Consider the following 116,688-nt stretch of genomic DNA (forward strand, 5'->3'; position numbering starts at 1 on the left):
AGAAGAAATATTTTAATATTGCTATTTGCCCTTTCTCTATAATAGAAGTGTCAGAGATGAAAGAAAATTAGTAAAATGTATATAAAAATCTCCCTCCTGTCAGAGTCTGGGGCACGCTGCAGGACCTAGAGTCAAATCCCCACCCACCACCCGCATGCACTTCGAAACTCAGGAGACCCAGACCTGGCCGGCTCCACCCGCACTGGGTAAGACCCAGACCCGGCCAGCCCCACCCCTGTCAAGCCCCTCCAGGTGGAGGGGCACAGCCTCAGGTCCCCCAGCCTGGCACTGGGGTGGGGGGGCACGGCCTGAGGTCTCCTGGCCCGGAGCCAGGGCACGGGGTGCAGCCTGAGGTCCCCTGTCAAGTCCTGCTGGGGGGGGATGAGGCCTGAGGTCCCCCAGCCTGGCGCTGGGGCGGGGGGGCGCGGCCTGAGGTCCCCCGTCAAGTCCTGCCAGGCAAGGGGTGCGGCCTAAGGTCCCCCATCAAGCCCCGTGGGGTGGGGGGCGCAGCCTGAGGTCCCCTGTCAAGCCCAGCCCCCCACTGCAGCATCACATCAGCGCTGGGCGGGGACGCACGCAGGCAGCTTGACTTTAGCGCTGGGGGCGGAAGTCCCTGCCCCGTCCCCGCCCACAGACTGGTTGTGACTGGGACACCATAATGGACAAATTAGCATATTACCTCTTTATATGTATAGATTGTACTAGAGGCCCCATGCACGAAATTCGTGCAATATGAGGCCTTCCTTGCCCCAGCTGCCGGCACTGGCTTCCCTCCCAGCTTCGAAGGGAAGTTCGTCCGGAAGGACTTCCAGTCTAATTAGCATATTATGCTTTTATTATTATAGATATTAAAGTGAAACTGGAAGTGTGATGGAATTCAGAATTACCAAGTTTTTTTAAATTGATTTTTTAAGAGACACACAGTGAGAAACATTGACTTGTTGTTCCACTTATTTATGCATTGGTTAGTTGCTTCTTGTATGTGCCCTGACCAGAGATCAAACCCACAACCTTGGTGTATCAGGATGATACTTTAACCAACTGAGCTACCCAGCCAGGGCCCACGTTTCTTTTAATTTTTTTATAATTTATTTATTTATTGTTAATCCTCACCTAAGGGTATTTTTTTCCCCATTGATTTTTAGAGAGTGGAAGAGAGGGAGGGGGAGAGAGAGAGAGAGAGAAAACATCTATGTGAGAGAGACACATCAACTGTTGCCTCTCACATGTGCCCCGAGGAGGGCAATGAACCTGCAACCGAAGTACGTGCCCTAAACCAGGAAGTAAAATAAAAACTGCCTGCTGCTGCACTAAGCATTTCCTCTAGACCAAGCATGTCAAACCCAAAGGCTAACACGGGCCAAATAAACAAGGTTTAAGTTTATGTGGGCCACAAAAACACAAAAGCTTCAATTTTCATAGAAACATAGGTTTATTTTGATAGAGACATGCTGAATACAAAGGGCTGAAATAAATGAGTAATCGTTAATATAGAATAATAGAACATTTTAATAAAAATTAATATTTTTTCTTGAACATTAACTTACCAGACACTGAATAACTGCACAAATTAAAAAGCATAACACAAATAAACCTATTTTTTCTTGTTCTCCGAAAGTGAAATATTTCCTGTTGTGCACACCAAACAAGTCAGTCCAAGACTAATGAGGTGGCAATCGGCTGCTAAAATATTCGCTGCTGGTATTAGTGGAGAGAAGTGGAGCGCCTGCATGTAAGGGAAATTCATGCAACACGATTATAGTAATCAGTCATTAGCGAACATTGTAGTTCATTATTAATAATTAATTATAACAGGATATTGTAAAAATTAAGTTATGACATTTTTATTAAAATGTTTCTTAAGCCGAAACCAGTTTGGTTCAGTGGATAGAGCGTTGGCCTGCGGACTCAAGGGTCCCAGGTTCGATTCCGGTCAAGGGCATGTACCTTGGTTGCGGGCACATCCCCAGTAGGGGGTGTGCAAGAGGCAGCTGATCGATGTTTCTCTCTCATCGATGTTTCTAACTCTCTATCTCTCTCTCTTCCTCTCTGTAAAAAATCAATAAAATATATTTTTAAAAAATGTTTCTTAAATACCATTATATTGGCTGGGCCGTGAAAATATTCATTGTGTGCTGCATGTGGCCCGTGGGCCGTGAGATTGACATGCTTGCTCTAGATCAGTGATGGCGAATCTATGACACGCGTGCCAGCACTGACACGCGTAGCCATTTCTGATGACACGCGGCCGCTGAGGTGGCCGCATGCCGAGGATGAAACATTCGCTGCTCCTGAGGATGAAACATTTGCGAAATAATGTTTTTTTCCTCAAAGTGACACACTACCCGAGTTATGCTCAGTTTTTTGGTGAAGTTTGACACACCAAGCTCAAAAGGTTGCCCATCACTGCTCTAGATAGTACTTACCTTTTTCAGTAACCCGGTAAGAATGTTATAGATAAGGGGGCAGAGGTTCAGAAAAACTAAGTACTTCACAGGGGAGTTTTACCAAACATTCAAAGAAGAACTAAAACCTATCCTCCTCAGACTATTCCAAAAAATTCAAGAGGAAGGAACACTTCCAAGCTCCTTCTATGAAGCCAGCATCACCATAATACCAAAACCAGATAAAGACAACACAATGAAAGAGAATTACAGGCCAATATCCCTCATGAACATAGATGCCAAAATCCTCAACAAAATTCTAGCAAATCGGATCCAGCATTACATCAGAAAGGTCATACATCATGACCAAGTAGGATTTATCCCAGGAATGCAAGGATGGTACAATATCCGTAAATCAATAAACGTGATACATCACATAAACAAATTGAAAGATAAAAATCACAGTCATATCAATTGATACAGAAAAAGCATTTGACAAAATCCAACACCCTTTCTTGATAAAAACGCTCAACAAAATGGGAATAGAGGGGTCATACCTCAACATAATAAAAGCCTTATATGACAAACCTACAGCCAACATCATACTCAATGGGCAAAAACTAAAACCATTTCACCTAAGAACAGGAATGAGACAGATATGCCCACTTTCACCACTCCTGTTCGACATAGTACTAGAAGTACTAGCCATTGTGATCAGACAAGAAGAAATAAAAGGTATCCTAATTGGAAAAGAAGACGTAAAACTGTCATTATTCGCAGGTGACATGATACTGTACATAGAAAACCCTAAAGACTCCATCAAAAAATTATTAGATTTAATAAATGAATTTGGCAATGTAACAGGATACAAAATTAACGCCAAGAAATCTATGGCATTTTTATACACCAATAGTGAACTTACAGAAAGAGAGACTAAAAAAGCAATCCCATTTACCATCTCACCAAAAAAATTAAGATACCTAGGAATAAACTTAGCTAAGGAGGTAAAAGACCTGAATGTGGAAAACTACAGGACACTGAAAAAAGAGATAGAGGAAGACGTAAACAGATGGAAGAACATACCATGTTCATGGATTGGTAGAATCAACATTATTAAAATGTCCATACTACCCAAAGCAATCTAGAGATTCAATGCACTCCTCATTAAAATACCAACGGCATATTTCACAGACCTAGAAAGAACTCTCCAAAAATTCATCTGGAATAAAAAAAAAGACCCCGAATAGCTGCAGCAATATCAAGAAAGAAGAACTAAGTAGGTGGGATCTCAATACCAGATTTCAAGCTGTATTACAAAGCCACTGTTCTCAGAACTGCCTGGTACTGGCACAAGAACAGACATATAGATCAATGGAATAGAGAATCCAGATATCAACCCAAACCACTATGCTCAATTAATATTTGACAAAGGAGGCAAGAACATACAATGGAATAAAGACAGTCTCTTCAATAAATGGTGTTGTGAAAATTGGACAGATACATGCAAAAAAAAAAAGAAACTAGATCACCAACTTACACCATACACAAAAATAAACTCAAAATGGATAAAGGACTTAAACTGTAAGATGGGAAACCATAAAAAATACTAGAGGAATCCACAGGCAGCAAAATCTCAGACATATTCTGAAGAAATTTCTTCACCGATACAGTTCCTAGGGCAATGGAAACTAAAGAGAAAAATAAACAAATGGGACTACATCAAAATAAAAAGCTTCTGTACAGCAAAAGAAAACATCAACAAAACAACAAGAAAGCCCACTGCATGTGAGAACATATTTGCCAATGTTATCACCGATAAGGGTTTAACCTCCAACATTTACAGGGAACTCATACAACTTAACAAAAGGAAGATAAACAACCAAATCAAAAAATGGACAATGGACCTAAATAGATACTTTTCAAAAGAAGACAGAAGGAAGGCCAAGAGACATATGAAAACATGCTCAAAGTCACTAATCATCTGAGAGATGCAAATCAAAACGACAATGTGGTACCATCTCACACCTGTCAGAATGGCTATCATCAACAAATCAACAAATGACAAGTGCTGGCAAGGATGTGGAGAAAAAGGAACCCTCGTGCACTGCTGGTGAGAATGCAGACTGGTGCAGCCACTGTGGAGAACAGTATGGAGTTTCCTAAAAAAACTAAAAATGGAACTCCCATTTGACCCAGTGATCCCACTTCTAGGAATATATCCCAAGAAACTAGAAACACCAATCAGAAAGGATATATGCACCCCTATGTTCATTGTGGCACAATTCACCATAGCCAAGATGTGGAAACAGACTAAGTGCCCATCAGCAGATGAATGGATTAAAAAACTGTGGTAGATCTACACAATGGAATACTACGCTGCGGTAAAAAAGAAGGAATTCTTACCGTTTTCAACAGCATGGATGGAACTGGAGAACATTATGCTAAGCAAAATAAGCCAGTCAGAGAAAGATAAACATCACATGATCTCACTCATTTATGGAATATAATGAACAACAAAAGGGTGGTGATGAACAAAAACAGATCCAGAGACAGAAAAGCATCGATCAGACCATCAAACCTCAGAGGGAAGGTAGGGGAGGGTGGGGAGAAGGGGGAGAGATCAACCAAAGGACTTGTATGCATGCATATAAGCCTAACCAATGGACACAGACAACAGGGGGGTCAGGGCATGAGTGGGCAGGGCAATGGAGGATAAGGACACGTATGTAATACCTTAATCAATAAAGAAAAAAAAAGAAAAGCTAAGTAACTTGTCCAAAGGCTGAGCTTGCGAGTGGTGAAGGGGATCAGAACGTGGCCCATGTGGTGCTAAAGCTGTGCCCTTAGCTGCGTCACCGCAGGTAGGCCTGTCTGCAGCATCACCCAGTCACCGGGAGCCACAGCAGCCAAGGGAGCTCCGGCTCCCCTCTCAGCCTCACCTGCCCTGTGTACTGTTACCCAGCGCCCATCAAGGGCTTAGGGATGAAATGAGGTGAACCTACACTTTCAACTTGCTTTCCTGTTAATGCTATAGGGAGGTTTCCTTTGTAGCCAATTTAATATATAAGGGTTATTTCAGTTTCCTAACATCAGGCTAACAAAGAAATGTTTCCTTTTCAGTACATTTCAATGTGCCTTTATATATATATATATATTATATTGATTTCAGAGAAGAAGGGAGAGGAAGAGAGAGGTAGAAAAATCAATGATGAGAGGGAACCACCGATTGGCTGCCTCCTGCACATTGGACCAAGCCCGCAACCCAGGCATGTGCCCCTGCCCAGAATCAAACCTGGGACCCTTCAGCCCGCAGGCCGACGCTCTATCCACTGAGCCAAACCGGCCAGGGCTCAATGTGCCTTTTAAAAACACTGTAACCAGAGGTTGATGGGGAGGCAGACCTGAATTCCGCTATTTCTGGCTTTTCCCACAATGCCCTGTGTGACCTTGGAAAATCCACTTAACCTCCCTGAGTCTGTTCCCTGAACTGACGTTGGATTAAATCAGTGTTGACCGATAGTGGTAAACATACTATGGTGGTCCTTAAAATGAATGTTTTAGTTTTTCAGGACTTAAACACTAATTTTAATGTGTAAAAAACATAATAGTACATCCAAGCAATTATTTCCGAGGTATCTCTTCTTAGGATGACACTGAGTTAAAAGGGCAAGTTATTTAGGGAAAATGCTAAGTAAATACTGGTAGAAGATTATGCAAGTATGGCAACAACTGTGGGGAGGGCTGCCAATGGCTGACACCTGGGAAATGAGAGCGCCCGTTCACTGGACCCTCATATGTGCCAGGAACCTTGTGCTTCATGTGCGTTAACTTATTTAATGCTGAATCCTAAGCAATAGGTACTGTCATTATCATCTTTTTAAAAGAATTATTTATTCATTTTTGAGAGAGAGAGAGAGAGAGAGAGAGAGAGATTTTGTCCCACTATGTATATGCCCCGACTGGGGATCGAATGCAAACCTTGGTGTCTCAGGATGATGCTCTAACCAACTGAGCTACCAGGCCAGGAGCGGTCATTGTCACCTTTATTTTGAAGAAGAGAACACCAGGGCACAGAGAGGTTAAGTTCCTTTCTCACGGTTACCTACCGACATGTGGCGGATGGAGCCAGGATCTGACCTCACGCCTTGTTCCTAGGCCTTGTGCTCGCTGGCAACCTTGCGGAGTGAAAAGGACTCCTGAGTCACCGAGACCCAAAGCCAGGATTCTGTAATTCAGCAGGTCTCAGACGGAGGACAGCATGAGCATCACCTGAGAGCTTGTTAAAACTGCAGACTCACAGCCCTCCTCCAGAAGTCCTGGTCCTTAGACTGGAGGGTGCGGGAGTGCAGTTTTCACAATCTCCAGGTAGCTCCGAAGCAGGCGGCCCTACGGTCTCATGTGAGAAGTGGCTGTAATCCCAGGAGTGATTAGAATCATGAGCAGCTGCTGGGAGACTTCCTCCCTTGTTCGATGGCTTGTCACTCCCCTCTGAGGCCTTTGCAGCCTGTGGGACCGGAGTAAGGAGCTGACGTCACATCTCCTTCAACGTTCCTCTTCCAGGCATCGCAGCGGCAGTGAGGCATCGAAGGCATTGAGTAAAGATACTCAAGTCTGTTCTGACAGCAGATCTCTATGTTCCTGATCTCCCCACAGTAATAAAAAAAAAAACCTCCAAAGCAGAGAACGGCAGGAAAGGAGAAGAAATGCAGGGTAGAGCCAAAACAACTCATACGCACAATCTCACCCACGCTCACCTCTGCCACCTGCCAGCTCATTCCCCCTTTCGCAGCCAGGGCTCATAGGGCACAAGGGGGCTGAGTATGTGGGGCCTGAAAAGGCTGAAGAAGAAGTGAAAGAACAGATATGGTTCTACAAAGAGGCAGTGAGGACAGGAGATGCTTTCTCCCAGGCATGGTTTTGCTAGTCAGACCTACTAAAAAATGAGAGGGGGAAAGAGGGGAAAAAAGGGTGAGGATGCTTTCAGAGGACCCTCACTTTCCTAGGATGCTTCCTTCTGGTTTTATTTCCCTCAAGCCCACAGTCTAGAAAGTAGATAAGAAATGTACACAAATAACTTCAATTTAAAGTACAGATGGCAACAAGCACGGCAAGAAAAGTACAAATCTTTTCCAATAGGCATGGAGCAAACTGGACGAGCAGATGAATGAAAATATTTCAGAACTCCAAGCCCGGATGCCCACCAGTTGGTGAAAGAGGATGAGCTGGAACAAGAGCTCTTCTGCTTGCCACAGTCCCCACCATTTCCCGTTTTCCTTGCACTTGACCCCTTTTGTTCATTTAAGGCCTGCCTGGATTCTTACTGACACCTGAGGGTGCCTAGCAGCATGATGTGGGTGCTGATGTAGCTCGCAGAGGATGCTGTGCAGGAAGTTGGTGGAGATGAGATTGGCCATGCAGGCTGGATTGGCATAGGCCTTGAATGCCATACAAAGGAGTTTGCACCTTAAAAGTCAGTGGTTCTCACTGGAGTGTGGGCGCCCTCTTGACAGCCTATACCTTGACATCACTGAGTGTGATAAGGGCTGTTCTGGGAGGGTGTTGTGTGTGGGAATGGCGTGGAGGTGGAACAGCAGCTGAGAACCAAAGCTGTAAACAACAGGGAGCCACAAACAGTGGTGGCTTGGGAAGGGCATGAGCACACTGTATTTAGAAACATCACTCTGGGGGAAGCTGGGAGCATGAAGGAAGGAAGGATGATTGAATGTAAGAATAGCCAGCAAGTGGCAAGTGTAGTCTGGGTGGGACTTGAGACCCGCCTCCCACCCCCAGCTTCCCGGGTTCTCCCTGAATCAGTCACCTGATCAGCTCAGGTGCTGGGGTGTGGGGGACATCCACTGAGGTGGTGAAGACCACTTGTTAAAAACATTTGACCTGCTGAAACTGGTTTGGCTCAGTGGCTAGAGCGTCGGCCTTCGGACTGAAAGGTCCCAGGTTTGATTCCGGTCAAGGGCATGTACCTTGATTGCAGGCACATCCTCAGTAGGGGGTGTGCAGGAGGCAGCTGATTGATGTTTCTAACTCTCTATCCCTCTCCCTTGTCTCTGTAAAAAAATCAATAAAAATATATTTTTTAAAAAATTTGTCCTTGTTGCCCTTTGTTTTTTCCTTCTTCAGCCACCTGAGTTCCCGCCTTTGATCTTAGCCTATAGGTGGCCCTGGCTCATATGCAAACTTGGGAGCTGGTCTCAGCAGAGAGCTCTTGCTGGAGACTGGCAGACCTGTGAGTCAGAGCAAGCTTTTTGTAACCTCGGGGGACAGCTTTATCTGCAAGGCAATGCCTGTACAAGAAAGCCCATTATTTCAAACAAATGAACAGAAAAAAATTCAGAGAAAGAATAGGTCAGAGGTTTGAAAAATGCAGGCATCTTCCTTTGCCCTGGAATGAATCAGTACTCCCCCCACACCTGTCCACCCTCCACACCCCAACCCCTTGCCTGACCCCCTGGATTTGGGAAATGTAGCTGGTCTAGAAGCAATACTCTGTTTCTGGATCCCCAGAGGGGCTCAGCAGCCCAAAGTTGCGGGAGGGGAATGGAAGTGAGGCTATCCTTTCCCATCTCCCTTCCCTCGGGAAGCAGGGTGCCAGGGTTAGTTTCCTAAGTTTAGTTGCATCTAAAACCCCTTCTGTATCCCCAACCTCTTTAGCTGAAACCAAATGGAAATCACAGCCAAGAGAATAATTGTGGAAATGGAAGTTGGGGTGACTCATAGTCTCCTGATTTCTTGGGTCCAAATTCTTAGTATTACAACTTTCACAATCACTTTCTCTTGGTGAAAAATCTAAGAAAGCAGCCCAGCTGGTGTGGCTCAGTGACTGAGCGTCAACCTATGAACTAGGAGGTTGGGGTTTGATTCCCGGTCAGGGCACATGCCCAAGTTGCAGGCTTGCTCCCCTGTGGGGGGTATGCAGGAGGCAGCCAATCAATGATTCTCTCTCATCATTGATGTTTCTATCTCTCTCTCCCTCTCCCTTCCTCTCTCTGAAATCAATAAAAACATTTTTTTTAAAAGAAAACACCCTAAGAAAGCAGATCATCCAAACCATGTCATAGGGACCAGTGACAAGATACTTGATTAAGTGCTGTGCGCATGCATGTTTTTACTCTTTGATGTGCACACTGGGCTGGGTGGGAGTAGGAAGAAGGGTAGGATGGAAGATTAAAAAATTCTAACCCCGTATTTCAACAATAGCACTCGCACATCCTTCACAGGCCTACCATTGTGCTGGGCCTCGTTCCCTGGCAACTTCTTCCCATGTCCCCAGCAGGAGGAGCTGAGATGAGAACAACAGACTTGACATCTGGAGAACAGAACTTCTGTTTTTATTTTATACGCTCTGAAAAAAAGAGAAAAGAATCATTCTGAGCCTGGACAAGATCCATCCTGAAACACAGACTTTTTGGTATTTTCAAAGGTGTTCTACTTTGACAGAACTTTCCAGATCTGTCTGGAAAACCATGTCATGGGAACATAAGGCATTTGCAAAGGCATTCGCTTTCATGCCTCCTGGTGTCCCAAAAAAGTTTGCCGTTTCTAAAGAATTTATAAATGGCTATTTGTTGTTAATCTTCACCCAAGGATATTTGTCCCGCTGATTTTTAGAGAGAGGAAGGGAGAGAGGGAGAGAGGGAGAGAGGGAGAGAGAAAGAGAGAGAGAGAAACATTGATGTGAGAGAGACATCAATCGGTTGCCTCCCGCATGGGCCCCGATCTGGGTGGGGGATCGAACTTGCAACCCAGGCTCGTGCTCTTGATTGGGCATTGAACCTGAGACTCCCACTGAGCCACACTGGCCAGGGCTATAAGCAGCTTTTTGTCTGACATCCTATTGAGGCTGCAGTGGTAGGAGCTGCTCTTGGAGTGTTGGTGCGCTCCCCAGAACAAGAAGAAGAAAGATGCTGGAAAGTTGGCCAAGACGAACAAAACTGGGGCAAGGCCCAAAAGAAGACATGGCCCGAAGACAACATTCGGGACAAGCTCAATAACCTAATCCTGTTTGACAAACTGTGTGAGGCAGTTCCCACGATCAGCTTATAGCCCAGCTGTGGTCTCTGAGACTGAAGCCTTGGGGGTCCTTGGCCAGCGCAGCCCTCAGGACCTCCTTAGAAAAGGACTTACCCAACTAGTTTCAAAGCACAGAGCTCGAGTACTTTACACCAGAAACACCGAGACTGGGGATGCCCAGCTGCTGGAGAACAGGTTCCAACAGCTGTACATTTTGAAAAATAAAACGTTATCAAGTAAAAAAAGAATTTATAAGTGTGGAAGTAAAAATTGGAAGCTTCACAAGTTGAACTTTGTGGACTTGCACAGACTCCCCCTCTTTTCTAGGGACGTATCAACCAGCAAGTAGAAGGGCGATGCTCCCACTATTTGGGGGAAGAGACCTAAGAGAGTTCTGAAGGTGGGGGGCAGCTCAGTCTCAGGCAGAGCAGAAACTCAAATTCACTTCCCCTGACTGAGCCCCCTTCAGCTGCAGGACCTGGGCAAGTTATTAAGCCTTTTTGATCCTCTGAGCCTCAACTCTCTTGGATTCCTTCTTTGGTTAAAAGAAAGTGGGATGGGAATAACACTTGCAGTGTTGCAGTATAGGGTGCAGACAATAAATGGTAATGAGCATGATGAACCTTTGGAAAACAACAGCATAGACACATGGAGGGAGAAAAATATTACCTGCGGTGCTCTCTCTCTTCCTTTGTGCATGTTATATGATCCATATGATCCGCATATAACTTTTCCGTATCAGATGATCAGGTTAGGGCTTTCAAAATTAACATTTCCTTTAATTTTGGCCTAGGCAGATTAACCTATTTTCAGTATTTTTGTCTGATTAGTACACCTTCCTGATATGGAGGACATTCTCAAGGGGGGATGTGGGCCGGAGGGGAGGGGAGGGGAGGAAAGAACGGAAATGCCACAATTTGTTGGGATCTAGTCTCAGCCTCTCAGAAGGAATGTCAGGCCTCTTCCTTTTCCCTCCATTGACCTCTTCCTGCCCACTCCTGCCCCCCAGCACATGCCCTCGCCTCCCTACTGTCCGTGTCCATTGGTTATGCTTATATGCATGCATACTTTGATCACTTACCCTGTCCCCCCCCCCCCCCGTCCCCCCTCCCCCCCGCCCACCCTCACTCCCAACCTCCTCTGCCTTCCCTCTGAGGTTTGACGGTCTGTTTGATGCTTCTATGTCTCTGGATCTACTTTTGTTCATCAATTTATGTTGTTTATTATATTCCACAAATGAGTGAGATCATGTGATATCTATCTTTCTCCAACTGGCTTATTTCGCTTTAACATAATGCTCTCCAGGTCCATCCATGCTGTTGCAAATGGTAAGAGTTCTTTCTGAGCTCATGAACTTTTAAAAAAGTATTGATTCTATTGTGGTAAGAACATTTAACATGAGATCCTCTTAACAGATTTTAAGTGTACATACAGTACAGTTACCTATAGGGACAATGTTGTACAGTAGGTATCTAGAATTTATTCACCTTGCATAAATGAAGTTTCATACCCATTGATCCTGGCAACTACCACTCTCTGCTTCTATGAGTTTGGCTATTTTAGATAGCCCACATAAGTGGAGTCATACAGAATGTGTCCTTTTGTGACTATTATTTCACTTAGCATGATATCCTCAAGGCTCATCATATTGCAGGATTTCCTGCCTTTTAAAGGCTGAATAATATTCTACATTTTAAAAAATATCCACTCATCTGTTGACAGACACTTAGGTTGTTTCCACATCTTGATTATTGTGAATATGAAAGTGCTGATATCTCTTTGAGATTCTGATTTCAATTCTTTTGGACAAATACCCAGAAGGAGGATTACTGGGTCCTATTGCTGGATCAGTTCATTTTTTTGAGGTACCTTCATACTGCAGTGACTGCACCATTTTGAATTCTCACCAAAAGAGTACACGGGCTCCAATTTCTCCCCTTCCTCACCAACACTTGTCTTTTGTCTTTTTTTATAACAGCCATCCTGACAGGTGTGATGTGATACCTCATTTTGGTTTTGATTTGCATTTCCCTGCTAATCAGGGATGTTGAGTATCTTTTCATGTACCTGTTAGCCATTTGTATGTCTTCTTTGGAGAAAAATCTGTTCAAGTCCTTTGCTCATTTTAAAAACAAGGTATTCGGTTTTTCTGTTTTTTTGTTTTTGCTATTGAGTTATAGGAGTTCCTTATCTATTTCGAAAATCAGTCCCTTATCTGATATATGGTTTGCGAGCATTTTCTCCCACTCGATAGCCTTTTTACTCTACTGATGATTTTCTTTGCTGTGCAGAAGCTTTTTAGTTTGATGTAGTCCCACTGTCTATTTTTGCTTTTGAGGCCGGACTCACAGTCCATCTTCCTGAGATTTAATGTGGACTCCCCTGAGGCTATACCAACACCTCCAATTTCAATCAGTCATATTGGTTTCCTTTTTTTTTCTCCCAGTGTTCTCTTTTCAGTAATGACCTCAATATTTTTACCTCGCAGGAACAGTAACAGAAATCCAGGGGACAGAAACACCTCAATCACATTTAACATATAATATCCAGGCTCCCAGTCTGGAAAGCTATAGCCTTTTTTTTTGCTTAAAAGGATAAAAAATTAGCAGCACCTTTTTCTTTTTTCCTTTTAAAAAAGCAGCTTTCTTGAACACACCATTATGACTAGAAATAGACGCTAAAATATATTCAGTACTTACTGTGTCAGATTCTCATCTAAATGCATTATTTCTATCAGCTCACGTAATCCTCATGAATAATCCCACAGGGGAGTACTATTACCCCCATTTCAGAGGGAGACTGAGGAACCTGGCCAAGTCCCACACAGAAGGCAGTGGGGCTGGGATTGGGAACTAGGCCATTGGATCCAGCCTGTGCTTTGTGCCACAATGCTGCTCTCATCTCAAATCTCTTCAGAGCATTATCTATATACATATATACATATTTAGATTAACTTCCTTTCAGTGTAGTTTACATACAAATGCACGTATTTTCAGTCGGATGAGTTATCACAGACACACACACACACACACACACACACACACACACCCATGTAACCACCATCTCAATGAAAACAACACATTTCCATTAACCCTCATGGACCTTCAGCCAGTCCTCCTCACCTCTTTCCAGTATTCTAGCTTGTGTTTTCTGACCATTCTGAGAGAGAGTTTGGTTGTCTTATAAGCCATGATGAGAAGGAATAAGAGAAAATGTTTTTAAAAATTAACAGCCATGTGCAATTGGTGATTAGTAATGATTTGGAAAAAGGAATGGAAAGCTGGGCTGTGAAAGCAATGGCCTTGCCATCGAAATTACATGACCAGGATGATTACTGAGAACCTGTAAGTGCTTTGGAGTCAGTTACACATACAACAATGCTCATCCTGACATGTAGAAGCCTAAAATTCAGGGCTTATAGCTAAACATTGTCTCTCTCTCTCTCTCTGTCTCTCTCTCTATATATATATATATATATATATATATATATCCTACCTAATAGACAAATATGCAAATTGACCACACCTCCAACACACCCACAAGCCACGCCACAAGCCACGCCCACCATCCAATCAGAGCGAGCATGCAAATTAACCCAAACCAAGATGGCTACAGCCACAGAGAGCAAGGTTTCCTAGGTAACAGAGGAAGCCAAGCTTTCCGCCTGCCCTTGCCAGGCTTAAGCCTCCACTCAAGCTACAAAGTTTCAATTATAGAAGGTAAACAATTTCAAACAAATGGCGGCAGAATGGAGCTTGAGAGAGCAGGCCAGGTTTGCCGCCGGCAACAGGGGAAGCAAAGCTTTCCGCACACCCTGGCCGGGCCCACCCGCTTAAGGCTACAAAGTTTCAATTATAACCCCAACAGAAATGGCTGCCGGCCTCGGAGGGAGCCCCAGGCTTGGCTCTGCTAAATAAATTCCAGATACCAGGGCTTCCGCTTGGGTTGCCAGGGGGCGTGGCCGGCCTGCAAACCACCACAGGCCCCTCACTCAGGCTGCCCCACACCCCAAGGGAACCCCACCCTGATCCAGGACACCTTTCAGGGCAAACCAGCTGGCCCCCACCCATGCACCAGGCCTCTATGCTATCTAATAAAAGAGTAATATGCAGATTGACCATCACTGCAACACACAATATAGCTGCCCCCATGTGGACACAAGATGGCGACCACAAGATGGCCAGCAGGAGAGGGCAGTTGGGAGGCACCTGGCCTGCAAGGGAGGGCAGTTGAGAAGGACCAGGCCTGCAAGGGAGGGCAGTTGAGAGGGACCAGGCTTGCAAGGGAGGGCAGTTGGAGGTGATCAACTCTGCAGGAGAGGGCAGTTAGGGGTGACCAGGCCGGCAGAAGAGGGAAGTTGGGAGCAAACAGGCTGGCAGCAGAGTGGTTAGGGGGTGATCAGGCTGGCAGGCAGAAGCGGTTAGGGGCAATCAGGAAGGCAGGCAGGCAAGCAGTTGGGAGCCAGCAGTCCTGGATTGTGAGAGGGATGTCTGACATCCCTTGAGGGGTCCTATATTGGAGAGGGTACAGGCTGGGCTGAGGGACAACCCCCCTTTGTGCACGAATTTCGTGCACCGGGACTCTAGTGTGTGTGTGTGTGTGTGTGTGTGTGTGTATATATATATATATATATACACACACACACACACACACACATACATACATACACACACACACACACACACACACATATATATATATATATATATATATATATATATATATATACATACATATATATACATATGTATATATATTCATTTGGTATATATGCTCCTTAACGAGGACTTAATATAAATTATCTGATATGACAATTAACAACGCCAGTCCTATTTCGGTAGATGAATAATATGGTGGCAAGCTATTTGATTTCAAGAAACATTCCTCCTTTTTGTTCTCTTCAACAACCATACAGCTACTGTTATTGTATCTTTGTGTCATGGCATTGACCAAGCTGGAGGGGATCTTTAAGATCAAGTCCAATCCCCATGTCTTACAGATGAGAAAACTCGTCAGGGGGTTAAGTGACTTGCTCAGTCACATAACTCTTGACAGCAGAAACAAGGTCCCTTGCTGAAGTCCCATGCTCTTTCCTCTGGATCACAAGGCTCTCAAGCTCTGGATTTTTCATGGATAGCTGAGGCTAAAACCCTGACTCAATTAGAAGAGTCCAGAGATGAGGAAACAGAGGAGAAATGACGGTGAGCTAAAGTGTGTAAGTCACATGGTGATAAAGCTCTTTGGGAGCCTTCACTTTAGTAAAACAATCAATCATTCGTCTTGCCTTGAGATCATTTGTTTTCAAGTGGGTTGACTGGGATAGAGGTACTTAGGGAAATTTTGGTATATTTCTGTAGCGACCGTTAGATGACTGTAGGTTATTGATGAGTGACCGAGTTCAATGCTGAAGAGATGACTTGTGTGAGCTGTCTTTTGTACTAGCAAGTGGCCAAAATCTACAGTCAATGCAGAAGATTGGAGCAAGCATCCCCAGGAATAGGCAGACTTCTAAGAATCAACTCATTTTTCTAACTTATCTACCTCATATGGCGTTCTTCATAAATCAATTCCTAAGGCAGATAGTTATTATTAACTGCCCACTATACAAAACACTGTTAAACATTGGAGAATAAAAGGCAGAATATGATTCTAGAAGGCATATATTTCAGTAATTTCATTAGATTGGGATAATATCTCAACAAAAGACTATTTCATCAGATTATAAGTAAAAAAAATTGGTGGAAATAGGCTATTAATCTCCCAAACTAATGAGAATACTAGCAAGCTTTGTTTTAGAAAAATAAATGACCAAAATTTATAGGTACAGATTATCCACTGACGAGGGCTATCTGTAAAGTATACAGGGAGTGTTTATATGTTCACAGTCTCTGATATCTACACACCATAGCACTGTGATGTGGTTAAAAAAAAAAAAAAAAAAGCACTGGACCAGTAATTAGATGATCTAAAGTTCTGTTTTTCCCCATGGAATTGTGTTAGAAGGTTAAAATGTTTAACCTTTTGCAGTTTACTCATCTTTAAAGTGAAAGGATTGAAAATGATTTTTCTAAGTTCTGTTGGAGCGCTAACATCCCAAATTATGCTATTCTATATCTGAGGGATGATATATACAAAGAGGGACTTTCAAACTATTAAGTTAGATTCCCCATATTTTGGTAGTAAAAAAGAATGAAAGAAAATATTAATTCCAGGAAAACTAGGTAACTGAAATGTACTAGGTCTTACATTTAATACATTTGTTAGATACCTCCCTTGGTGATTAGAGATCAGTCATTTCAGTGTTAATTAAAGGAGAATCTGCTGCTGGATCACCTATCACATCATCAGATTATGATTGACAATCTCTGACAAGGGGTAAATGCTAAGCACTTACGTAAGATGTAGAGCTACATGGGTGTCAAAGAAACAATTTTAATTTTAATTCAGTTGCAAGATGAAACATTATGAAGTAAAAGAACTTGCTTACCTTAGTCTAGGCCATTTGTCCAACACTTCTCCCACCAGCAGAGAACAAAGGTGAAAGCTGGGCTCTGTAGAAGGTGCTTTAGACACCGAGTTGGAGAGTTCGTTACTCCCTATAATTCCTTCTCCTCTTACCCTTTCACATTCCAGTAAGGCAAGATTGGATAGAAAATTCAGAGCTTTATGCAGTAGCATATTTAAGGTACCGGTACTTTGAAATCTCGCATCAATCCCTGACTAAAATATGCTACATAGTATGGCCAGTGTGGCTCAGTGGTTGAGCATCGATCTATGAACCAGGTCATGGTTAGATTTCTGGTCAGGGCACATGCCCAGGTTGTAGGCTTGATCTCCAGTAGGGGGCCTGCAGGAGGCAGCCCATCAATGATTCTCTGTTATCATTGACGTTTCTATTTCTCTGTCCTTCTCCCTTCCTCTGAAATCAATAAAAATTTATTTTAAAAATAAAATATGCTACATAAATTGACCTGAACAAAAGAAATATAGTAAGATAAGGTCCAATGACCTTTCTAGTTTTTTAGGAAAAGGGGAACTCAATGTGATTAACTTATTCTTTTTTGTTTATTCTGAGGTATTTTAATTCCACAAGCAAATTAAGGTTCATTGAAAATAAGAGCTTTTTTTTTTAAGCTAAACATTTCCCTCTCTCTGTAGAAAACCTCTCTGAAGCAAGAGTCCCCAGGAATAGGCAGAAAATTGGATTATAGAAATAGCCATGGCTTTTAATATAACCTCACCTTCAAACTGCTTTATTTTCTCTCAATTTTCCCTCAGACAACTATTCATCAATTACTTCAAACAGGAAGAGTATCTACTGTTCTACCTCAGCAGGAAGGTTTTCTTCTTGCCCAGCAATAAGCCCAGCCAACAGAAACACCACGGCTCAGCCAATGAGAAGCTGTCATCACCATGACCTCATTACTATCCTCACATAACCTTCATTTTTCTTTTGCTGATGACTCCTTGCCCCATCCCCTTTCTATAAAAACTTTTCATTTTGTGTAACTCCTCAGAGTATCTCTCTGCTTGCTAGATGAGATGCTGCCCAATTCGTTAATTAATAAGCAAGTAAGGTATTAGTTGAATTTTGATTTTTTAACCTGGGGAATAAAATAGTAAGTATTAATCAAAACTAATGTGGAATAGAACTGCTCTTACCAATCAATTTATGAAAATATGATCCCTACAGCAAGGGTTTATTGATTTTTTTTCTAGAGGCACTGAAATAAAAACTAAATCTGTGAATATATTAACTGATCATATAACTTAAGCAAAATTTTATCTAATTTTCAGTAATATGATCATTTAAATTATACAATTAGAGGCATACATGTTAGATGGTCAAACTGAAAATTAAAATCAAGAGGGATTAAACACCACTCCTTCACTCCACTCTCAGAAAGAGGTATATTTGACAGGGGATAATTGTGTTCATATAAGTAAAGTCACTCAACCTAGGCATTTATTTCTATAATGTTCTTATTTGACATTTAAAATTCCTTACCACAATAATAATCAATATGAGATTTCAAATAAAATCCTAATCCGCCGAGACCGGTTTGGCTCAGTGGATAGAGCGTTGGCCTGCGGACTGAAGGGTCCCGGGTTCGATTCCGGTCAAGGGCATGTACCTTGGTTTCGGGCACATCCTCAGTGGGAGGTGTGCAGGAGGCAGCTGATCGATGTCTCTCTCTCATCGATGTTTCTAACTCTCTATCCCTCTTCCTTCCTCTCTGTAAAAAATCAATAAAATATATTTAAAATAAAATCCTAATCCACTTTTAGTTGTCCAATATTCATGGCAGTCAAATTTACTCTCTAGGCTTAGGACATGATATCTTTATCACGGACATACAGATTGTATATAATCACACTTCAATAATCTGATATATTGGAAATGAAAACCACATAAATCTTCATTGGACAAAATCATTTCTTGCTGAGCATAATCCTTTATTTTAAAACTCTGGGTAGATTTTTCAGAGAATGTCACCTTAGGATTTGTGCAGCATAAATTTATGAAAGAACTACACTGGAGTCAGTGGGTTTAGAAGAGAAACAAAACCATCCCTACATCCAATAGTCTGAGACTAATTTACCATCACTACCCATAATATTTCTTTTAAAATACTGTTTTTTGTTTCTCAAACTGTTATACACAGAAAAATACAAATTCTTTACATTAAAACTGCGAAATTTATTGATTTTTTTCATGAAGTAGTAAGCAGAATTAAAGAAGAAATATACAGCTTAAAAGAGTTGAAATGATCCTAAAATATTTACGACAATTTTAAATTCATGGCCTAAATAAAAATGAATAGCTTTTAATAATTCAATTGCTTAAAAATTTTGCTAAATAATTTATCTGAAAGTAAAAAGATATGAGGATAACTAGGATCTGGGCACCTTGTAAAATAAAATAATGCCACTTTATCCTTCTCAAAAAAATTGTGATCCTTGTGAAAACAGTGGTTCGGTTCTGCTCCCCACGATAGAAGCCACCTCTCCATTCTACCACTTACAAAAGTGTCATCAGTCTTCTGATTTGTAAGGATGCCAATTTTGGTTCCATTTAAAAATGTTCCAGTAGGCAGTCAGAGATATCTGATCCAGCCTTACACAGAAGAGTAGATGATCAATATCTCAACACAGCTATCATGGCTTTCTTCTAGTGCTCATTGAGGTCAAATGCCCTCATATAATTATAAATGTTAAAAGATAAAATTACATCTTAACAGCAGCCAAAAATTTATATATTTTTACGTATTTACAATATTATACATATTTACACGACCACATCAAATATTGAATTGTAGAAACAAGAGACCACTTATAGAAGCATTCGTTTAATGCCTCAGCATTATTTTCTTGTGCAAACTGAAACTTTTCTCAAACTTCTTAGAAAGCTAAAGACAGTCAACATTGCGAAGGCCACCATCCATGGTTAAAGAGCCAAATCTAAAAACAGAAGAAAATAGGTATCATCAAAAGATTCATTTATTTGGCCCCTAACATTTTAAAGCAGACTACAGAATACTTTTCAGGGGAATAAAAAGTTTGAGCAACTGTGAACTGCTCTATTTCTTACTGAAACACAGTGGTATAATTATAAATATGTGAAAAACACAATTCAGTGGCTTGGGAAGAACTTGTTAAGAGAAAACAGAGTGAGGTAATCCAGAAAGCATTAGGAAGAACTGGATAACGTCTTTTTGGTGTGGTGGGATTCATAAGCAAAGATGTGGAGTTGAGAGTAAGTGTGACATACTAAAGGGACAGTGAGGAATGGAACCAAAATAAAGATAAAAAGCATCTCTGCTAAATAAGCATCAGAGTGCTATTTTTGGTATATATGCTGCCAAAGCAAGCACAGATTGTCATTTTGGGGACTAGTGAAAAATACAGTTGAATGAGTAGGCTGGGGGTGGACTATTATATTCTTTGAACTCAAATATGAATTTAGATTTGACCTTTTAGATAACAGGAGTTTAGACATTTTCACCCAACTCCTCAAAAAACTGCATTTACAGGGAGATTTGCAGAGAGCTCTGCAAGTTACCCAGTACCAATCAGGGTGCTGGCATCTTATAAGCAACTCTGATTCCAAAACTGAAAATTATAATTCTAATGAGAAAATGTTATAAAAAATAATATGCAAAAAATAATTTGATTCCAAAATTGAAAATAATTCTGAGAAAACAGTATATAAAAAATAATTACCACAAACTGATTCAAATAAGCAAATAAATAATTCTATTAACCAGTGCTTCTAGAAAATGGAATCAATCATAGTTGACATGGTTTTATCCAAACAATCCCAAACAAACTAAAAGGCATGAAGTCACCAAACATAAGGGTCCTGATTTTATATCGCTTTCCCACTGCCTAATCTATCAATATAGGAAGACAGAGAGATACAGGTATAGACACGTATGTACTTGACTGCATATAAAATCATAGGGCAGAATGACACCTGTATTAGCTCACCTTTCTAAAATATGGTTATTTTCAGCAAGTTCTTTAACCACCCCTTCCATTTCTTCTTTTAATTTCTTCATACTATACATACAAAATAAAGATAAATAAGCATCTCTGCCCAAAAAAGTATGCAAATATTTTAGAATTGTATTTATATTATGTTTTAGTTCTATAGCTTAAACTAGTCACTAGATAATATTTACAAACATATTCACAACAAATATAAAAAATTTCAATATAAAAGATCAAGATCACAAATGAAAACAAAAACAAATGGAAACATCATAGTTATAAAATAATACATTTCTTACCCAAGAGTCATTTCTACTAATGTGTTAGAACATGGATAAATTGGAGCCATGGTATGTTTGATTCCACTGGAGGCTGCAAACATTTTCTGAGGCAAAGTTTCTTGTAACTAAAACATAAAAAAATCCCACATCAATCACAGAACAAAATACTTACTACAGATCTTAGATAAAATATTACAGGCTTTAATAAGCCATTTATAGTTTTACATTTTAATTACAAAACCATCAGTGATATAATACTTAAATTGATACTCTTTTAAAAAAATCTTTTGTTATGGATGATAAAATAATAGTACCAGATGTTTTCAACTGTAAAACTTCTAAGTTCTTAAAACTTGGCTCGAAATATATACCACAGACCTGGCTGGGTGGGTTAGTTGGTTGGAGTGTCAACCTGTAAACCAAAAGGTAGCGGGCTCGATCCCTGATCGGGGTGCCTATGGGAGGCAACTGATCAATGTTTCTCTCTCACGTTGAAGCTTCTCTCTCTCTCTAAAGATCAATAAAAACATATCCTCATGACAGGATTAAAAAATATGTATCTCTATATCCCACAAACAGGCAAGTAGAGCTGATAAATGCATATTATGTGCTATTTCTCCCTTCTCATTCATAATAAAATGTAAATGAAAAAGAATTTATTTCCATTTTTTCTAATAGGAAAAAAGGTACTTTTCCCCCTAAATACTTTGATAGCTGTACCTCATTAGTATAGTCTTGATACTTTGATATTTCTTCTTCAATATCTAAACACTGATTAGTTAGGGATAACAACTGCTTCTTAAGATGAAGCATCTTTCTGAAAACCAAAAAGAATCAATTAATAAGCAATCTAATGAAATATTATTCCTACTTAAAGTATACAATATACATTAAAATGTGTATTATACAATCAACCACTCATTGCCCCCAAATAGTTTACCTACCTCATCCATTCTTCTGACTTATCCAAAAATGTCTCGTATTTTTTAACACATTCATCTGTGAAGTGGGTCATTGCTTTTGTTGCATGGTAATACAGTTTTTGCCTAGAATTTAGGAATAATCAGAGGCTTAAACCAATATCACTGTTTCTATTTCCAATATTTAAAAATTTTCCAATATGTAAAATTTGTTTCCTGAAAGTTTTGACTTTAGAATATTTACGAAGGCCAAATGTTTCTAACAGAGATTATAGCAGCAAGAGGAGGAGAATGAGAAGGGAGAATGGTAAAAAAATATTTATTGAATTAAGGTTAAGAAGGTAGTTAAGTCTGTACTCGCCTATGTCTCCATTATCTGCCCCTATGCAATAGAAGCACCTGAGGCAGGAGAAGCCTGCCCCTTTCTCCCACCTCAGTATCCTCTCAATCTGGAGCCAGATAAGTGAGCCTCAAATACGTGCACACAGTAATAATTGTGTAGAGCCAAGATTAAAACATATTTTAAATTGTAATTAATTTAAACTTTAAGAAGAATTACATTAATAACATAACCAAAAATAATTATTAAACATAATCTGGACACTTACTTATCAAATTTGTGGATCTGTTCTTCATTATAAGCTAATCCTAAAAGTAAAAAAATATATTACTTTTGTAAATGTACAATCATAAAATCACACACAGTATTTTTTTCTTTGAGATTACTTTAAAAAAATCTAAGAGTTTAAAGCAGGTGTCACTAGCTTGTGACCCATGAGTTAGATACAGGCCACAAGTGCTTTCATTTGGTCTGTGAGGTGTTAACATTAAAAAGGAATATTAGTTGCCAATATTTAAAAACAGGATATTTCAAATAAAACCTGTTTTTCTAGCTCTTTTTGAGACACAGAGAGATTGGGCAATAAATCAGGTGAATTTAAATAGTGACTCTCCCCTTTGGATGGGGGTATCTCCTCTCCAGTTCTCCTCAGTCTCCACTGGCCAATTTTATTCCTGCTATGTGCCAGCCTCTAGAGGTTGTGGAGTTCATGACCCCTGGTTTGAAATATCCAAAAGGTTGGTTTTAAAAATCATTTTAGTACATTTAATTTCTGACAAAATCAAATCTCTGAAAAATAACTTAAGCAGCCACCCTTATAAATATACTAAATTTGTTCTTCACTATAAGCTGAATTACAACTAGTAGGGCTGATTTTGTTAGATTAACAAATGGCAAATTTTACTTACTACGTTCTGCTTTGTCTTTTTTGAATTGATAGTAAATCTCTGTGATCCAATTTAACAGGACTTGTAGCTTTTCTACACTATTTAAGGAAGAAAAACGCAAATAAGTTAACTGATTTGATGTGAAAAAGTACATTATTAATAAGAGCAGAAACTACCAATAAAATTATAACCTACTGTCTATCTTTTGGATGAGTGCCTTCTTGATGGGCCCATGTATCTGACAGCAATCCACCTGGAGATAATTTGCTTTCGATATCCTGAAGACTGGTTTCTATTGTTCCCCGAGAACTGGAAAGCTAAATAAAATCAATGGGTTCAGATCCAGATTACCAAAAAATCAGAAATGATAATCACAGTGCCAACGGAGTCTAAAGTCTTAATCATATTTCTTTATGGATTATTTAAACTCAAAGTCAGAATATACAAATACATTTAATCGTTCAATTAAGCTTGTTTCTTTATCTGTAAAATATGGTTAATACTCTATCCCATAATTAAGCCCCAAGGATAAAATATAGGTAGCCAAGCCCTAGCAGGCTTGGCTCAGTGGATAGAGTGTCAGCCTGCGGACTGAAGGGTTCCAGGTTCGATTCCGGCCAAGGGCACATGCCTGGGTTGCGGGCTCAATCCCCAGTGGGGGGCGTGCAGGAGACAGCCAATCAATGATTCTCTCTCATCATTAATGTCTCTCGCTCTCCTTCTCCCTTCCTCTCTGAAATCAATAAAGAAATATATTTAAAAAAAAAAAAAAGTAGTTAGCCAAGACTGTGCTCTATATGTTCAGATGCCAAAAAATATATAATTCCTATTAAAACAGAAAATGAAAAGAAATCTCATTTAAGATCCTGTTCATTTTAAGCTTAGTATTTATCATTTACCTACCACAGAACTAAGCATGTGTAAAACTTTTAAAGAAAGGATAAAGTCCAGACTTAAAGAATAAACATATCTAACTATTAAGGATTCTGATACATAATACTGCTTTTCAAATAAAGTTTTCAGTGGTGGTTTACACTGCCACTAGCAACAAACAATCATGCCCTTTCTACTGCACTCTTGTCAGCACTGGACCAGCAGCCTCAGCTCACATAGGAACATGCTACAAATGCACACTTTGGGGCCCCACCTGTTGAACCAAAAACTCCGATTAAGCCTGACTAATTGGAAAGACAAAAATAGTACCTTAGTGTTATATATACATTTTGCTGTTATTGTTGTAAACATCTTTTTCCAAGAGTTTCATTAGGTCTACTGATCTTTAAAATCATTTCTAAATGCTCTTTGTCTTTTAACTGCAGGTTTAATGTTTTCCTAATCAATTTGAATGATGTATTTTTATTTAAAAACCTTTATCGTATTTTCTCAATTTGCTTTTTAACATTTTTTTTTAACATATAGAAATCTTAAGTTTTATGGTCAAATATATGTCTTGCTTTCCATGCTTTATGTCTTCTTTAACATTAATGTTAAGAATATGTTAAGGCCGAAACCGGTTTGGCTCAGTGGATGGAGCGTCAGTCTGGGGACTGAGGGGTCCCGGGTTCGATTCTGGTCCAGGGCACATGCCTTGGTTGTGGGCACATCCCCAGTGGGGGGTGTGCAGGAGGTAGCTGATGGATGTTTCTCTCTCGTCAATGTTTCTGACTCTCTATCCTCTCCCTTCCTCTCTGTAAAAAAATCAATAAAATATATTAAAAAAAAAAAAAAGAGTAGGGTCCTAAGCCAGTTCCCATGGGGCATTAAAGCTCAGTTGAAATGAATGACCCTTCACTTAAAAAAAAAAAAAAAAAAAGAATATGTTAAGTATACTAGTATGCTTTAAGTACCTTATACTTCCAAAATATGGAAAATAGTTTATGGGTAAAGTTATTTCTTTTTACAGCATTACATAGAAGTGTGAAAATGGCAAGCAACCTAAAAAAACCAACACTATGGAGATAATAAGTAATAATAATAATAAATCCATTGGCTATGTCTAAAAATAATAATAAATTCATTGGCTACAATATTATATCTATAAAAAGATAGTTTTACAAAAAATACACACAAAAAAACCCCCAAATCTGGAAAATGCTTTTTAATAGTATTATACAAAAAAATAAAAATAACAATTGTCTGATCACAGGGTAATGATCATTTAATAATATATAAAAAGAGAGAGCTAAAATAGTGCTTGTCAAACTTTAGCAGCATCCAGATCTTCTGGAGGGCTTGCTAAAACATGGATTGCTGGCGCTTCCAGTTAAAATGGTGGCATAGGTAAATGTGGTACGATTTCTCTTACAACCACATAAAAAATACAACTAAACTATAGAATGCCTGAAATATGGCTGAATGGAAGTCCTACAACTACGGAATTAAAGATGTCAAATGGAGACTGGTAGGAGGGGCGGAGACATGGAACAAGCTGGCTCCACACCCACGTGGGGACAGATAAAAAACGGGAGGGAAATCTCAGATGCGGAGGTCCGCCTTGATGAGCGAGGGGGTCCCAGCCCCACACCAGGCCCCAGTCCAGGATTCCAGTGCCAGGAAGAGAAGTCTCATAACTTCTGGCTGTAAAATCCAAGGGGGATTGTGGCTGAGTGAGATAGAGGGTTACTGGAGTCACAGATGTCCCTTTTAAAGGGCCCATGCATGGACTTACCTGGACTCACACCCTCTGAGCTCCAGCGCTGGGACAGTAGTGCTAAAGGCACCAGGGACATAGGAGGAGGAGGAGGAACTGAATTGTCTGGCATCAGGACAAGAGCTGGAGAAGGAGATTTCTCCCAGACAGCAGAGGCCATTGTTCCTTTTCTAAGCCTTCCCCCAACAGAGCCAGCAGGCAGACACATCTGAGTCTCCATTAACCTGGCTAACACTGTTCACCCCACCCTGGAGATTCCCTGAGATGCCCGACCTAGCTTGCAGGTTCACCCAAGCCACCAGTGGATTTTCCATACAAACAGCCTGTTTGGCTCATGCTTCGGACTTTCCTAAAATCTCTTATACAAGCAGTATCTGGCCTTGGTGTTCCCTGTACCTCGTGCTATGTGGCCTCAGGGCTGGCACTAGCAGTAGCCAGCCTTGGTCCACAGCTTGGCCTCTCCTGTGTACCTCCAAGCCCAGCACAAGTAGAAGCCATTTTCAGATTGCTTTGTAACTCATGCTGGGTGGCTCTGGGCAGAACACAAGCCACAGCTGACTTGGGCCTGAACCTCCTGGGAGGCCCCAGAGCCAGCAGACCATGTTGAAGCATCACCCAACCACCTCCAAAATCAACAGACTCAGTGGGCACAAGAACCCTGATGAAGTAAGCCCTCCTCCATGGGGTGGACGATCCTTCATAGTGGTTGCAGCCAGTCCTTGTAGTTGATTGGCCTAGGAGTAAATCCCTCCCATTGATGTACCAACAGCAATCAAGGTTCAACTACAACAGGAGGGTGTACACAGCAAACAGTGGGGAAGAGGGGTGCACTTATAGTTCCCACCTTGGGTGAACAAGGAGGCTGTGCCTCTGGATCCTACAGAACACCTACTACATATGCCACTCTACCAAGTCCGTGAGACTTAGCAGCTCTACCTAATACAGTAGGTCCTTGGGTTACGTCGGAGATCCGTTCCTATGGCGCAACATAATGCGATTTTCACCATAAAGTCGGAACCCACCTACATAAGCACCTACGTCACTCACATGGAGCACATACACAGCAGTAATGAAGTGAAACAGTAAAAAAAATTTAAAAGAAAGATAACAATTCCTGATTTTTACTTGTTGTAAATAAATAATAAAAAACATTAAGCACATATAGTATGTACATACGTCAAAATGACGGAACTTTATTTTAATATAAATAAATGGGAGATGGCAACGTAACCACAAAAGGACATATGTCAAGTCCGACGTAACCTGAGGACTGCCTGTACATAGAAACAAACACAGAAAGGCTGCCAAAATGAGGAGACAGAGAAATATGTCCCAAATGAAGGAATACAACAAAACCCTGGAAAAGGAACTAAACTAAATGGAGATAAGCAATCTACTAGATGCAAAACTCAAAACACTGGTTGTAAGGATGCTCAATGAACTTAGGAAGAATTTCAACAAAAAGACACAGGAAACATAAAAATGTAACTGGAAAACATAAAAAAATAACTAGTCAGAAATAAAGAATACATTATACGGAATCAAAAGTGGAGTAGATAAACCAGAGATTTGGGAGATAAAAAAGCACAACAGGCACAGCAAATAGAAAAAAGAATTGGGGGGAAAAAAATAAGGATAGTACAAGGAGCCTCCAAGACAACTTCAAGTGTACTTGCATTCGCATCATGGGAGCACTAAAAGGAGAAGAAAGAGAGCAAGGAATTGAAAACCTGTGTAGCCCAAGCTGGTTTGGCTCAATGGATAGAGCATTGACCTGTAGACTGAAAGGTCTGGGTTTAATTCCAGTCAGGGACATATACCCGGGTTGCAGGCTTGAACCCCTGTGCGGGGTGTGCAGGAGGCAGCCGATCAATGGTTCTCTCTCATCATTGATGTTTCTATTTCTCTCTCCCTCTCTCTTCCTCTCTAAAATCAATAATAAAAAATATATTAAAAAAAGAAAAAAAGAAAACTTCCCTAACTTGGTGAAGGAAATAGACATATAGGTCTAGGAGTACAGAGAGTCCCAAACAAGATGAACCCAGAGGCCCACACCAAGGCACATCATAATTAAAATGCAAAAAGTTAAAAACAAGGAGAGAATTTTAAAAGCAGTAAGAGAAAAGCAGTTAGTTACTTACAAGGGAGCTTCTATAAGACTGTCAGCTGATTTCTCAACAGAAACTTTGTACGTCAGAAGGGACTGGTAAAGATTTTCAAATTGATGAAAAGCAAGGACCTACAACCAAGATTATTCTATCCAGCAAAGCTTTCATTTAAAATTGAAGAACATATAAAGAACTTCCAAGACAATAAAAAGGTAAAGGAGTTCATTGCTACCAAACCAGTATTACATGAAATGTTAAAGGATCTTCTTTAAGAAGCAGATGGGGGGAAAAGATATAAATATGAACAATAAAATAGCAATAAATACATATCTATCAACAAATGATTCTAAAAAAACAAAATAAACAAAGAAGCAGAACAGAAACAGACTTATAGATATGGTGAACATCGAAGGGGTTGCCAGATCAAAGTGGGGGTTAGAGGTTGGATGAAAAAGGTGAAGGGATTTAGAAGTACAAATTGGTAGTTACAGAACAGTTACAGGGATGTAAAGTACAGCATAGGGAGTAGAGTCAATAATATCGTAGTAACTATATATGGTATCAGATGGGCACAAAATACATGTTAAGATTACTTAGTAAGTTATATAATGTCTAATCACTGGGTTGTACACTTAAAACTAATATAACATTGTACCGTATTTTCCGGCGTATAAGATGACTGGGCGTATAAGATTTTCCTGGGTTAAAAAGTTGTCTTATATGCCGGAAAATTCGGTATATTAAAATTCCAGCTTCTATACTTACTACTGGATAAATCTGGACAAATTACCGTATTTTCCGGTGTATAAGATGACTTTTTAACCCAGGAAAATCTTATACGCCCAGTCGTCTTATACGCCGGAAAATACGGTATGTCAAATGTAATTAAAAAATAAAAAAGTATTTAAAGAAAAAAACCCAACTCAAATACTGGATTTCTGGGCCGTACCATCACAGTTTCTGATTCAATAGGTGGGGCCTCAAATATACATTTCTAACAAGTTCCTATGTGAGGCTGGGACTGTTGGTCCAGGACCTACTCTGAGAACCACTGCTGCAGGACACTAAACAGAACTTTTAATAATCATTTTTGGGTGGGGAGCATATATGGTATCATTTCTACATATACGTTTTATTTAAAAATTTTGTTTTACAGTAGGAAAAAATTTTAAGATCTCCATTAGGAGATCTTAAACAAATAAGTTATGAGAAAAAACAATTCAACATAGTGACAAGTAATTGGCCTGAAGTTAAAGCCCTTATTTCATAAGACTCAGTGACCTTAAGCCATTTAATCATGGGCACAATTCTCATAGGAAATCTAAATCTTCACAAAAATGTCATACAAGTGAGAAACACTTGGGCTCCCTAACATACAACTTCAATTCAAAGTGCTCAAATGATGCCTGCACTAGAAATAAGTATCCATTAGGACTATGAGCTAGTAAATAAAGTTCTAAGACAAAAGCAGAAAAAGAACAAAAAACACAATATAACTGCCTATATTTAAAAACAAGCAAATATTGGGGAAGACAATTTGTTTCTTGACTTTTATTTGCTTTATTCTATATAATTTAAAAAATCTTTTTTGACCATGACATTCACTTTATTTTAACTCTGTATGACTTAAATGTGTGTATATATATAACTGAACTGAGTTTCCTGGAACAGTAATTTCCTTATCATATGTGATGCATGCTAACACTTTCTATTCCATTCCATTTAAAAACACACTTAACTGACTGCAACACACTTAACTTTACAACCTACTAGTTGTTCATGACTCATATTTTCAAAATCACTGTCCTAGATATAAAACTGAAGGAAAAAAAACAACTAAAAATCAGCCTAAGCTGGAAAAGAGAAAGGGGGTACTGTATCAAGTTCTTTTTCCTTTTTAACATCCATTTCATGAAAGAATACTTCAAATGCTAAAAATTTGCAGGAGTATATCATTTTTATTTATCTCATTTAATTGGCACAACAGGGTAAGAAACTGCATATTTTAAAGAAAAAGAAAATAAGGAAGCAAAGAATTAAAGGCCTTGCTTAAGTCACCAGGCAGGAATAGCTAGGTAAATAGGGGCAATCCTGGGATTAGTAATCAGTTCTTTTACAACACATTATAATAAGAAATCCAGAGACTACCTGAAATGCTACTGTATTTTTCAGTAGAAGAGAGACTTTTGTCCTAATTTCTTTAGGTATAGAAATGATTCCCTGCCTTTAGGAAACTAAATCTTTCTTTCCTTACTTTTTATTTTAGAAAAAAATCTGATATTTTCCTAACTTGCATCTAATTCTAAGCAAGTTTAAGCACTCTGTTTGTTAAATTACATTTATGAGCTTGCTTTAACTGCCATAGCAGCAACATAAGAACATTATCAATTTTAAAGAGAGAAAGGAAGAAAGGGAGAGAAATGGGCTTAAAGCAAAGCAGGCATTTGGAAACACCATAAAGAATTGCATGGCAGAAAGGGTATTTAAATATTATAAATAGTTCCTAAAAATAGGAAAAGAATACTTTAGGTATCCTTTAGGCACATCATCTCTCTGGCAAAGTTTAGATCTATTCTTACCAGCAAATAAATTGATTATGAGCCTATGATTGTCACCATTTTGTAAATACTTACTCTCAACAATTTGGTGTGTATGTCTGAAATTTCATCTAAGTCTGTTGCTTCTAGGTTGGTTTTCAACAACTTTTCATATCTGTGTGAAAACCAAGTATGGAAAAATTAAATGAGTATAATGAATACACAGATTTAATCTAAAAAGATTTTTTATAAATTACATTTGAGTTCTTATTATCATAATTTAAGAATAAAATTCTGAATACAAAATCTACTAAGCAATAGATTTCAAGAAAACTTGATGTCTTTGTAAAGAAGGAATTTTATATACTTCTACTTATAAATTTGCAGGTTAAGAGATAAAATATAAGACAACTTAATTTCATATAGTCTTATGCCAGAATTAATAGTAGTCAATAGTAAATTCTGATTTCACTAATTATATTTTCTATGCAGTACATAGTATAGCCTAGGAAGAGGGCAATTTAAAATATTCTGTTTCAAAAGACATTCTCAGGGATAAGCTTAGCAAAGTAAACCCCAAATTCTAAAAATACTACAAAACTACAGTTCTAGAATACCTCTTCCTATTTCCTTTGTTGATTACAGGTTTTTTATTTTCCTATTCAGAGCATCTGCTTTGCAAGGTATAACATGAGATGTTTCTGGCTCAGGTTACCTTTTCCCTAACAAAGGGAATGAGAAATGCTAACAGAGATGGTGTTCATTACTTACTGAGACAACTGTTTATTTTTCTGCCATTGTGAGGTAGAAACTTAAACTAAGGTTGTGTCTTAATACAAACATTTGCATAGCATGCAATATGTGTCAAGGATAATTAAACAAATTAAACAGAAATGTAACAATATTTAACATTTTAACAACTATTAGTTAAGGAAATAACCTACTCACACTTTCATACTTTGAATGCTTCTGAGGCAGAATTCCAATGTGATCACAACTTCTGTCTTTTTGTGAACAGTTTCATTATAATCATCTTTAACTAATTCTCTAAAAAAAATATTCTCATTAGTATATCTTAGGGATTATTTGTTTTCTCTTGCCTACCACTAATTACACTGCTGTCCTTCTGTTCAAATTTCTTAACAGTCTTGATATATTATGAGAGCCAATTCACTTTTTATTATTAAAAGCATTTCTGTGAGTCTTATACATATCTAGGGCATAAACCATTACTACATATTGGGTTAACAATTTAGAAATCCGAAGCATTAAAAGATTAAAAATAAAAACTAATCTACAATAAAAAGAAATAAGCTGAATAGCATTACATTTTATACGACCAGAATTTTTACTATTCATAGTAGACTGCTGTTCGATTTCTACTTTAAATGAAGATAACCTCTCAAGAAGCAGCATGACATCCTATCTAATAAAAGGAGAATATGCAAATTAACCATCACTCCGTCACAAAGATGGTGGCGCCCATAGCCACAAGATGGCGGCACCCAGTCCCCTCAGCCTTGCCGGGAGGGGGGGCTTGCCGCTGAGACGCCCCGGCCACGGAGGGTCTCTAGGGGACAGAGGTGCTGGCCCGCAGCCTCCGCGGCTGAGCGCAGGCCCGGAGACGGCGGGCCCGCCTCCCATGGAAGCAGTGGGGCTTCCTCCTGGTGCCCATGCTCGCTTCCACCTCCTGTGGAAGCCGCATGGCTCCCAGCTCCCATAGAAGCAGCGCGGCTCCCGGAGGTGCGCTGCGGTTCCCAGCCTATTGCACACGATACCGCGCGATGGGCTATTAGTAGTAAATAATATAATTGAAAGGCGTTTGGTTTACATCAAGGGTCAACAAACTAAGACCTGATGCTTGTTTTTGCTAAGCATAGTATTTATACGTTTAAAGGTTATAAAAACAAAATAAAAACAAAGAGACCTTACTAACTGAAAAAGAAGTTTACCAACAGTGGTCTACATTAAAAACTATTTTCTCATGATTTAATAAACTAAAAGCTCAAAAGTAAAAGGAGTAAAAGCTTCAGGGAGCAGTGATTAGGGTAGGTAACAATGGCAAGAGAAACGAGAGCTGTTAGAACAATACTGTGAAGACAAATGGAGTCAACACTTAGATTTCTCCAGAAACTATTTAGTAAAAGCAAAGAGGCTTCTTAATGTAAAGAGAAAAACACAGGCTTATGAACACATAAAAAAATATTATAAGCATATAATTTGGATTAAACATAAAGTAAAAGGGGAAAATAGAGCCCTTTTTCTCCTTAGAAGCAGCAGCAGAACAAGAACGATGACATGCTGCATACATGTTTTTGCAAGAAGGGAAGGCTAGGTCTGAGGTGGGCACACAGAAGCTGTTACAAGCGTTTAAGCTGAAGAACACTAGGAGCCCAGAGAACATGAGGCCATTACTGTGGGTGTATAACATTCAAAAACTTCAAATGATGTTGTATAGAACTAGTTATGATTCTTTTTTTTTTTCCCCAATTTTTTTTATTAAGGTATTATATGTGTACATATTTTACCATTGCTAGTTATGATTCTTAAAAGACATCATTTATTCCCCATTTCTATCAGAAGCAAAGATGGTATCTACAAATCATGAAAAATTAAAAAAAGGTCCTTTTCAACACATTTCCTAGTGTCACTTTTAGGGGGAACATACTGAACTAGATGATCGATATGCTGACCCAGAATAACTATATTAAGTGACTTAGTAAAAAACAAAAATTAGCTTTTAAATTGCTTGTCAAGGTGAGTGTGTGCTCATAGCGTATGCTTTCATTTATAAAATGTCTAGAACAGGCAAATCTATAACAACAGAAAGTATATTAGTGGTTGCCTAGGGCTAGGAGGTTATAACAAAAGTGGGGAGTGAATGGGTGCAGGTTTCTTTTTGGGGTGATAAAAATTAGGGGTGATAATTACACAACTCTGTGTAAAAACAATCACTGAATTGCACATTTTTAAAAATGGGTACATTTTATAGCATGTGAATTATATTTCAATAATGCTGGTGTGTTTTTTAAAGCTGAGTATATACTTTACTTAGGAAAAAGGCAGGAAATAGAGGGAGATTCTGAGGACAAAAACCCTGGAAGTACAGGTTGTACTGGATTACAATGATGACTAAGCCTTCCAAGACAATAAAATGACAGCCAAGTTAAGGTCCTCAGAAAAGGAATTCATTTGCCATCACATCGTAAATGTGGTATAAGTTTTCAAACTCAGATATTAATATCCTGTCTCATATGGTTATTATAAAAATCAAATGAATAAAATAGCTGCTAAATGTTTTATAAACTAAATGTAAAACAAAATATTATAATAAAATCAAGCAGCTGACCCAACCTAGTCTGAAGAAATGGGGTGGTTACCAGTTATTTAGTGAGGTCTATGTGAAGATCAATTTTTAAATTTCCACTTGTTACTTACATCAACCATCGTATCCCCTTTCGCATCAATTCCTGATAAAGCAGCAAGGTACTGGCAATTCTACAGGCATAACACACAACTCCTGTAATTGCCTAAAGAAGAAATGCAAAATGTTGTTATTTGGTGCTAACTATGGTACAGGGTAAGGAAATCTTTTACATAAAAATTTTCCAACATATATTTTTATCAGGTTAATTAAAAACACAATTAAATACCAATTTCTAAAAGCTAAGGATAGATATAACTGCAATGAACATTTCATCCTTAATGTTATGATAATGTTAAACATGCACTGCCTCCATGGAGAAAGTTTTCTGTGAATTAAAAAAGGCTATAAAGTCAATTTCTTTCAAAAAGAAAGAACACAAAATAATTTGCAAAGGATAACAATTTAAATGAATGATTTCCTAAATCAAATAGGCATATATAAAGACACAATACATTTTATTGCTTTCACTATTGATAAGATAATTTGAACTCAGATGTTTACATAGTAATTTAATTAAATACTAACCTTAGCCATGCTAGCATCTCCATCTAAGTCATAACGTGGATGTACTTTAGGGAGGGAAACTGAAACATTAAGTAAAATAGTTAAAATCAGAAATAGAGAATTTTGAGTAAATTATTGTATCCTTTATATAGTAACCTCTAACTTCAACATTAACCTTTAAATTAAATTAAACATAGTGACAAACTATAATGTTCTTTCCCTGGTTAAAAAACAACAACAGCCTGGCTGGTGTGGCTCAGTGGTTGAGCATCCTCAACCAAGTGGTGGCAGGTTCAATTCTAGGTCAGGGCACAAGTCCAGGTTTTGGGCTCGATCCCCAGTAGGGGGCATGCAAGAGGCAGCAGATCAATGTCTCCCTCTCTCTCTCCTTCTCAATCCCTAAAAAAAATAAAAATCATAAAAACATATTTAAAAGAACAATAACAACACTTGAAACAATGCTGCTCATCCTGTAATAAATTACCTACAATATTTCTAAGGAATTTCATTGTTTTCTTAAATATATTGCCAACACAACCAGCTCAATGCCTCTAAGTTGAAATAAAATCCCAAAATTCAAATAGAAATGTAAAAATCTGGATAGTTTATTTTTTTTCAACAGTTAATAATTTAAAAGACTCCAAAATGCAGATCTAATTTTTCTTAGACGCTAAAGCCTGGCAAAGTGTTCCATTCACACTGGGCACAAGAAATATTTGCTGAAATTTATGGTACAAAAGTTTATTTTGGATATGAGTAAAATACTAAAAGCAGAAAGCTACAGTGAAACATATGACAAATTATTTTACCACTTTATGAAACAAAATATTTAATATCAAATTGTATTACCTACAAGGCTTTTAAATTTTACTAATTTTGTTCAACTAATTTACAAAATTTTAATGTTTATGAAAGGTCTACAATAATGTCATCATCAATCAACTTTATGAAGATAATCATTTTTACAGTTTTTATTTGTTTGTTTTGTTAATCCTAACCTGAAGGTATTTTTCCATTGATTTTTCTTTTTTTTCAGAGAGTGGAAGGGGAGAGGGGGAGAAAGAGAGAGGGAGAAACATCGATGTGAGAGACACATCAACTGGTTGCCTCCTACATAAGCTCTGACCTGGGTGGGGGATGAACCTGTTACCCAGGTAGGTGTCCTTGAACAGGAATCGAACCTGCGACCTTCCGGTGTGAAGGCCGATGCTCTAAACACTGAGCAACCGGTCAGGGCCAGTGTTGGGCTTTTTTAATGGCTAGTAAGAACAAGAAAAATCCCAACTTACTTTTTTCATATGTCAATCCTATGGTATTCAGAGGTTCCCGGCTTACTACAAAGATAGGATTTTCCTCAGTAGTTTTAGGGAAATGCTGTACTAGTCTTCCAGGTTCTAGAACTAAGCGGCGTCCTTCATATACAAGTTCTTGATTTGCAGAAATAATTTTGGTTTGTTTATACACCAGTTCATGAAATACAGTAGCACTGTGTGAGAAAAATCCAAAAAGACAACATAACTGAGATAAAAAGAGAGGTGAAGTCTTTTTTTAAATGACTGAGTACAACATCCATTTCTAGTGGTACTTCAGATCAGGACCAGTCCACAAAAACCCTGCTTTGTTGGTGTGAACACTACAAAGTCTGTTAAACTAACAATTTCATCTAAACTGTCTACACAGCAATTCTAAAATATTTGTTTGCATTACATATACAGGGTATGACAATACACAGGGTTCTTAATATTTAATAATGGGGAGCCAACATAGCAGAGTGAAATCAGACTGAGTTCGAGTTCCAGTTATTCCATTTATTTGCTGAGTTACTTTCAGTTACGCCTCTGTGCTCTGTTTCCTCGTGTGTAAAATGGGAATAATAGGCCCCAACTCACAAATTTGTTGTGAGGACTAATATATAAAGAATTGAGAATAGTACTTACAACATCACTACATAATATTAGTTAACTCAATTAATAAAACCAGGTATTTTCAAAATGTTTTTGGGAAAAAGCTAGATTCTCCCAAAATAGATTCATGGAATCAAAGAAACGTTTCAGCAGCAATGTTATGATTTGTCTCCCTCACAAGCCTTTGCTAAAATTTGGCTCAGGCTTGGGTGAGTGTGTGTGTGTGTGTGTGTGTGTGTGTGTGTATGTATATGTGTGTGTGTGTGTGTGTGTGTGTGTATGTATATATATATATGAACATTTTTATTGACTTCAGAGAGGAAGGGAGAGGGAGAGAGAGATAGAAACATCAATGATGAGAGGGAATCATGGATCTGCTGCCTCCACACACCCCACATTGGGGATCAAGTCCACAACACGGGCAAGTGCCCTGATCAGAAATCGAACTATGATCTCCTGGTTCATAGGTCAATGCTCAACCACTGAGCCACGCTGACTGGGCTTGGTTGAGCTTTTTATGCTCAAATAGATTTTTAAAATGAAATAGTGGCCAACACCTAACTATACTACTTTATTCAGGCTATTAAGTACCAAAACAAAGGTGCATATTATACTTTAATCTAATGTTATATTAATATTATTTAATATGTTTATATTAGACATAGATATTAATATCTAAAATATTTTATCTAATTAATGTTATTTCTTCATAAAATACCTGTAAAAGTCTCTTTTTGAGTTTTATGAGACATTAAAACTATTTGAGTCTCGTCAAAACAGAAACCAAGGCATATAAAATGGGTGCAATTTTTTTCCCTTCATTTAAAAAGTTATATGGAGATCACTGATGATTTATATGTAGTTGTAGGAAATAACAGAGAGAGATGCTACATATATGCCCTTCACCCAGTTTCTCCCAATGGTAACATCTTACATAAAATATAGTACAATACAACCAGGAAGTCGATACTGTTGATGCTGATCCACCTATCTTACTCAGACTTCCCCAGTGTTACATGTGTGTGTGCATTTACTTATGTGCAGTTTTATCACACAGATAGATTTTTTTTATGACATGGTAAAACAAATTATTTCTCCAGCACACAATAAGGGTTTTGTGCCACATATACAAACAATAACTACACTAGCTATATTTAAAACATGTGCTTCAATATTTTTTATATGACAGGACAATACTTTAATGAAACCTGGTCTATTTATTGGTAGGTGCTATTTATGGTATGGGATTATATAATTTGAGAGAAGACATAGAAACAAAAATATTCTTGTAAAACTTGCAGTTTAAGACCAAGTTAATTTACTATAAATCTTAGAAAATGAGTCCTTTTATTCCAAAAGGAATTTACTAAGCACTTAAACGTTATTCTCTAAGTGGGAAGTGGGTGCCTCTGGTGAAGCTGAGGTATCTTTTCTATTTTTTCTCCTAATTTTATGAAGATTATTATATAACAACATTATCATCTAGGAAGAAAACATAAAGAGGTACTTACGTATTATAGCTATGAATATAAATCTTATGAGCTGTCATTTGTTGTAGCGAGAAAACATGAATTATCATCCGGTGAAGTATATCACTAGTTTCTGCAAAAAACTGGTCAAAACCCCAACACTTTTCCTGATCAGCCTCAAGGATGTTTGCCAGGACAGGGGTAAGTAGAACTTGAAGACCCCTAAAATAGTATTAAAAAAAATTTGAAGAATGAATGTGTATTTTATCTAGGTACAAAATCATAATATTTACTATCAAATCAAAGGAATTGTTATTAGATTAGATCAAAGTTTTAAAAAATCTGCCAACTTTTCAAAAAGCCAGGTAACCTTAGTTTATTACTCGTCAATAAATCAGGGATTATGGTATTTTTTTAAAAAATATTTTATTGATTTTTTACAGAGAGGAAAGGAGAGGGATAGAGAGTTAGAAACATCAATTCAGATGCCTCTTGCACACTCCCTACTGGGGAAGTGCCTGCAATCAAGGTACTTGCCTTTGACCGGAATCGAACCTGGGACCCTTCAGTCTGCAGGCCGATGCTCTATCCCCTGAGCCAAACCAGTTAGGGCGGATTATGGTATTTTTATGTTAATTTATCTTTTACTGGTTATTTTCTTTGATTCTCTCATTCCCAAGTTTCCTCACTTTTCCAAACACATTCTAACATTGTATATACAAAACCATCCAGGTGAAATCAATTGATTTGAATCAGGTGATCATGAGGATAAGATAATTGTTTAATTTCAGGGTTTTTAATATCCTTTGTTTTTTATTGATTTTTTTTTTTTTTTTTAAGAGAGGAAGGGAAAGGGATAGAAACATCCATGAGAAACATCAACATGGATTGGCTGCCTCCTGCACACCCCCTGGTGGGGATCAAGCCTGAAATCCGGGCATGTGCCCTGATGGGGAATCGAACTAGTGACCTCCTGGTCAACCAGAGTCATACTGGACTGGCATTCTTTATTTTTTAATGTCCTATTAATACGGCACTGCAATATATAATTTTAAAGGCTGAATTTATATGCCTTTTATAGTATACTTCTATGAATGAAAAAGGGGCTATGCAATAAAGCTGACAAGCTCAGTGGGGGCACATGGCATGCCTGGCAGGCTTAGACCAAGAGAAATAACCACACAGGATGGCCTGACCACAAATTTCTAACTGGGAAAATCATAGCGGGTAGTCTGGTCCCAGGCCTATAGCTTCCATAGCAAAGGTTAACTTTACCTTAAGTGAACTTTGTCTATTGTTCTTATGCATCTAGGATAACATACCTTTGAAATGTCAGAGTAATTTTGTTTTCCTACTCTTGAAGCCACTACCGTAGGCACCAGACCCCCTCATTGTTCTTTTGTTCCCTGCATACCATCTCTACATGCTGTAAATGTTAACTATTAAATATCCTGTACCCATAAGTGTAAAGGAAGTATGTGTTTCTCCATTTTGTCTTTTATCCAATCCTAGAGATTTCTCTGCTATGCTTTCTCCCACTTCCTTAATCTCTCACCAATGGATTTCACGCACCTTCCTGAGGTCTTCTCCTTTGATTCTAGTGTATAAAATAAGCTGGAAAGCTGCCATTCTCCAGAGCATCTGAGATCCTGCTCCACAGCATATGTGATCAGTTTGGCTCAAATTAGTTTCTTACATTGACACTTATTTAGGCAGTAAAATTACTATAATCATCTAGCAATCAATTAGTGCCAATTCAATTACGAATAACTTTTGACTAATAAAGTATATTTTTTAAAATGAACAGAAGGCCGTTATTCTTTTTCTGAATTATAAAATATCCTCAAACAGATTCTCAATTATGGAATTTCAAATTGTCTTAAAAATATATTCTTGACTATGTAATAGGCCTTGTCTGTGAACAATTTTCAAAATATGTAGTGAACATTTAAAATTTTTGCCTAACAGATATGTATATTCCCTCCTTTTGTAAGAGAATCTACACCTCTCTATTCTCTTAACTCTAATCCCTGTGCATAGATGGGTATAAAAGCCAGGTTTGGCCCTAGCTGGTTTGGCTCAGTGGATGGAGCGTCGGCCTGCGGACTGAAGGGTCCCAGGTTCGATTCCAGTCAAGGGCACATGCCCGGGTTGCAGGCTTGATCCCTAGTAGGGGGCGTGCAGGAGGCAGCCAACCAATGATTCTCTCTCATCATTGATGTTTCTATCTCTCCCTCTCCCTTCCTCTTTGAAATCAATAATAATAAAAAAAAAGCCAGGTTTGGTTATGATTAGTTGGAGGTGGTCAGGTGGTAGCATATAAGTTAGTTAAATGTGAATCAACGCCAAAATTCTTTGCTAAAACTACCGGGAAAGAAAATCTTTTTTCCCCCACCGAGTTTTCAAAGCTGTGAGAATGTGAGTCTGGGAATGTGAGCAGCCTTCCTGTGGCTCTCAGGAAAGAGCCTGCTGGAGGGAAGGAGAAAGCAGATAAAAGCGATTTGAAGGGACCAAGTCTTGATAGAGCCTGAGTCTGAGGATTTAGCTGAGCTTTGAGTCACATACACATGTGAACTTTTAATTACAAAGTCAATCTATTTTCTTTCCACTTAAACCAGTTGAATTAGGTTTTTCTTACTTGCTATTCAATCTTGACTAATAAATATAAGAAAGAGGATGGTTATCTTTTTTTTTTAAAGGAATGTATATTTTATTCTGTTTTAGTTCATCCTCACCTGAGAATATTTTTTCCATTGATTATAAAGTGGAAGGGTAGTAGGGAGGGAGGGAGAAAAGAAACATTGATGTGAGACATATCCATTGGCTGTCTCCTGCATGTACCTCCAGGGGGTGGAGGGTGGGGGAGGCTGTGTGTGGGGAATCGAGCCTGCAACCGAGGCCCGTGCCCTTGATTGGAATCGAACCCTAATTCTTCAGTGCACAGGCTGATGCTCTAACCACTGAGCAAATCAGCTAGAGCAGGATGGTTATCTATTTTTGCAGTCATTACATTTTTGGTAGTTGTTTTCATTGCTAATTAGTAATACTTAATATCCTTACTATTAAAAGAAAAAAGACTGTTTGACTGGTGTGGCTCAGTGGTTGAGCCTTGACCCATGAACCATGAGGTCACTGTTTCAATTCCATCAGGGCATATATCCAGGTGGTGGGGTTCAGTAGGGGGCATGCAGGAGGCAGCCAATCAATGATTCTATCTATTCCTGTCTTTCTAAAAAAAATCAATAAAAATATATTTAAAGAAAAAAAAAAGCCCTAGCCAGTTTGACTCAGTGAATAGAGCATTGGCCCATGGACTGAAGGGTTGTGGGTTCGATTCTAGTCAAAGGCATGTACCTCGGTTGCAGGCTGGATACCTAGCCCAGTCTGGGTGCATGCGGGAGGCAACCAATCGATGTGTCCCCCTCTACTTCTCCCCTTCCCTTTCACTTTCTCTAAAAAATCAATGGAAAATATCCTCAGGTGAGGATTAACCAAAAAAAAGATCATATGCTTTCTGGTACCTAAGCAATTTTTATTAAAGAATGTGTAACTTGGTGCTGAAGACTGATTTGATAGATAAGTCCTGTTATCCTCCTAAAATATGCAATCCATAGTGTAGATTGTCAACTTATTGATTCTGGGTTTCAGCGATACAATTATTGCACAGAAAATATTCATTTCCTGACTACTTTAAATTTTATGTTTTGCCTGAGATTACCAAAATGAGTATTTTATAAATCAAAATTTAACACAAGTCATTATTATAATATTAAATTTCTTCTCTCCAATAAAATGAATTTCTCTTGGTAATTCTAGTTGCACGACATAATTTTATCTTGGAAACTTAAAAACAATGCAAAAATGAAACTGTCAAAACAGCGGTTTTCAGAAATGATTTTGGCAATGAAACCGTTGGTTTAAATGAGTTTTCACAGAAATCAAAGCTGTGAGAATGTGAGTCTGGGAATGTGAGCAGCCTTCCTGTGGCTCTCAGGAAAGAGCCTGCTGGAGGGAAGGAGAAAGCAGATAAAAGCAGATCTGAGCAAATTGAAGGGATCATAAATGAGAGGTAATATTTTACTAGCTTATGCTATATAAATATACATATACATATTTTTATGTTAAAAGTCATACAAAAAGAACCCACAAATTATAATAGGTCAGTAAATCATGTGTGTGTTCACTTGTGGAATATACACTTATCACACTCAGGAAAAATGGCAGTTAATTCATTAATCACAAATTCTACATATTGATGAGTGTCTTGGCTTTATTTCCAGAGTAAAACCTAAAATAATTTACTCTCTACTTTTTTTGTTGTTGTTAATTCTTACCTGAGGATATTTTTTCCATTCATTTTTAGAGAGAATGGAAGGGAGGAGGAGAGACACAGAGAGAGAAACATTGATGTGAGAGAGACACATCGATTGGCTGCCTCCTGCATGTGTCCCAACTGGGACTGGAATGGAGCCCACAACTGAGGTATGTGCCCTTGACCAGAATCAAACCTGGGACCCTTCAGTCCATAGGCCATGCTCTTACCACTGACCCAAACCGGCCAGGGCATCTATTTTTAATTTATTTTACTTTAAATCTTTCTTTGTTGTAACAGAATTCATATCTGAGAATATATATATATATTTAGTTCTGCTGCTAAATTAAACCCATATGAACATTTGAAATGATGGAAGTTGAAAACTATTACTTCTCACCTTTTGAGTAATATGAATACTCTTTAAAAATGGGGATATATTAAACTTCTTGAGTGCCTGTTTTTTTAGAATTTTAGTTAGTCTTATCTATATACCACTATTTGTGATCTGCCAATATGGAAATCAGTACAAAAGACACCAAGGTCCTAACCTGGTTTCCCACATTGCACAAAATTCTAAGCAATCTAAAAAATGTATGTCCTATGTCCTCACATAGGTCTGGCAAAATTATTTATACATTATACTAGTAATTAATTTTTATATCACCACAAAGACAAAAATCACAAATCAAAGCATATACTTTAATAACATCTAATAAAACAAACAACCAAGATAAGCTACACTCAAGTATTTGTGATTTTAGTTAATTAATATTCCAAACACCAAATTGCAAAAGAGGAGATAGACTCACCGAGAAAGACTACAAGAAATAGGCATGTCTCCACTCCAGTCGATTGGTCCATTTTCTGCTTTCTGTACTCCAGATATTGCACCAGAAGGCTTTCCAGTAATTATTTTATACCTAGGGAGGAATAAAAGCAGAATAAAATAAGCAGTTCATTATTGCATAGCCTATCAATGGGCTTTGCAATAGTATTTCCCTCAGGTGCACCTATAATGAGCTACTAGACGAAATTTTGTGATTGAGTTCACAGGATCCATAAAACAATCAAAATACTTTAAATCTGACTGACTGAAGTAGAATAGTGGTTGTATGATTATTTTATATATGCCATAACTAATTTTCATTTGGGATCTCAGAATGCCATGTAACGATATCTTGATGTCCACAACAAAAATATTAATTTTTCCATCTGAAAAAATCGAGCAAACACAAATGTTACAGAATGTTTCTAGGTCACCATATTAGCCCAAAACACAGTCAATTGGACTATGGAATTCCTGCAGAACAAACAACAGCATTCTGTAAAAAAAAAAAAAAATAGATATACATAGCACAGTACCCGAAAGATTCTTTGCATACACAGATAGAAATATGTGTGTATACAAAATTAAAAGTGAAATTTAATTTTTTTATGTCTTTTTAAAAATATATATTTTTATTGATTTGAGAGAGAGGAAGGGGGAGAGATAGAGAGATAGAAATACTGATGAGAGAGAAATATTGATTGGTTGCCTCCTGCACATCCCCCACTAGAGATCAAGCCCCACTGGCAGGCTAAAAGTCAAATTTAATTTGATTCTTGATGAAGGTGATAAAAATAAAGTTGAACTGAAGAAAGAGCTGGATGTCCCAGGTTGCAGGTTTGATCTCTGGTCAGAGTGCATACAGAAGGCAACAGGTCCATGTTTCTCTCTCTCTCCCTCTCCTTTTCTCTCTCAAATCAATAAAAAACATCTTTTAAAAAAAAAAAAAAAGTAGAGCCAGCACAACTAATTTGGACTGCTTGCTGCTTCCTCAGCAGGTGCAGTCAGGGTTTCTGCCATAAGAGATTTTTCAGGAAAGAAGGAAATGAATGTGAAAAATAAGTTGCATTCACATTAGAATGATCTGACGGTGGACAAGTAAGTAGAGATGTGAGATTAATGCAAGAAAAGAGAAGGAAATACAATGAATGGTAGAATTCTTAAGGGAATGCTTACAAATTCTTGAAAAAGCTTAATGAATTTTGGTTAGCTCCATAAATAAAAACATTTATAACATGTAAATGAGATACAAAGGGACCAATACTGCTATAATGTGACATAGATGCATCATTCACTAGCAGAGTCATTATTACTACTTCAAGTACCTCTGAGCGTTTATTAGCATGAATGTTGCTAAAAAGTTGAAATACTTTACAAATAAAGAAATAAATTCTTCTAACAGTATGTCTGTCCACATGGTAGTCAGACAAAATCATCAGGTATTCCCAATTACTTATGAGTTTTATTTTTTCTTTATTAGGGAGTGCCATAGTTTTATTTAATCCATTTTGGGGGCAGCAAAAAACCTATCTCTGACAATAAAAGCATGATTAACTGTTAGGCACAATTTATGTTTAATGATAAAACACAAATGGACTCTCAGCCTTCATTAATGAAGAGATTTTATTTTAAAAGGGCACTGCTATAATGCAGGCTCAAGATGATGCTATACCAAAGTCATCAGGATAGCAATAGATGTCTTCTTCCTACAAATATGCATGTTGTCTTTACTGGAAACATTTAGATACACAGGTTTTAGCAAAAGTCATTGTATCAGCTGAACTGGTTTTACTTCCTAAATCAACCAAAGGAAAAATGCTTTTCCCTCAAATTTTTCAGATGAGATTAAGTAAAATACTATATTTTTACAGTTGTAATTATGAAGTCATGTTTGCTTATAAAAGACAGCATCAGTCCTAGCTGGTTTGGCTCAGTGGATAGAGCCTCAGCCTGTGGACTAAAGGGTCCCAGGTTCGATTCCAGTCAAGGGCACATGTCCTGATTGCAGGCTTGATCCCCAGTAGGGGGTGTGCAGGAGGCAGCGGCAGCCAATCTATGATTCTCATCATTGATGTTTCTATCACTCTCTCCCTCTTCCTTCCTCTCTGAAATGGATAAAAACATATATTTAAAAAGAAGGAAAAAAAAAAAGACAGCACCAAATATTTAGTGGTCTGCCCAGTGGTGTGGCACAGTGGTCGAGCGACGACTTATGAACCAGGAGGTCACAATTCAATTTCAGGTTGGGGCGCATGCCAGCCCGAGTTGTGGCTTGATCCCCCATGGGGGGCATGCATGAGGCGGCCGATCAATGATTCTCTCTTATCACTGATGTTCTCTCTCTCTCTCTCCCTCTCTGAAATCAATAAAAAATATATACATTAAAAAAATGTTAAGAGCTAAAGAATGGTTTGGCACATTAGGCTGTCAGTCCCAAATCGTTCGCTAAATTAAACAGTGTTCATAACCTCAGTTTTATATGTGTGAGTAGTTTGACTGTTTCTCATGAAGAAAGGTCATTTACTAATTTATTTTAAAATAAAAAGATGTGTAGCCAATGTATGAAAAATTTTTATAATAGGTAGATTTCACATCTAGAAATCTATCTTTCTTTCCCCCACTATTTGGTTTACAAGAGCGATTTTATACACAGTAATGATTTCCTAATAATTATGGCAGTACATAAATGTATAATCCTACATAATAAAGAGATAATATGCACATTGACCATCACTTCAACACACAAGATGGCCGCCCCCATGCGGACACAAGATGGCCAGCAGGGGAGGGCAGTTGTGGGAGATCAGGCCAGCAGAGGAGGGCATTTGGGAGGGACCAGGCCTGAAAGGGAGGGCAGTTGGGGGGGAACCAGGCCTGCAGGGGAGGGCAGTTAGGGGCAATCGGGCTGGCAGGGGAGCAGTTAGGCGTTGATCAGGCTGGCAGGGGAGTGGTTAGGGGGTGATCAGGCTGGCAGGCAGGTGAGCGGTTGGGAGCCAGCAGTCCTGGACTGTGAGAGGGATGTCTGACTGCCCGTTTAGGCCCAATCCCGGTGGGTCCCAGATTGGAGAGGGTGCTGGCTGGGCTGAGGGAAACACACACACCCTGTGCACGAATTCGTGCACTGAGCCTCTTGTGTACTAATAAAATGTATGCAATCTTTGGACTGAAACTGCAACACTAGAAAAAAAATTAATGTTACATTAATATTTTTGAAATGGAAAAAGAAATCAAATCAGTTCAGGGTAGGAACTGTATTTCTTTTAGATCTGGTAATGATTCGAGTATTCCACAGATTACTATTTTTTTCAGTTATATGAAGAAAAAACCCTAATAAGTGCATAAAAAGAAGTAAATAAACAATGTACTGAAAGAAAATCCAAAAAGCAGTATATTTTTAATGATGGACTGGATATCATTTATAGTCTATTGTATATATTTAAAGACAATATAAAAAATTATACCTATAAACTTTGTAAGGCTGCAAATAGCTTACTAGTAAAGTCTAGAAATGATGACTAAATCAATTTTCATTAGCATACACCTCTAATATTTGATGACATAAAATAATATAAAGATACATTTTAAAAATTATTTTTACATTTAGATGGAGAAATCACTTACATCACCTCCTTATTCCTACGTGGCCCTTCAAATGGCCTAAATGGCAGTGACCCAGTAGCTGCATGGTAAAAAGTTACCCCGATGCTCCAAAGATCAACCGTTGCTCCATATTTCTTCTGATGATCTTTTCTTAGCACTGCCCTCTCATACATATCAGGATGCTTAAAAAAAAAGAAACAAAGAAAAAACTAACTTGTGTTCTATGGTAATACATTACACAAAAAACAGGTATTCAATAATGCTTAGAAATTTTACTATATTTTCCTAATAATTTCTTTCTGAAAAGACTGTTTCAAGTCTTCCTCTCCTCAAACTTCCAACACCACCTCATTTGACCCTCAATTTTCATGACCTCATTGCATACATCAACGAGGAAATGGAAGTAATCAGAGGACCAACTCTCCTTTATACCTTTTACCAAATACCAACCTACCTGAATCTGTGCCTATAATCTACATCTAATTTCCAGTTACAATGGAACTGCTCTTATCAAAGGCTAACTTTTCCATCTGCACTGTGGAGCATCATGTTTAGACTTTATACTTATTCTTTTTTTTTTTTTTTAAAGGAATTTAAGCCCTAGCCAGTTTGGCTCGGTGGATAGAGCATCAGCCTGCGGACTGAAGGTCCTGGGTTCGATTCTGGTCAGTAGGGGGCATGCAGGAGGCAGGCGATCAATAGTTCTCTCTCATCATTGATGTTTCTATCTCTCTCTCCCTCTCCCTTCTTCTCTGAAATCAATAAAAATATATTTTTAAAAATAAAAAGCTAATAATGTCTACACTTAAAATATTAAATTCCTTTTTTTCCCCATTTTTGTCAAATGTATATTTAGGTAGGAAAGATACAATTATCTCTGAGGTGGGATTTCTTTTTCCAATATTAACATAAAGAGCTTGTATTGCTTTTATAACCAGAAAAGTTTGTATTCCCTCTCCCCACCCCAAAAGAACCATTTGTCTTTGCCACTTACTGGTTTCAGCCCTGGCCAGTGGCGGAACTCCCAGATTTCCGAGGACCCACATTCTAGCACTACCCCATTCTCTCGGAGGGTGTAGCCCCGGAGGTATGAGAGGCAAGAAAAGGCAGGCAGTGGTGAGGCCGCCCCTGCCTCCAGGCAAGCGTAGTGTCTGGACTGGAGGACTTGTCAGGGGATCGCGTGGAAGTGGCCACACGCCGGGAAGTGCTTAGAGCCAGAACCCTCCTCGCTTATTACGCACCGGTGTGGGCACAAGGAGGAAGGGGCTGGACACTAGCCTCGGGAACGCTGAGAGCGAGGAAGGTGGAAGGCCAGGGACGCATCCAGCCGCTTTCCCAAACTCCAGCCTGACTTAAATTCCTTTTTAAAAAATATATTTTTATTGATTTCAGAGAGGAAGGAAAAGGGAGAGATAGAAACATCAATGATGAGAGAGAATCATTGATCGGCTGCTTCCTGCACACCCCACACTGGGGATTGAGCCTGCAACCTGGGCATGTACCCTTGACTGGAATCGAACCGGGGACTCTATCCACTGAGCAAAACTGGCTAGGGCCGCAGACTTTATTCTTGTTACAAAATTACAACAGCAGAATCCAACTGGAAAAAAGTCAGATTCTAAGACTTTTGAGAGAAAACTCAGAGCCATGAAAAATTAGTGATAGCTACATATTATAAATTTCCTGATTATGTGTTAAATGTACTTACTTTTAATATTTTCTTAAAAGAATAAAAAAGACTATTTTCTTAAGTGTTCAAATGGTTACCAACTCCACACAAACACACCTATATAAACAGAGCTTTTCTAGCTTTCTACACTTTCAAATTAGATATTTTCAAAGGCATTTCATTTTTTAAAAAATATATATTTTATTGATTTTTTTACAGAGAGGAAGGGAGAAGGATAGAGAGGTAGAAACATTGATGAGAGAGAAACATCGATCAGCTGCCTCCTGCACATACTGGGGATGCGCCCGCAACCAAGGTACATGCCCTTGACCGAAATCGAACCTGGGACCCTTCAGTCCATAGGCCGACGCTCCATCCACTGAGCCAAACCGGCCAGGGCAGGCATTTCATTTTTTGTGCATATGCTTCTAATAATGGTCCTCTCTGTCTTTCAATAACTAGTTTCCCCGAATAGATTATTCTGCTTCAGAATTATAATGAATTTTGCTCTACAGGGAATATGATTATAACAAGCTTGTACTATATTAGCTATTCTGATCCAAAAAAAGGGAGCCTTTACCACCTAGATGCTTCTGGAGTGAACAGATAGCTTTTCTTTTACTAAAAATCCATAGCATTAGTAAAATTAAACAATTTAAGTGTTATAAAACTTGTAAGAATTTTTAACAGAAAAACGACAGCACCCTTAGAAACAAATCTCTAATTTCCTCATTACACACCATATTCATCAGATTAGAAAATTTTAATCTTTGTCCTAAAAGTTACAAAATACACCCTATCTAATAAAAGAGTAATACGCAAATTAACCAACACCCACAAGCCACGCCCACCAGCCAATCAGAGCGAATATGCAAATTAACCCCAACCAAGATGGCTACAGCCACAGAGAACAGGAGGGAGGCTTGGGTTTCCCTGGCAATGGAGGAAGCCAAGCTTTCCACACACCCTGGCAGGCTCAGGCCTCCACTCAAGGGTACAACGTTTCAATTATAGAAGGTAAATAAAATCCAACAGAAATGGCTGCCGCCACGGAGCGAGCAGGAGGCTTGGAGGAAGCCAAGCTTCTGCAGCCCTGGTCAGCCCAGGCCTCCACTCAAAGTTTCAATTATAGAAGGTAAATAAAATCCAACAGAAATGGCTGCCGCCACGGAGCGAGCAGGAGGCTTGGCTCCACTCCAGGCTACAAAGTTTCAATTGTAGAAGATAAATAAATCCCAGATCCCAGGGCCTCCACTTGGGTCACCGGGGGGCGTGGCTGGCCTGCAAACCACCACAGGCCCCTCGCCCAGGCTGCCCCACACCCCAGGGGAACCCCCACCCTGATCTGGGACACTCTTCAGGGCAAACCAGCTGGCCCCACCCATGCACCAGGCCTCTATGCTATCTAATAAAAGAGTAATATGCAGATTGACCATCACTCCAACACACAAGATGGCTGCCCCCATGTGGACACAAGATGGCCAGCAGGAGAGGGCAGTAGGGAGGGACCAGGCCTGCAAGGGAGGGCAGTTGTGGGTGATCAGGCAAGCAGGGGAGGGCAGTTAGGGGTGACCAGGCCGGCAGAGGAGGAAAGTCGGGGGCAACCAGGCTGGCAGGGGAGCAGTTAGACATCAATCAGGCTGGCATGGGAGTGGTTAGGGGGTGATCAGGCTGGCAGGCAGAAGCAGTTAAGGGCAATCAGGAAGGCAGGCAGGCGAGCAGCTGGGAGACAGCAGTCCTGGATTGTGAGAGAGCAGTCGGACATCCCTCAAGGGGTTCCAGATTGGAGAGGATGCAGGCTGGGCTGAGGGACAACACCCCCGCCCATGCACGAATTTCGTGCACTGGGCCTCTAGTTATATATTAATTGGTTGACTACCCGTATTTACAATATATTCAGCTTCTTTAACCCTTTGCACTCGTTTGCTTTTTTCTCGATTCCTTTATTCTACTTGAAATTTAATTTTTTAAATACCCCAGATTTTACAAAGCGCAGCAGCAGAATAAAAAACTGGAGTTTCTTTTCATACAAACTTATTTATTTGGATTTTTTTATATTTCAAATTATTGATACATTCAAAGAGTAATTTCAATCTAGACATCCGAGTGCAAAAGGTTAAATAACATTAGTAATGCATTACTTACCAAATATTCTTCTGTGCCATACAAAGAAACAAACTGCTCATCATCTTCTAATTCTCTAGCTGCACCAAAATCGGTGAGTTTGTATACAGATTGTCCGTCTTCCCCTATAACACGCATGATATTTCCTGGCTTGATATCACGGTGCACTATGCCGTTTTCTCGAAGATGATTCATTCCACCCACTTCAACAATAAATGTAAAACAAAGGTAATAATAATAATAATGTAGTTGTCTATGTGTATATCTGTGCATGTCAAATTCATCAATATAATTCATTCATATTCACTCAATGTAAGTTTTTCTGTAAGTCAGCCCCATGTCATTTTAGTCAAAGAATAGGTAGTAGTAGTATTTTGTATCGCATGTTTGAGTCATAAAAGGCTTCAGAATGATAAGGATCAGTTTAAGAAAGAGTCCAGTCTCCCTTTAGTACCATCATAAAAATGGAAAAAAATTATCTTAAGCATATGACTTCCCGAATTACTTTTGGTTATATATCTGGGCAACCTGCCTAAACTTTAGAATAAAGATTCCCTGCACTGCAGAAGAAAGCATCAACAAAATAAAAGTGCAGCCAATGGAATGGGAGAAGATATTTGCAAACAATACCTCCAATAAGAGGCTAAAATCCAAAATATATAAAGAACTCACACAACTCAACAACCAAAAAACAATCTGATTAAAAAATGGGCAGAAGGCCCTGGCTGGGTGGCTCAATTGGTTGGAGCATCAGCCCATACATCAAAAGGGTTGCAGGTTTGATTCCTGATCAGGGCACATACCTAGGTTTCGAGGTTTGATCCCCAGTCTGGGAATATACAGGAGGTAACCGATGAATGTTTCTCTCCCTCCCTCCATTCCTCTCTCTTTGAAATCAATAAAAACATATCCTCGGGTGAGGAATTGAAAAAAGGGCAGAGGCCTAAACAGATAGTTTTCCCAAAAAGACACATAGCTGGCCAACAGATATATGAAAAGATGCTCAACTTCACTACCTATAAGGGAAATGCAAATCAAAACCATGATGAGATGCCACCTCACACTTGTTAGAATGGCTATCATCAATAAGACAAGAAATAACAAGGCCAAAACCGGTTTGGCTCAGTGGATAGAGCGTCGGCCTGCGGACTGAAGGGTCCCAGGTTCGATTCTGGTCAAGGGCATGTACCTTGGTTGCGGGCACATCCCCAGTAGGAGGTGTGCAGGAGGCAGCTGATCGATGATTCTCTCTCATCGATGTTTCTAGCTCTCTATCCCTCTCTCTTCCTCTCTGTAAAAAATCAATAAAATATATTTAAAAAAAAAAAAAAGACAAGAAATAACAAGTATTGGAAAGGATATGGAGAAAAGAGAATCCTCCCACACTGCTCATGGGAATGTAAAATAGTATAGCCACTATGAAAACAGTATAAAGTGTGCAAAAAAAAATTAAGAGTAGAGCTACCATATGACCCAGCAATCCATCTTCTAAGTATCTACCCCCAAATTTTGAAAACAATTATTTCATAAATATATATGTACCTCTATGTTTATTATAGCATTATTGCACATAGCTAAGACATGGAAACAACCTAAGTGTCCCTCTATGGATGATTAAATAAAGCAGTTATAAATATATGAAATGGATTATTATTCAGCCATAAAACAATGATGAAATACTGCCATTTGTGACAACATGGATGGATCCTGAAAGTATCATAAGTGAAATAAGTCAGGTGGAAAAGGACAAGAACCATATAAAGGACAAGAACCATAAAAAGGACAAGAACCATATAATTTATATGCCATATGCATATGTGGGATATAAAACAGAAAGCAGTGAACAAATAAAACAAACTCCATAGACATAGCTAATAGAAGGGTGGTTTCCAAAGGGAAAGGGAGGTAAGGGGAGGATGAAGAGGGCAAAGAGGGTCAAATATATGGTGATGAAAGAAGACTAGACTGGGTGGTGAGCACACAGCAATATACAATGATGTACTACAGAATTGTATACTCAAAACTTACTCATTTTTAAAACTTTTTCTTATATTTTATTTCTACCTGAAACTTATTTAATGTTATTAGCCAGCTATCCCAATAAATTAAAACAAAAAGAATAAAGATTACCAAAAAAGAGCAATCTTTCACTACAGTTTCACATATCTTTATCTTAGAGAAATAATTCCACAACAAAGTAAATTGGACTCACTACATAAATTGTAAAAAAGTATTAGAAAGAGACTCAAGGTGTCACACTTGTAGCCATAAAAATATATTTCTCATACACTTTTCTAAGACGGCCATATTCCTTTTTTTGGTAAGGGTAAAAGTGGCTATATTGCTGAAATTAAGCTGTTTTGGCTGACAAGCAGTGTCACTGAGTGATAGTTTGAAATATTTGACAGCAGATAGACAATGTCCAAATATAACATGAACATAAGTTTGGAATATTATTTAATTATGAAAACTCAGGGCCACCAGTATACTTAGGAAGGCATCAATCATCTATAACTTCTATTTGATTAAACAGGCTGTAGTATATATTGTTTCTCTCTTATTTTATCCTCATCTAAATGGTTGTCTCCACACTGCGTTCAGTGTCAAGTTCAAGAATTCCCACTAGCCGTGGCCGGTGTGGCTCAGTTGGTTGGAGTATCGTCTTGTACACCAAAAGGTGAGGGATTTGATTCCCACTCAAGGAACATATCGAGGTTGTAGGTTCAATCCCTGGTCAGGGTTCGTGAGGGAGGCAACCGATCGATGTTTCTCTCTCTCCCCCTCTCCCTCCTTTTAAAATCAATTAAAAGAAAAAAAAATTCCCACTAACTTTATAGGTTTTTTTTTTTGTTTGTTTGTTTTTTATCACTGGGCTTTTCCCACTCAAATATTGATTCATTTCTTTCCAAGATATTACTCCTTTTGGTTGTCATATTTTTTTAATAACAGCTTTATTGAAATTTACATATCATAAAATTCATCCTTTTTAAAGCATACAATTCAGTGGCTTTTAATATAGTCACAGCCACAGTATGTGTAACCATCACCATTAATTTCAGAACATTTTCATTATGCCAAAAAGAGATCCCAAAACCATTAGTCACTCCTCAACTATGCCCTCCCTTCAAACCTCTGGCAACCACTAATCTGCTTTCTGTTTCTATGGATTTGCCTATTACGGATATTTTATATAAATAAAATCATATAAATATTGTGGCCTGCTGTGTCTGGCTTCTTTCACTTAGTATAACTTTTCAAGGTGCATCTTATTAAAACATGTATCACTACTGCATTTCTTTCTTTTTTTAAATGATTTCAGAGAGAGGAAGGGGAAGGAGGAAGTGAGAGAGGGAGGGAGGGAGAGAGGAAGAGAGACAAACAGACAGACAAATGGCTGCCTCCCGCACATGCCCTGACTGGGAATCAAACACACAACCTTTTGGTGTCTGGGACGAATGCTTCAAACAATGAGCCACACTGGGCAGGGTTGCATTTCTTTTTAGAAACAAATAATATTCCATTGTATGGATATACTACATTTTGTTTATCTATTTATCAAATGGCTGTTTCCATTTTTTGGCTATTATGAATATTGGTGAACAAGTTTTGTGTGGATATATGTTTTTAATTCTTTTAGGTAAATACTTAGCAATGGAATTGTTAAGTCATATAGTAATTCTATGTTCAACCTTTTGAGAAACTGCTGGACTGTTTTCCCAAGTGGCTGTGCCATTTTACAACCCCACCAGCAGTATATAAAGGTCCCAATTTCTGCACATCTTCACCACCACCTGTTTTGTGGTCTTTTTGATTTTAGCCATTTTAGTGGATATGAAGTGGTAATTTTGGGGGATTTTGATTTTCATTTCTCTAATGACTAATGATCCTGAGCATCTTTTTATGTGCTTGTTTGCTTTTTGTATGTCATCTTTGGGAAAATGTCTATCAAATCCTTTGCCCATTTTTAAATTGGATTGACTTTTATTGTTGTCAGGATAAAAATTCCTTATCAGATAAAAGATCTGCAAATATTTGCTCTCATTCTATGGATTGTCTTTTCACTTACTTGATTTTGTCATTTGAAACACTAAAGTTTTTATATTGATAAAGTCCTATTCATCTTTTTTTTTTTCTTTTTGTACCGTACTTTTGGTGTCATATCTAAGAAAGCATGGCATAAAAGTCCATAGTTTTTAATGCAAAAAAATTTATGTCATCAAATTATATATATAAATATACATAAAATCATATAAATAAAAAAACATACCCACATCTCGCAAAACAATTAAAAATTCAGACTCTGGTAGTCCATAGGCATTAGATGGCTCTTCTAAAACAGTGTATAAACTCCCGCATGGACAAAATTCCATAATAAGTACTTTATGTCTTGTTGTTGTCTGCAAAAAATAAATCACTGATTGAAACTCAATATAAAAACTGTTTTTACTATATGACAGTACTTAATCTGATTTTATTTAAATGTGGGATTTGCTACAATGAAGGCACTTTGAATTGCTTTACCTAGAATTTGTTAAATATCTGTTGACTGTACACATATAAGAATTAACATCTTATAAATTCCTATTAAAATTGAATTTGTTTTTGAAGACAAGCCACAGTGAAAGCTGGCTAAATCTGAATTAGAGAATCATTGCTCTGATGTCAGAATGGTTCTTTTAAAGTTATCTTTAATTTCTTATACATAATAGTACATGTAGGACATTAGCTCTTTAAACAAATCTCTTAAAACACTTGAAGTTTTTCTCATGAAGAAAACTTTTACTTCGAAGAATGAAGTTCCAGCCTTAAAAACAAACAAGTGGCAGAATAGCTGATCAGTCACAGCAAACCTCTAATCTGCTCATTTTCATCTGAGCTGCTGATTTGTTTTAAACCTTGATTCTAATGTGTCACTGATTATAAGACACATCAATTTAATAACAGCTGTTTAGAGAAAAATAAATATTATCTAATTACATATACACATTGACAAGATATATGTTATTTCAGAAACTTGAAAATGTGAAAGAGGCTTAAAATCCAGTATTTAGTTTCAATTTTTAAGTTCTTTCTTTTATAATTTTTCTACATATCTCCAAAATACTTTTATAAAACATTTTAAATTTCTCTACTATTGAGTAGTTTATAAGAGAAAAATTTTTAATTATTTTTGAATAATTTTTTATTTTTCAATTACTGTTTGCATACAATATTATATTAGTTTCAGGTGTACAATTCAATGATTAGACATTTATATAACTTACAAAGTGATCACCCTGATAAATCTTGTACCCATCTGACTTTACATAATTATTACAATACTAGTAGCCCTGAGCACGAATCCGTGCGCCAGTAGGTCGCTGCCGTGTAGCCCTCCCCTCGCACCCTCCATAGTTTGCTGCCCTGCCCCCTTCTGTAGCTCTCGGCTGCCCGCTTGTAGTTCGCTGCCCCACCCTCCTGCAGATCCGTGATCTGGTCGTTATGCAGTTGGTTGTTACACCTCAGGATGTAATGGATAATTAGTATATTCCTCTCTTATTATATAGGATTATTGACTATATTCCCTATCCTGTACTTTACATCCCTGTGACTACTGTGTAACTACGGATTTGTACTTCTTCAGTCTGAAGGCCAACGCTGTATCCACTTAGTATCCACTAAGCCAAACCAGTTAGGGCCGATTTGCACTTCTTGATCCCTTCACCTTTTTCAGCCATTCCCCCAACCCCACTTCTTATCTGGCAACAATCAAAATGTTCTCTGTATCAAGAGAGAAATAAATTTAAAAAAAATTGTTTTTAAATAATAAACTATGTTGTTGAAAAATTGAAAAATATCTGTAATTCTATAACCCAGAGATAATTATGTTAATATTTTATGCATTTTCTGTCTTTTATCTATGCATTAAATCATATTATAGATACCTAACACTATTTATATATCATACTGTATACATCAAGATCATACTGTATATGTATTTTAGTCCTGATTTTCTAACTTAACACATATAAGCAAGTTCCCAGGTGATTAAAGCTTTGGTAAATATCTTTTTTCTTCATTATTGCTTAATTGCTGTGTAGTAAAGAATTAACCAAAAGAGGTCTGGCCTTTGTCCTTGGCTACTCACTAGGCCTCTGGAATGTCCTGTCTGCTATTGTCTTTGTTTCTCTGCGGGCTTTGGCCATATGACAACCTAGCAATGTGATTTATGGTGGGGGTTTTAGGTCATGCATATCCTTTCCAACTTCCAGAGGAAATAGAGACTAAAGTATTAGTCTGAACCTTTGGGAAGGCCTGGAGAGTAAAGGTCAGCCATGCAGAGAGAATGTGATTGAGCTCCAACTAAAATTTTGAATACCAAAGGCTCAGGTGAGCTTCCAAGGTTGGCAATATTCTGTGCATCCTGTCAACTTAATGTGTTCCTGAGGACAAGGAAGAGTCATATTGAAGCCGTCCCATATTCCACCTATGGATCCCTTGCTTTGGCTAGTTCTAATTTGTATTCTTTTGCTACAATAAAACTCTAATTGTAAGTATAGAGCTTTTCTGAGTTCTGTGTCATTCAACACTAACAAATAATCAAATCCGAGGACAGCCATGGGAAGCCCCGAATTTGTAGCCAGCTGGTCTGAAGTGAAGGTAATCCTGGGGCGCCTGAACATGAAGCTTGCGTCTGAATGAGCATAGTCCTGTGGGCACTGTTCTCACTGACTGTGCAGTTTGCCAAACTCTCGGTAGCTGGTGTCAGAAGTCTTGAACAGATCTGGAAGTCTGGAAGGTTATGTTCTCAACCTTGAGTGTAGCTAACTCCGAGTAACTATCCATCACACATTCTAACCTATTGAACCTTTTTTTTTATTATAACCAGGGCAGCAATAAACATCTTTGTGCATAAAACTACAATTTAATTTTAATTACTTTTTAAGAAGTAATGACAAAAAATAAAATGACAATTATAAGGAGTGTAAACCTCTAAATTGTTTTTCAAAAGGTGTAATTTATTGACTACCTATGTTTACAGGGATTAAAATAGATTTCTATTTCCATTACTTCTAGATAATTATCCTAATAACATCCTTATTTTCACTTTTCCCCCTAAAATCAATTCTATCTTTTATAAATGGACTTCACATATTAATCCCTGGATTCTTAAGATTTTTATTCCTTTACAAAACCACCTTTCTATTGTTTGACTTTCTCTTTGCTTCCTTTAGAATTATGTCAATTTAACTTAGTTTCTTTCTTTTTTCTTTTAGTAATATGGTAACAATATTCTATGCTCTTTTACTTTTTATACTACTTTTTCTGATTCCATGATACTTCATTTACATTGTTACAGCTAATCAAGAATCTTTCTTTTTTAATTTTTATATTTATTTTTTAAATTAATATTTTGAATCCTCACCTGAGGAAGGGAGAGAGAGAAACATGGGTGTGAGAGTGAAACATCAATCGGTTGCCTTCTGTACGTGCCCCAATTGGGGATTGAACTCACAACCCAGGTATGTGCCCTGACCGGGAATGGAACCAGCAACCTTTCGGTACAGGGGACGATGCTCAACCAACTGAGCCACTTCGGCCGGGCTATTCAAGAATCTTTGAGAATAGAATATTGAATTGTATAAACTCTAATTTGTACCATTTAAAAAAAACAAACATGCCTATAAAACATTGCTAGGCTATTTCTTCTAAATTATAATAACTATAATAAACATGAGAAGATTAACTAAAACTTGAATACTTACCTCCTCTTCAATAGCAAATAACTTGACAATATTTTTGTGATTGAGTTTTTTTAACACTTCAAATTCTCTCATTTGAACATCTACTGGACGAAGGAAGCTTATGTTATTAAATACTTTGATAGCATATAAGTCACCAGTTTTCTAAAAAAAAGAGAGAGAGAAAGGTCTTACTTATTTATAATATTATAAAGAAGATAAAAAGGTACCATTAGAACTAGCTATAGCAAACCTAAATATTTTTAAACATAGGTAATTTATACTAGGGCTCATGACTTTTTTTTAAAGCTACACTAAGTCAATCAACTGTTCAATATTTCTTTCAAATTGTATGCTTTGGAAAGTAGAAAAGACTATTTTCTTTCATATTAAACGCTTCCCTTATGATACATGTGGCAAAGATAGGCATTTACATATCAGAAAATAAGAGCTCTAATAGTACCAAATGTGAAAGTACATTTTAGATAAGAAACAGAAAGTGAAACAAGAGTCTAATAATTTACCAGGGCCTAATAATTTTAACCTAATTAAACCAGGAAAGAAAAGATTGAAAACTATAGTCCACATATGAAATTTTTAGTAAGAATCTCAAAGTAATGCAATTAACTTTTAAGAAACATTCCCTAGCTACAATAATGAGTGTGTGTGTGTATGAGTGTGCAGAAGTAGGAGTTGGAGAGTAAGGTTAAAGTACACTATCCTCGCTGGATTGCACCACTGCTGCCTCAGATAACTTTCTGCAACTTTACCTATGAGTAGGGAAGACTGTTTCTTCACACATCATCTCTAGAGGATCAAACACATTTCCTTTTCCTGCCTATGTAGCACCCTGCTCTCACTCTTATGGCTTGCCATATAGTAGATCACACACAGAGTTACAACGCACAGCTATAGTTAGTTGAGAGGGAATCTTAGAAATACAAAACAAATGTTGAATTTCAGGTAAACATTACATTCTCAAGTTCTTCATATTAACCTTACTTAAAGGCTCTCTTCCAAACCCTCCCACCTCTTCCACTCACTCTAACCTGAAAGCCTCTCCTTGGTGATCAGTCCAGATTCTTTGAGTTTAATACTACTTTCCCCATAATCCAAGGTTGAACTTCCCTCTTTGACCTTGGGGTTCAAGCACCCTTGCCTAAAGGTATTTCATGGCTCTCTGTCTGTCAGGACCTCTGTGCTGTTCCTGCTTTGAAGCCCTCTCTACAGTTTCCACACTTCTTCACTTACAGTCATAACACTCCTCCCCTCACCTCAGAATCTCATGATTTTTTTTCTTAAAACCATTTAACTCCTTCACAATCTTACTCTCCTGGATCACTATTTGGAGACCATCTATGTGATGTGATGTGATGTGATGTGATATGATGAAGCTTCCCTCACTCCCCACTAAATACACATATATTCTTTCCAGAGAAAAAAGGGCCAATGACATTTTCAGACAATATGAAAATTGAAAAACTGAACTATATGTTGGTCAATTACACTGTTTTTCCATTTGTTCAGCCAGGGTAAGGACATTGCCAAATCTATACCATTCAGCAGAGATTTTTCTTGAGGACACTTGTCTCAAACTTAGTCTAAGATTAGGTGAATCCTAACGAGGCATGAGCAGGAAAAATAATACAATGTTGCAATGTACCCACAGTGATCAAGGCCGGTATTTTCGGTAGTCTACATTATACCTGTGAGATTACTGTGTTACGCATGGGAATGTACAATTTTCCCTTTATTCAATTGCACATTTATCATTCACTGTCTGTAACTCAAAGCATATGTGAATATTTAGAGATCTATGTGCCTATATATATACATAAGTTCTCATTTAACATCATCGATAGGTTCTGTGACTTAAAGGGAAATGATGTATAATTAAACCAATTTTACGATAGGGTAACTGATATAAACAACAGTTAAGTTCCTACAGCATCTCATAAACATTATAACAAAAACCGCATTATTCAAGGACTTGCTGTACACACATGTGCAAATCAACACATCCTTCTTACAGCTCTCTTCCCTTTAACTTCATCATGGTTATTATATGTTGTATACACACACACATACACACACCAATCCACACACAGTAGCTAAAGGTAACTTGATGAAAAAGAGACAGATTAAGAAGGTAATTATAATGGAATAATAAATTTAGGAACCTGATCATTCTAAGCAATAACATAAAAGAGTTTAGCTAATATTGTTAAAATCCTTAAACATTTATTAAGGGCAGACAGGATTTTTTTGGTTCTAGTCCTAAACCCTTGAAATTAATGTCACTGAGAACAAACATGGTTACTTAAAACACATCCCTGGTAAGACTATTGGAGACTGAATACTAAACTGGGTCTTAGCAATCTCTTAAGTCAATTCTTATGTCTCTCAAATCCTTACTTTTGGCTTTCAAACTGTATTGGATAAAGTGTATTTTTGTTTCCTTTAAGAGCTTCAGGTTGTCCTCGTCTAATCTGTCCTCATTCATTCATCCATCCATTCATTCGTTTGTTCGTTCGTTCGTTCTTTCATTCAACATTTACAGAGTGCCTACTATGTATAGGCACTTACATAAAGGACAGTGAATATGTAATCTAAGTAAAGAAAGAGGACTGGAATATAAGAAATGCTATTAGTGCCAAGTACTTTATTTTTATTATTTTTAACATGTTTTTATTGATTTTAGAGAGGAAGGGACAGGGAGAGAGAAACATCGATGAGAGAGAATAATCTGTCAGCTGCCTCCTGTAAGCCCTCTCCTGGCGATCGAGGATGTGCCCTGACTGGGAATCGAAAGGTGACCTCCTGGTTCATGAGTCAATGCTCAACCACTGAGCCACACCGGCCAGGCTAGAGCCAAGCACTTTAATATGCATCACCCAATATTCATCATTTTCTATTACTTCATCAGTTTCAAATTTGCATCCCTTCCAATGCCACCTTGCGACTGACCCCAAAACTCTTTGGGGGCAGGAAATGCACATTATTTGTAGTTATATTCACTAGGTCCACTGCAGTGCCTGACACATATCAATGTGTCTGACACATATCAATGTGTCTATCAATGTGTCTGTTTGCCCTTCAAACTACAGATCTGCCTTCCCTACTACCCTCACCCCATATCACTGTGCATTGAACTTCTTCTTTTTTTTTTAAAAATATATTTTATTGATTTTTTACAGAGAGGAAGAGAGACGGATAGAGAGTTAGAAACATCGATGAGAGAGAAACATCGATCAGCTGCCTCTTGCACACCCCCTACTGGGGATGTGCCCACAACCAAGGTACATGCCTTTGACCGGAATCGAACCTGGGACCCTTGAGTCTGAAGGCCGACGCTCTATCCACTGAGCCAAACCGGTTTCGGCTGCATTGAACTTCTGTTAGTGAGATCATGCACAACCATAGGAGGGCTAGGTGGGGAAAGACTCAAAAGGCACAACATACCTCCCTAGTCACTTGAATATCAATGATGATTCAAGTCTGGTTAATTGGGGTTACAGGAAGACAGACAGTCAGATGTGTTCTCAGCACTAAATCCTGTGCCGTTACTTGTTTTTGCTTTCTGGCACAGGACACAAAACAAAAACAATTTCTAGGACAGAAATATCCAGTTGAGCACAATGGATTTGATCAAGAAACCAGAGACCACAATGAACTTGATCGAGAACCCAGAACCTGTGGACAAGTGTGGAATCAGAAGGAAAAAAAGCTAAAAGTGTCCAAATGGTGGTTCTGATTCATTCTCTATGAGCCATAAAAGCTCTTTTTAGTCATATTCTCTCTCCAGGAGAGGAAACAGCCCCTCCGATATGAATGCTTATCTCATTGTCAGTGATGGAACTAAATGATTGGTAATCTCAAGGGTACAGGAAAATATGAAAAAACCCTTCCTTACTAAAATATTTAAGGCTCCTGTTTCTAAAAATAAGACTTAAGGAGGCTCTAAATATCATTTACTCAAAAAAAAAAAAGCATAGTACTGAAAAATTAGTTGATGATTTATTTGAATTATAAAAGGATTTTTAACTCCATTATTTTTCTAGCTCCTTTCCCAGAATAGAAACTTTAATTATTGTAAATGTCTTCATTTTAAGTTATTTTAATTATCTTTAATTTTACCCTCCAATATAGAATCTGACACAAATTTATTTTAGTTATTGAAGTGCCTCTGGTGTTATTTCATTCTCACTTCCACTAACAAGTTCTAATTACCTCATACAAAGATAGAGCCTTTTAAACATGGGCTCCTTTTTGATAATTGCATTCTACTCTAATCTACCTTGTAGGATGCTGTTTTACTGGGGGCGTGAAGCCTTAGTCCAGCATATAGGAAACATCCATGGTTGCCCTCCAAACTACAGATATGCCTTCCCTACTACCGCCCACCCGCAATGAACTTCTGTTAGTGAGATCATGCACAACCATAGGAGGGCTAGGTGGGGAAAGACTCAAAAGGCACAACATACCTCCCTAGTCACTTTTTTCAGCCACCTTCCTATTTTTCTCTGCTACCCAACATATAACTTCTGTCACCACTGAGTAGAAAACACTGCCTCTAACGTAAGCTATACCTTATAAAATCACAAAACAGGTACTCTTTAGAGTATAACAAAAACACCAAGTCTCACATTTTAGTGCAAGTGTGCTTCTCAGAAGAGTACATATCTACACTAATAAAAGGGTAATATGCTAATTAGACTGGACATCTTCCGGATGTCCTTCTGGACAAAGCCATGGTGGCAGGGGCCGAGGCAGAGGCGGTTAGGGGCGATCAGGCCGGCTGGGGAGGGAAGTTAGGGGCGATCAGGCTGGCTGGGGAGGGCAGTTAGGGGTGATCAGGCTGGCAGGCAGAGGCGGGTTAGGGGCGATCAGGCCGGCAGGGGAGCAGTTAGGGGCATCAGGCAGGCAGACAGAGTGGTTGGGGGTGATCAGGCAGGCAGGCAGAGGGGTTAGGAGTGATCAAGTAGACAGGCAGAGTGGTTAGGGGCGATCAGGCAGGCAGGCAGGTGAGTGATTAGGAGCCAGCAGTCCCGGATTGAGAGAGGGATGTCCGACTGCTGGTTTAGGCCCGAGGGGAGTCGGACATCCCCCGAGGGGTCCCGGATTGGAGGGGGTGCAGGCTGGGCTGAGGGACCCCCCTGCCCCAGTGCACGAATTTCATGCACCGGGCCTCAGTAAAATGATAAAAACCTTCAGTTTTCTCTGTACCAACCTTATGTCTTCCACGAAAGACATTTGCAGTAGCTCCTTGGCCTAAAATATCAGATAAAAGCCACAGATGATTAGAAGTGCTCTGCATCTCGGCTTGGTCAGGCGATCCGCTTTGTTATACTAAAAGAAAAGAAAAAATGTGCATGTTTGTTTTAAGGGACTAATACATTTAAGAAACAAATGTTAGCTACTTGTAGTCTCAAGTAAGATCACCCCTTATTTATAGCTAAATTGAGGTGTATAAACAGTCCAAAGTAAAAATCTAAGTTTCCAGCAATAGTAAAGGCTGAAGTGTTGTGTGGGCTCTGAATAACACCAGCCAATGACATCTTATATATTCAATTTCATTTAGTACTTATCAAAAGGCTGAAAAAAACATCTATTTCCCTTCTAATTTTGTCTTTGTCAATGAGAGTGATATTGGCCACTTCTTTAAATGTTTTGAAAGATTAATCAATGAAGAATTATATTTAAAGTGTTTCAAAATAATGCAATAGTGTAAAATATAACAATATAGTAAAAATTACTTTGTTTCCTTCAAGGGCAGGGCAACACTAATGAAAAAAACTGCTGACACTGCATTACATTTACATAACTTAAAATTTCATCTACACAGAGCCTGACAATCACAATGGAAAGGTGCAAAAATGATTCAAAGATGACTAACTCTTCTGAAATTAAAAGATAGTTTCCCCAACCTGCAAGTATATAAATATAGATATGCCAAATGTATACTACTAAATCTTAAAAAATAAGCAAGAGGAAACTATGCATGTGTGGGGACAGGAAGTATATGGAAAATCTCTGTTCTTTCTGCTCAATTTTGCTGTGAGCCTAAAATTGCTCTAAAAAGTAAAGTCTATTTTTAAAAAAGCATCATCCCTATCCGATACTGGAAAAAAGCATCATCCCTTTTTAACACTGTCCTTTAATACTAAAAAGCATGTAAGATTACTAAAACTATTTGACCTCCATGTTAGAATAAAAAGGTATGCTAAAAAGCATAAACACTAGTCTCACCAAACCACCTTAAACTTAAACCTGCTGTAATGTCAGATTAAAACAGATCTTAATATTCCTTTGTAGAACTGGCTGGGTAGCTCAGTTGGTTAGAGCATCACCCCAATATGTCAAGGTTGCATGTTCCCTATCATACAAGAATCAACCAATGAATGCATAAATAAGTGAAACAACAAATCAATGTTTCTCTCCCTCTCTCCTTCCCGCCCCCCCTCCTCTTGTCAAATTAAAATATATATCCATTGTAGTAAGTTAGAACAGACTAGGTAGTCAGTGATGAATTAATGACTGTCAATATTCCAAGTAGAATTAGGAACTTAAAGAATGACCAGGGGTCTAAATTTCAGCAATCTTTGATATACTAAGATATATCTATGTAATTTTACCAGCCATCTAATTCAGATAAGGAATGTTATATTCAGCAGTTTATCGGAAATAAGCAATAAAAATAAGATTTCCTTCTAACAAATAAGAAATATTTGTGATCTACTGGGGTAAAATGATAAACTTCTCAAATGTCTTTTCAATAATGTTTTTAAATAACGAAAAACCTTCCCTAATTAACTTTGCTGTTTGAGACAACTGTAAACGGCCAACAGTATCATTAGGGACCTGTCTGTACCCAGTGGATAATATAAAACACGTTTATCAGCTAAGATACCTGCTCTCCGTACTCAGGTATAAACCCATGGCTTTACAGTGATCTGGGGAAATGTCTTCTGAAAGTAGCTTCCAAAAACCCCACCATAACAGCATGCTACTACGTGACTCAGCACACCCACAAGGTGCTTGCTGTACAAATGTTCCCCAAATTTTGACACAGTACAGGCAGGCACTCAACAAGTCTGTTACTGCCTACCCTGCCTTACGTGTACTTCCTGATAGACCATCCGAAACGAAAGTTAGCATTTGTCCATCAATAAGACCAGGAAATGGCCAGTTCCAGGATTTCCAAACTCTCCTACCACGTGAAGCACGTTGAACAGGAATTTACTCAGCGTTCTCAGGTGGAAGAGGCCGTTCTTTGGTTATGCCTCTGACAATTCCTGGGTAGAAGAACTTGGTTTGAGGCCACTTACTGAACAAATAAACCTGGGAAGCGGACTGGAAAACAAACCTACAGCCATTTCCCCACAGGAAACGTGTAGGAAGCTTGCATGATCCATTAATTACGTGTATGTATATTAAAAACGTCTTCAGCTTCTAGCTTCCCGGGAGTCAACCCCCTCGTTAGCATCACTAAAACCTAAACGAAACACCTTTTTCATCATCTGACAAAAATAAATCAATCCCATTTTAAAACGGCCGATCTCGCCAATGCTGGGGAATAGGGCACAGAGCGGCCAGTCCAAGTGCAAGGCAAGGGGGCGTCGTCTCTCCGGGGCGCCAGGGCCCAGACTCGGCCACCAACACATCCTCTTTTTCGGTGCCCGACGTCGCCAGAACCCGGAGGGCCCGGGTCGGAGGGCCGGGAGTCTAGACGGAGGGAGTCGACCACTCCGCCCGGCTTCAGATGCCCCAGACCCCCGGGGGCGGTGTCCGCTCGGCCGGGGTGCGCGGAGGGTCAGCCTCGGGCCGCGCGGGGCTCCTGGGGTCGCCCGCCCCACCCCCGCTCTGACTCAGCACCCCAGTTCCCCACGGAGGGCGGGAACACGCCGCGAGGCCCGTGCCGGGCTCCGTGGCCCCTTCCCCTCGCGCTGCGGCCCCTCGGCCCACAGCCACCCCACTCACCGCGCCCGGTAGCCTCCGCGCCACCGCCAGCGGGCTCCCGCGGCCTCCCAGCACCTCAGGACACTTCCGGCTTCGCCAACCCGGTCCGGGGGCCACGTGACCGAGGGCCGGCGCGCGCGTGTGCGCGTGCGCACGCCCTCGGGTCCGGCCTCAGCCTCGGAAGCGGCAGCGGGTTCGCCTGTCGTCTCTAGCGAGGGGCGGAGAAGCTGGGGGTGTCTGCAGCGCGACACCCCTCACTCTGAGGGTGAAACCAGGGAGCCCTGCACAATGACTCAGATTCCCACAATCGCGAATCCCGCCCCGTCCTGGAGAGCAGGGTGCGGCGTGGGGCGATAGCGGGGAAGACCGAACGGAAGACCTCATTGTAACAATGAAATCACAGGCGTGCAGAATGCTGGACACCCGAGGGGCGCTCACTGGGGAACATCGGAGTCGGAAGGGATCGATTGTATCTGTTTTCAAGACCACGTTGGCTGTAGTGGAGCTAGATGATCGCTTCTTAATAATTCACTCGTGAAAGTCTTAATGTAAATAAGCTCTTATAAGTCCCTCTTTTAAGCGGAATTTTGGAAAATGACAATATTGGAGAGCTTTCTATGGACTAAAATCAGGCCCAGCAATATTCGTGCTGCCAAGGTCTCAGGCAGCTAGCCATCCCTCCTGCCGACTGACAGCACTGCTGACCCAGAGCTTCCCAAAAGAGAACCAGCAAGAAACGGGGAAACAGCGACAGGAGTGGTTTAGACCAGAGGCTTTTGAATGGAACAGACCTGGGGCTGCTGTTCCCGCTCTCCCTGCCAAATACTGAACTTGAAACAAGTTTGTGTTTGTGTTTTGTTTTATATACACAACTGCAGTAACAAAAGCCCACTGTGATGCATTGTTGCAAAGGAAGTTACTTTATTAGACTTTTAAACAATGTTTAAGCGGTGGAATCATTCTAACAACAAACAAACCTATTCACTGCATACAATTCCAACCAGTTCTCCCACATCGAATGCTAAGGACCTGTCAAAGCTCCTTGCAACAGTAAAGCCCATAGCTCAAAGTTTATGGGAGAAGTGATGAGCTGAGCTCAAGCCTTTTATTCACATATTTACCACAGAGTAATTGATACACATTGAAATACCAGTGTTTTCTTAAAGATCAAGCCACTTGTGAACCAGTGTAAGCGTTTACTTTACGATTTAAATACAACTGTTAGGCACAGAATTAAACCAGGCATCATAAAATCCTTTTGGTTTTATAGTCAAGTCACACAAATCACTAAGCTTTTTGCCTCGATGTTACCTCACCTGTAAACAGGTGAGATTCACCCTTGTGACAATTACTTGAGTGCTTGTTTTTGGAAATTAAGTGCAATACAAATAAGGTAATTCATGATTGAGCAGTTTCCTAATTACTATGGCACTCTCTAAGTAAAATGCTCTGGGAAACTTCAAGGCATGAAGATAGGAATTATATGTGGTTATATAACATGAAGTTTCATTTCTATTACATTCTTAATTTCCATGTCTTATTTCTCTTAGCTCTGAACACATGTGAATCTTTTGAAGGGCTTTAAAAAGCCAGGGAGAAAGGAGCAGGTGTCATTTTTACATATGTGGAATAGTACAGTAACCATAGATTGTATCAAGCCTTCGTGTGCAGGTATTGTAATAAGCTCTTTTCATGTTTAATTTAACCAGTTCTTAGTTATGAGGTAGCTACCATTATTCCTCCCATTTTGCACATGGGGAAACTGTGGAGAGAGAACTTGCTTAAGGTTCAAAAAGCAGTTATTGGCAGAACTGTCATTTGAACCTACTTATATGAATTGTTATCTGGATCCTAAGCCTGTGCTCTTGACCACTACGCTATGCTACTCATTAGCACACTTTGAACAATTAGTATTATTGCAATAGGTGCAATATTCTCTCCCACATTACAAGGAGACTTATAAACAAAGCACTCAGCTTTTAATCATCTATTTTTAAAAACATCCTTATTGAAGTATAATATACATTCTATTGATCTAGTTTTACAATTCAGTCAACTTAGTTCAGTATGTTTATTCTATAACATAAGGAAAATGTTTAAAATCACTTCTGGAATTAACCCCAGAAAAAGGTCTATGTGCACAATTTAGAAGACAATTTTAGGGAATTTATAGACCACTGAAGCTCACCCACGAAATCCCTAGGGACCATATTGGCCAAAGGTTAAAAAAAGAAAAAAATCCACAGAAACACGCAACCCTCCCCTAAATCTTACTTAGACTTACTATAGTAATTCTGCTACTCAGGGTCGTCCCTCTTTTCTTAATTTTCCAATACTACTGCTATTGTTTTTCCTCTTGCCTTCTTGCAGTCATGAATAAAAATGGGAGAAGACAGGGGAAGGTATTTCTTCTACTAACTAAATGGGCAGCAACTACCGTAGTTACAAGCACCAAACACATAGGTATATTGTGCCCTACGTAGATCCAATAAAAAGAGGTAGAAAAAATTGGATTTTTAATTCTATCAACAGAATCACACAGGCTTTTTCTAGGGCATTTAAAAAAGATTCTATTTAACAGAACTAAGTTGCATATAGCCTTTTAGGAACAGAATAAAATAAACCATCTGTAAGCTCATATGTGCAATCCTTTAAATGGGAAATCACAGAAAGATAAAATGAGAAAATAAGGCTGAAGTATTTATAATAATTCCAAAAAAGACTGGGTAGATTCACTATGTAAAATTTATTTTATTTTATTTTTATAAAAAAATGTATAACACCGGTACCTACTCTTAAATCAGTTAATTTATGAAACCATTCTTTTTTGTAGAATACTTATTGGCATCGAAACATTTTAAAGAAATGTAATGGCTATCTACAAAAAATTAGTTTTGATCTGTTGTATCCCACTTCCTTACTTTAAGTCTGCACAGATAAAAGAAAATTTAAAATTTCAAACATTTTATATTCCGCAATTTAAAAAAGTACAGTTTTCCTGCTATGGTCTTTAAAGGACTTAAAGTTTCAAGTAAAGATAAAATGGTACTAGAATAACTATGCTGTATCTTTTAACAGCTTTTTATATAGAACAATTTGAATCGGCATGCAAGCAACTTCTCTTGTTGTTACATACCCGTATTTAGGGAAAATTACACACATTTTACAGAAAATCCCAATACATATACTGCAATAAGCTCAGGGCCAAGTTAAAAAGACCAGTGTGAATGGCACACAAAACTGCTTCTTTATAAATTATTAACTGGAATTTTTGATCATAAATCCTGATCATGAAGTAGGCACAGGGAGATCCAGTTCTTAGGGCCTTGCTCTCTGGAAGAACACCTGCAAATAAAGTATTGGTACAGTCAGTATTGATGTCCGAAAACACCACCTTTCACTTGAAGAATGGCTCTAAGTTGCTGAATGCTGGTTACTCTTTTGTAAAATTCAGTAGATACTGCCCTGGCCAGTGTGGCTCAGTTGACTGAGCATCATCCATGCACTAAACGGTCACTGGTTTAATTCCCGGTCAAGGCATATACCCAGCATGCAGGCTCAATCCCTGGTAAGGGTGTCTACGGGAGGCAACCAATCGATATTTCTCTCTCACATCGATGTTTCCCTCTCTCTCAAATCAATAAAAAACGTATTTAAAAATTCAGTAGATACTTAAAACATTTCACATAAATTCACACATAATATAAGAACTTTGTCTTTTGGACAATTTGATAAAGTCTATAGATAACTTATGGTGACAATATTAAGTTGGGAAACTACCTGAAATAAAGTATTACACTAATGCTATGAGAGTCAAGTGATCAGAGGAAAACATGCTTTTGATACATTTTGCTGACTGGCACTATCAAAATTAATGCTGAGAAATTAAATCTTGAGGAAGAAACAAGTCAAAGCTACAGATAGCAGTTGTTATCCCTTAAGGAATTTATTATTTATTTGATTATTAAAAAGTACAGGAAGCTCAGACAGAGTGTTGTCCTGATAGGCCCAGGTTACAGGTTCAAACCCCAGTCAGGGCACATACAAGAATCAACCAATGAATGCATAGATAAAATGGAACAACAAATCGATGTTTCTCTCTCCCCTGCCCCCTTAAAATCAATAAAAAAAATAACTTAAAAAAAATACTTTTAGCCCAGGTAGTGTGGCTCAGTGTTTGAGCAGGAGGTCATGGTTTGATTCCTGGTCAGGGCACATGCCCGAGGTTGCAGGCTTGATCCCCAGTAGGGGTGTGCAGGAGGCAGCCGATCAATGATTCTCTCTCATTACTGATGTTTCTCTCTCATCCTCTCTGAAATCAATAAAAATATATTTTAAAAATATATATTAAAAAACACTGAATGCCAAACTAAGAAACATGAACGTATTTTTAGTCAACAGCAGACTTTGAAAGTTATGAATTAGGGGAACGAATTTCAGGGGTCTGTTCAGTGTTGTCAAGTAGACCTGCTTGGTGAGAACAGGGAAGGGTGATCAGTGAGGAAGGGTGAACAGGCCTATCCCAGATAGCAAGGAAGGGACAGCAAGTGAGTGAGGAGGAAGAATCTGCAAAGAATCTGAGGATCCATCCGGCATGAAGGGAGTAGGCATGAAAGAAGGAACTTCATTTTTTCAAACTAGAAGAATGCTACCAATGACTTAATGCTATCAATATAGAGAAGTTGGACTTGGCAGAAAGACATTTTATGAATGCAGTTTGGAATAAATTATATGTTTGGAGCAAAAACCTGCTACAATGTACATATATCTGCTGTTACAGACCCCTTTAATAGTTATAATTTTTTGAATCCTTTAATGCAGTTTGATTCATCAGTTACTTAATAGGTTATCTTCACAGGCACTTTGCTTTTATGGGGAAATGGGAGTGGGAGGATTCGTGATGATAAACAGTAATTCTCAACATTCTTCTCACAAATCCTTTTGTCAGTTTAAGCTGACAAACTACTACTACTACTGGGGAAAAACTGGCAAGGGAAGAGTTTAGAACCAAAGTCAAAGGATAGGATACTTAAACTCTGCAAAGCCCCTTGACTTATAAATCCTCTTGAATGCCTTGGGCAAAAGAACCAGGTAGCCATTCATTAAATTACCTGCTACCAAAACATTTAGCATAGTGCTTTGTCCTCAGATTTGAAGGTAATAAATAAAAAATAAAGAACAGTTCCTCCTCCAGCCCAGGAGCTCCTCCTGGGCAGGGAAAGTTACTCATATTGGTATTTGCAGCAGTTGGCATAGTACCTGTTATATAAAAAGCAGCCAGGAAGTACTGAAGGACTACTTAGGTGAAAGCAAGATAGTGCTGCCTCAAGAATTTAATTATAAACATAATACCAAATAAACATTTGGCACCTCTTCCCAATTTGGAGGGTTTTTAAAAATTCAGTGATTATACAAATGTATAAAGAGCCTTGCTGGCCAAATCTGAGGACTCTACTTTTTGTCTGTTTTACAATTCAAGTTTCAAGACAGGATACAACCAAGTAACTCATACTTCTGTTTTTATATTTTTAGATACTTCCTTTCAACTCAATATGGGCAACTGTTCTTAAACATTACTTGTTCCTATTTCATTACATCATGAAACTGTAAAAGAAAACTGGCATTTTCATACCAAATGCTCAGGCACATACACATTCAGTGTTCTTTCCCAACTCTCTATGATCTTATGTTCAGTTGTAAGAGGTTTCACAGAAGACTCTAAAGTATAACATCCATAACTATAGATTTTTAGAAGCATGTTTTAGAGCAAAGAGATCCCAAAATAATAGTTGTTCAAACTACAGGAGTCCTGGCTGGTGTGGCTCAGTTGGCTGGAGAGTCATCCTGTGCACAAAAGGGTGGCGCGTTCAATTCCCAGTTGGGGAGCAGACAGTACGGGAGGCAACCGATGGATGTTTCTGTCAGTCTCTGTCTCTTCTCTCTCTCTAATCAATGAAAACATATCCTTGGGTGAGGATTAAAAAAACAAAACAAAACAAACTACAGTATCCTATCTACATAAAAGGCTAATATGCTAAGTGTCCGACCGTCCGGGTAATGACGTCAAGTAGCAACACCTGGCTTCCTCTCCCTAGTGACTAGCCTCCTTGCAGTTTCTTCAACCCAGGAACACGGACTTGCTTTATAGCCAGGTGTAAACACTTTACATTATAACTAAATGTCTATGAAGCGTGCCTCATCTCATTTGATCCTCACAGAAGTCCTGGAGTAGGTAGATAGGAGACTTGGTGGAATCCTATTTTATTTTCATTAGCCGGAAAAAACAGAGATTTAGAAAGCTTAGAAACTTGACCCGACTGAAAAGAAATGGTGGACCTTGAAAATGACTTCAGGTTTTCTCACTGCACAGAATATAGTCAAACACTGCTATAGTTAATTATTTTACCCTTTGTTCTCCCTGCATGATCTACAATAATAATGTGCTTTGTGTTGATATTTACTGCTGTGTTGCTGACAATTACCTGAAAGAGAAGTTGGGATGCTTCACTGGGCTGAAAAAAGTTTAGCTACATCAGAAAGCAGGTCTAATTAAGCAAGTTTGTTCTATATCTATAAAAGGCTAAGTTGACTTGTGCATGTGTGATACATATAAAGCGCTTGCTGGCGCCAATCGCACGTGTGTGTTTCGATCTGTCATCGTCAATTGTGAATTTGGTTGTTTTCGTTGACATTCTGAAGCTGAAAGAAAGCGGCGGCGTCGCAGGGAAGTAACAATGGTGATTAAGTATGATCATAATAGTGATCCAGGCAGATATAATTAACCCCGTGTAACCAAAGTTGCCGTCATATTCAGAAACGAAGATGGAGGAACTCCTTTTGAAAGGGATTTGCTCATTCATTGCAAACCAGATCCCAATAATCTGAATGCCACTAAAATGAAACAAATCAGTATCCAGTTTCCTACATTATATGCAATGATGTATCCTATTCTCTTCCCACATGGTGAAAAAGGCTGGGGAACGGATATTGCATTAAGACTCAGAGACGATAGTGTAAGTCTTAATGCAATAATACTAGATTGAATGGATGATGCTGAAAAGGCAAAATTTCCCATCAAATTTCTTAAAGTATTACTCCTTTGGGAATGCCATGTCATAAATTAGAATCGAAAGTAGGTGCAATCATCATGCCACAGAGAAATCTTAATGGTAAATGGGGGTCTTTGTAATGGTACTAGATTTATTATCAAAAGATTGCGACCTTACATAATCAAAGCTGATGTATTAACCCTTTGCGCTCGCTTGCTTTTTTCTCGATTCCTTTATTCTACTCGGGATTTAATTTTTTAAATACCCCAGATTTTACAAAGTGCGACAGTAGAATAAAAAACTGGAGTTTCTTTTCATACAAACTTATTTATTTGGATTTTTTATATTTCAAATTATTGAAACATTCAAAGAGTAATTTTATTATTTTTTTTGATGTCTGCCTTTACTTTCTGACATTTTTTTAAATTGAGGTATTATATGTGTACATATCTTACCATTCCCCCCCACACCCCCCACCCATACATGCCCTCACCCCCCAGAGTTTTGCGTCCATTGTTTATGCTTATATGCATTCATACAAGTCCTTCGTTTGATTTCTTATTTCCCCCACCTCTCCCTAACTTTCCCCCCTGTTCAAAGAGTAATTTTAATCTCGATGCTATCCGTGTCGAGTCACACTCGACATCTGAGTGCAAAAGGTTAACAGGATTTGCGGAGGAGAGGTTGTTCTGATTCCAAGGATTGATTTGTTCCCGTCTGACACTGGCCTCAGTGTTAGAATAAGTTTAATCAATTTATCAGTCATTATTTTTATCAATGTAGTTTTTATATCATGTTTTTATTCTTTTTATATCATGTCCTTGTTGTTATATCATGTTATTGTTTATTTATTAATCCATTTATATATTATTTTCATATTCATTTTACTAATTTTCTTTCATCTCTGACACTTTTATTATAGAGGAAGGGCAAAGAGCGGTATTAAAATATTTCTTCTAATAAATTTCCTTTCAATGTGCATGAATTCGTGCACTGGGCCACTAGTAATATATATTCTCTCTTGGCTCTGAAACATTTCCTAATTATATGAAGATAGGTAAGTTTTTCAAATACCTACCTTTAAGTAGTTTTTAAAAACTTTAGCATCAGGCTGCTGAAGAGCTTGACAAAACTCCTGGGGAGCCAGGAAGGGAGGAAAGAAGAGAATCAATCTATTTGTATTAAATTCATAATAATATAAATCCACAGCACTGTTTTAAAATTGTGATTGAAAACATAAAACTGACCATCTTAAGCATTTTTATGTGTACAGTATAGCAGTGTTAACTATATGCACAATGCAACTCCCCACACACCCCAGCCCCTGGCCACCACCATTCTACTTTCTGCTTTAAGAGTATGACTACTTTAGATACTTCAATATAATTAGAATTTTGTAGTACTTGTCTTTCTGTGACTGGCTTACTTCATTTAGCATAACTTCAAAGGTTTGTCCAAGTTGTAGCATATGACAGCATTTCTCTTTTTTAAGGCTGAATAATAATCCATTGTGTGTACATACCACACTCTGTTATCCATTTACCTATGAATGGACATTTGCACTGCTTCAAATCTATAATATCTGTAACTTAACAAAATTAACCTGAACAGTTCCTCACCAAAAATGTTTATATAGTATTCTCAAATCTAATACTTGTCAGACAGGCTGCTTTCATTTTGAGAATAAGGCTCTCCTACCTAAACGATAAAAACTACACTGATATGGCCATTCTTACCTAGTTAGTAACTGAGCAAAGCCAGACCAAATCCTTATGCTTCATAATCAAATTATTAGATAGAAATATAATTTTGTTTCAGTCAGAAATCTGGAGAATATTAGCTACTCAAAATCAAATGAGATATTTCTATATTCATGAGCATTAAGATCATGAGTAACTAGTAATTTACTGTTTTAATAAAACATTAGCTTACAATAACTGAGAAAATTCATTAATATCTATAAAGTTAAAGATGATGTGTTATAGAGACCATAAATTCATTAAAAATGAGTTGGATGATTACTCTTATGTGAGATCTATCTGATTTTTCACTCAATTTTTTTCAATGCCTCATAAAATAGCATTACAAATCACTGTTAATGAAGAAACAATTCTTGGAATCTACACAAGAGATTCTAACTAGTTTTAATCAAAACTTTGACACCTTATCAGATCTATGTGCTGTAGCACAAGCAGTCTGGATAACTATATGCCAAAAAAATAACTAAATGCCATTAAAAATTATTCTGTAATAGTGCAAAAGTGACTTAGCTTTCCAGCCCCTTACCTCAAAATATAGTTTCAGATTTACGAAGTAAGCACATATAAAATGAACTACCTGGCATAAACCTTCTGAACAGATTCGTGGGCCATGGTCCCCTTTGGACTCCTTTTAGAATGATTTTTAACACATGGGATTAAAAAAGAAACTAATAATGAATTATGGTTATAAAAAAATTTTTTTACATGTGGTAGAATAAAACAGACTCAGTAATAAGGTCTAGTGGCATATCTTAACTCTTAATTTCAAACTACTAATGAGTGTAAATAGTATTTTGGGATCTTTGAAACTAGTGGTAAAGAAAATATCTGTGGTTACTTATTGGTGACGGAGTCATGGCAATGCTAATACTACTGTGATTTGTCACCTACACAATGACAGATCAAATTTCTATTAAAGGTTAGTGAAAATAAAAATACAAATTTTCCTATTCAATTTCAGAGCCTCCTCCCTCTCCCAAGTTTGGACTCTTGCTATCCTATACACAGTAAAACATCAACCTGAATGCAGTTTGGCTTTCTTGGATCAAAATTTAGTTTGAATTATAGTCATATTTCTTTAATTAAATTAAGAGGAAAATCTGCTAGGGCAGCTCTTACTTGAATTATTTCTGGAGCTACTTGCAAGGAAGGTAAGTATTCCTGTTGAAGATACTGAACACATTCCGGACCCTGAAAATGAAAAGATGGTTATAACTAAATTATTTTCTTCCTTGATATCAGTAATGCTTTAAGAGAAATTGGAGCAACATATGTATACTTTAAACACAATACAGTACTGTGATTAAGAAGAGACTCTGAAACCAGAGTCTGCTTTGTTTTGAAGACTGGCTCTGGCAAACTTCTGGTAACTTGGGCAAGTTACTTAACTTCTCTGAGCCTCAGTTCCCCATCTAAAAAAATGGAGTTATTGGGAGGGTTGGATGAGTTTAGAAATGTAAAGCTTTTGAAGAGCACTTAGTATTTACTACAAAACACTAAGTGTTACGTAGTGCTAAAAATTAAACAAATATTCTTTTAAATTCAGGAGGTCACAATGTCTTCTATGCACTGAAAGGAAAGAGCAAACAGAGTGCCCCTGTTCAGTCCACCACTGGGTGGCCTATGGGGCAGCACCACAGCAATGACTATCTTTAGAAACTAAAATACAAGCAAGAAAGATCAAAATGATAGGCTAGGAGGTAATATAAATAAAAACACAACTTCCTTTTTCTGCTCACAAAATAGGGAAAAGGAATTTAGTAGCCAGATGAGGCAACCAAGACCCAGAAATATAGGATTATTTGCCCAGTCTGCTGATTAAAACTGTACTAAAAAGCAGGTCACCTGACTTCTAAAACCATTGCTCTATACTGCTATCTTCTAGTACTTCTAGGTGCTAAAAACTGTAACAGTAGTTTTCTGGGGCATTTTGGGATTAAGTTTGGTGAAGGGAAGAGAGAAAATTTCCACAAACTAGCCCCTGACTCGCCCACCGCTTCTTAGACACTATAAAGAAACTTAGGATACTATTTGAAAGCAGTTACCCTATAGCAATGTGTTTCTGAGAGAGAGGCCTCAAGAAAATGTAATAAATCCAATAGTAAAAAAAGCTCATTTCACTTTTAAATGTGAATCTGACTAAAGGTTTTAATATGCAGATGACTTCAACCTGGTCCAACTGAAAGTAACAGTTACCAAAACTAAATCAATCCATCTCTCCTCAATACACCTCTCCCTGCATTATCACCTCATTTCTTGTTTAGTATTACTGCTCCTGAATCAAAGGATTTCTCTATGTTTCTTCTTCTACCTTGATTCCTGGGCCCTCTAACCAATGGACCTAGGTCACAATTTAGTCTTCAAAGGAAGGCCTTTCTTAATTGAGAGGAGGTAATGTTTCACTGTGAAAGTTTCTCAGATCCCTTCAACTTTCCTTTTCACTTTTTTCTTTAGTCTATTCTCCCTAAACTTAAATTTTCATGCACTGCTCATCATCTCATACAACCCCAGTGTTATCACTTAAAAATAGAGCATACTTGTTTTACCTTTTAAATCAGGAAAAGTAAACTTCTACCTTAAGAGGAAGTCAGTCAAGTGAATAAATGAAAAAAATAAAACAAAGCAAAACGTTTTCAAATATAATATTCCATTTGATTCAATTCTGTGTGTCTAAACGAGAGCTTCTAAGGACAAGATAAATACTTCTGAACTGTAAATACCACACTTACTGTTTTTTTGTCATTCCTCATCCTGATTCTCTAGCATACAATAATGTTCAACCCATCTGCTCTTTGTGACTCTCTTCCCTTAGCTTTCACAACTTTGGCTCTACTTCTAGTTTCCCCTAACTCTTGCTTTAGCCAAGGTTCTTTCTGTCCTGGTCTTAGAAAGTCTCACTTCATCTTGACTATTACACACTTGGAACTCCAAAATCAGTATTTAGTCCTAACTGGTTCAGACCATATCCCAAACTGTTCTCTGAACATTATTTTCTGACTTAGCTATCCTAAATTATAACCCAACCTTTCACACGTAGAGCACACCTAGTCCCATTTCAGCTTTTATCTGTTACTTCTGCCTTCATACTTTAGTTAACACTATTTTCTACAAAATCTACCATGCGATGTCTTATCTGTCTCCATACACTGCTTAACTTTGCCCAGAATGCCAGCTCCTCCTATCCAATGAATCTATATTTAAGGTCAGAAAAAATGAATCTATATTTAAGGTCAGAAAAAAATTTAAAAATTGCCTCTTTCTAACGGCTTTCTTAGATTGCTCTCAGAGGCCAAGTTGCTCCTTCTTCTTTAGTTCCATAATACTACATTTAATATATATATATGTGTGTGTGTGTGTGTGTATTTAAAGAACTTACTTAACCCATTAAGCTATTATGCATGGGTCGCTCCCGATTCTAGATCTACAAATAAGGGAGAATTTTTTTAAATAAAAATTTTATTTTATTATTTTATTACTAGAGGCCTGGTGCACGAGATTCGTGCACTGGTGTGTGTGTGTGTGGGGGTCCCCTCTCACAGTCCGGGAGTCGTCAGGGGATGTCCTACTGACAGCTTAGGCCTGCTCCCTGCAGGAGGCCTCCCTCTGCAGGAGGCAATCTGGCTGATCAGGGAAGGTGCCACCCCCATCACCCTGCTGCCACTGCTGGCTGCCGCAGCCCCCAAGGTGTTTTCATCAACAGACTCCAGTCCCTTCACCACAAAAAAATGACAACTTTCTTTAGGCATTTTCAAGATGTCTCTTTCATAGGATATGACATTTCTTTCTTTCTTTTTTTTTTTTTATCCTCACCTGAGGATATTTTTCCATTGATTTTTAGAGAGTGTGGAAGAGAGAGGGAAAGACAGAGAGAAACATCAATGTGAGAGGGACACTGCGATTGGTTGCCTCCTGCATGAGCCCTGACCTGGGCCCTGGCCAGGGAGGAGCCTGCAACCCAGGTACATGCCCTTGACCAGAACTGAACCCGGACCCTGCGGTCAGCAGGCCAAGGCTCTATCCACTGAGCAAAACCAGCTAGGGCAGGATATGACATTTCTTAGCCTTCCAGCAGTGGACCTTCGTTTTTTCCTCGAGGAGTGAGGTGGAAAAACCCTAGATCATCTTCTTGGATTCTTATTAGGCAAGTTACCAGAACACTGCAAGTGGCATACCAGGAGCTTAGCCAATGAGCAGTCAGAAAAGGTGTTTCCTCTGCAGCTCATGTGCAGAGGCGGGGCTGCTGGCGAGGGACTGCCCTCAGCCGAGAGCGGGCCCTCTCCGTCTCCCTCTCTCTCCCTCTGGTCCACTCTCTCTAAAAAGCAGTGAAAAAATATCCTCTGGTGAGTATTAAAAAACAAAACAAAACAAAACACAGAATAACAGGCCTCCTCCTTGGAGATGCTGAATATGTAGGCTGAAAGAGAGAATTCTTGGCTCTGTGAAGAGCTATACATGAATTTTATTAACAATATTTGGAAAATTAGCCTAAGCCACACCAATGATTCAAGTTTGTGCTTTTCTGTGTTCCAGGGAAGAATCAAATGATCTTTTGTTTTATTGTGTCAAAACAAAATTTTGCATGTCTTAAATACATAATTCTTATTCAAATACAGAATAGCAGATGCAAAAGTTCTGTTTAACTCAGTGAAGGGACTGGCAGGATGATAATGCTGTTCAAAGGAGATTGCTAAAGATGAAAGCCTGAAGTAAAACTGCTAAATTAGATACAATCTGGCTAATGTCCTATAGGACAATAAAATCATCACTTTTTGAATTGGTGTGTCTTCTAGACAGAAATTAGTTACATCTTTAAAAGCCTAAAAATTCTTTTCATCTTCTCACTTTGCTGATCATTATATGTAACTTTCCAGGGCTGTAAAATGTCAAAATATATGGAACTTATTAAATCGTAAATAGTGTGTTAGAGTTATGTGTTTCATAGAAAAGGAAATGATCATTCTGTGGGCCTCTAATGCCCCAATTATACTGAAAAGATTTGCTGTCAACGTTTTACTCTGGGCCGGCGATTGGCCAGGGAGGCTGCAAGCAGGCCGCCATCTCCTCTCCGGGCCTGCGCTTGGCCTCGAAGGCTGTGGGCCGGCCCTCCGGTCCCTCAGAGGCCCTCCACGGCTAGGCCATGCTGCCTGCTCTCAGCGGCAGCGCCCCCCAGGACTAGGGGACTCCGGCAAGGCTGAGGGGACTGGGCAGAGTGACGGTTAATTTGCATATTAGCCTTTTATTAGATAGGATTTTATTTATCTTATTTTATTGAGAAAGGTAAAGGGAGAAACATCGATTTGAGAGCATAACATCAATTAGCTGCCTCCTGCACAGCCCACATGGGGGGAATCAAGCCTGCAACCCCAGCATGTGCCTTGACCAGAACCGAACCGTGCTCTCCTGGTTTATGGATCAATACTCAACCACTGAACCACACTGGCCGGGAGAAAGCTCTTTCTTTTATGAAAGTTCATTAATTTCAGTTCTGCCTGAACTGAGGGGATGTGCAGGAGGCAGCCGATCAATGATTCTCTCTCATCATTGATGTTTCTATCTCTCTTTCCCTCTCCTGTCCCCTCTCTGAAAATCAATAAAATCATTAGGAAAAAAAGAAAAAAGATACAGGTTTAAAAAAAAAGTCAAACACAATTAAAACCATAACAATATATACATGTAAGATGAAAATGAACAAGCATGGGGTCCAAAGCTTACCCGCTTGAGATGAATTGTTTTCAGTGTCACTGCACACTCAGATAAAGCCTGTATAAACAAGTTTAAGAATTTAATATAGTTAATTCTTGGTTACTGATCCAACTTCTCTTTTTCCTTTCCTGACCACTACTCATTACCCTTTAAAGAAAGAATGAAGGCAGAAAAGGATGGAATAAGTAGGTTGAATAGAAAATATAAAAACACAAAAACGCTGTCTCAATGTAGTGAATTATAATTATGAAATCTAGCTTTTACTTGGCTGTGGGGAAGTGAGTAAAAGGCAACTGCTTGACACTAAGCATACTGAAGATGAGATTTGGGGAAACCATCATTCAAGGAAGAGAAAGTTACTCTTAATAGTGAGAAAAAAACATTAAGCACCAGTTTTAGAATGAAAGCAGTAGTAGGAAACGAATAAAACTTTAAAGACTACTGGTAGTATGGGCCCTGTCATGGTCCTAGAAAGAGTCTTGGTTATTAAAGTTGTAGGAGCTGGGTTTTATATGGTCAATTTTAGCATTGGGATTTAGTAAGAATCCACCAAAGTTTCAGAGGTATCATCAATCTCTTAAAAGTGAATCCTAATTTGAAATTACTAAATTAGAAGAAGAAAAAAGCAATGAAACATAATAAACTCAACGTGGCATTGAAGAAACAATTTTGAGTTAAAACACATAAGATCCACACAAGGTAAACAAAGATTCCTGGATGCTTACCAATACTGTTTGTGCATCTGCCAGGTCAAAGGTTTGTTTTAAAGGTGCTAGGAAACACGCAGGGACAATGTGCTTATAAACAAAATCAGCAAATCCCACTGGTCCATCTTTACCACCTGTCAAGACAATTCACATTTTCATCTTGTATAAAAAGAAAGTCAATTATAATTTATCATTGGGGGAAATCAACTCCCCGCTCCTGTCTATTGTGAGGGCTAGGGTTCCATTTCATCTCTGAGAGTCTTAGGAAACAGGCTAGGGAATAAAGCTTTAAAAAAAATCATCTTACCCCAGAGTTCTACCAACTTGGAGAGGATGATAAAGCATGTTTTCTGTGCAATTGGATCTGGATATTCGACTGCTCCTTGAATCACAGTAACTAGAATTCGTTCTACATTCTCTGCACCTGAAAAGGAAAAGAAAACCTTGACTTTAAGAACTGGAAAGGCAACCTGAAGCTCTCATTCCATATACAGTAACCATACAAAAGCATTTACAGAGTTGATAAGATCCCTCAATTTTTATTAACTGTACTCAATTTTAAGCATAAAATGTTGAAAAATCATTATTCCCTTGTCATCTTACCCACTGGATTTCCTATATTGCAAAATTATCTATACTGATCTATACAGTCCTATTTTTAATTTGAAAATGGCAAATTGATCAGCAAGACTCAATTGTCAAGTCAATTCTGGCAGTAACCACCATGCTGTTTATAATACCAAAGAACCAATTAAAGAATACTACTTTAGGAAAAAGGGAACTGAATACCAGTTAGTTTTAAGGCCCTCAACTTGAAAGTAATTCCCTCCTTGAAATAATGAGCAGTCATCCTAGGGGTCCATATACAACAACACTCCAAAGGTTTAGTGTCTACTTTTAACTAGCTCTTGCTCACACAGATGCATAACTGTGACAAAGACATCAGCAGACAATTTAGGCATCACACACATCCCCACCTTGATTTGCTATGACTTCGCTCATTCCACTGCCTGTGACTGTTTGCAGGAAAGCAAAGTAACTCCTCCGCAACATTTGCTTCTCTAAAGCAGCAGACTGGTCATTTTCTTCTGCTGGTCGAAGCAACACTTCAAAAATTGCATGAAGTAGAGGCATGAACATTTGTTGTAAAAATGGAGATACCTGTATCTGAACATAAGAAATATTACTACTACTTCAGAAACGAGTAAGAAAATTATGAAGCTTAATAATAATCCTGTATTGCATATTTGAAAAGTTTGCTAAGAGTAAATCTTAAAAGTTCTCATCACAAGAAAAAATATTCTGAAACAATGTTTAGTGATGGCTGTTAACTAGGCTTTTGCTATATACAAACACTGGCTCTTTATGTTGTGTACTACCTAAAACTAATAAAATGTTGTATGTCAATTATACCTCAATTTAAAAAATAAATGTAACTTAGAAAAAACGTGTTTTAAAGTCTTAAGAATTTCTATTTAGAATATTTACACAATTCACTTAGCAAATATCAAAGTTAAAACAAAATCTACATAGCATATACATTATTAAGTTCAACCAATTTCCTACAGTTCAAGATCCACGCTAAAATAGTAGGGAGCCAGATCCAGTTCTCCCTCAGGAAGGACATCGGTGTTGAGGAGACTATAACTACCATGTCTTCCAGTGCTTTGTCAAAACCTCAGTTGCATGGCCACGATTTCATATTGTTGAGCCATCATTGTATCCCTGGGGGTTGCAGCTTCCTATAAGTTTGGTGTGGCTGAACCAAGAAAGGAGGCATATGCAGATTTCTACAGAAGTTATGATTCCATGCAAGATTTTGAGGAGATGAGGAAGGCTGGTATCTTTCAGAGTGCAAAGTGATCTTGCTATGTAAAGAATTTCTTTGGGTTGAATTCCATGGAAGTTTGTCACTGACCTGTGTTCCTGAACTATGAAACATGAGTATCTGAGCTAAGGAATATTTTCTCTTGATAAACAATCCTATCTAATAAAAGAGTAATATGCAAATTGACCGTACCTCTGCTATACCCACATGCCACGCCCACAAGCCAATCAGGAGTGAATATGCAAATAAACCCAACCAAGATGGCTACAGCCACAGAGAGCAGGAGGGAGGCTTGGGTTTCCCCAGCAATGGAGGAAGCCAAGCTTTCCGCCTGCCCTTGCTGGCCTAGGTCTCCACTCAAGGCTACAGTTTCAAGGATAGAAGATAAATAAATCCAAACAGAAATGGTGGCAGCCACGGAGCTGGAAAGAGCAGGAGGCTAGGGTTGCCCCTGGCGATGGAGAAAGCCAAGCTTCTGAAGCGCTGGCCTGCCTTGGCCTCCACTCCAGGCTACAAAGTTTCAATTATAGAAGATACATAAATCCCAACAAAAATGGCTGCCGCCACGGAGCAAGGAGGAGGCTTGGCTCCACTCCAGGCTATAAAGTTTCAATTGTAGAAGATAAATAATATGCAGATAGACCATCACTCCAACACACAAGATGGCTGCCCCCATGTGGTCAAATATCCTGCCCCCATGTGGACACAAGATGGCCAGCAAGGAAGGGCAGTTGGGAGGGACCAGGCCTGCAAGGGAGGGCAGTTGGGGGCGATCAAGCCTGCAGGGGAGGGCAGTTAGGGGTGACCAGGCCGGCAGAGGAGGGAAGTTGGGGGTGACCGGGCCTGCAGGGAAGGGCAGTTGGGGGGGACCCAGTCCTGCAGTGGAGAGCAGTTGGGGGGGACCAGGCCTGCAGGGGAGGGCAGTTAGGGGTGACCAGGCCTGCAGGGGATGGCAGTTAGGGGCAAACAGGCTGGCAGGGGAGCAGTTAGGCATCAATCAGGCTGGCAGGGGAGTGGTTAGGGGGTGATCAGGCTGGCAGGCAGAAGCGGTTAGGGGCAATCAGGAAGGCAGGCAGGCGAGCAGTTGGGAGCCAGCAGTCCTGGATTGTGAGAGGGATGTCCCAGATTGGAGAGGGTGCAGGCTGTGCTGAAGAACACCCCCCCCCTCCGTGTATGAATTTCGTGCACCAGGCCTCTAGTTGAGAAATAATAAGAAAAATAGTATGTGGGAAACCGTGAGAGGCAATCGGGTAAACAATCCAGTAATCTTGTTTTCCCCGCTTTACTGGGGCCCTTTGTTTCACATATTTAGGTTTGATACATAGCAGAGGGAGTAGCATAGTGGTAGGGACAAAAGTTGCAACATGTTTTCAATAGCAGGGACAAAAGCTGTAGTATGTTCTTGATATCAGGAACTAGGATAGGGAGGTTGGCGGGGAGAGAAGTATAGAGTGTACCTAGGATCCTGTGGAGGCGGGAAAAACATCTAGCCTTGGCAATGACCTTTATGCTTGTACAAGCTGTTTCTGCTTATAAAAAGAAGGTGAGAAAATAAACTCGGCGCGCAGTCTTGAACTGTTTGCCCTCCCGGGAACTAGTGTGTCTGTGTTTTTTAATCCTCACCCCCCTTTTCAGGTACCGTTCAACTACAGTGCCGGCAGGCTCCGGCAATAGTAGGGACCCAGAAATATTTCACAATCAAATATTGCCATGGAATATTTTCAATTTAAATTTCATGAAATTAATTCTATTGCTAAATTATAAATGGAGTTACATGCTTGGGCTCTCAGGCTTTATAAGCCACTGTGTAATTCTTAATTTCTCTGTGTCTGTTTCTTCATCTATAAAATACAATACTTACCTCCTAGGATCAAATGAATTAATGTGCAGGAAAATGCTTAAAACACATAGTGAACACAGAAAGCACTATGTGTTAGCCATTCTTATTAGCCAGCTTATACTTGACCCCTATCAGACCGCTGTACCTATTTTTCGGTAATTTCCGAATCTGCCGCTATACCCCTGTACCTAATTTTCGGTACTTTGCCTAGACCTATTTTCTACAATGTCTCCAAGTTCCATCTTATTCTAACCACTTGTTTGCATGTAACTAACATTTTTCTATATCATGTTGGTTTTTTCTCTTTAATGCTCAGGAGCCCAGGTATAGGGGACATTTAGGTTCAGTGCCTCAGGTCTGGTAGGGTTAAATCTCCTTGTACATAAAACCAACTTTAGTACACTAAATTACTTTTAAACTCCTGTGTGGACACCCAAATTACAATGCTTTTTATTTACCTCTTTAGACATGTAGTACTCAATGCTGTTTTTATTTGATTTTCTAAAACAGAAGAGTAATTGTTTTCTTCTGCTACACAAAACAGATAATGTATGTATGTTTTTATTAAAACATCTATTAAGCATGTCCTATGTGTCAGGGAGTATGCCAGATTATTAGGGGTGACAAAAATACACAATCCATGCCCACAAGTAACTCATATTTACAAAAACAAACCAAGGGGGCAAATGTCAAAAGGCAGGGTTCCCCCCAAAAAATATACACACTTTAACAGCTGATAGCTCAATTTTGAAAGTAAAATATATTTTAATAAGCACTGCCTTTATAATTATTCAAAGTGTGTGTATACACTTTTGGGGAACACTGTATATAAATATATCTAAACATAAATACATCTAATCTTTAAGCCAGGGGAATATCTTTAAGGCAGGAGATGCTCTGAGATTTGTAGTACCTTAAATTTGGCTGTAATCTGGTTGATAAGAGGAATGAACTCCTGAAGGTCTTTTGCTTCACAATCTTTCAGCATGTGTTCTGAGGCTGATGGGATGAACGGAAGAACTTCTTCCTCTAGGCAAATTATCATGCGATGAAGGAAAGTGCGAACTCCACTTCTGAGAATATCCTTTTGTAAGGGACAACTCAGAGCTGGCAAGAATGTCTGTAAACAGTCCAGATAAACTTCGGAACAGCCACATTGTTTCACAGTCTGCTTGTTACTGAAAGCTTTGCTGGTCCGACTAGGTAAGTAAAATAAGGCAACTATTTTTAACTTTATTCTTTGAAAGTTTTATGAAGTAATAAAAAACAATGCACGACAAATTACAAAACTAACAAAACTGGTAGACAATTCTAAATGAATGACATGTAGTTACTATAATCCCTCTAATCTGAATCCATCTAAATGTTTTATTAAAATCCTACTGATGAAATATGCAGAAAAGCGGGGGGAAATCCACTTACTATGACCAGGCTGTCCTACTACATAATCTGCAAACTACCCATTTAAATTTAGAAAACAATCTTTAGAATCAAGTTATTTCTACAACTCTCTAATATTAACTTCTGCATTGAAATATTCCATAGAGCAACTTCTTTATATAGCTTATAATAAGCAATCACTAAAACTTAAATACTGTTATTGTTTGCCAATAACAGTTATGGGTAGAGAGAAAGAAACAGCAGCTTGGGTGGTCTTCAGGACACAATGCAACAGGTAAAAAGAAGTCTCAGGACCTTCTCTTTAAGATACCAAAACTGAACACCAAGATTTCCCAATTAGTAATCTACACTAATAAAAGAGAAATAGGCAAATTGTCACTTCGTGATGCCCAGGAGTGAGAAATGCAAATTAACCCAACAAAGATGGTGTCTGCCCCGCCCCCCAGCTGCTCCAGGCCTCTGGGCAGCACGCATGCAGGCACTGAGCAGCCGGGCAGGACGCCTGCTATGAGGGGGAGGGCAGGGGGGCGGAGGGAGCTATAGGAGTGGCGCTCCAGCTGGAGCGAAGACTGAAGGCTCCCGCCAGAGCGAAGGTCTGGGTCCCGGGTGCCAGAGGAATACCGGTGCAGGCAGCCAGGGGAAGGAAGGCCTATTGCACGAATCTTTGTGCAATGGACCTCTAGTTGATATATAAACACTTTAGCTAATCCCCTTAAATACACAATCAATGTACATCAAAGAAGTCAAAGTTAAGGACTCAGTTGTCAAGACAGAAATGCAGAATGTTACGTAATCTATTCACTTCTTCAGCTAAGTCTTCTAATTCAATAGATTTAGAAAAGAAAGCTTAGATAATTCTCTAGACAATCCAGTTTTGGAATCTTGGATATGTGCCCAATTCTAAAAGATGCAGACAAATAAATGGTCCTGTCTGTGTAGAGACACTCACTTAATAATTTTAACTCACCTGGCAAATCCAACAGCATGGTTGAGACAGTCTGCTAGAGATGCCTGCCTTTCTTCATCTTGTGCCAGCATCAATTTTTCTAACAAAATTTTAAACTTTTCCATTAGTGGAGTCAACAGATTCCTCATTAACGCTTGCTTCCGTTCTGCGGGGTATTCACTATTAACAATCAGCACTCCAGCTGTCTCATAAATAAATAGCTGATCATCGCTGCTCAACAAAGACTGGTAACCATTCTCCTGAAATAAAATTTAGTCTCACTGAAGTTTTTCTGTATTTAGGTCTACTCATTTAAGCAAAGTAAGTGCAAAAGCGAGAGGAGATGTAATCTATGACATCAACTCACTATTAAAAAGTAGGTTGAGTGCTTATAAAAACAAATTTTCTCCCAAGACGATGTAACAGAAAGAAAACTGAAGTAGAGGTAAAGAGATTGTGGGTCTAATTCTTCCTTTTTCAAGACTTTGCAAAGTCATAACATAATTATTATCCTTCCACCTTGTTTTCTCTTGTAAAACTCTTATTTGTAAGATTGTTAGGTGGCTAAAAATGAGATGTACAAAGGTACTTAGAACGTTAGTACAAAGGCCACACAAGTTAATATTTTAAAGAGTGTTTAAGAGTTGAATAACAACAAAAACCACACAATAAATACATATGCACATTCACAACCGTTGTTACTTTAAAATGTTTGAAAATAAGACTGCAAATAAAAAACAGATCTCATTCAGGAATAAGCAGGCATCCCATATATGGGTCACTTTTATTGAATTTTGCTATTTTTTTTTATGCAGTAGGGGAGGCCAAGAGGAGTGTGGGGAAATATCAGAGGCCCTTCTAGGTCCAATACTCAAGTTCCCTATTAAGAAATATATAAAACCTTGTCTAAAATCAGATAAATTATGTCATAGTTTTATTATAAAAGAATTTCTCATTTCTTAAAAAAGAAATTCCCAATTTAGAAATAACTAAAGCACTTTTTAAGTACCACTAAGACTAATCAATGCTCTAGGAGTTGAGAATACAAAGATAAAGTGCTACAGAAATGTAAGGTACCCAAAAATTGGGTCACCAGTGAACTGTCAAGGAAAACTGGCAATAACCGGGTGAAGTACTTTAATATATCAGCTTTTCTAGTATGTAGGCAAAGATAATTTAACCATATAATTCACTACTAACCTTTCATGCAGTGAAATTACATAAGCTGTGTACCCTAAGTGCTGGTATTTACTTAAAAGAACAAAAGTATTATTTTTGTTCAACACTTTTTAAATGGCAGCTCTAGTAATATTTTTTATCAAAGTGGAAAAAAATTGAGTCAATGTCAGTATTTGTTTTAAACAAAAACATGTACTAGTATCCATCAAGATGTGCTTACAAAGTACCCCAACTTAAATCTTTCTAGTGAAATGGACATCAAAATATTCAGAAAAACCAGCATCAAAATTTTTTTTATCCTAAGCCTGAAAAATTAAACACAGAAAAGCTTCAGTCTATTAGTAGCAGTCACTGAGAAGGCCCAATATGATCATAGTACTAAATAATTTGTAAACTGAATTTTTCCTTCTCCATAAAACACTTCATCAACATTGAACAGTATAGAGAAAGCAGATTATTTCTCACATTGCCAAATTTGTCAGTCAATTCTTGCTTCTTTTCTACTTCTATTACTGTTTTATTTACTACTAGAGCCCCGATGCATGAAATATGTGCAAGAGTAGGCCTTTGCAGCCATGGGCGGCTGCCTGGATCCCTCCCTCGCAGCCATCGGGATTCCTCGATCCCGCGGCTGCAGCCCCAGCTTCATCCGGAAGGACATCCAGAAGGACGTCTGCTCTAATTAGCACATTAGGATTTTATTATTATAGCTATCTCAACCGTGTTAGTAAACAGAACTAACCCTTGCATACACCACCCTCATTTAAAAAAAGCCCATGAAAGTATTAGTGCTAAAGGTATATGTGGCCTCAAAATCTGTAATTTGGAAGAATAGATACTTACAGGTGGAGAAAGCTCTAATAAATCTTGTATTCTATTCAGAATATCCTCAATAAAAGGATTCATTTGTTTACTGAATAAAGGCAAAAAGGAAAATCACAATAACGTAAGTAATAGTGCTTGAAAAGTTTCTAAAAATACTAAATCCCCCCCCTTAACGCAGAAAAAAACAACTTCAGTTCTAAGCTAGTCACATGTGATTAAAACTAATGATGATTTTTAAAAATTACAACCTTATAAGCCTAAGAATGAATAGTTTTCATGCCAAAAACTGGTACTAGTAAAGAATATAAAACAGGTTAGGTTAAATATGTATTTCCAAGGGATATATTCTTTAGAATTTCAAAGAAGCCATAGACTACTGATCCATAGCAATAAAACTGTTGGTTAAGTAAATACATAATGTTATTAGTGATTAGTGTCACATATACAAGTATGCAAACAACTCACTTTTTAATGAATGAAGTAAATTAATGAGAATGAAAAGAAATCCTAAGATCATGATACAAAACAAAGGAATACTTAAAAAAATGCCTTAGAACAGAAAGAACCAAATCTACCACAGGCTCTTATAAGATAATTTATATGTTCTATTTAATAATCCTAAATATAAGAATAAAACATAACAGCTGAAATTTCGTACTTACTTGAGAGACTTGACAAATCTAGAAAACAGGTAAGCAGTTCTGCTCCTCACTTTTGCACTGGAATGCCGCAGCCCTCTGTGATCTAAGAAAGCCATCTAAAGAAACAGAGACACTTTTACCCTTGCTGCACTTAATTTAAAACTCCTGTTGCTACTCTTGTGAAACATTTTTATTCATATCAAACATTTTTTCTTAGCTTCTAGAAGGCAGGAACCAGATACTGTATATAACAAGAAACCTTACTCAACACACGAATAGGTCCTTGAGGACTTATTTTAGGTGACTGATTAGACAGAAATTTTTTTAATGGAAGAGGGATTAGCGTCAGTGCATTCAAGAGTTTCTGAGAACAAACAAACAAAAGAGTTTTTGAGAACCTCTGGCTGTGGAAAAAGTTATAAAAGAAAAACAGAATACTATCTGCTCATTAGCTGAATGAAATACATGGGAAAATAACAAAAATTGAGAGTAAGCAAAATGTTTACTTACTAGTACACATGGAATGTGTTGAGGTTCAACTGTGAAAAACTTTTCATATCTAACAACAGTTTCGAAGAACTCCAATGTCACAGATGTATGCTGATAGGAACTAACTCCTGATGTTACCAACTGGAGCAAGAAAAAGTTAAGAAATCTTATTTATTGTAACATCAAAATGCCCCCTATTAACAGATACTAAACTCTAACAAGAAACTCCCATTAGCTTGTAGTGAAAACAGAAAATTATGTTCAAATAAATTATTTTCAGTATACTTACAGTTCGCATCATATCCTGCAAAGCACTAGCTTTTGAAACATCACCTGAGAAGTGAGCACCATGAGATACTGGAAGAGCTTCTGCCAACATATACAGCAATCTTATTGCTACTTCAACTTCCATAAATCGTGTAGTCTGCCAATTCCTAACAAGGCATAATATGTTACTGAGATCTGAACATACACTTTCTATACAAAATTAGTGATGCAAAGGGTAAAAAGACACCAACAAAAGCCTTTTAAATTGTTAAGTCATAGATATTAATTTTTTTTAAATATATTTTTATTGACTTCAGAGAAGGAGGAGAGGGAGAGAGATAGAAACATCAATGATGAGAGAGTCATTGATTGGCTGTCTCTGGCACGCCCCCTACTGGGGATCCGGCCCATAACCCGGGCATGTGCCCTTGACCGGAATCGAACCTGGGACCCTTCAGTCCACAAGCTGACGCCTTATCCACTGAGCCAAACCAGATAGTGCAGATATTGTTAACTTTGCCAGGCAATATAATGTATAACAAAAAGTAGAAATAACTGATGCTACCCATTTTATTATTTATGTTCTAAAGAGTAGTGTTTCCCCTCAAGGATCAAGAAAAATCAAGATGGTAAGTGCATTGTTTCAGAGATACACATAAAATCTTAATAAGTCACACAGATTAATAAAGTAGTGAATCACTTATTGTAAAGCATCACCAGGGAGAAAAGGAAAGAGATGACCTGTTACCAAAACAATAACAAACTTACTGCAGTGTAGAACTAAAAACTCTACGAACAGAAGCCAGCAGTAATTCTGGTGAAACTTGAGCAAGCCTGTCCAACAATAACTTCAGTTGTTTCCTATATTCTACAAACATGGCTTCATCTTCACCCTATGATGGATTTTAAAATTCTCATTTTAAAAACATAAAAGACCATAAAACTCACGTAAATGGTGAACTGTCATTAGTTTTCTGCACTTACAAATTTAATACTTTCATTTATTTCATCAATATTCATGTTTACAGGAAAACTTACTAGGCTGAGACCTTCCCCTCCTGCTCACAAATAAGTGTTTCTGAACATAGCTCTAGATCTTGAAAGCCAGAAACAGAAATAGTACAGGAAGAAAATTATGGTTAAGAATCTAAGTCAGAAGAGGTTCACATTGGGTTTTGTGAGAACTTCAGCACCTTATTTATAATCCTTGTATCTCTGTCCACTGTAAAAACTGTAATATTGTATGACAGAAGCTATTACCTGTAATGAGCCTGGTGCTTTAAGTACACAGTGTGTTGATTATCATCACCATTATCCTTATAGTCCAAAGTTTTTGAATGCCCCAAGAAAGGAATAGGACAATAGCACACAACTAAACAGTATTACGTCATGACTGAATTACTAGAAAGCATCTGATGACCTTGTGTTTGATGGGAAGCTGACTCTCTAGCAATCCTAGACAAGACTTCTAACCAGAACAAGTCCAGGCCGTTAAATACCTCATTCCCACTCTCCCATACACATTTATAATCTGAGGTCCACCAACTGGGCCTCAATTTATCACTCTTGTTAAATATAAAGTAAGATAAGATCACCAAAAATATTGTCAATATTTTATGAAGATCAATGCTATGAAATGTTTTTTTTAAAAAGACTGTTTTTAAAAAGTACCAAATGTGAAGGATTATGAGGCTTCTATTAATTCTACCTAAAGTTGAGGTTAATATAATCAGGCTAATTTTTAAAATATAGCTTGTTTTAAAGAACTCTAAAATAATCAAAACTTGAAATATTAACGTGATGTAAGTAAACAATGAAATTAAAACTGATTTCTCCTCAATGCAAAATTCTTACCTCATTTTCAAAGTTATATTCCTCATCATAAGTCAATTTTTTCATAACGGCCAACATGATTGCCTATAATTAAGAATAAAATACCTTTTGTCAGTCTCCTTTTAATTACATAAAATTAGAAGTTAAGCAATATTTAAAGGCAGTTTAAAAGAAGCAAAAAGAAGTCAATTACCTCTACATTAGCTTTTTGCTGATCCGAGAGCACTGAAAGCTGTTAAAAAGTAAGCAATAATTTATTAGGTTTCCTAAAGTTATACTTACTCATCAGAATATTTTTCTAATAGATTAACATTTTTAAAAACATGCACATAACTTTTCTGGAGCGGAGTTTGGCAGCTCCTTTCTGTACAAGGTGGGGCAAAAGTACATTTAGAGTTGTGGGAAAAAATACAATAATTAATAAATAATAACACAAGAATAAATTCTGTGTTCTGCATACTTACAACTGTAAACCTACTTTTGTCCCATCCTGTATTTAAAATGTACCTAAGATCTAGCAATTCCATTTCTAGTAAATAACTTGACATGCAGGCAAAGACATAAATGAATTTGATTTTTAAAGACACTTATAATGTTTTTTAGCAAAGAAGCAGGTTATAGGACAGTAAAGTATGATCTTGCCTTGTTTTTAAATAGGCAAGATCATAAATAGGCAAAAAAGGCCTAAGAATCCATTATGAGGTACACAGTAGGATTACCAATAGTGACCTGACTTTCTTCATACCTTTCCCTGTTGCCAAAAATGTCTTAAAGTATGCATAGAGACGTGTTATATTTGTACAAACAGAAGCTAAACTCAGTGTAGAAAAAAATTTATTTTAAGCTTGACTTGATTAAACTAATCCAATATAAATAAGAATGGTTCTCTCACCTAATGTTATAATGAGAAGTTACTAATTCTTAAAAAGGCTACATGCTATAATATAGAGACTAATACCCTCTACATTTTAAGTTCTTATTGAAAGTAATTCTCTGGGGGAAAATTTTAATTGTATAAAAATTATTTATATTTAATTAATATAATAAACTATGTTTAACAACATATTTACTGTATTTAGAAATAAATATGATCCAAAAATTAAAAAAAATAACCTAAACCTATCATTAATTCTGAAGCTGTTATTAGTCTTATGAATTTTAGAACTTGGAAATTTGTTTTATGGCTAAAAGGTTTAAAAAAAGAAAAGAAAAAGGAAATACATTAATATTTAACAGTAAATGTCATTAGGTGTTAAAATTAGGGCTATTTTCATTTTCCTGTTATTTTCCAATTCTTTGTGATTCTCCTATATTATCTACTGGACAAAAAGTTAAAAAAAAGACTCACTTGTTTCAAAATATGAAGATAATCATAACAAAATCCAATAATGTTAGACGAGATATCGTCATCCTCATGAATTAGTAGCTGCAACATCAGCGCCACTTTTGTTTCAATAGCTTGTAGTGCCTCTTGAGCATTCTTGATATCCCCATTCTTAATTAATTTAGTCCAGCTAACTATCAATGACTGTCCCATTCCATTTACCAGTTTAGAAAATCTGGCAAGGAAGTCGACATCTTCTTCCTGAAAGGAATCAAGGCAGTCCTCAATTTAAAATCACACACCTAAGAGTAAGAGGAAAAACCCTAAGCTTTAGAATGAATCAAGTGTCAAGTATAGGACTCAATTTTAAACTAACATTAGACATTTAACAATTCTAACTTTTTGACTGGGAAATTTTTAGAATTTGAATTCTTCTACCATTATTATAACTAGTACTCTTTAAAGCAACTTAAAAAAAAAAATACCCACAGCCTGGCCTGTGTGGCTCAGTGATTGAGCCTTGACCTATGAACCAGGAGGTCACAGTTTGATTTCCGGTCAGGGCATACGCCCAGGTTGTGGGCTAGATCCCTTCATGCAGGAGGCAGCCAATCAATGATTCTCTCTCATCACTGATGTTTCTATCTCTCTCTCCTCTCTCCCTCCCTCTCTAAAATCAATAAAAATATATTTAAAAAATAAAAATAAAAAATATCTACAACCTGGGCATGTGCTCTGACCAGGAATCGAACTGGAACCTTTTAGTGCATGGGACGACACTCAACCAACTGAGCCACACCAGCCAGGGCTAAAACAATTGTTTTTAACGATTATAGTACTGTAAACATTGCTGGCTTTATAAAAGCTTAAAAATAGGGACGTATAGTTTTAGAATCTTCTAACTACTGAATTCAGTAAATATGCTTTAATAAAGTTAAAGTATGTGTAACAAATTACAACAGTCCTTTCTGATACTATTTAATTTGAGCCTCAACTATTGCTGCAAAGAGATACTGCTATTATAATTACCTACCTAAGGTCATATCAGTTAGAGCCAGAACTCAAATTTTTTTCATTAATTGTCCTTATAATGTTTTCCTATAGGAATATATTTTTAATTTCACTATTTTAGGTCTTTTACCAGGGATTAAATAAACCAATTATTAGCAGTATAAGAAAACAATACTGTTCGTCAGCAAGGAAAACACTAGAGCTATGCTAATAACATATCAGCAATACGATTTCTTAGTAATTTTTATCACTATCATAGGTAAAATTAAAATTAAAACTTTCCAATTATGTATCTAAATTACTAATTTACCACACTCAGAGCTGTTGGAATTAAATTCTAACAACTCAAATAAGTAACCATTGAAAAGTATGATGAAAATTAACAATTATAACCAAGTCTAATTTTGGTCAAAATGCACTGTCATGTAAATATAGTCTCCTGCTACAAGTATGGTTTGTGGACCAGTAGTATCAGCATCACCCAGGACTTTGTTAGAAATGAACAATCGAAGGTACCATCCCAGATTTTCAAGTTTAAGAACTGGTATAATCCATTGCCTAAAACAAATGCTACAGAAATATTATGGCTTTCGAGATGCAGTGTGTCATTATTATAATCTCAAGGGGAGTTTCCAACATAAAAAAAAAGGAAGAAAGAAAAAGAAAGCATATTTAAATTACTACCTAACCTGTATTACTACCTATCCTATAGAAAGTTTGTTCTAACAATTTAAAAACCTTTATATATAAATTTACTGACCTGGTCAATGATGAAAAACCCAGCAGACTGTAATACTTGACACAAAGATTCCACTAGTTTCATTTTATCAACTGGATCCATTCCTTTATTTACAATTTCAAATAAACAATCACATGCTTCTTCCCGTAGAACTTCTATTGACATATGACCTAGCAGCATATTTATAAACCTGGCAATGGAATAAAATGGTTATGTTTTCAAACTGATGTATTTTGCAGGCTAATATTTTAAAAATAGACTTATACTTACCTATCATTGGCTATAAGGGATAAGTCTATCCAAGATACATAAGCCCCAACTACTTCAAGGCACTGACATGTCACTTCCGAATTAGTATACTGATAATTTTGCAGGATTTGGTACCATGATTCCACCAAGTTTGGAATGCACTGTTCCCTCATGGTATCCTTTATTAGGGTATTTCTACGAGCCTCCTAAAAACAAAACAAAACACCTTATACGCAATCAAAGCAGAGAACCTCACAAAATAATGTTTGACACCTGAATAGTTGCACACAGTAATTACCTCACCCCTAAACTTCCAGACTTTCAACACATTTCCTATTTATCAGCTCTAAAATCATACCTGGTGATTCTTTCTATTTCCTCTTTCCATTCTATTCCTCAGTATCAAACTTGATCTATTAAACATAAACTATAAATAAGCATTACTTAGAAATCTTAAGTAATTAAGTATTGCTCAATATAATACAAACATGATGTTTAAGTTAAAGAGAATGGCAATAAATTAAATGCATGAAAATAACCTTTATAAATGTTTGACATACAATGAACTTAAAGTTATTATAAACACTTGAATTAAGCTATTTCTGTTGTGTTCTTTATAAGGAGACAAAGCCCTGGACGGTAGCTCAGTTGGTTAGAGTGTCGTCCCAGTACACCAAGGTTGTGGGTTTGATCCCCGGTGAGGGCACATACAAGAATGAACCAATGAATGCACAAATAAGTGGAACAACGAATCAATGTTTCTCCCTCTCTCTCTCCCTCCCCTCTTTCCCCTCTCTTTAAAATTAATCAATTAAAAAAAAGATTATATCAGGTCACGAACTATAAAAAGCAATGGTCTATGTGACCGAGAATACAGAACCCAGCATTGATTCATAAGCAATGCTTCTTCCTCAGTCAGTGACTACATAGCAGTAGTAAATACAGATCACATCCCTATAAATTCACAGGAGAAAGTGCTCACCTAGTTAAAAAAAATAATAATAATCTAAATATTCTAATTTCAACCTACATGGGGGAAACAAATTTAAGTTCCTTTGTAAAACAAAATTCAAAATGCTGAGTAAATCTATAATTATTCTTAAAAACCTTTGTCTCAAAAATAAGACTTATGCTCCTTTTATTATGTGCCCATTATCTCCTATAAAATATATATTAAAAACTAAAAATTCGGCCCTGACTGAGTAGCTCAGTTGGTTCAAGTGTGTCCCAATATGCCAAGATTGTGGGTTCAATCACTGGTCAGGACACACATAAAAAGCAACCAAAGAACGCATAAATAAGTGGAATAATAAAATGATGTTGCGCTCTCTCTCTCTCTCTCAAATCAATAAATAAAAGTAAAGGAAAACAAAACAAAACAAAAAACCTAAAAATTAATGGGAAGTTACTTGCCTCTGATGTATGCACTACATCACGATCCACCAACTCAGAATCAATAGCCATGAGGATTCGGAGGTACAGATCTACTCCCCTTGGATTTAGGTCCACTACTGAGAGAATGTCAAAAAAAAACTTGGGCCATTTAGTGAGATATTCCGTAACAAAAAGCAAGGCGAAGACTTGGGCTGCTTTATTTCGTATAAAGGTCTTCTCTGGTTGAGGATTCAGCATCTGACAATCAGAGAAACAGTCTGTGAAATTAAATGTAAACTGAAAAGTTTCAAACACTTGGTTTTCCTATTTATCATTAATAGGCAAAAAACACATCAAACTTCAACATGGTCTAGATTAGCTGTGCAACAAATATGCTTAAAAAAGACCAAAGTATTTAAGCAACTGAGCAGATGGGGAATAATCAAATGAACAAAGGTGCTAATGGTTATTTCTTATTCTCACACTTTATTTTTTTCCATTCTCACACTTTTAGAGAAAAGTTTCAGGCGTAGAGTTTATCAGTTCCTATTAATTTTCCGAAGGAAAAAATTCAATTGTTTTTCTTCTAGCTGCTTACTCTTTACAAGAAAATAAAATTTCTAACTATACAACTGCTTTATATGTATATCAACCAAAATTAACAAATAAGAACATACTATGAATTAAGAACTTGATTGGCCATTTTGAAATGGGGACTTTGTGAAGAGGTTGTCCAGGAGAACTCATTTTTATGTGTTTTTTTTTCATTTTTTATCATTAAAAAGAAAGCTTCAATTACAGTTGACATTCAATTTTATTTAATTTCAGGTGTATGGTATAGTAGTTAGACACTTATGTAATTTACAAAGTGATCCCCCTTGATTAATTAGTCTAGTACCCAACTGGCACCATACATACTGTATTTTCTGGCGTATAAGACGACTTTTTAACCCAGGAAAATCTTCTCAAAAGTCGGGGGTCGTCTTATACGCCGGGTGTCATCTTATAGGGCGGGTATATCCCAAACTCTATATTTTAACTGGAAAAGTTGGGGGTTGTCTTATACGCCGGAAAATACGGTAGTTATTACAATACTAGAGGCCCGGTGCACAAAATTTGTGCAAGTGGGGGGGGGGGGGGCAGGGAGTGAGGTCTCCTCAGCCCAGCCTGTACCCTCTCCAATCTGGTACCCCTTGTGGTATGTCTGACTGCCGGTTTAGGCCTTATCCCAGGAATCGGGCCTAAATCAGCAGTCGGATATCCTTCTCACAATCCTGGACTGCTGGCTCCTAATTGCTCACCTGCCTGCCTGCCTGGTTGCCCCTCACTGCCCCCCCCCCCCATGGCCTGGTCACCCCCAACTGCACCACCCCTGCTGGCCTGGTTGCCCCCAACTGCCCCCCTCCCTGCCCCCACCGGCCTGGTTGCCCCACCCAGCCTGCTGTTCAATCGTTTGGTCATCCCTCACTAACCCCCCTGCCGGCCTGGTCGAAGGCAGCCATCTTGTGAGGGCGTGAGGATCAATTTGTATATTACCTCTTTATTATATAGAAGGATTATTGACTATATTCCCTATGCTGTACTTTACTTCCCCTTAGGAGGGAGCTCACCTTTAAGAGTGAACAGAAAAGCCGCTTTTGTCAAGTAGTAAAACAACAACAACAAAAATTTTAAAACCAAAGTTTCCACAATGTGTCATGGAAAGCATGATAGTTTCAGTTATTCATAGTTTAAAATTATTGCTAAGCTTTCATCTACCCATGATCTTCAAAACCAGTATTTTCTAAGAAAGTTACAGGATGAAATGGAGGGTAAATGATCCACATTTTTTACATAAAGTTGCAAACGTTTGCAAAAATAAAAATTTAAATATCTGGCAATTTGAGGTACTAAATGAAATTACAATTTTACCTGAGCTTGAAGCCAAGATATGAGCGTCTCCCTAATTAGTTGCTGTTGAACAGTAGTTAGCTCTGAATATCTGTTCAAAACAGAGAAGAAAAAAATAATGGCTATATTTGGTGTCTGCAGTTTTAAAAAATAAGGACCTCATATATTTGAAAAGGAAAATTTGTATAGCACTCAATTATCTGAAGTTCTCTAAAATAAACTGATAATGCCTCTCTCTCATCACTTGCTTTAAGGAAAAATGATAGGTGTGGGAGTGGCAGATGGAGTATCAATATTGATATCAGTTTAATTTGTGGTTAGGTTCACATAGAAAAAATGGCAGCTACACAATCTTTTCAAATGGAAATAAGTCCATCTTCTGAGATCTGTGGTTTAGAGAATAAATCAATAGACAAACGAAGGGTCCTCTGAGCTATGATTCACTGTTTTCACTTAATTAAAGCAGGGGTTCTGATTACTAGTGCCCATGCTGCCACTCAACTCTAACAGAGAGCTGCCATGTAGAACACAGGCTGGTGTTGCTACATCTTCTGATATTTTCAAAATCTATTTTGTCTTTCCTGCAAAATGTTGGATATTTATATGTAACCAACAAATTCAGTATTATTAACCCTTTGCACTCGCTTGCTTTTTTCTCGATTCCTTTATTCTAATGCTAACCGTGTTGAGTCACACTCGACATCCGAGTGCAAAAGGTTAAAACACTTTGGGACAAATCAAAATACAGCTATAAACTGGATGTCACATACACTGTTAAATTACAACCTGTATTATGGTTTCCTAAAAAGGGAAAAACTAATTTTAAAAAATGGCCTCTCCTCACAAACTTCAGTCAAGCAGTGAGAAAAAGACTTACTTATATTTAACTTGATGTTCTAAAACTTGAAAGCAGAAAAACTTGATGTGATCATCACTAGGGAAAAAAAAAAAAGAAGATAAGCAGAATACGATTTGGGGAAAACAAATCAAAGATAAAATATTAATGAATAAAATAGTTGAGAAGTTTCTCAAAATAGACCTTTGGCTTGCTTTCTACTTATTGATCTCATTTATTACATCCTTATCTATTTGTTTAAAATGCTAAGAGAATTTTAAATATTATACAATATTCGACATTTCCACCAAATCTGGCAAGCAGACCAACCAAACAAATTAAGATACACCTTAAGAATAGTACTTTGCAAACAGAAGACACACCCCCTAAATTCTAGATGTTAGGATTCCTGGAACAACTCCTAAAGGCTAGGTGTTAAAATGACAAATGGTAGAACTGCCAGAGAGGGAGTTAAATCAGAGTTGTTTATCAAAGTCATACTTAAAATTCAACCCTAGACAGTTCTATTGCAGCCAAATCCAAAACAACTGGTATCACCTGACTAGCAGTCTAGCCTCAAACGTCATACAGAAAACCAAGGTACAAATATATTGCCCTTACAAAAGGAGAGCAAAAATCAGTATCCACCAATTATTGACTTTCACTTGTCTCTCTAGGGATGAGTCAGAGCTGCAGTGAGCTAGCTACAAACTCTGACAAAGTCCCTTTAGTGAAGAACAATCTATTCATCCAAGATAGTTAGTTTGAGCCAGGATTAGTCATAGGACAAATTTTTCGTATATAAAGCTAAATGGTCACTACAAGAATGGAGATGTTATCTTCATTTAGACAACATGAATTAACCAAATAAATGAAACAATCTTTTTTTTTTTTTAAATCCTTACCCGAGAATATGTTTTCATTGACTTTGAGAGAGATGAGGGAGGGAGGGAAAGAGGGAGGGAGAGAAACATCAATGTGAGAAACACCAATTGATTGCCTCCCATTATCGCCCCGACCAGGGATCAAACAGGCCTTTGGTGTACGGGACAATGCTCCAACCAACTTAGCCACCTGGCCAGGGCTGAAACAATCTTTTAGAGTTTTTTCAAGTTAGGTTTATTTAGCACCTCTTCTAAGACCTTAGGGTTTTTATCCTTATCATGGATGACATTGAAGCCTTAAACTAAGTATACAAGACTTAAGTTTTCCATTCAAAAAGTAAACTATAAGAAGCTTTTAATTAAGAGCTGGTCCTTATTTACTCTAAGACATATATATGTTCTCAAAACCAACTTTTTCAATAAACTGGAACACTTGGTTTTGTCTGTAAAAACGTAGTAACTAATACCCACAGCATGCGGAGAACTCCGCTAGGAGTCATCACTAGCCTCCAGGAACTTCTACTCACAGAAGCAAGTTGTTTGCTTACAGCGGGTTGGTTGTTTCCCCAAGTCTCACTATGCCAGCTGCACCTCTTTTGTAATTAAGTAATTTAATGAACTATTATATAAACTAATGAGCATGATGAGAGTTCTTATTTTTGTAAAAATCAAGTTCAAAGCTTTCAAAAGAGTTCATAGGAAGTCACATTGCAGGGGGAAATCCTTGTATACATGTAATGTGGATTAGATAACCACAAGACTTGGAGAGAGGGGGAAAAATAACTAAAAAGTTTAGGAACCTGCATTCATTATTCCTCAATGTAGAGGATGGATTATGGGTCTGATCAATGTAAGAATGATAAAGTGAATGCTAGTAGCATATACACAAAGAAAAGACCTTGGTCCAACATCAAGATTGGTAAGTGAGTGCTCGATTCAGCAGCACTTATACTAAAATTGGAACAATACAGCCCGGCTGGTGTGGCTCAGAGGTTGCACATTGACCCAAGAACCAGAGGTCGCTGGTTTGATTCCCAGTCAGGGCATATGCCCAGGTTGCGGGTTTGATCCCCAGTGGGGGCCATATAGGAGGCAGCCAATTGATAACTTCCTCTCTTATTGATGTTTCTCTCTATCTCTCTCCCTTCCTCCCTCTAAACATCAATAAAAATATATTAAAATATATATATATATTTTTTTTAAAATAAAATTTAAAAAATTGGAACAATAGAGAGATTAGCATGGTCCCTGCATAATGATGACACACAAATTCGTGAAGAGTTCCATATTTTAAATAAAGATTGGTAATTGAATACTTTTATACTTTAAATTAAAATAAAAAAATTAAGATTATAATTTGATTACCTCCTTTACCAACTCTTTAGAAAACCAACTATCACTCACATCATAAGAAAATAAGGAAGTTTTGCCCTAGCCGGTTGGCTCAGTGGATAGAGCATCGGTCTACGGACTGAAGGGTCCCAGGTTCGATTTTGGCCAAAGGCACATGCCCAGGTTGCAGGTTCGATCTCCAGTAGGGGGTGTGTAGGAGGCAGCCAATCAATGATTCTCTCTCATCACTGATGTTTCTATATCTCTCTCCCTCTCCCTTCCTCTCTAAAATCAATAAAAATATATTTAAAAAATAAAGAAAAGAAGGAAGTTTTCATATACTACATTCTAGTCCGGATATGCTGTCAGGTGCACAGCATGAGGCAAAGGATAGTTCTACTGAAAAGTCAATACTGGAAGAACCAAATTATTAGTTTACTATTTTTCTCATTTCTACACTAAATGATTTCCTAAAACACAGGTCATAAAATGTTTTTATGAAAACATTCTCCAAACACAGGTAAATTTGAGTCCTGTCAAGTTCACAGAAATTTAAATTATAAGTCATGCAAATTTTGTTTTAACTACCTGTATGTCCTCTGGGCTAGAGCTTCTGCACACACCTGCCAGGCATCTGGGGAGATCTTTAACTGCTCAAAATAGGCCAGGGCCTGTAAGACGAAAAGCAAAAATGCATTTGTAATGTCAATCTCAATGCCCTGTCAACACTACACAAATTATTCTGTGAATCACAAACCAGTAATAAATCAGTGAATCTAAAGAAAAGTGGCTGAAACTTTGCATTGGGGCTTCTGAATATGTGCCACTTAATGATTTTAGAGAAAAGATTAAATAGAAAACAAATCCATCAGTTAGAAAGTTGAACCTGTTTCCTCACAGCAAAGGAAACAATACAAAAAAGTCCTTCAGACCTCACTGGATTATTAGGAGGCTCAAGAGAGAAAACATACAAGTACTCATCAAAAGCAAGTAAAAATGATATATAAAGGGTGTTTTCCTATTTCATAGCAAATATGCTATTAAAGAGGTGATTATAAAAGATAAAACATACTGTATGCCATTTGGTTTAATTAAAGAGACTATTTCAATTCAACTATATCATGTAAGTTCCCTAAAATGTTTAAAATCAGAGTACAACTGCATGATACGAATTTTGAGAAAGTACTCAAATAATTGAAAAGGTCAAAGCTTTAGGAAATACTAAATCATTTCTCATCCCTCTATTCATGCATTCAGGGCCTTGTTCTAAGAGCAAGTGTACTCTAGAATGAATATAGAACAAAGTCCATGTGCTCTCTACCCCACTGTTGGGAAAATGGGGAGTGACTTCTGCCGCTCTTCCATACTGTAAATGGCATCAATGACAGATGCACGTTTCACATATGACAATGGACAAATAGTAATCTCAGCAACTTATGAAAAGTATCTCAAACAGCCAAAAATTTACACATACACTAGAAACATTGCTAGAAGATTTTTTTAACATGTTAAGCACCCAGCCTGTTTTGTCTTCTGGACAGAAAGTACAGTGTCAGTCACCGGTGACTGTCTGGGCACTTAACGTGTTAAAGAATAGTTTATTGATTTTTAGAGAGAAAGGGAGAGGGAGAGAGAGAAATATGGACATGAGAGTGCAACATAGATCTGCTGCCTCCTGCATGATCCCTGGTGGTAAAGCTCACAAACCAGTCATGTGCCCTGCCTGGGAATCTAGCTGGCAACCTTTTGGTGCATAGGACGATGCCCAACTAACTGGGCCACATAGGCCAGGGCCAGTGCTAGATGATTTTAAAGTAATTACATACTGATACTTGAAATTAATTAGAAGGAATATTAAGCTTTAGCGAAACCTAATTTTGACTAGTCAATATTTTTATTAAATTTATCGGGGTGACACCGGTTAATAAAATTTTATCAGTTTCAAGTATCTTACCTAATAAAAGAGAAACATGCAAATTAACCATCACTCCGCTACGCCCACCAGCCAATCAGGAGTGATATGCAAATTAACCCAACAAAGATGGCAGTTAATTTGCATACACAGGTCCCGAGCAACCTGGGGTGGGCGGGATGCTGCGTCATCACTATGGCGACGACGCACATCCCTGTTCTCTGAGGGCATCGGGGCAGCGTGGAAAGGCGGGGCTAGAGCGGAAAGAGGCTGCTCTCGGGCTGGGCCGGAGTGGAAAGGTGGTGCCGGCAGCCAGGGAAAGGAAGGCCCATTCCAGCATGAATCTTCGTGCATCAGGCTTCTAGTATAATTATATAATACATCATCTTGACTAGTCAATATTTTAAAAAAAATGTTTATGCCCCATTAGTGTTAAAAATAATTTTATCAGTTTTCAATAGAAATTTAAAGAATGAAACAATAAAAATATCAGAGTGCACTGCACTTAGCAAGAATAACTACTATTTTGTGTAACTTGTTTTAGTTATAAATGTTTATATGTATTTATTTACATACATTTATGTATCTACATATATACTGGGTCAAGATGTAAAATTATTTTTTCCTTTGGATTAGAGGTTTAAAAAGAAAAAAAGAAAAAAAAACCCTGCTTTTTTAGGTGATATCTCCTGTACTGTGTAACTGCATGAATGAGGGAATGCGTTTTCATTCGTGGTCTCAATGGCTGCTCCCTCTGACAGAGAACCAAGGTAATGAAGGTGAGTAGATGAAGATCACCAAATACTATCTAAAGTATAAATAATATCTTCAGGAACTAAGAATATAGGAATCCAAGCAGCTGCAAAAGAATCTAGCTCAGTTGTCATCTAACAATATTTCATAAAATCTAGGGTTTCCTTTACAAATATCTCAAAGGCAGGGCAGGTGATAAGGTGGAAGTTAATCCTATAAGTTGCATTACCACTTATCAAAAAAAGGAGGGTGGGGAATTCAGCTGGTAGAATTGTTACTGACATACCACTCTAGAAATAACAGCAAGTTTTAAGCCAAAGAAAGATATTCTATTCACACATTAAAAAGTGAGTCAATAACTAGAAAGTTTTCCGTTTTAAACTAGTCTTTGCACTCTAAATCCCTGTTAATAGCATTAAAAAATTTTTCTGGCAATGACGAACAAGTAAAGCTTTTATCATGTTGTTCTTCTATCTCATACCTTCTTTCCGAGGGCCTATTGTCTCTAAGTGCCAACAGAGATAAATCAGCTCCTTTTATTGCCCATGCAGAAAACAGAGAACTAGAACTGAGAATGTGGGTTGGCAGTCATTTCCTTACCACCAAGCTGAATTAGATCCCCACTACTGAACTCTAACATCAGGACTATCAGAACTCATTTTTCCTTAAGACTCCTCCTTTTCCATCCTGTTACTCAGGCTGGCTGAATGTGATATCAAATGAAGCCTAGACCACATATGCCTGTGATTGACAGAACCCATTTTTATTGATGAAAAGCGTAACTTCTGTATATTAAAAACACTAACAATTTCTTGGTTTTACTTTTCTGAAAAGAAAATCATGGCTTTTTAAAAAAAAAAAATGTTTTTTAAAAAACATTGGCGAGAGGAAGGGAGAAGGGGAGAGAGAGAGAGAGAGAGAGAGAGAGAGAGAGAGAGAGAGAGAGAGAGAGAGAGAGAAATATCAACGATGAATCACTGATTTGCTGCCTCCTGCACACCTCGCACTGGGGATGGAGCCCATAACTCAGGTATGTGCCCTGACAGGGAATCGAACCGCGACCTCTTGGATCATGGGTGGATGCTCAACCACTGAGCCATACCAACTGGGTCATCATGGCACTTTTTTAAAAATTTGTCAGATGGAGGAATTTAATAAAAAAACACACAAAAATTTTTCAAAAAGGAATCTAAAGAATAACACAGAAGGCTAATAACTAAACACTTAAGGCTTTTATTACAATAACCATGCAATATCAAGCCAGAATCAGGTAAAGATCCAGGATGCTTCAACTATGTGACTAAGGGTTTAAAGATGGGCAGCTTAAACTCTGATGAAGACAAATATTTGTCTGCATAAACAAGACATAGACTTTTAATGTCTTTTGATGTCCTAACCAGTTGGATATCTTGTAATTAGCTAGCTATTTAAATCTCAATTCCTGTTATTTCCCTCTAGCTATAGGGCTGGTCACTTAACAGCAGAGGCATAACAGGTGCTATGTTAGAAAGTACTTGAAATTTTTTTTACTACTTAAGAAAATTTCTGCTTAGCCCTGGCCAGTGTGGCTCAGTTGGTTGAGTGCTGCTTCCTATACAGAGAGGTTTGTTTGATTGCTGGACAGGGCACATGCCCCGGCTGCAGGTTCAATCCCCACTAGGAGGGTGTACAGGAGGCAGCCCATTGATATTTGTTTCATTAATGTCTCTCTCTTCTTCTCCCTTCCTCTCTCTCTAATTTAAAAAAAAAAAAATTCGTATTTTAAAAAATTTCTGCTTAAAAGCACAACTAAAAATGCTAACATTTAGTAAAACTGTTAACCTCATTTAAAATTATAAAAGACTAAAGGCCCGGTGCATGAAAATTCATGCACTGGAAGAGGGGTCCCTCAGCCCAGCCTTCCCCCTCTCACAGTCTAGGGGCCCTCAGGGGCAGGAGGCGACCCAGCAATCAGGGGAAGGCGATGCCACCATCACACCTCTGCTGCTGCCACTGCCAGCAGCACAAGCCTCGGCTGGCCCTGGTTACCTGAGACTCAGGCGGCCCTGGGCAGCTGGGCAGCTTCCATCCGAGGCTTGCCTGTGCCTCGGGTGTTGGCTGGGCAGCCGCCATCCGAGGCTTGCCTGCACCTCGGGCCGGCCCTGGGCGGCTGAGGGGACTGGGGGACTCCAGAGGCAGGCGCACAGAGCGGCTGGACCCGCCTGGGGTGGGCCCGGCCGTGCTGCATACCTGCCGCCCCAGTGGGGCTGAGGGGACTGGGCACCGCCATGCCATCTTGTAGCTGTGGGTGCCGCCATATTTGAGGGTGTGACAGTCAATTAGCATATCCCCTCTTTATTAGATAGGATATCCTTTCCTATGAGAAGTAGAATGAAGAAAGAAAATGCCTCTCCTTCCACTTATCCTAGACTTCAAACTGCCCACATCTTTAAATATTTAATTATAGGCTTGTTCTTTAGATGTTTCTTTTATCATCAAACTATGTCATAATTATAGGTGTAGACTACATTATGTTTAATTGTTAATGCTAACCCAAATATCCGAGCATTATTTAATATTGGATTCCTTGTCATGTGATCACTTTAAGCTAGGACATGGCATATCATAACTGCTCATTTACATGTCTGCCTGGACTAAATAACAAGGATGTTAAATATCACTAATGCAAGGGTTAAACAACTTGTGTAGACAGAGCCATGCACTGGGAAAATAAAATATGCATGTCTGCTACTATGGAAAGTCCCTTAGCCAATCCTTCGTATTACAATTATAAAATAATTATCAATGATTAGCAATGTGACATAAACACCTACCTTGAATCCCATGAGATTTTAACACTTGTTGAGCCAACTGAACAGAAAATAAATCACAACCCTCAGTGTTTCTGTATTCAGAATATATTCAGATACCTCAAATTATATTATCTCTATTCATTTCTACCCAAATTAAACCTGTATCATCAGATATATTTTGTATTCAAGTCCTCTAATGCAAACCTGTGGTAACATGGTTTAAAAAATTAAGCAAACTTAACTTACCCTTTGTCTGAAGTCTGAATCAGCATTTGGATTTAGCCCTAAAAGAGCCTGTTCATCCATCCCTGCTGCTATACTTGGAGTTTTCTGATTATAACAGACGTGCCCTCTAATCCCACAGAAGAATCCACAAACATCTGGAAACACACACAAAAAAATGGAAAGAAAACAATACTTGATAAAAATAGATGCTTATCCAGAATATTATAACAAGTGAGTAACATTATGCAAAGACACGTGTTTTTAAAAAAGCTTCTTTTGAAATTATCCAAATTACAACTAAAAGAGCCTAGAGTCTCAGAAAAATGAGCCTGCTAAATATTCCACAAATGTATAATTTCTAAAAACCCAAAGTAGGCCATTAAGGTTCTCAAATTTTCTTCTTTCAAGATCATCAATAAAATACAGAAAAAAATTCTTTTCTACTTGAAATAGTAGAAGCATCTAATTTATGAAATGTTATGTACTATCTTCAGTACATATTTAAAAATGCAATTGTGCAACTATATGAAAAAAGTGACAAATCCAGATTATGCTAATTTTAATAATTTGCCCTCTTCCCTTTATCAATATCACAAGCTTAAAAAAAATTAGAATGCCTGGCTAAGTAGTGACCTCAGAGTTCAATACCCTTATTGGAGTGTCTACAAGTACTTCAAGAGAAGTCAAATGTAAAGAGAAGAGATAGGAGTGAAAACCTGGCAATTTAGCTTTTGAACAATGGCTGACCTGCCTTTTACAGATCACTGCTCTTCCCAGTCAATTTTAGAAATGTATTTTTAATAGCTATAAAATTGACTAAAAAAGTGTTTTTTAATAGCTATAAAAATTGACAAATAATACTATCCTCAAGAATATTTTTAAGTCTCCAGAAAGTAATGACTTTTTCATAAAATAGTGTCTTAACATCCTCAAATAAGAATACGATAAACCCCAAAAGACAACTTGGTTTTTGATAGAATGAATATTTGAGGAAACAAGAAACAAACTTTAAATAATGTGAAAATCACATTTATTCTTTCAAGACCTATGAGATAGGTACACCAGGCCTTGTTACTCCCAATAAAAGGCTTTTTTGGGTTTGGTTTAATTAACCTAACAAAAGAAGATCAGAGCCTAAAGAGGGCAGGAGGATAAGGGGAGGGCGGTGGAAGCAGCCTCTAAGCCTTAGAGTCTAAGGACTGGTGAGGCCAGGATCAGATCCAGGTTAGAGGACCCCCTACTATTGTTTTCCCCTGGGCCTGCCGGAATCCAATGACAAATATGTGCTGAGAGCCTTGAAGAAGAAAGCCTGGGCCCCTCTCTTAAGGTTACTATCATACTAACAGCAAGGCAGTGTAGCTTCCCACTGCCCTCAGGATAAAGATCCAAACACTTGTGAATGACGCCTCACCAACTGGCACCCTAACCCCAAAGGCAGTGACATTCTGCCTTTCATCTTTGCACACACTGCTCTTTTCTTGTTACTTGGTTAACCCCTACCTGTCCTTCAGAATTCAGCTTAGAAGTCACGTCTTTCTAGGCGTCTTTGATCCCTATTGTCTAACTCTCCCAAACTGGATTAACTGCCCCTCCTAAGTGCTGATTGTCACTGCTTGCTTACTAGCTTTCTCATTAGCCTTAAAGGGCAAGGAATGACTGTCTTTTGTATTTGGAAAAACCTGGATTTGTATTCCAATCTTGTCATTTTCAAACTGGGGCCAAGTGAACAGCTAGCAGACCCGAGAGAGCCCTTTCTACAAAACAGGAAAAAGTGCATCTCCTCATAGAGTTGTAAAGACTTCAATGAGGTAAAGCATGCCTGGGCCTTCAATAGGTTATTTACAATTCAGAGCTAAGCACATGGGGTATGACGGGAACTGCTTGGAAAATTCTAGATTTATCATAGCATACTAGTAAGCTGGCATTTTGAACAGATGGGAAAACACAAAGGCAGTGGTTCCCCTCCATCCACCTTTCACCACCAGCCCTCCCGAAAAAAATGACAAGATTTGATAATCCCCCTGAAAAGTGCATACGCAGATATCAAAGACAAACTGAGTTTCTAGAAATTACAACTCCAGAAGTCTAGAAAAGATTCCTTGAAAAAAAAAAAAAAAAGATTCCTTGAATTTGGCATAGCTTTAGGGAAAACTGCTCAAGCTAGATCAAGTCACTTTGAATTTACCAAGGGAAGAAGCAAGTGGTCCTAAGATAAAACATGGCAAACAAAACTACCTAAGGAAACTTAAACTTGTTACAGTTGTCAGTACAGAAAGAATACTTTATAGAGATGGCACTTGGATAATAATCAATGTGCAAGGAAACATGGTAAACTATCTGTTGTGTGCAAACACCCGAAGAGTTACCACCTGTGCGAAAAGGTGACAATTTCCCCCCGTAGGACGTTGTGCACGAACACATGCTCTAACATGGCACAGTCTTGCACGTTTAAACATTTGTTACAATCCGATAAGCACTTCAATTACGCATCTACCAAATGTTCTGGAGAAAGGTAAGCAACACAGTTAAAATAATAAGCCCTAACTTTTCCTGGGTAGCCATTAAATGAAGAATCAAACAATTATGAAAACACTTCTCCACGCCTACTGAAGACTGCTCAAATACCAACACACTGAATCTTTCTAGCTCGGACACCACGCTGACATGTCGCTTTAATAAAACGTAACTTCCACCCCCAGTAAAAACTAATTAGCACTTCAAAAAGTACTCCTTTTTTTTTTTCTTCTTCTTTTTCTTCTGGTTACAGGAAATATCGCTCCTGCAGAATTGTGAGGAAGGGACGGGAAGACATGGCGTGTCCCTGCTGGCAAATTATTACACAAAAATAACACTTTTCTCTTTTTTTTTGTCCTGGGGTGGGGGGCAATCAAGTTTCAGTCCTCTGCAGGTGAGACACGCTGCCACTATTACAAATGGGCTTGGTCACTTTTATTAAATTGGGGGCCACTGGCGATTCCGACCCTCCTTGGCCGGCCTGGTCCCCATCTTCCCCCCGGATTTTCCCCTAAAGGAAGCCTCGTGGCAATTCGGGTGATGAAACACCCGGCAACCCGCAGCCACGCACTCGGGACGCGCTCCGCGGCGGCCACAGCCAGTCCCACCCCCACCCAGTCCGCCAGGCTCCGGGCGCACCGCCATGGAGGGGCCCGGCCCGCACCCCTCCCCAGCCGGGGGTCCCCGGGCCAGTCCTCCCAGCCAACTTCCACGCAGCCTCGCGCGGACCGAGCGGGGTCCCAGCCCCTCCGCCCCCGAGCCCAAGTCACCTTCCCTATCACTCCATCCCGCTTCCCCGCCGGTACTCCCGAGGGCCGGTGAGCGAGACGGAGCGGTGCCGCGCGCAGGGAGCGGAGGGAGCGGCCCGCGTCTTCGCCGTCGTTCTCCGCCACGGCCGCAGCGCTAACGCCGGAGACGGGGATGGCCGGGGCCGAGCGCCTCTCGCCGCTCCGCGTCCGCTGTTGCCTTCCCTAGCGTGGCGCCGGGCCGGCTAGCTAGCAAAAGCAGGCGGGCGGGGCCGGTGGCCCAGGAAGGGAAAGAGTGCGAGGGCCTGGCTAACGCCGCCGCCCCCGCTGAGTCAGCGCGAAGCGCGTTCCCCGCGTTCGTGCCGCGCGGGCCAGAGACAGCAGCCTCATGGAAGGCGGACCGCAGCCCGCGGGCCGGGGCCGGGAGCCTACAACTCCCAGCATGCAACGTGCACGAGGCGCTTCCGGGCGGCGAGGCGCACACGCGCTCCTGGGCGCTGGCCTGGAGGCGTGGTCGCCTGAGCCTGTGGTGCACGCCGGGATGAGGTGTACGGCCTGAAACCTACCCGGGGTGCTGACTCCCGTTCCTTCTACTCCAGTTCAGACCACGAGTGGAGCTCGCTCAGCGCGAGATAGAGGCGACTTCGTCAGATAGTCGGTAGCTAGATGATCAGATTATCGAGATTCGGATGACGTGGTGCAAACCACGTGTGAGTCAGTTTTCAATTGCTCTTCTGTCGTCCCACATGCTATTCCGATGAGCAGTGAAAATTTTAAATTTCACTTTAAACATAATATTTGTCCTTCATGAAAAAAGAGCATTCTTAGGAAGTCCTACTCCTAGGTTCCTTCTATGGTACTGTTAGCTTATTCATTCACCGATTTATTAATAATGCATCGAGGCAGTATAGGCTCAAGCTGCACTGATGTGAATCCTAGCGCCCTCTTCACTAGCTGTTGACCTTACAGGCACATTACGTAACCTGTACCTCAGTTTAGTAATCTGTAAAATGAGGATGATTCAAGTACTGACCTCGGGGTTGTTGTGAGGACTGAGTTAATACAATCTCACACAATAAATGTGTTTGGCACACAATAAATGCTTGATATTTAGGTTTCATTGTTGACTATTCAATACGTGCTGAATATAGACCAGGTTGCAGTCATTGGGACTACAGTAAAGAACAAAACTTGGGAAGGGGGAATGGGAAAAGAAGTAGAATAAAATTACTGTAGCAATTGAACAGCTACATTTTAGTGACACTGCACCAGACATTTGATATATAAAGTATCTTGAATAGCTTTTGCATCAGTTTATAATTTTCTTTCTCAGAATGTCAGGCTAGGATTCCTGTCCCTATTTCAGTGTATCCTCAGAGTCTAGTACAGTGCCAGCCTGTAGTTATAATTCAATAAGTGAATACTTGCATAGATTCTTATGTTAGCTATGTAGGTCAACTATGGACTATGGAGGCCCAATACTGAGTGGCTCTGAAGTCTTGAATACGGTCAATATATTGCACTGCCTTATCCAGTCAAATAAGTATTTTATTTGCCCTTTTCACTTGTAAATTCATATTTAACATACTTCATATATTAAATGTCCTGACACACCAACAGCTTATCTACAATTTATCTAGTAACATTGAACCTAGGGTTATAAAAATGTCTTTCAATTTCATAAACTCACATGATTACAGAACAAATAAGGAAGCCCTTGAAATCCAACTGAAGAGGACCTGAAAGGGATATTAAATTTGACCATTCCATATTCTGGTTACCTGGTCCATGAAGGGCAGTTTCTAATCTCAGACTAATACAAAATGCCAGGTATTAAAATGTTGACAAATAACACTGTCATTATTTTAACTTAAAGCACATTTTTATGTATGAATTGTCAAAATTTTTGAGCATTAAGTGCCAGAAGCAGTTCTAAGTGTTCAGACATTAATCCTCATAACAACTCTATAAGGTAGGTACTATCACTATCTCCATTTTATAGATGAAGAAATTGAAGTGCATAAAAGTTAGGTAGCAGAGCTGGGATTTGATAAAGACTAACTGCAACTTTAAGCAAACATAATCAGTGGGAAGGATCTATGGAAGGAACTGGGGCTTGTGGAAGTTCTCACACTCTATGGAATGGTTAGAACCCTACAGGAAGAACTCTATGTTTATAATAAAGTTCTATGGTTCTAACTTCCCCTTGGCAAACAGGTCAGAGTATGCATGTGGCTTGCTATGTCTGCATGCACTGGGGTGCAACCCTTTCTTCCCTCCCACCCCAATAAATCCTTTTTGGTGACAAAACACCTAGTCAATATTATTTTTCAGTCGACAGATTCAAACCCATAGTCTCACTCTAGAATCTGTGCTCCTAACCCGTGTCTCTCATATGAAGGTCCATTGACAATAATGACATTGTAGAATTATAGTACTAAATCAGTTCTTCTTCCTATAACAATAAAACTGTGTTCACCCAGCAGGTGTGGCTCGGCTCAGTGATTGAGTATCAATCCACAAACCAGGAGGTCACAGTTTGATTCCAGGTCAGAGCACATGCCTGGGTTGCAGGCTCAATCCTCAGTAGGGGTATACAGGAGGCAGCCTATTGATGTTTCTATCTCTCCCTCTCCCCTACTCTCTCTGAAATCAATAAAAACATATTATTTTTTAAAAAGAAAACAACAATAAAACTTTGTTCTTGTTCTGTGTCTTTCTTTCTTTGAGTTGCCAGAGTACTTGAAATTATTTTGATAGACTAGAGGCCCGGTGCATGAAATTCATGCACAGGTAGGGACCCTAGACCTGGCGGATGATCAAGGCTGATTGGGGCCTTCCTTCCCCGTCTGTTGGCTGCTGGCTGCCCGCTGGCCAGGGCCTTCCTTAATTCTGCACTGCCCCCCAGTGATAAGCAGATGTCATAGCAAGTGATCTTACTCCTGGTCTCCCAGATGAACTCCAAGGGGACACTTTGCATATTAGCCATATATATATATATATATATATATATATATACACATTTATATATTTCATTATGGTTTACAATATGCCTTCAGATATCCTTTCTGATTTGTTCCTCTTAATCTTGTAGGGATGGAACTGGTATCATGATCAACATCATTTTAATTTATAGATAAGGAAACCAAGGTGGATCTATGTTAAGCAGCTTATCCTAAGTCACACAGCTACTACATGGTAGGCTAGAATTCTAGACTCTTGATTCTAGATGTAAACCAAAATTAATTTTAGACTGTAATAAAGAATAAAAAGCATTTGAGCAAAAGGAGCTGCAGCCCTGGAGACACTGATTCAAGGAGTAACCTAAATTGTGTTCTGCTGAGAGAAAGGGAATTTTGTCTTTAAAAAAGAAGAGAGAGTAACTTATTGATTTTTAGAGAGAGGAAGTGAAAAGAAGAGAGACATATTGATGTGAGAATGCAACATCCATAGGCCCCTTACTGGGGACCAAGTCACCGCACATATTCCCTTGACCAGGAATGCATCAACAAGGGGGAGGTTGCTTTTCATAGAGAACGTTCCCAGCCAGGTTCCCAATTAGGTCCATATTATGTAAATGAGATATCCAAATTTGTACACTTCTGATTGGTCCAAGTTTCGAAGTCCTGATTAGTCAGTAACATGTTTCCTGCCCAGTCATTATAGAGCAGTTCTCATTGAGGGAGCAGGTCTTAGTCCATTGGTCGAAAGACAGGCCAGGAACTTCCTCATAACTGTTGATTCAATTTGTGTAAATGAGCAAGAAGCCTAGAGTTCAATCTGACACTTTCCCAGAATACAGAGTATGTGAGAAGCCCCTTTCAGCAAATGGCCTATAACATTTGGGCCCTCGGTTGGCCATGGGGAGTTTATCTCAGCAGATAAATTCTTTCTCAGGGTTCACATCAAATAAATATTTCTTCTTGGGGGTCCACGTTCCTCCTTGAAATTCTCTCCTCTCTTGACTTTGGTTCCTATGTTATCCTCAAACTCCTTTTGCTTTTTGACTACTATTTGTTTTCTTTACTGCATTCCTACTTTTGCTCTCTTAACATGTCTCTCTCATAACTGTGTAGGGGAGCAGATTTTGTTACCCCAATGTGTGTCTCTTTGTCATAAGGATTATTTTAAGCTGGTTCTTTTTAAGAAACAGCAGACCCCGGGAAAGCTCTGAAAACCAAGCAGAAGTTACCCTTTGTAAAGGATGCATACATATATACTAAGAGAAATCTCCATTTCTAAGGGTGTACCAGGAAGGGGGATGACTCAATCTCTAGTGACTCTTATTAATGGAAAAGGCAATATTTAAATATGTATAACCTTACTTATTTTATTTTATTTTTTTAAATATATTTTATTGATTTTTTTTTACAGAGAGGAAAGGAGAGGGATAGAGAAACATTGATGAGAGAGAGAAACATCGACCAGCTGCCTCCTGCACACTCCCCACTGGGTATGTGCCCGCAACCAAGGTACATGCCCTTGACCGGAATCGAACCTGGGACCCTTGAGTCCGAAGGCCGACGCTCTATCCACTGAGCCAAACCGGCCAGGGCTAACCTTACTTTTTTTATTGTGCTTTTTCTGGGAACCTCCCATAGCTGATTCTCCTGACCTCCAACGTCGGTTGCCTTTAGCTGAGGATATTTAAGGTGATAACTTGCAACATTTTGGTGAGTTACTCAGTTTTCCTGGTTCTCTCTCCCATGTATACAGGAGGTATATATGTTATTAGACGTCTGTTTGATTTTCTTCTGTTCATGCCTCATGTCAATGGAATTCTTAGCCCACCTAGAAAAACGAAGAGGGGAGAGGGGAAATTTCCCCCTCTCCTGTAGCTGCCCTCTGGTTTTCTGTTTTCTGCACTTACTCAGTAATTATCTAGTTTTATAGCTTCAACATTCAGTTCTATGAAGATGACCTCCCATTTTTCTACCACTGGTTCTCATATTCTTTATTATCAACTTGTATTACCAGACTAGTGTTAAACCAGCATTAGGGTTCTTGGGCTCCCCAAGATAAAAATTGAGGGGAAATCCCAGAGAAATGTTCAGACAGATTTTATTAAGCTTATGCTCAAGCACAAGGGAGGCAGCACAGAGGAAAGAAAGGTCCTCTGCACTGGCCTGGGGGCTGGTTCTGCCTGGATGCTTTAAAAAAAATGTACTTTTTATTGATTTCAGAGAGAAAAGGAGAGGGAGAGAGAGATAGAAACATCAATGATGAGAGAATCATTGATCAGTTGCCTCCTGCACCCCCACACCCCCATGGGAAATGGAGCCCACAACCCAGGCCTTTACCCTGACTGGGAATTGAACTGTGACCTCCTGGGTCATGGTTGACGCCCAACCATTAAGCCATGCCAGCCGGGTTGTTTTTTGTTTAGAAAAGCAAGCAAGAATTTATTGACCATAGCAAAAATATCATGGAATCCCTTAGAGGTCAGGGGATATGCGTGTGGGCGCAGGGGAAGGGAATGGCTCAGGTCTGTAGGCC

The 116,688-nt window shown here is 38.5% G+C and overlaps 3 protein-coding genes and 1 pseudogene across 9 annotated transcripts; 2 read left to right on the plus strand and 2 right to left on the minus strand.

Annotated features, from left to right (window-relative positions):
* Positions 1 to 18,723: 18,723 nt before the first annotated feature.
* TBK1 (TANK binding kinase 1) lies at positions 18,724 to 66,312 on the minus strand. 5 transcript variants are annotated; one of them, XM_008148748.3, is made up of 21 exons: positions 66,166 to 66,311; positions 63,416 to 63,534; positions 58,210 to 58,350; positions 54,732 to 54,861; positions 50,486 to 50,667; positions 46,693 to 46,853; positions 43,055 to 43,165; positions 37,973 to 38,152; positions 35,847 to 36,043; positions 34,579 to 34,637; positions 34,065 to 34,156; positions 31,575 to 31,673; positions 30,723 to 30,801; positions 23,527 to 23,648; positions 23,353 to 23,429; positions 22,713 to 22,752; positions 22,129 to 22,230; positions 21,905 to 22,001; positions 21,203 to 21,309; positions 20,901 to 20,972; positions 18,724 to 19,871 (listed from the first exon to the last, which is right to left on the minus strand). In XM_008148748.3, exons 2-21 carry the CDS (start codon positions 63,500 to 63,502, stop codon positions 19,820 to 19,822), a joined length of 2,187 nt encoding a protein of 728 aa, XP_008146970.1. In that variant the 5' UTR covers positions 63,503 to 63,534; positions 66,166 to 66,311; the 3' UTR covers positions 18,724 to 19,819. The 5 variants fall into 5 exon arrangements, with proteins under 5 accessions (XP_008146970.1, XP_054574878.1, XP_028012245.1 ...); XM_054718903.1 differs by lacking the exons at positions 50,486 to 50,667; positions 54,732 to 54,861 and having other exon boundaries at positions 66,166 to 66,312; XM_028156444.2 differs by lacking the exons at positions 54,732 to 54,861; positions 63,416 to 63,534; positions 66,166 to 66,311 and having other exon boundaries at positions 58,210 to 58,273.
* Positions 66,313 to 68,875: 2,563 nt separating this feature from the next.
* On the minus strand, positions 68,876 to 111,349 carry XPOT (exportin for tRNA). Of its 3 annotated transcripts, XM_008148747.3 has the most exons (25): positions 111,217 to 111,349; positions 107,954 to 108,087; positions 102,839 to 102,921; positions 100,077 to 100,133; positions 99,221 to 99,290; positions 97,349 to 97,567; positions 95,957 to 96,141; positions 95,708 to 95,876; positions 93,961 to 94,197; positions 92,806 to 92,844; positions 92,634 to 92,696; positions 91,548 to 91,672; positions 90,802 to 90,946; positions 90,534 to 90,653; positions 90,045 to 90,139; positions 89,401 to 89,470; positions 87,400 to 87,638; positions 85,945 to 86,230; positions 82,341 to 82,530; positions 81,671 to 81,787; positions 81,382 to 81,497; positions 80,666 to 80,713; positions 76,073 to 76,144; positions 74,272 to 74,328; positions 68,876 to 69,489 (listed from the first exon to the last, which is right to left on the minus strand). In XM_008148747.3, the coding sequence occupies exons 2-25, from the start codon at positions 108,011 to 108,013 to the stop codon at positions 69,463 to 69,465; spliced, it is 2,889 nt and encodes a 962-aa protein (XP_008146969.1). In that variant the 5' UTR covers positions 108,014 to 108,087; positions 111,217 to 111,349; the 3' UTR covers positions 68,876 to 69,462. The 3 variants fall into 3 exon arrangements, with proteins under 3 accessions (XP_008146969.1, XP_054574876.1, XP_054574877.1); XM_054718901.1 differs by lacking the exon at positions 111,217 to 111,349 and having other exon boundaries at positions 87,400 to 87,635; positions 107,954 to 108,083; XM_054718902.1 differs by lacking the exons at positions 99,221 to 99,290; positions 102,839 to 102,921; positions 107,954 to 108,087; positions 111,217 to 111,349 and having other exon boundaries at positions 100,077 to 100,135.
* Positions 83,016 to 83,257, plus strand: LOC103292495 (cytochrome c oxidase subunit 6C-like). Its single transcript, XM_008148746.3, is given in 3 exon segments — positions 83,016 to 83,052; positions 83,055 to 83,069; positions 83,072 to 83,257. Coding segments are annotated over 3 exon segments (207 nt in total). The 3' UTR covers positions 83,227 to 83,257.
* LOC114234179 (U6 spliceosomal RNA) lies at positions 102,112 to 102,211 on the plus strand (annotated as a pseudogene).
* Positions 111,350 to 116,688: the final 5,339 nt, after the last annotated feature.

Source organism: Eptesicus fuscus, chromosome 7, assembly GCF_027574615.1.
Source record: "Eptesicus fuscus isolate TK198812 chromosome 7, DD_ASM_mEF_20220401, whole genome shotgun sequence".
Taxonomy (NCBI): Eukaryota; Metazoa; Chordata; class Mammalia; order Chiroptera; family Vespertilionidae; genus Eptesicus; species Eptesicus fuscus.

Coding starts and splice junctions, on each gene's coding strand:
- TBK1 (XM_008148748.3), bottom strand. CDS start 63,502: ATGCAGAGCACTTCTAATCATCTGTGGCTTTTATCTGATATTTTAGGC. Junction 46,854..50,485: donor ATGGCACAGAAGAATATTTG/GTAAGTAATGCA, acceptor TTTTTTTTTAAG/CATCCTGATATGTATGAGAG. Junction 23,430..23,526: donor ACTCATCCAAAAGATAGACA/GTAGGTTATAAT, acceptor TTCCTTAAATAG/TGTAGAAAAGCTACAAGTCC.
- XPOT (XM_008148747.3), bottom strand. CDS start 108,013: ATGGATGAACAGGCTCTTTTAGGGCTAAATCCAAATGCTGATTCAGAC. Junction 95,877..95,956: donor TCCCTTATAGCCAATGATAG/GTAAGTATAAGT, acceptor TTCCATTGCCAG/GTTTATAAATATGCTGCTAG. Junction 74,329..76,072: donor TAGCTCCAGAAATAATTCAA/GTAAGAGCTGCC, acceptor CTGGCTCCCCAG/GAGTTTTGTCAAGCTCTTCA.